This window comes from Pristiophorus japonicus, chromosome 8 (genome assembly GCF_044704955.1).
Source record: "Pristiophorus japonicus isolate sPriJap1 chromosome 8, sPriJap1.hap1, whole genome shotgun sequence".
NCBI classification, from domain to species: Eukaryota; Metazoa; Chordata; class Chondrichthyes; family Pristiophoridae; genus Pristiophorus; species Pristiophorus japonicus.
This window is the reverse complement of record NC_091984.1, coordinates 34,493,493-34,637,671: the sequence shown is the minus strand read 5'-3', so window position 1 is coordinate 34,637,671 and position 144,179 is coordinate 34,493,493. Positions and strand designations below refer to the sequence as shown.

At 43.6% G+C, this 144,179-nt stretch overlaps 1 protein-coding gene and 1 non-coding gene across 3 annotated transcripts; one reads left to right on the top strand and one right to left on the bottom strand.

Moving 5' to 3' along the window:
- Positions 1-47,130: 47,130 nt before the first annotated feature.
- LOC139268041 (phospholipid phosphatase-related protein type 4-like) lies at positions 47,131-126,544 on the bottom strand. 2 transcript variants are annotated; one of them, XM_070886028.1, is made up of 7 exons: positions 126,460-126,544; positions 88,381-88,566; positions 80,010-80,139; positions 75,967-76,162; positions 60,678-60,735; positions 54,759-54,932; positions 47,131-48,526 (listed from the first exon to the last, which is right to left on the bottom strand). In XM_070886028.1, the coding sequence occupies exons 1-7, from the start codon at positions 126,535-126,537 to the stop codon at positions 47,186-47,188; spliced, it is 2,163 nt and encodes a 720-aa protein (XP_070742129.1). In that variant the 5' UTR covers positions 126,538-126,544; the 3' UTR covers positions 47,131-47,185. The 2 variants fall into 2 exon arrangements, with proteins under 2 accessions (XP_070742129.1, XP_070742128.1); XM_070886027.1 differs by lacking the exon at positions 54,759-54,932 and having other exon boundaries at positions 126,460-126,537.
- Positions 126,545-132,708: 6,164 nt separating this feature from the next.
- On the top strand, positions 132,709-132,890 carry LOC139269863 (U2 spliceosomal RNA). Its single transcript, XR_011594353.1, has one exon. It is a non-coding gene; the product is annotated as a U2 spliceosomal RNA (small nuclear RNA).
- The last annotated feature ends 11,289 nt before the right edge of the window (positions 132,891-144,179 follow it).

The window sequence follows — 144,179 nt, the reverse complement described above, 5'->3', positions numbered from 1 at the left end:
CCGGTTAGTTTAACATCTGTAGTGGGGAAAATGCTTGAAGCTATCATTAAGGAAGAAATAGCGGGACATCTAGATAGGAATAGTACAATCAAGCAGATGCAACATGGATTCATGAAGGGGAAACCATGTTTAACTAATTTACTGGAATTCTTTGAGGATATAACAAGCATGGTGGATAGAAGTGTACCGATGGATGTGGTGTATTTAGATTTCCTAAAGGCATTCGATAAGGTGCCACACAAAAGGTTACTGCAGAAGATAAAGGTACGCGGAGTCAGAAGAAATGAATTTGCATGGATAGAGAATTGGCTGGCTAAGAGAAAGCAGAGAGTCGGGATAAATGGGTCCTTTTCGGGTTGGAAATCAGTGGTTCGTGATGTGCCACAGGGATCGGTGCTGGGACCAGAACTGTTTACAATATACATCGATGACCTGGAAGAGGGGACAGAGTGTAGTGGAACAAAATTTGCAGATGACACAAAGATTAGTGGGAAAGCAGGTTGTGTAGAGGACCAGAGAGGCTGCAAGGAGATTTGGATAGGTTAAGCGAATGGGCTAAGGTTTGGCAGATGGAATACAATGTCAGAAAATGTGAGTTCATCCACCTTGGGAAAAAAAACAGTGAAAGGGAATATTATTTGAATGGGGAGAAATTACAACATGCTGCGGTGCAGAGGGACCTGGGGTCCTTGTGCATGAATCCCAAAAAGTTAGTTTGCAGATGCAGCAGGTAATCAGGAAGGCAAATGGAATGTCAGCCTTCATTGCGAGAGGGATGGAGTACAAAAGCAGGGAGGTCCTGCTGAAACTGTACAGGGTATTGGTGAGGTCGCACCTGGAGTACTGCGTGCAGTTTTGGTCACCTTACTTAAGGAAGGATATACTAGCTTTGGAGGGGGTACAGAGACGATTCACTCGGCTGATTCCGGAGATGAGGGAGTTACCTTATGATGATAGATTGAGTAGACTGGGTCTTTACTCGTTGGAGTTCAGAAGGTGATCTTATAGAAACATTTAAAATAATGAAAGGGATGGACAAGATAGAGGCAGAGAGGTTGTTTCCACTGGTCGGGGAGACTAGAACTAGGGGGCACAGCCTCAAAATATGGGGGAGCCAATTTAAAACCGAGTTGAGAAGGAATTTCTTCTCCCAGAGGTTTGTGAATCTGTGGAATTCTCTGTCCAAGGAAGCAGTTGAGGCTAGCTCATTGAATGTATTCAAATCACAGAATGATAGATTTTTAACCAATAAGGGAATTAAGGGTTATGGGGAGCGGGCGGGTAAGTGGAGCTGAGTCCACGGCCAGATCAGCCATGATCTTGTTGAATGGCGGAGCAGGCTCGAGGGGCTAGATGGCCTACTCCTGTTCCTAATTCTTCTGTTCAAATTTGGGCCCATTCATCTGAGTGGCTGGTCTCTCCCTTCAAGTCAATTCCAAGGATTTCAAAAACACAAAGTCTTCGTTAGCTATGTAAACACTTACATGGCTCCTGGAAGAATTAGCGACTGAGAGGAAGCCAATTGCCATACTTTGGCAATGCAGATAAAGCTGAAACTACCCATCCTCCTTCTTTCTGGAGAATATACATGTGAGTTTTGTGACTAAGCATCTCTCTTGTGGAGGGAAAGATATAAACGCTAGTTCAAATTAATGTCAATTGCAAATAGTTACATTCAAAAATAACTCTGAAACTTTATTTTCCTTGTATGTGTCTATTCAATCCTTAATCATTGGTTTAATCTATGGTGTTTATTTACCTCTACAGTATTGTTTAACATCTGCCACTATAACACAGGGCAAAATGTGAGTTTACTAAATAAAGTAGATTTTAGAAACCCTCCTCCACCAAATCGATATTCTGCTCAGTCCTAAAGTGCAAAAATATTACTGCAGGCAGAACAATGTCACTCCCTGGTTACTAATGCTGTAAATTATATTTTGCCAATCACATATAGGAATGTAGTAACCATGTATGGTTATTTTGTCCCCATCCCTGGTGAGCCGTCTCCTTGAACCGCTGCAGTCCATGGTGAAGGTACTCCCACGGTGAGTAAAGTTCCAGGATTTTGACCCAGCGATGATGGGACATGTTCTACCTGAAACGATGGTGTCATTTTTATGGGTTTATTTAAGAAACACAGTGGGTAGTAACCTTTCTTGTTTCAATTAGTACATCTCAACACATTAAAAGCGAATGTGTCGTCATGCTATAAGACTCAATCCTGCATCTTCAATTTACTTGCTCTACCCCATTACATTTCTTAGACATCTCTGACTGTAACCATATCAACCGAAAGTCTTGATTGTGTAGAGTGAAGAACATATGTCTGTGGAATATGTTTCTGGGCTCAGAATATGCTCAGAAACTATTCAGAACTCAGGACAGCGTCTGGACTGAGAGCACATACCTAAGTAAATGCAGTACTGTATTTATTAAACGTATTGTGGGAGTAATAGTTCTAGTCCTTAGAAACTTGGCAATAAATGAATTATGAACGATTGGGAGTGAGCAATAAGGCTGTAATTCAATTGAGTACTTCAAATGACATGAGCCATGAAAGAGAAACTCAAATGATTTATGGATATCATCTAAATCTCAAAGTTAAATTACAGCTATACTCACTTTCTACCATCAGTCCTTTTAAAAATGGTCTCATTAAGTTGAGACAATATCTATTTGAAATTAATCAGAAAACTGATGACATTGTGCAATAAATTTTAAACCTGTCTCCAAAAGTTCTATTGCTTTGTGAATGAAACAGCATTGTACACATAGAATCAATAAGTCATGGAGAATGTTCCCCTGGACCATCTCTAACTTGCCATTTCGGGGGGGGGAATGGCCCAACCCCATGGATGGCAGCAGGCCGCATTATTTTTGTGGGACCAGGAGGAGCACTCCACAAAAATTACTCTCCAAATTGTTCCAGGCCAATTTAGAAGCAGCCTCCTGTAAGAATAAAAGTGTTTTAGTAATGAAAAAATTGATTCTGTATATATATAAATGTTAAAAGGGTAGATTATACGAAAAGACAAGTTTGGAGACACAAAATGGATACCTTCCCCAAGTTCATGTCTCCTGGCTGGGCAGAGCTGAAGTTACAAAGGAAGCATGGCTTTGAAACTCACCAAACTGGAAAAGAAGTTAATTGGAAAGCTATTAACCTAATCAAGGAATGGCACTGGCCCTCCAGACAGACACATGTATGACGAGAAGCCAATCAAGAATGGCCCTGGAACCGAGACCCAATCCTGAGGCTTTGAGAAACTATGGCCTTAAGAGATATAAAAGCTCAAGCCAAAGATTGCTCTCTCTCTTCTCCTTAGCACATGGCAAAAGCAGGACCTCCCTTTACAGGCCATGTGCTTTGCCAGAGGGAAGTAAAGTATATCATTTTATACCTTTTTTTATTGTAACATCATTCTATCTCTTGTAATTAAGTAGAGTCCGTAGGATACTAATACACTGCTGTTGTGTTCGCTAGGCCATGTGCATGTGTGTGTGTTTAATAAACTTATTCCAAATTGTTTTAAAAGAATTGGTCTTGCTGTCAATTTAATGCCAGAGATTTAGAAAGCTTACACTCTGGCATGTCCTTCAACGGCGGCTAGTTAGGCCACTCACCGCTGATAGAAATGGGCGGAGCCTGTGCTGAACCAAAATTGCAAATGGGGTCCCACAACCGATATAGGACCCCACCTTCCATATGCAAGCAGTTTCTCGCCTGTTTCGGGCAGGACCACTAGGTGCCCTTTTAGAGGCCTACCTGAAAATCATATCAGCCTGGCTTTCGGCTCAAGGGGATGGCTGCTGTTTTCCTGCCAGTTTCAACTGCCGAATATCTCATAAACAAGGGTGGCTGGCAATTGGAAATCACCCTAGTATCTATTAAAAATGTTTCCTTGCATCACTAAAGATTCATAGAATCTAAGGGCTAGATTTTACAAACCTTAGCACATCCATGGTGGGCGACATTGGTACCGAGTCCTGATCCTGCTGCTGTCTCCATCCTGGCCTCTGAAATGAATTTCCATTGATGGGGCTTGTTAAGCCCACCCAGCGCATTTCCCGGCCAATTAGAGGAAGCAGTTCTGGTGACGTCATTTGATGACGTCATCTTAAAGGGACCATGGCCAACTTTCTTTTGACATTTGTGCTATTAGTGTGCTACAGCACTGAGGTGCTGCAAACACTGACAATCGCTACACAGAGGTACAGGGCTGCACCCAGGCTCTACCATGATTCACTCCACTTATGGAGGGAGTCTCCTACAAAAAGAAAGGCATAGCTGGGACTCGTGTGGGTTTCCACAGTGGTGTATTTCATCTGGAGGTGAGCAGAATTAAATTAAAGTTGTTTAAGGTGACAACAAATTCAACTAGGTGGAGGAGGATGGTGGTGGATGGGAACTGGAAAGGCTGCTATTGGAAAAAGAAGAAGAGGGCCCGGAGAACATCCTGGTGAGAGATAGAAGGGCTTTGAGTCCATGGTGAAAAAAGGTTGCATGGGGGTGAAGAATCTGAAACAATTAAGGCAGCAGAGGGAATCAGAGGAGTACCAGATATGTGTTAAGGACTGGACAATTTGGTTATGTCACCAAGCATTAAAGCATAAGACATAAAAGCTAATATGGGTCAAATAATGTTAGTGCTACATCCTATGGTGGTAATGCTAATTATTCAGTAATGAACAATGGGGAGGAGCGGTTAGGCCATATTAAGATACAACTAAAGTTGCACTAACTTTTTTTAAAACCTTGAATTCAATGTGCCTTTACCAATTACCTCAGAACTCAATACTAGGGGTTATATGTCACTATTGACTATTACAACTTACTTGAGTAAAATCTTAGAATTTTGACCTGAGGGGCTTAATATTATTTAATACCCAGATTCATTTTTCTGATTGGAGGAATTACAATTAAGGATGAAATGCTACTTTTAGATTTCAAATGGCACATGATGCTTTTTATCCCAATGCTAAGAAGTAACTCTGGTGCATGCAATCAAAAGCACTCTAGACACATAGAAAATTCAGACTATCAATATTCAGTGGTGCGAATCTCTTAATATATATAAAGCCTTTTAGCATCCAGTTGGGAATACTGTGACCTGGTATTGCATTTAAGTGGTATTGTTTCATTTCAGTAACAAATCCAAGATTTGAGCACATAAAGATGGATTATCATGATTTCCCTCCCTCATCTGTCCAGGCTTGAGATCACTAGGATGTTCTGATTAAAAGGCATTAAAATAGCTCAGAGGCATCCCTGGTACAAGCCAGAAAGTCCTGAATCAATTTGAAGATCCTGGCAGGGGCAGGGGAAGGAGAAGAAAAACATTGAAAGAGGCTTATCTTGTGATCTCCGACTTCTAGGCTCAATATATTACCAGACATTGTACGTGTAAGGCTACACTTTAGGTCGTCGGGAGCAAAGGCTCACTTAAAGGGATGATCCTTGACACTGGATAGAAGAGAAATAGCTGACTAAAAGCCATATTTTGGATGAGGCATTAAACCGGGGCCCCATCTGCCTCTTTAAGTGGATATAGAAAAGATCCCGTGACATCTTTTGGAGTGAAGCAGGCAGCTCTCCTGGCCGTCATTCCTCCCTCAGCCAACATCAACAAAAACAGATTCAGTGGTCGTTCATCTCATTTGCTGTTTTGAATAATTTTGTTGCAGCGATTATCACTTCAAAACTAATTATCTTGCTGCGAAGTGCATTAGGACATCCTGAGAACATGATAAAATACTACATTTGTTCTTTTCCCCCATTGAAACTTATTTATACAATTCTTTGAAGTTTTTTGATGTATGTAACAGACATTAATACATACATTATTTTTTTATCTTGTACTTATCCAGAATTTGCAGTTAAAGGTTTATATTAAAATGGAATTAAATATCACTTAAATGAATTATAAAATGTGGGAAAACATGCATTTATTTATAATTTGCAAAAAAAATAGTTACACCATTAAATTTTCCTAAGGTAAGCTAAAGGCTTCAAGCTATTTATTCTAAAAAAAAATGAATTTATTTTGGTGTTAGTCATTCAAGCATGCAAGACGTACATTGGGAGGATCACAACATTCCAGACCGGATTTGTTCTTTCCAACGTGTGCTGAATTGTTAAACTTCCTTTCCATCTGGGTCTGTCATTATATAACGAGGCACATCAACAAAATATCCTTATTTGAAATTCAATTACACCGTTCCTATTATGAAAGGCCATTGATCTGGGTCTCAGAACACCTGCACAGAATCCCCATAGAGAACACAATCTTGAATCAGTAATAAATCTCTGTCAGTCATTAGGAGATTTATTTCAAGGCTCGGCGTCAGCATGAATGTACAATGTTGTACTTAAATGTAATCTTTACCCCAGCAAGGTCCAATTGAACAATTATGCTTGGGGCCTGATTTTTAACAGTTGCCTTTACACCGAGTTGGACATGTGCTGCACCTTCTTTTTAGCTGTCCTTTTAATTGGCCTTTTTAACATCCTTGTGCTTACTTCTGTAAATTTACAAGGTGACACCTGATTTCAAGGCAAATGGTAGATTAATTACATAAATGTTATACCACTAATCCCCCTATTACCAATGATTTTCAAACTGTGGTGCTGCTGCATATTGTATAGCTTGCTAACACTGGGATGGAGAAGAATCTCCATAGATCTATCTAGCCAATGTGTACGGACCCGGGAAGGCATTGCAAAAGTCGGTTTACAGCGCACAATGCGCATGCGGCGAAAACCGGCTTTTCCGATCTATCAAGCTGGAGCCTGACAGATCCTCCGCATCTTTACATCCAGGACATTCGCATGGGCAAGATTGCAGTATTTACCCATTTTTCGCCCAGCGGATGACCTGAAAACTCTTGCGCCTGATTAAAGCATAGCCTACTTTTACAGGAGTAAGTTTTAAAATACACAAAAACATAATAAATTAAAATTGAAAAAACACATTTTAGTGTTAAAAACCCTCCCCACTACAGTAAGTTTATTTTAAATCATAATTTAAAAAATGTATTTTAAAAATTGGGAAAATATATTTTTTTATAAAACATAAATAACTTTAATTTAAAATAATAAAAATATGCGGAAAACTTACAGAGTTCCCATTATTATGACTGAGTATGTACAGGTACTGTACCTGGATGAGCTGCCCAGAGCCATGTGACTGCAGCTCCAGCTCTGCGGATGTCCCGACGTGCACGCACTCCGACGCGCAGTGAGTGGAGGCCTCAGGACCGGGATCTCTCATGGGTGCAGCAGGTTCAGGGAAGTGCAAATCTCTTAAAACTTTTTTTATCCGCTCACCCGTGGGAAACATAGAAACATCGAAAATAGATGCAGGAGTAGGCTTTTCGGCCCTTCGAGCCTGCAACACCAAAGAGTAGAAGTAAATGGGTACTTTTCAGAATGGCAGGCAGTGACTATTGGGGTACCGCAAGGTTCTGTGCTGGGGCCCCAGCTGTTTACATTGTACATTAATGATTTAGACGAGGGGATTAAATGTAGTATCTCCAAATTTGCGGATGACACTAAGTTGGGTGGCAGTGTGAGCTGCGAGGAGGATGCTATGAGGCTGCAGAGTGACTTGGATAGGTTAGGTGAGTGGGCAAATGCATGGCAGATGAAGTATAATGTGGATAAATGTGAGGTTATCCACTTTGGTGGTAAAAACAGAGAGACAGACTATTATCTGAATGGTGACAGATTAGGAAAAGGGGAGGTGCAACGAGATCTGGGTGTCATGGTACATCAGTCATTGAAGGTTGGCATGCAGGTACAGCCTATGGAAAGGTTTGATCTCCTCTGGGCAGGCATCGCGAGCCTCTGCCCAGTCTCCGGTTAGGACACATCTTTTTACGAGGGATAACGTAGGGTTGCTGGCCGTCCAGGCTCTGATTTGGCGAGCCGTCATGGGCGAACCTGTGGACTCAAAGGCATTGATTGCCATGACTATCTCACAGTCCTGTTCGTCAGACCCTTCCGTGGTCGCCAGGGGTAGCCTGCTAAGCGGCGTCGGCACAGTTGTTTCTGCCTGGTCTGTGCCTTATGGTGTAGTCGTAAGACGCCAGCATGAGTGCCCACCGTTGAATGCGCGCCAAGGCTTTGGCGTTTATTGCCTTGCTTTCGGATAGTAGTGACATGAGGGGCTTGTGGTCGGTTTCTAATGCAAATTTGGCCCCGAAAAGATATTGGTGCATCTTTTTGATACTGTACACGCTCACGAGCGCCTCCTTCTCCACCATATTGTACCTGCGCTCCGCCCCCGAAAGTGACCTGGAGGCATAAGCTATGGGTTGTAATTTACCCGCACTATTGACATGTTGTAAAACGCACCCGACCCCATACGTTGACGCATCACATGTGAGAACTAGCTTTTTACCTGGATCAAAGAAAGCCAAAACACTGTTGTAACACAGAAAGTTGCGTGCCTTATTGAAGGCGCGTTCCTGGGCGTCCCCCCAAAAACAATCGCACCCCTTTCTGAGTAGCACATGGAGAGGCTCCAGCAGCGTGCTTAAGTTCTGCATAAAGTTCCCAAAGTAATTGAGTAGCCCGAGAAAGGCGCACAGTTCTGAGACATTCCGGGGCCTGAGTGCCAGGCGAATTGCTTCGGTTTTGGACTCTGTTGGGCGGATTCCATCAGCGGCAATCCTTCTGCCCAAAAATTCAACCTTGGGCACGAGAAACAGACACTTGGATTTTCTTAACTCTTAGGCCTACCCAATCCAACCGCTTTAGTACTTCCTCCAAATTGCGGAGATGGGAGTCGGTGTCCCTGCTCGTGATAAGTATGTCGTCTTGAAATACAACTGTAACCGGGATGGACTTGAGCAGACTCTCCATGTTGCGCTGGAATATAGCAGCTGCCGACCTGATGCCGAATGGGTATCGATTGTACATGAAAAGGCTTCGATGTGTGTTGATGGTGGTGAGTAGCTTGGACTCATCGGTTAATTCTTTCGTCATATACGCAGATGTGAGATCTAGTTTTGAGAAAAGTTTTCCTCCAGCCAATGTGGCAAATAAGTCCTCTGCTCTGGGCAGTGGATATTGGTCCTGTAGGGAGACTTTGTTTATGGTAGATTTGTAGTCCCCACAGATTCATACGGATCCATCAGGCTTCATGACTGGGATGATGGGACTTGCCCAGTCGCTAAATTCCACGGGTGAGATAATGCCTTCCTGCAGAGGCCTGTCCAGTTCGTGTTCAATCATTTTCCTCATCACATAGGGCACAGCTCTAGCCTTGTGATGGACCGGTCTAGCATCCTGTGTGATGTAGATTTTGACTTTAGCCCCTTTGAAGATGCCCACACCTGCCTGAAAGAGATGTTCAAATTGACTTAGAACTGTTGAGCAGGAGGTCCATTCCTCTGACGACATGGCATGAACATCATCCCATTTCCAGTTTAGTTTTGCCAGCCAGCTTCTCTCCAGCAGTGCTGGGAAATCTCCGGGGACAATCCACAGGGGAAGTCGGTTCACTGTCCCTTTGTGTGTGACTGAGAGCATGGCGCTGCCGAGGACTGGGACGATTTCTTTGGTATAGGTCCTTAGTTTGGTGTCGACCCTTGTGAGTTTTGGTCTGTCTCTTTTGTGCGGCCACAGCTGTTCAAATTGTTGAGCACTCATGAGAGATTGACTCGCTCCCGTATCCAGCTCTATGTTGACAGGTATCCCGTTGAGTAGGACCCTCATCATTATTGGAGGCATCTTTTGTTGTAGGAGCAGTGGCCATTGATCGTGTTGACCCGCTGTACATCGTTGTTCCGGGCACTGTCCCCACCATCTTCTGGTCCGCTTTCCGACCCTTCCGATTCGTATACCAGCCGAGCTGCCGTTTTTCTGCACATGCGGGCCAGATGCCCTGTATAATCGAAGTTTCTGCAAACAGCATGCTGAAATCGACACCCCCTTGTTGAATGCCTTCCCCCACATCTCCAGCACAGATCGCTTCCATTGTTTCCGAAGGATGAGCTGCGTTTGGCTGATCTCTCTTGAGCTTCTCTCAGTTTGTAGTTGATTGCTCGCATTGTGGGTTGATGAGGTGTGAACGGCCATTCATGTGGCCCTTGATGGCTTCTGGCACCACTGCCTGCTGTTGAAGGCCTGCTCTCCTGCCTTTGTCTGTGTGTGGGGGTAGCAGCTTGTTTCACGCTGTGAACCCCTTGTTCCGATGTTTCGTTAGTTGTCATACCCGCAGTATAGATCAACATCGTTTCTTCTTCCCCTGCCAAGAATGTCTGTGCAACTAGTGCTGCTGCCTCTAGGGTCAAGTTTTTGGTTTCTATGAGCTTTCGGAATATGCCTGCGTGGCCTATTCCTTCAATAAAAACGTCTCTCAGTACTTCTCTCCTTAATTCATCGGAGAACTCACATAAGCTAGCCAACCTCCGAAGTTTAGCCACAAAGTCGGGTATGATCTGGCCCACACAGCGTCTGTAGTTGTAGAACCTGTGTCTGGCCATGTATAGGCTGCTCGCTGGCTTCAGATGGTCTCTTACCAGTGTGCTCAACTCTTCAAACGACTTGCTTGCTGGTTTCTCGGGTGCCAGCAGGTCCTTCATTAAAGCGTATGTTTTCGAGCCACAGCTGGTCAAGAGATGGGCTCTTCTCTTATCTGCCTTGTCATCGTCGAACCAGTTTTTGGTTACAAAGCTTTGCTGGAGCCTTTCTATAAAGTCCTCCCAATTATCTCCAGCATTGTATTTTTCATCTGAGCCGTTGTTCGCCATTCTGTGGATTCTGTAATCCCGTAACTCGTCGCCACTGTAAAATCCTGTCCCTGCAGTACAGATTCACATGAGGCACATACTGAAGTCAAGGTCACTCAGGACCTGCACCTTTATTACACAGCTTCGAATGCCACACTTGCCTGAGACCTGTCCTTATATACCTGTCTGGGACAGGTATCCAGTGTCTCCTGCAAGTGCACCCCTGGTGGTAAGGTAAACTTGTGGTTACAGGTCATCTCTGGTTACAGTCATGTATAGCATGGTAAGATACAGTTTTATACAGTAGTGTGAGATACATGACAAAGGTGACTGCGGCGCTTGCCTTCTATGCCTTCGGCTTCTTTCAGGCTTCAGTAGGGGACATATGTTCCATCTCGCAGCATGCTACATTGCATTCGCCAGGTGACTACTGCACTGTACGCATGCAGAATGGACAACATAAACTTCCCAATGACCAAGGAGACACAAAATGGGAGGGCTGTAGGTTTTGGACAATTTTTTGGCTTCCCCAAAGTTCAGGGTGCCCTGGACGCACATCATAGAAATATAGAAACATTGGAAAATATTTCCAGGAGTAGGCCATTCGGTCCTTCGAGCCTGCACCGCCATTCAATAAGATCATGGCTGATCATTCCTTCATTACCCCTTTTCTGCTTTCTCTCCATACCTCTTGATCCCCTTAACCATAAGAGCCATATCTAACTCCCTCTTGAATATATCCAGTGAATTGGCATCAACAACTCTCTACGGCAGGGAATTCCACAGGTTAACAACTCTCTGAGTGAAGAAGTTTCTCCTCATCGCATTTCTAAATGGCCTACCCCTTATCCTAAGACTATGTCCCCTGGTTCTGGACTTCCCCAACATCGGGAACATTCTTCCCGCATCTAACCTGTCCAGTCCCGTCAGAATCTTATACGTTTCTATGAAATTCCCTCTCATCCTTCTAAACTCCAATGAATAAAGGCCCAGTTGATCCAATCTCTCCTCATATGACAGTCCACCCATCCCTGGAATCAGTCTGGTGAACCTTCACTGCACTCCCTCAATAGCAAGAATGTCCTTCCTCAGATTAGGAGACTAAAACTGAACACAATATTCCAGGTAAGGCCTCACTAAGGCCCTGTACAACTGCAGTAAGACCTCCCTGCTTCTATATTCAAATCCGCTAGCTATGAAAGCCAATATACCATTTACCTTCTTCACTACCTGCTGTACCTGCGTGCCCACTTTCAGTGACTGATGAACCATGACACCCAGGTCTCGTTGCACCTCCCCTTTTCCTAGTCTGCCGCCATTCAGATAATATTCTGCCTTCGTGTTTTTGCCCCCAAAATGGATAACCTCACATTTATCCACATTATACTGCATCTGCCATGTATTTGCCCACTCACCTAACCGTCCAAGTCACCCTTCAGCCTCTTAGTGTCCTCCTCACAGCTCACAATGCCACCCAGTTTAGTGTCATCTGCAAACTTGGAGATATTACACTCTATTCCTTCATCCAAATCGTTAATGTATATTGTAAAGAGCTGGGGTCCCAGCACTGAGCCCTGCGGCACTCCACTAGTCACTGCCTGCAATTCTGAAAAGGATCCGTTTATCCAGAATCTCTGCTTCCTGTCTGCCAACCAGTTCCCTATCCATGTCAGTATATTACCCCCATAGCATGTGCTTTGACTTTGCAGTACTTTGTCAAAAGCATTCTGAAATCCAAAACACCACATCTCCCTTATCCACTCTACTAGTTACATCCTCAAAAAATTGCAGAAGATTCGTCAAGCATGATTTCCCTTTCAAAAATCCATGCTGACTTGATCCAATCCTGTTACCGCTTTCCAAATGCGCTGCTATTTCGTCCTTCATGATCGATTCCAACATTTACCCCACTACTGATGTCAAGCTAACCGGTCTATAATTATCCGTTTTCTCTCTCCCTCCTTTTTTAAAAAGTGGTGTTACATTAGCTACCCTCCAGTCCATGGGAACTGATCCAGAGTCGATAGACTGTTGGAAAATGATCACCAATGCATCCACTATTTCTACGGCCACTTCCTTGAGCACTCAGGGATGCAGACTATCAGGCCCCGGGGATTTATTGGCCTTCAAACCCATCAATTTCCATAACACAATTTCCCACCTAAGAAGGATATCCTTCAATTCCTCCTTCTCACTAGACCCACTGTTCCTTAGTACCTTCGGAAAGTTATTTGTGTCTTCCTTCGTGAAGACAGAACCGAAGTATTGGTTCAATTGGTCTGCCATTTCTTTGTTCCCCATTATAATTTCACCTGAATCCCACTTCAAAGGATCTACATTTGTCTTTACTAATCTTTTTCTCTTCACATATTTATAGAAGCTTTTGCAGTCAGTTTTTATATTCCCTGCAAGCTTCCTCTCGTACTCTATTTTCCCCCTCTTAATTAAACCCTTAGTCCTCCTCTGTTGAATTCTAAATTTCTCCCTGTCCTCAGGTTTGTTGCTTTTTTATAGCCAATTTATATGCTTCTTCCTTGGCTTTAACACTATCCTTTATTTCCTTTGTTAGCCATGGTTGAGCCACCTTCCCAGTTTTATTTTTACTTCAGACAGGGATGTACATTTGCTGAAGTTCATCCATGTGATTTTTAAATGTTTGCCATTGCTTATCCACCATCAATCCTTTTAGTATCATTTGCCAGTCTATTCAACCAATTCACGCCTCATCCCATCGAAGTTACCTTTCCTTAAGTTCAGGATCCTAGTTTCCGAATGAACTTTGTCACTCTCCATCTTAATCAGGAATTCTACCATATTATGGTCACTTTTCCCCAAGGGGCCTCGCACAACAAGATTGCTAATTAGTCCCTTTTCATTACACAATACCCAGTCTAGGATGGCCAGCTCCCTGGTTGGTTCCTCGACATATTGGTCAAGAAAACCATCCCTAATACCCTCCAGGAAATCCTCCTCCACCGCATTGCTACCAGTTAGGTTAGCCCAATCAATGTGTAGATTAAAGTCGCCCATGATTACTGCTGTACCTTTATTGCACACATCCCTTATTTCTTGCTTGATGCTGTCCCCAACCTCACTACTACTGTTTGGTGGTCTATAGACAACAGCCACTTGTGTTTTCAGCCCTTTGGTATTCCGCAGCTCCACCCATACCGATTCCACATCATCCAGGCTAATGTCCTTCCTTACAATTGCATTGATTACATCTTTAACCAGCAACGCCACCCTGTCTCCTTTTCCATTCTGTCTATCCTTCCTAAATGCTGAATACCCTTGGATGTTGAGTTCCCAGCCTTGGTTCCCCTGGAGCCATGTCTCCATGATAGCAATCACATCGTATCCGTTAACTGCTATCTGCGCAGTTAATTCATCCACCTTATTCCGAATACTCCTCGCATTGAGGCACAGAGCCTTTCCCTTGTTTTTTAACACACTTTGCCCGTTTAGAATTTTGCTGTAATGTGGCCCTTTTTGTTTTTTGCCTTGGGTTTCTCTGCCCTACACTTTTACTATTCTCCTTTCTATATTTTGCTTCTGCCTCCTTTTTATTTCCCTCTGTCTCCCTGCATAGGTTCCCATCCCCCTGCCATATTAGTTTAACTCCTCCCCAACAGCACTAGCAAACACTCCCCCTAGGACATTGGTTCCAGTCCTGCCCAGATGCATACCGTCTGGTTTGTACTGGTCCCACCTCCCCCAGAAACGGTTCCAATGTCCCAGGAATTTGAATCGCTTCCTTCTGCACCACTCCTCAAGCCACGTATTCATCTGAGCTATCCTGTGATTCCTACTCTGACTAGCACGTGGCACTGGTAGCTATCCTGAGATTGCTACTTTTGAGGTCCTACTTTTTAATTTAGCTCCTAGCTCCCTAAATTCACCTCGTAGACCTCATCCCGTTTTTTACCTATATCGTTGGTACCTATATGCACCACGACAACTGGCTGTTCACCCTCTCTTTGCAGAATATCCTGCACCTGCTCCGAGACATCCTTGACCCTTGCACCAGGGAGGCAACATACCATCCTGGAGTCTCGGTTCCCCTTGCAATTGAATCCCCTATCACTATCGCTCTCCCACTCTTTTTCCTGCCCTCCTGTGCAGCAGAGCCAGCCATGGTGCCATGAACTTGGCTGCTGCTGCTCCCCCTTGAACAATACTCAAAGCAGTGTATCTGTTTTGCAGGGGGATGATCGCAGGGGATCCCTGCACTACCTTCCTTGCACTGCTCGTCCTTTGAGCATCTTTACAGAATCCAGAGGTTTTCCGAAACCGAAAGGGATTCCACTCTATGAACGTACAGATCATCTGCAACCATACTCAGTGCATCATGGCAGTCAATGCCCAATATCCAGGGAGCATCCATGATGCTTTCATCTTGCGTGAGAGCAGTGTCTCATGCATGTTCCAGCGTAAACCACAAGGCCAGAGCTGGATGCTCGGGGACAAAAGTTATGGCCTCGCCACCTGGCTCATGGACCTCTCCGGAACCCTCAGGCAGGAGCCGGTATAATGAGAGCCATAGCCACAAGTAACATTGTTGAACAGACAATTGGAGTGCTCAAGCAGCGCTTCCAATGCCTGGACCACACTGGAGGCTGCCTGCTATACTCCCCTCAGCAGGTCTCTGAATTTATTGTGGTGTGCTGCATGCTACACAACTTAGCCATCATGAAAGGACAGGAAATGCTAATGGGGATTGCACCTCAGGAGGGACGGGTTGAGGAGCAGGAGGAGGAAGACGAGGAACCCATGCCACCACCACCACCACAACCACAGGGTAAGCATCATGGAGATTTTGCCGCTGCAACAGCTTGACGTCGGCAGCTCATAATTGAACACTTTGCTTGAAGAGTGAACGTCACGTTTGACAGTGGTCTGGCCACTCTATCCCACCATGTTTACTATTCCCCTTCGAATTCTGCAAATGAGACACAAATGAGCAGGGAGGGATTCAAATTCCTGGGGCATTGGAACCGGTTCTGGGGGAGGTGGGACCAGTACAAACCGGATGATCTGCGCCTGGGCAGAACCGGAACCAATGTCCTAGGGGGAGTGTTTGCTAGTGCTGTTGGGGAGGAGTTAAACTAATATGGCAGGGGGATGGGAACCAATGCAGGAAGACAGAGGGAAACAAAATGGAGACAAAAGCAAAATACAGAAAGGAGATGAGTAAATGTGGAGGGCAGAGAAATCCAAGGCAAAAAAACAAAAAGGGCCACTGTACAGCAAAATTCTGAAGGGTCAAAGTGTAATAAAAAGGCAAGCATGAAAGCTCGGTGCCTCAATGCAAGGAGCATTTGGAACCCAGGAGAGGGCTCTGAGCTAGTTAGAGTGGGTGAGAGCTCAGATGAACAGGAACCCAAGAAAGAATGCAAAAGGCAGGAGGCAACAGAGCAGAGTAGCACTGGGGTAAGTGTAAACCACAAGGTGATAGGAAGGGACAATATGTATGAATATAAAGGGGCTGCAAGAGGGGTCAAAACTAAAAACCATGGTTTAAAAACTAGTATTAAAACACTCTACCTAAACGCACGCAGCATTCGAAATAAAGTAAATGAGTTGACGGCACAAATCATTACAAATGGGTATGATTTGGTGGCCAATACAGAAACGTGGTTGCAGGGTGGCCAAGACTGGGAATTAAACATACAGGGGTATCTGACAATTCGGAAAGATAGACAAGAAGGGAAAGAAGGTGGGGTAGCTCTGTTAATAAAGGATGATATCAGGGCAGTTGTGAGAGATGATATTGGCTCTAATGAACAAAATGTTGAATTATTGTGGGTGGAGATTAGAGATAGTAAGGGGAAAAAGTCACTGGTGGGCATAGTTTATAGGCCCCAAAATAATAGCTTCACGGTGGGGCGGGCAATAATCAAGGGAATAATGGAAGCATGTGAAAAATGAATGGGAGTAATCATGGGGGATTTTAACCTACATATTGATTGGTCAAATCAAATCACACGGGGTAGCCTTGAGGAGGAATTCATAGAATGCATACGGGATTGTTTCTTAGAACAGTATGTTACAGAACCTACAAGGGAGCAAGCTATCTTAAATCTGGTCCTGTGTAATGAGACAGGAATAATAAACGACCTCCTAGTAAAAGATCCTCTCTGAATGAGTGATCACAGTATGGTTGAATTTGTAATACAGATTGAGGGTGAGGAAGTAGTGTCTCAAACGAGCGTAGTATGCTTAAACAAAGGGGACTACAGTGGGATGAGGGCAGAGTCGGCTAAAGTCGACTGGAAACACAGACTAAATGGTGGCATCAATTGAGGAACAGTGGAGGACTTTTAAGGAGCTCTTTCATAGTGCTCAACAAAAATATATTCCAGTGAAAAAGAGGGGCGGTAAGAGAAGGAATAACCAGCCGTGGATAACCAAGGAAATAAAGGAGAGTATCAAATTAAAAACCAATGCGTATAAGGTGGCCAAGGTTAGTGGGAAACTAGAAGATTGGGAAAATTTTAAATGACAGCAAAGAACGACTAAGAAAGCAATAAAGAAAGGAGAGATAGATTACGAAAGTAAACTTGCGCAAAATATAAAAACAGATAGTAAAAGCTTTTACAGATATATAAAACGGAAAAGAGTGACTAAAGTAAATGTTGGTTCCTTAGAAGATGAGAAGGGGGATTTAATAATGGGAAATGTGGAAATGGCTGAGACCTTAAACAATTATTTTGCTTTGGTCTTCACAGTGGAAGACACAAAAACCATGCCAAAAATTGCTGGTCACGGTAATGTGGGAAGGGAGATAATCACTATCACGAGGGGGGTAGTGCTGGACAGGCTAATGTGACTCAAGGTAGACAAGTCCCCTGGTCCTGATGAAATGCATCCCAGGGTATTAAAAGAGATGGCGGAAGTTATAACAGATGCATTCGTTATAATCGACCAAAATTCTCTGGACTCTGGGGAGGTACCAGCGGATTGGAAAGCAGCTAATGTAACGCCTCTATTTAAAAAAGGGGGCATCAAAAGGCAGGTAACTATAGGCTGGTTAGTTTAACATCTGTAGTGGGGAAAATGCTTGAAACTATCATTAAGGAAGAAATAGCGGGACATCTAGATAGGAATAGTGCAATTAAGCAGACGCAACATGGATTCATGAAGGGGAAATCATGTTTAACTAATTGACTGGAATTCTTTGAGGATATAACGAGCATGGTGGATAGAGGTGTACTGATGGATCTCGTATATTTAGATTTCCAAAAGGCATTCGATAAGGTGCCACACAAAAGGTTACTGCAGAAGATAAAGGTACGCGGAGTCAGAGGAAATGTGTTAGCATGGATCAAGAATTGGCTGGCTAACAGAAAGCAGAGAGTCGGGATAAATGGGTCCTTTTCGGGTTGGAAATCGGTGGTTAGTGGTGTGCCACAGGGATCGGTGCTGGGACCACAACTGTTTACAATATACATAGATGACCTGGAAGAGGGGACAGAGTGTAGTGGAACAAAATTTGCAGATGACACAAAGATTAGTGGGAAAGTGGGTTGTGTCGAGGACTCAGAGAGGCTGCAAAGAGATTTAGATAGGTTAAGCGAATGGGCTAAGGTTTGGCAGATGGAATACAATGTCGGAAAATGTGAGGTCATCCACCTTGGAAAAAAAAACATTAAAAGGGAATATTATTTGAATGGGGAGTAATTACAACATGCTGCGGTGCAGAGGGACCTGGGGGTCCTTGTGCATGAATCCCAAAAAGTTAGTTTGCAGGTGCAGCAGGTAATCAGGAAGGCAAATGGAATGTGGGCCTTCTTTGCGAGAGAGATGGAGTACAAAAGCAGGGAGGTCCTGGGTATTGGTGAGGCCGCACCTGGAGTACTGCATGCAATTTTGGTCACCGTACTTAAGGAAGGATATACTAGCTTTGGAGTGGGTACAAAGATGATTCACTTGGCTGATTCCGGAGATGAGAGGGTTACCTTATGATGATAGATTGAGTAGACTGGGTCTTTACTCGTTGGAGTTCAGAAGGATGAGGGGTGATCTTATAGAAACATTTAAAATAATGAAAGGGATAGACAAGATAGAGGCAGAGAGGTTGTTTCTACTGGTCGGGGAGACTAGAACTAGGGGGCATAGCCTCAAAATACAGGGGAGCCAATTTAAAACCGAGTTGAGAAGGAATTTCTTCTCCCAGAGGGTTGTGAATCTGTGGAATTCTCTGCCCAAGGAAGCAGTTGAGGCTAGCTCATTGAATGTATTCAAATCATAGATAGATAGATTTTTAACCAATAAGGGAATTAAGGGTTACGGGGAGCGGGAGGGTAAGTGGAGCTGAGTCCACGGCCAGATCAGCCATGATCTTGTTGAATGGCGGATCAGGCTCGAGGGGCTAGATGGCCTACTCCTGTTCCTAATTCTTATGTTCTTATGTTCTTATGTACACAGGAATGGTTAAGGTGCACAAAATAATTCATTAAACATTGTAACATTGCAAATTTTGAAATGTAACATCAATTGTGAAACTTTAATAAAATAACATAAAATAATTAGCTGCATCCAACAGTGTGATTATTCAACAACATAATCCAGAACATAATAACAGTGTGACATTAAACATCCTGTGGTGTATGTCGCACACAAATCACTGACTCCACACAGTCTGGTGTAAGTCTAACTGCTGTGACCTTCGTCCTTTATTGTTCAGCTCCAGAATGCCTCCCAGGTGTGGTGGTCAGCCTTTTATAGCCTTTGTTACAGGTACTACCAGGGTTTCCCACCGCAGTGCCCTCTGTGGTGTGGCATAGTACTTACAATACATTTAAGGTACTGGGACGATACACACATCATTACATAACATCACCTTCCCCCCCCCTCCACCTGGATGCAGGACAACGATACATACATCATTACATAACATCACACTTGTCCAACGGAAGGCAGGTGGACATAAACAGTGCATTAGTATGGTACATTTTACCTGGTTATTGACTGGTAGCAGAACCTTGATTTCCTTGTTAGCCGTTATCATTAATTGTAGTCCATCCATTATTTTACACAAATACAGTGGCCATTCAGCATAAAAAAAAGAGTAATTCTTATTATAAATTCACGATCTCACATTAACATAGCTCATTTTAGACTCGCTCTGCCAAATAGAAGTCCTTTGTGGGGACCACCTCTTTGTAAGGCCCTTTTAAGACTCCCGGGTGCATTTCCTCTTTAAGGCGCCATCTTTGATGCAGGAGGATTCCACGAGGCTTCTCCTTGGGCATCGCCATCTTTGATGCTCTGCAGCTCCGACACGATGCCGCCGCCATCTTCTTCTCCGCCACTCCGGATGCCCTCCGCCGTCGCAGCCTCTGCTCCCCTCTGCTGCCACCTGACTTGCCGCCTCTCCTGCGGCCGTCGTGGCCTCTCCAGCGGCCGCACTTGCCGCGTCTCCCGCGGCCTCCATAGCGGCCTCTTCCTCTGCGGGGCCCTTCCGAGCTGCCGGCCCCTGGATCCCTCAGCATCCCGCCCGCAGCGCCCCGCCGGCTCAACCCCCACCCCCCCTTAGGCCCCTCTGTACAGGGCTGCTTGCCTGTGGGAGCTGGGGCTGCAGGGTCTCTGTGTGAGGTCCGGGCCTGGGGCTTGCCTGTGGGGGCTGAGGCTGCAGGGTCTCTGTGTGAGGTCCAGGGCTGGGACTTGCCTGTGGGGATTAAGGCTGTAGGGTCTCTGTGTGAGGTCCAGGCCTGGGGCTTGCCTGTGGGTGGGTTGAGGCTGCAGCTCCAGCTCGGTCGGCGCTGCTCTCTGGGGACCCGGAGCACGGCAGCACCCCGGGGAGCAGCAGCCTGTGGAGGAATGAAGTCTTCCCAGCTCCCACGGACCTTCCCCATCCACCTCCGGCCGAGGAGCGTCGGCCCATCGCCTGCAATGACCCACAGAGGTAAAGCGTGCGTCTCGTCCCCGTGGGATACCTGCACCATCGCTCTGCCAAGAACAGGTATTAGTTCCCTGGTGTAGGTACGCAGCTTCACCGTGACCGGGACCAGTTTGGGTCGTGCAGCTGGGTTAATCCACAGTTTATCAAAAGTTCTCCGACTCATCAACGACGGACCCGAGCCCGTGTCCACTTCCATACTCACTGGGACTCCGTTGATTCTTACTTCCCTTATCACTGGGGGCGAATCGTCGGTACACGTATACAGTCCAAGCACCTCATCTTCTTCTACCTGCTCCTCGCTGAACAGTGGATCATCCCCCATCTCCTCAGCCACATGGTGAGTCCGATTTCTTTTACACATACGTTGAAGGTGGCCTTTAACGTGGCAGGTATTGCACGTGTACTCCGCAAACCTGCACCGGTGAGCCCCATGGCTTCCTCCACAGCGCCAGCATGGTGCTGCTTGATTGGCCCCCCTCAGCGGACTATGAGCTCCAGGATCCCGAGGTCCGTGCTCTCTGCCCCGGGCAGAGCCACGTTCTGCAGTTTTGTCCGTGGTGGGCGCTATCCTGTGGACAGTGCCTGCCGGGTTCGAGACTGTGTGGATTATTTGCTTGGTGCTGCAAGTCGAGGTCATATGTGCCCGGCTGATGCCGATGGCCTTTGTCAGAGTGACTGTGGGTTCCGTGGCCAGCAGCTTGTGAAGGAGGCCCTCATGGCCAATCCCCATGATGAAAACGTCCCGCAAAGCCTCGTCAAGGTGTGCGCCAAAATCACACGGCGCCGCGAGTCTCCTGAGGTCCGCAGCATATTTGGTGACATCCTGGCCCTCAGGTCTGCAGTGATGGTGAAATTTGTATCTGGCCGTGAGGATGCTCTCCTTTGGTTTCAACTGGTCACGAATGAGTTCAGTCAGCTCCTCGTATGACTTGTCCCTGGCGCTCCCAGGTGCCAGCAAATCCCTAACGAGACAGTAAACCTCATCGCCACAACTGGAGAGCAATATCGCCTTACGCTTCTCTCTCATTGCGTATGTGTCCTCCGTCAGGTCATTTGCTGTGAAGTAGTACTCGAGCCTTTCCGTAAAGGTCTCCCAATCATTGCCCACAGTAAAATCCTTTATCGAGCCCAGAGTAGCCATGGTTGCGTGGAGTTCGTCCGCTTCCTCGTCGCCAATGTAGTGTCTGTAGCACCCAATCACTGACTTCACACGGTCTGGTGTAAGTCTAACTGCTGTGACCTTCGTCCTTTATTGAACAGCTCCAGAGTGCCTCCCAGGTGTGGTGGTTAGCCTTATATAGCCTTTGTTACAGGTACTACCAGGGTTTCCCACCGCAGCGCCCTCTGTGGTGTGGCATAGTACTTACAATACATTTAAGGTACTGGGACGATACACACATCATTGCATAACACATCCAATGCATCCAGCATCAACAACATAATGCAGCAACCCCTGCCCCATTATTTTTTACCACCAGCTTTTTCCCCACTTCCCCTTATCACCCTCCTTTGCTTGCTGCTCCTAACCAAAGTGGTACCAAGATGGCGTGCAGCAAGGTTGCCAGAGTGCTGCTGTGTTGGGGGGGTTGGGGAGAAGAGACAATGGAGACACTGCCTGGAGACACACTGGAGCAGCTCGTGGCGTGGAAGGCCCGGCTTCTGACTGGCGAGCCTCTTCATCGGCGTCGCCAGCCACAGGTGGTTTTGGTTTGGGTGTGACAATGGGGAATGCAGAGAGTATGGTGGCAGGGTTTATGGACTGCATCAACTACCCAATCTGATGCAGAGCTTGTACCTGCGATGCGCCATATTCCGCAAGGGTTTGCACTACACTCTCCGGGACTCCGGTGTCACTGCTGGAGGCCACCAGCTTCGTGTGGGCACTGATGGCCTCGCAGGTTTCATGGCTCGCACCAACAATCTGCGACCCTACCTCCGTAATGGTCACTGTGAGACTCTCGATGCTCGTGGGAATCCTCATCAAGGAGCTAACGACTGACCTGGATACTCTCCCTGGACATTCCCACCATGTCCAGTTCCACATCTGCCTGTCTGTCAGCAGACCAATTTTGCCGACTCACCCTCCGGAGAGATGGCATAAGGGATTCGACCCCAGAACTGCGTTGCTGCACACTACTGGTCCTAGGAGCCTCGGAGTTGTCAAACCCCAAGAAAGTCACGTCATCGTCCTCAGACGAGGTGCGTGCCAGTGGTAAAACAGGGAGGGATTGCAGCTGTGCCGGAGTCGGCTGATCGGTATCCTCCTCCTCCTCCTCCTCCCCCTCCAGGCGATGGCCTGACATGGAGTGTTGTTTTGAGGGATGCTGCGACTGTGGCTGGTCATCTGGAAGTAGAAAGCAACAGATGAGTAGCGAGCAGCAGGGGAGGGTGCAGGGTGTCATGCGGAAGGTTGCATTGCACAGGCTCATTTGAAGGGCCGCTGCTACTCCATTATATCTAGTTCAGAGACACTGCATCATGTTGCCCCAACCCAGCCCAAGGCGTGTGCAGGACTTAGAAACATAGAAACATAGAAAATAGGTGCAGGATTAGGCCATTTGGCCCTTCGAGCCTGCACCGCCATTCAATGAGTTCATGGCTGAACATGCAACTTCAGAACCCCATTCCTGGTTTCTCGCCATACCCCTTGATCCCCCGAGTAGTAAGGACTTCATCTAACTCCTTTTTGAATGTATTTAATGAATTGGCCTCAACAACTTTCTGTGGTAGAGAATTCCACAGGTTCACCACTCTCTGTGTGAAGAAGTTTCTCCTCATCTCGGTCCTAAATGGCTTACCCCTTATCCTTAGACTGTGACCCCTGGTTCTGAACTTCCCCAACATTGGGAACATTCTTCCTGCATCTAACTTGTCTAAACCAGTCAGAATTTAAACGTTTCTATGAGATCCCCTCTCATTCTTCTGAACTCCAGTGAATACAAGCCCAGTTGATTCAATCTTTCTTGATATGTCAGTCCCGCCATCTCGGGAATCAGTCTGGTGAACCTTCACTGCACTCCCTCAATAGCAAGAATGACCTTCTTCAAGTTAGGAGACCAAAACTGCACACAATACTCCAGGTGTGGCCTCACCAAGGCCCTGTACAACTGTAGTAACACCTCCCTGCCCCTGTACTCAAATCCCCTCGCTATGAAGGCCAACATGCCATTTGCTTTCTTAACCGCCTGCTATACCTGCATGCCAACCTTCAATGACTGATGTACCATGACACCCAGGTCTCGTTGCACCTCCCCTTTTCCTAATCTGTTACCATTCAGATAATAGTCTGTCTCTCTGTTTTTACCACCAAAGTGGATAACCTCACATTTATCCACATTATATACTTCATCTGCCATGCATTTGCCCACTCACCTAACCTATCCAAGTCACTCTGCAGCCTCATAGCATCCTCCTCGCAGCTCACACTGCCACCCAACTTAGTGTCATCCGCAAATTTGGAGATACTACATTTAATCCCCTCGTCTAAATCATTAATGTACAATGTAAGCAGCTGGGGCCCCAGCACAGAACCTTGCGGTACCCCACTCGTCACTGCCTGCCATTCTGAAAAGTACCCATTTACTCCTACTCTTTGCTTCCTGCCTGCCAACCAGTTCTCAATCCACGTCAGCACACTACCCCCAATCCCATGTGCTTAACTTTGCACATTAATCTCTTGTGTGGGACCTTGTCGAAAGCCTTCTGAAAGTCCAAATATACCACATCAACTGGTTCTCTCTTGTCCACTCTACTGGAAACATCCTCAAAAAATTCCAGAAGATTTGTCAAGTATGATTTCCCTTTCACAAATCCATGCTGACTTGGACCTATCATGTCACCTCTTTCCAAATGTGCTGCTATGACATCCTTAATAATTGATTCCATCATTTTACCCACTACCGATGTCAGGCTGACCGGTCTATAATTCCCTGACCACTGTGTCTGAGGCAGTGACCTCCTCAGTAATTTCCTTCCAAATCCACTTAAAAATTGATGGCAGTGGTCTGGATCCACCCCTACAATGCAACTCCTGTCATCTTCTTTCCACAGCCCTCACTAGAGCTTCATTTGCCTCGTGGCTGAATCGCCTGGCACACTGTCTTAATTAGTTGTCCTCCATCATGAAAATCGAAATGTAAAATGGCTGATTCAGCCCCGGGTGTACTGCGCATGTGTGCAGCCACAACCTGCATTAGCATTTGTGACAGGACAGCAAACCAGAAGCACGGGAAGAAAAAAAATTACGCATGCACAGAACGGCTGATTTTCTTTTAGCACCTGAACTTTTGGCTCCAGCACACAAATTGTGTGGTGCAATACCGGAATTAACGCTCACGCTCCTCATGAACTTTCATTTGGTGAAAGTTGCTCGCTCTAGCGCTAACGTTAACCGGCGCTAAATTTTTGAATCCGCCGCGAATTGTGCCCAGAAACAGGCGAAAACGCAAAAAAACAAAAATCCAGCCCTTGGTGTTAGTGAGGGGTTGAATTACAATATCCATCCAATACCTCTTGTCAGGCCATGTGAAAAATAAATATTCACTACTTCTTTACAGACTTCAGAGCCACCATTGTGCGCTGAGCAATAATATGTGTGCAAGGCATTATAAAGTGAGGCTGTGCTGATTACATGATTTGATTGCACTCCCTATTCCACTTTCAGTACATAAGGAGGCCATTGGGCTCATTGTTCCTGTGGTAAAGCTATCCAATTAGTCCAACTCCCTTTGCTCTTTCCCCAAAGCCCAGCAATTTTTTCCTTTAGAAGTATATATCCAATTCTCTTTTGAAAATGATTATTGAATCTGCTTCCACCAAACTCTCAGGCTGTGCATTCCAGATCATAACAACTTGCTGTTACAACAAGGGAAATAATGGTGCTTCACATCATTGCTGTTGCTAGTGGAGGAACTGTTGTGTTTTTGTTATTTGTTCACAATCTGTTCAATAAGGATTCTAAAGTGCATCATCATCATAGGCAGTCCTTCGGCATCAAGGAAGACTTGCTTCCACTCCTGAAGTGAGTTCTTTGGTGACTGAACAGTCCAATACGAGAGCCACAGACTCTGTCACAGGTGGGACAGATAGTCATTGAGGGAAGGGGTGGGCGGGACTGGTTTGCCACACGCTCTTTCCGCTGCCTGCGCTTGATTTCTGTATGCTCTTGGCGTTGAGACTCGAGGTGCTCAGTGCCCCCTCGGATGCACTTCCTCCACTTAGGGCGGTCTTGGGCCAGGGTCTCGCAGGTGTCAGTGGGGATGTTGCACTTTATCAGGGAGGCTTTGAGGGTGTCATTCTAAAGTGCACAGGGCATTCAACACACAAGAAGAATCTGCACTTATTGAACACCTCATTGTGTCCTTAATCAAACCAATGAATTTCTTTAGAAGTACTATGGAGTTATGGAGGTGACTGCAGCTCACAGTAAGGTCCGACAAACAATTAATGCGCTGAATGACCAGTCAATCACTCTTTCTTTTGGTTGAGGATGATTATCGGCCAGAACAACTCCCTACTCGTTTTCCAATAGTGGAATGGTATCTTTTATATCTACTTGAACAGATGGACAAAAGTTCCAATTTTCCAAACCTCCCCTCCCTTACCTTCCCTTTGCCCAGGATCTGGATGGGTGCAGCAAGCACAAGGTAGACGTTACCGATCTGACCATACCTAAACTTGGTGGGTCAATCATTAACATGGCCCAATTGAACCCCTGGTGCAGAAAGGCACCATGGCGGGGCCTTGCACCTAGAAAAAGGGGTGGGAATACAGGTGTAACTGTAGACCTCCGAGGCCTGCAATGCTGATCTTAGAAAATAGCAGCCAAGAGAGATTGAAAGAGAAAGGCAGGACTTATCTTCTTAGTCATCTCATGCCTTGAAGCCTGCCTCCTCAGAGCTATGTCTGTTTCAGTCCAACCATATTTGATTACAAGTTTCCAAGAATTTTATTTGGGATTCTATCTTCTAATTGAAATTTGATTCGAATTACATTAGTTATATAAATCATTATGCTTATCAGCCACCTATTATGGTGCCAAAACAAACATCACAGCCTTGTCACAGTCTGCTGCTATGAAATCTCTTGCCTCCAACCTCTGTCTCCCATCGGTAGGATTTTATTGGCCACTATTTATACTGAAGTGAAAAATGTGTTCTTTATATGTCTGTCCATAATTTCATTACACATACTAAACAGAAGAAATCATCCTGAAGATGTTTATAATTTTATTATGAACCTAGAAAACTTTCCCCAGCTGTTCACATTCATCACATATTGGCCCAGATATTGCTGGAGCGACGCATCTCGGGGTGAGCTCGGCAAATATCATTACTTACCTCATCCTTCAGATTGTATTATTTTTGCGCTGCCATTTGCTGAAAATGTGAATTGATAGTGGGCAACGGGGCATCTGGGACCTCATGAACATCGGATCCAAAAGTCCATCTCCTTAATGACATTTAAGAATAGAGAAAGGAGCAGAGCTAAAAACAGAGAAGGAAATAGGGCGAATTAGAATCAAATTAGATAGAGAAAGATAAATAAAGGAAGAGAGAGTGGATTAAGAGAGAGAAAAAAAAGACAGAATGGAAAAGTAAGAACACAAATGTAATAAAAAAAACTTCTAGGAGCAATTTACTACCTGCGGGAGTGATACGCCATGGTTTCAATTGTTCGCTTTCTGGGCCTCCAAGGTTGAGTGGCGTGTCAGGACCATAAATCACATCATTACCAGGGTCCTTATGACATGAAATCCCAGCTCTAATTGGCTGCAGCGAGATTACTTTGTATTTATGCTGAAAATCCAGCAATTTCTTGTCACTCAATGAATGTCAATGGGAAGGTTGATGACGAGCTCCCATTTTTTGCGAAGCGAACAGCGGAGGGGTGCAAATCGTTCAGCAATTGGTGGCGATTCGCAGCTCACGGCGTATCTCTTCCTCGAAAATAACTGGGGTCTTTACGCACTAATATTGACGAGCGCCGTGAATTGTGGCCCAATGTTTTTTTGTGCTACATTCCCACAATCATGGCAGTTCATGGCGTTAAGTCATCGCAGTCTTGGTAGTGAACTGAACACCAAGAAATGCTCAAAGAAGCTCACAGCTTGAACTGTACAAATCTTGGCATTTTAAATAAGTTACTCTCTCTAAATTGACAATGCCTAGCAAAGAATGAACTATTATTACATAAGAACATAAGAACATAAGAATTAGGAACAGGAGTAGGCCATCGAGCCCCTCCAGCCTGCTCCGCCATTCAACAAGATCATGGCTGATCTGGCTGTGGACTCAGCTCCACTTACCCGCCCGCTCCCCATAACCCTTAATTCCCTTATTGGTTAAAAATCTATCTATCTGTGATTTGAATACATTCAATGAGCTAGCCTCAACTGCTTCCTTGGGCAGAGAATTCCACAGATTCACAACCCTCTGGAAGAAGAAATTCCTTCTCAACTCAGTTTTAAATTGGCTCCCCCGTATTTTGAGGCTGTGCCCCCTGGTTCTAGTCTCCCCGACCAGTAGAAACAACCTCTCTGCCTCTATCTTGTCTATCCCTTTCATTATTTTAAATGTTTTGAAAAGATCACCCCTCATTCTTCTGAACTCCAACGAGTAAAGACCCAGTCTACTCAATCTATCATCATAAGGTAACCCCCTCATCTCCGGTATCAGCCTAGTGAATCGTCTCTGTCACCCCTCCAAAGCTAGTATATCCTTCCTTAAGTAAGGTGATCAAAACTGCACGCAGTACTCCAGGTGCGGCCTCACCAATACCCTGTATAGTTGCAGCAGGATCTCCCTGCTTTTGTACTCCATCTCTCTCGCAATGAAGGCCAACATTCCATTCGCCTTCCTGATTACCTGCTGCATCTGCAAACTAGCTTTTTGGGATTCATGCACAAGGACCCCCAGGTCCTTCTGCACCGCAGCATGTTGTAATTTCTCCCCAATCAAATAATATTCCCTTTTACTGTTTTTTTTTCCAAGGTGGATGACCTCACATTTTCCGACATTGTATTCCATCTGCCAAACCTTAGCCCATTCGCTTAACCTATCTAAATCTCTTTGCAGCCTCTCTGTGTCCTCTACACAACCCGCTTTCCCACTGATCTTTGTGTCATCTGCAAATTTTGTTCCATTACACTGTGTCCCCTCTTCCAGCTCATCTATGTATATTGTAAACAGTTGTGGTTCCAGCACCGATCCCTGTGGCACACCACCAAACCACCGATTTCCAACCCGAAAAGGACCCATTTATCCCGACTCTCTGCTTTCTGTTAGCCAGCCAATTCTTGATCCATGCTATTATATTTCCTCTGACTCCGCGTACCTTTATCTTCTGCAGTATCTTTTGTGTGGCACCTTATCGAATGCCTTTTGGAAATCTAAATACACCACATCCATCGGTACACCTCTATCCACCATGCTCGTTATATCCTCAAAGAATTCCAGTCAATTAGTTAAACATGATTTCCCCTTCATGAATCCATGTTGCGTCTGCTTGATTGCACTATTCCTATCTAGATGTCCCGCTATTTCTTCCTTAATGATAGCTTCAAGCATTTACCCCACTACAGATGTTAAACTAACCAGCCTATAGTTACCTGCCTTTTGTCTGTCCCCTTTTTTAAACAGAGGCATTACATTAGCTGCTTTCCAATCCGCTGGTACCTCCCCAGAGTCCAGAGAATTTTGGTCGATTGTAACGAATGCATCTGCTATAACTTCCGCCATCTCTTTTAATACCCTGGGATGCATTTCATCAGGACCAGGGGACTTGTCTACCTTGAGTCCCATTAGCCTGTCCAGCACTACCCCCCTAGTGATAGTGATTATCTCAAGGTCCTCCCTTCCCACATTCCCGTGACCAGCAATTTTTGGTATGGTTTTTGTGTTTTCCATTGTGAAGACTGAAGCAAAATAATTGTTTAAGGTCTCAGCCATTTCCACATTTCCCATTATTAAATCCCCCTTCTCATCTTCTCAGAGACCAACATTTACTTTAGTCACTCTTTTCCGTTTTATATATCGGTAAAAGCTTTTACTATCTGTTTTTATGTTTTGTGCAAGTTTACTTTCGTAATCTATCTTTCCTTTCTTTATTGCTTTCTTAGTCATTCTTTGGTGTCGTTTAAAATTTTCCCAATCTCCTAGTTTTCCACTAACCTTGGCCACCTTATACACATTGGTTTTTAATTTGATACTCTCCTTTATTTCCTTGGTTATCCACGGCTGGTTATTCCTTCTCTTACCGCCCCCCTTTTTCACTGGAATATATTTTTGTTGAGCACTGTGAAAGAGCTCCTTAAAAGTCCTCCACTGTTCCTCAATTGTGCCACTGTTTAGTCTGTGTTCCCAGTCTACTTTAGCCAACTCTGCCCTCATCCCACTGTAGTCCCCTTTGGGTTTAAGCATAGTACACTTGTTTGAGACACTACTTCCTCATCCTCAATCTGTATTACAAATTCAACCATACTATGATCACTCATTCCGAGAGGATCTTTTACTAGGAGCTCGTTTATTATTCCTGTCTCATTACACAGGACCAGATTTAAGATAGTTTGCTCCCTTGTAGGTTCTGTAACATACTGTTCTAAGAAACAATCCCGTATACATTCTATGAATTCCTCCTCAAGGCTACCCCGTACGATTTGATTTGACCAATCGATATGTAGGTTAAAATCCCCCATGATTACTGCCGTTCCTTTTTCACATGCCTCCATTATTCCCTTGATTATTGTCCGCCCCACCGTGAAGTTATTATTTGGGGGCCTATAAACTACGCCCACCAGTGACTTTTTCCCCTTACTATCGCTAATCTCCACCCACAATAATTCAACATTTTGTTCATTAGAGCCAATATCATCTCTCACAACTACCCTGATATCATCCTTTATTAACAGAGCTACCCCACCTCCTTTCTCTTCTTGTCTATCTTTCCGAATTGTCAGATACCCCTGTATGTTTAATTCACAGTCTTGGCCACCCTGCAACCATGTTTCTGCAATGACCACCAAATCATACCCATTTGTAATGATTTGTGCCGTCAACTCATTTACTTTATTTCGAGTGCTGCGTGCGTTTAGGTAGAGTGTTTTAATACTAGTTTTTAAACCATGATTTTTAGTTTTGACCCCTCCTGCAGCCCCTTTATATTCATACATATTGTCCCTTCCTATCACTTGTGGTTTACACTTACCCCAGTGCTACTCTGCTCTGTTGCCTCCTGCCTTTTGCATTCTTTTTTGGGTTCCTGTTCATCTGAGCTCTCACCCACTCTAACTAGCTCAAAGCCCTCTCCTGGGTTCCGAATACTCCTCACATTGAGGCACCGAGCTTTCAGGCTTGCCTTTTTATTACACTTTGACCCTTCGAGGCAAAGGGATTTATAATTAGTTACAGCAATTACAATTTTGCGGTTAACACACAGAAAAACACATTCCACACAATGTTTGAAGAATCCAGGCTGTATTTTTCTCCAAGGTTCGCAATCTGTAACTGTGGTAGGAACCTCAAAACCACTTAAACGCAATGACCGGAAAATCAGGAGCACAGAAAATCGAGCGCACTGACCTCTGTGCTCTCTGATCCAATCTTTACTCCCATTGAACAAGGCTCCAAACTGACAGTGGCGATGAGCAAAATGTCCCCTACAATCAGCCAATTTCTGCATTTTACCTGAAGATGGGTGTGCTGAGTAGGAGAATGAGCATTCAAATCATATTTAATTTCAATGCGCAATATTTTGCTTTTCTCGCAAATCCTTCTTAAAGTTTTTAAATACTTTCTAATGTTCTCATTTCTAAAGGTGCTTAAATATTAAAAATAAAATGTGATTTTTTGAGGGAGCAGTGCACTGTCAGAGGTGCTGTCTTTCGGATGAGACGTTAAACAAGACAGAGAAGCACGATGAGCCCCTTCTGTGCTATATCCAAGTGTGCTTAACGTTAGCTCAGACCCTGAAATAAACACTCTATGGTGCTGTAAGGCACTCACCTGTCTGGTAACCTTGGGAAAGGGGAGATTAGAATCATAGAATCATAGAAGTTTACAGCACGGAAGGAGGCCATTTCGGCCCATCGTGTCCGTGCAGGCCAACAAGACACTATCCAGCTTAATCCCACTTTCCAGCTCTTGGTGCGTAACCCTGCAGGTTACGGCACTTCAAGTGCAGATCCAAGTACTTTTTAAATGTGGAGAGTTTCTGCCTCTACCAACCTTTCAGGCAGTGAGTTCCAGACCCCAACAACCCTCGGCATGAAGAAATTTCCCCTCAAATTCTCTCTAAACCTTCTACCAATTACTTTAAATTTATGCTTCCTGGTTGTTGACCCCTCTGCTAAGTGAAATAGTCCCTTTCTATCGACTATATCTATGCCTCTCATAATTTTATACACCTCAATGAGGTCTCCCCTTGGCCTCCTCTGTTCCAAGGAAAACAAACCCAGCCTATCCAATCTCATAGCTAAGATTCTCCACTCCCAGCAACATCTGCGTAAATCTACACTGTACCCTCTCCAGTGCAATCACGTCCTTCCTGTAGTGCAGTGATCAGAACTGCACGCAGTACTCCAGCTGTGGCCCACCCATCTTTTTATACAGTTCAAGCATAACCCCCCTGCTTCTTGTATTCTATGCCTTGGCTAATAAAGGCAAGCATTCCGTATGCCTTTTTAACCACCTTATCTACCCGGCCTGCTACTTTCAGGGATCTGTGGGCATGCACTCCAAGGTCCCTTTGTGCTTCTACACTTTTCAGTATCCTACCATTTAATGTGTATTCCCTTTCCTTGTTAGCCCTCCCGAAATGCATTACCTCACACTTCTCTGGATTAAATTCCATTTGCCACTGTTCTGCCCACCTGACCAGTTGATTGATACCTTCCTGCAGTCCGCAGCTTTCTTCTTCATTGTCAACCACACAGCCACTTTTAGTATCATCTGCAAACTTCTTAATCAAATCCCCAACATTCAAGTTTAGATCATTGATGTATATCACAAAAAGCAAGAGCCCTGCAGAACCCCACTGGAAACATCCTTCCAGTCACAAAAAAACCCTCAACTATTACCCTTTGCTTCCTGCCTCTGAGACAATTTTGGATCTAACTTGCCACTTTGCCCTGGATCCCATGGGCTTTTACTTTCGTGACCAGTCTGTCATGTGGGACCTTATCAAAAGTTTTGCTAAAATCCTTATACACTGCATCATATGCTTTGTCCTCATCGACCCTCCTGGTTACCTCCTCGAAAAATTCAATCAAGTTAGTCGGACACGATTTTCCTTTAACAAATCAGCGCTGACTGTCCTTGATTAATCCATGTCTTTCTAAGTGAAGATTTATTCTGTCCTTCAGGATCTTTTCCAATCATTTTTCCACCATTGCAGTTAGGCTGACTGGCCTGTAATTACTCAGTCTATCACTTTCTCCCTTCTTAAACAAAGGTACCACATTAGCAGAAATATGAGGAGGAAGAAAGCAGAATAATGGAAGATTAAGTTATAGTCACCCATGTCTAGCAGTAGTATAATTTTGTCCATTGATCATTGTGATATCTTCACAGTGCATTGTGATATCTTCCAACATGGCAGGCAGCTCTCTCGGAAGCCTCCGGAAATCTGCCTGGTTCTGTTTAATGATTAACTCTGTAGTTGCAGTACACAATTCGTCCACATCCACAGTGTGGTGCTACAGACATTACACTTCTCCCTCCTTAATGAAGAAGCCATCATAACAAAAATCATACATAACTTTCATGTTTATACATAACACAGGATATAAACTTTTTTTTTCCATATTTACAAATTTAACTTTACCACTTGTTTTCTGTTTCAAAGAGGATACCTTCGCTCTCGAACAGAACCTTCAAAACATGGTGTCGTTTTCACACTCATTTAAGGCTCATCCTGAGGAACGTTTTCCTCCACGGAATTTCCTTGATTTTCATTTGAACTCACTCTAACTTCAGGCTCTTTGTTTTCCTGACTCAGACTCAGACTTTCATTCTGATTCTCTCCTGGATTTGTTTCCAGTACATTGGATTTAGGATTTGCTACTGGTGTATCAAAACTATCTGGTGAGTCAGAAATAATTGAATCATTCCCAACTTCAACTCCTTCATGTCCGTAGGTAAAATATGATCAATATGAACAAACTTAACCTGTCCATTATCAAACATCTTTACCAAATATGTGCGAGGACCACATATCTTCACCACTCTTCCTGGTAACCACTTTAACCATTTATGGTGATGGTTCTTCACTCTCACCTTCTGGTTTACCCTTCAGTCGGCATGCCTTTGGAAGATGCCCAGTCTTCCTGCAGAAGAAACACTCTGCCTTCACGTATGGACAACTTTGAGCAATGTGTTGTCCCAGGCACCTATTGCATGACTTCGACGCTCTGTTATAATTTCCAGTTTCTGAGACTTTGGGCCCCCACCATCTTTTACCTTGAACCTGCAGGTGATTTACCTCGGTTGACTGACGACTGTAATTATTATTGAATTCTCGGGAATATTGTTCGGCCATGCTCATCGACCTTGCTGTCTGACAAGTAATCTCAAAAGTCAAGTCATCCGTCGTCAATAACTTCCTTCTGATCGCATCATTTTTCACCCCACAAACAAAACGATCCCGTAATGCTCGGTTTTGAAAGTTTCCAAAATTACAGTGCACCGATAGCTTTTTTAATGCTATGATGCAATCACTGATACATTCATCAGTCTTTTAATTCTGAATCCCAAAATGATAGCTTTCAGCAATTTTTAACGGTTTGGGGTTCTAGTGCTACTCCAGCTTCGTTAAAATCTCTAAGCGTTGTGTCCTTTGGCTCATCAGGCACAAGCAGATTTACAAGGATTTTGTATAATGTCGGACCCACCTCCGATAAGAAGATCGCTTTCTTACGTTCCAACACAGCCCGATTCTGGACTGCATTGTCTGGAACTTCGATTATGTTATTTGCAGTGAAATACATTTCTAGCCGATCCACATACGCTTTAAAACATTCCCGGTCGTGTCTATATTCCCCCAAATGTCCGATTACACCTACCATTTTAATCTCTAGCTGTTCACACCATGTGCTGTATTTTACCTCAGATTTTGTAGCTTTTTTCCAAAGACAGAAACTTCCAAAGTCTCTCTGTCGGCTGGCTGAATCCTTCACCAACAAAATTTAAGCTTTAAATCATCCGAAAAATCCCATTTCGCCGCCAAATGTGATATCTTCACAGTGCACAAGCACACACAGCTTCCAACATGGCAGGCAGCTCTCTCGGAAGCCTCCGGAAATCTGCCTGGTTCTGTTTATTATTAACCCTGCACTTGCAGTACACAATACGCACACATCCACAGTGTGGAGCTACAAACATTACCAGCTTACAGACATTACAATCATGTATGTATGTATATATGTATAAATATATTAGCTTAGAGCGATACAGTTGCATGCCTTATAAGGGCATTTAGCTTAGTAATTTGTGGTTACGAACAGTATATAAACCAGCAAATTGTAACGGGAATTTGGAAGATTAAACTCAAGAACTGTAAGCGAAGTTCACTTGTTTTGTAAGTACTTTATCTTATTTGGAAGATAACATTTTTAGTAAGTGTAACTATGCTTGTGAGCGTATTGTCTTACTGTTATTGATTGAACTCAGCTAAATATAACCAGCTACGCAGGAGCATAAAAATTCCGAGATTTAAAAAGACTAAGGCCAATTTAGTTTTGTCTTCAACATTATGGTAGTCACATAATACAACAATAATGGAGTTCATGGCATTCAATTAGTCTAAACTGACATGAGGGGAGGAAAACTTTCAGTGGTGGAGAGCTTTGGGAACCCTAGGTCCAAAGTCACCTGTTCCTTCCGAGCATGCTACACTTACCACATGTCATGTCTCTAATTAATTATGTACGGTTTCCCAAATTATTATTTCCTCAAAGAAATCTATCTAATTTGCATCTGAATGAATTAACACTATCTGCTTCCACCATCTACCCAGGAAGCCTTTTTCACAGTCTGACCACTCGCTCACTGAAATATTGGCCGTAATTTTGACATTTGGACCTGCCGGGAGCAGAGGAGGGGCCCTGGTAGAGCTTGGGAAACCCTCGCTTTAACTCAACAGCGTGCGTGTGATGTCACGGACAGGTCCCCCGCCTGGAACAGCCTGGCTTCCAGTCGGGCAGGGAACGCTGGACAAGTGGCCTCAACCACAGCTACATGCAAGCCTGACCCCGGAGGTTGGATCCCCGACCCGGGGGGTAGATGTATGGGGTGGGTGGGGGGATTGGGAGGAAGCACTCCTGCTCCTCCCGGTCCACGAGGATTGCTCCCCGAGGTTGTCCTCGCGTCGATGCAGCTGCTGGGAATCCCGTGACTTGGGAACCCCAGCTGGCCAGTTAAACCTGTAATGCAGGTTAAATCCGAGGTTTCCAGCCTCATTATAATGTTTAAAGTGCCAACCCGCCTCCCTGGAGCAGGTTGGCTGCCCGCCGCCGGTAAAACTGGAAGTGGTGTGGTTGGATTCGTAATTCAGGTTTTTAACAGTTTAACCTTTCATCGACCTGTTAAAATTCCCCCCATTGTTTCTACAGATTAGTTTTGAACTTACAACCCTTTTAAAGTAGAGGCCATATATCTTCTGTTCTACTGTTCTGAGCAAGAGGACACAGTTTGTCATGGTCAAGTCTCTTTAGAATCCTAAAAACAGAAATCACATCACCTCTCAACCTTCCCTTTTCGAATGAGAGCACGTCCAATTTACGCAATTGCTCATCATAAGCCAATCAAACCATCCCTTCAATCATTCTGGTTGCCCTTTTCTGTATTTTTTCAATAGCTGCAATATCTTTTTTGCACTGCGACGACCAGAACTGTACACAGTATTATGAGTGTGGTTGTATCAATGATTAATGATAGTTAATACCAGCTAAGGTACTTAGCAATGATCATTCCAAAGTATGAACAATGACTTGCTGACTCTACTCTGGACTTGTTACTCCTATTACACACCACTTATTAATATGAAAGTTTGCCACTGTAAGGTTATAGAAGCATTACTCTTTTTGGTAGACCTATTTAGGCAATGGTGGTATTCTATAGCAGCTGACAAGTTTTAAATATATCCTGTAATGTAAAGTGTACATTTTGTTCAGTCAGTTTGAACTCTATGGAGGAATCTTTGCAAACTTCATTAATGCCATGTTCTTCTGCAGTACAGTACATTTAGATTACTTTAAATTTCAGGACAAGACATGCATGGTTCTGGCTAGTTTGTGCTTAATTTGCCTTATATAGGTCAGTAAAAGGAGTCCTGTTGCCACAGTCAGGTTCTCATGGTTGGTTGCAGACTGTAACAATGATAAAATGTCATAACGCATCATTTCCAAACAGTCTCTGGTGCTCACTGAAATAACATTAAAATTACTTATTTTAATAAGGCCGTTATAGCAAAACAAAAGAACTGCAATGAAAACATTAATAATACTTTCCTATCTTTCTAAATTCTCAATGATTCCATTTTTTAACATTTCTGTCGAACTTTTAAATATTATGTTGAACCTTTAAGCATTACAATTATAATTAAAAATGCACTAAACAGTGATGATGATAGTCTGCTTGATCATCATCACTGTTTAGTGCATTTCTTTTTCAAAAGTAAACAGCGTGGTCATTCTTAGGAGTCATTTAGCTGAAGCCACTTCACCAGATAATTGTAATAATCTAGATAGTGGGTTTCAATATTCAGCCACTAATAGAATGTTAAAAGTAGACACATTTCCCCCTCCCCTTCCTTAGCAGGATCCTCGTCGGTGGCCTGAATCGCTGGCGGCCGAGAACGCGGAAGATTAGAGCCGGGAGCTAGATTTTTAAAGTTAACCTCTTCCCACACTACATTCTCGCTGGCCGGGATGGGGTGGGGTGGAGGCTTGGGGTGGAGGGGCGGTGCAGTTAAAATCCCGGCTATTATATCTCAGACAGCCTCAGACAATATTTTAATGATGCTGACTTGATTTGCATGTGCGTTTCAAGTGGGAAATGAATGGGTTGCATTCGGAAAATCGAACAATGTAATTGGTGGTGGGGCTGGCTGTAAATGCCATATTTAAAACAAAAGCAAAATACTCCCCCACTTCCCCAACCAAAACTCATTGAAGATTTGCTCCGACTGTAGTGTCCCTGCACCTTACTACAAACTCACCCGAGGCATAGATATATCAGACACGGTCACTCTGTGACCTCCACCTTTATTGCCAGGACCAAGGAGTGCTGACCGTGGGTGGGACCTCCCCTTTTATATCTGGAAACCCAGGTGAGGAGTGTCTCTCGCAAGTTCACTCAGGGTGTGCATTTCTAGGGTACAGGTACAGTGTACATGAGTTACAGTTACATGAATATGTCATTGCAAGATGGTTAAATACATGACATCACCTCCCCCCTGAAGTCTTTTAGTTTCAGAGGTTAAGTCTATCGGGTGGTCGGCGCTCTCTCGTGGAGCGCCGCAGTTGTGGTTCTGGTGGCTGAGCCTCAGCACGCGTCTCTGTCACTTGAGGTGATTCCAGCCTGTCCGAGCTGGCCGCAGGGACTGTGCATGCTGAGGACTGTCTTTGTTGCTCGTCCGCTAGCAGTGGTGTGGGTGCCATCTCATGCTCTTTTTCAGGTTCCTCCGTGTCTATGCTGAACCTTTTTACTTGGTCCAAGTGTTTGCCGCATATCTGCCCATTGTTTAGTCAGACCACGATGACTCTATTTCCTTCTTTGCCAATTACGGTGCCCTCAAGCCACTTGGGTCCCAAAGCATGGTTAAGAACAAATACCGGATCATCTATTTCTATACACCTCCCCCTTGAGTTTCGATCATGGAGCTCAGTTTGGGACTGACGCTTGACCTCAACAATGTCTGCCAGGGCTGGGTGAATGAGGGACAGCCGCGTCTTGAGCGTGCGTTTCATGAGGAGTTCCGCTGGCGGGACTTCTGTGAGCGAGTGCGGGCGGGACCTGTAGGCCAGCAGGAGGCGCGATAGGTGGTACTGAATGGAGGGTCCTTGAATGCGTAGCATGCCCTGTTTTATGACTTGGACCACCCGTTCTGCCTGGCCATTGGAAGCCGGCTTGAACGGCGCTGTCCGGACGTGCTTGATACCATTGCCCGACATAAACTCCTGGAATTCTTGGCTGGTGAAACACGGGCCATTGTTGCTGACCAGGATATCTGGCAAGCCATGGGTCACGAAAACCGAACACAGATTCTCCATGGTGATGGATGTCTTGCACGAGTTCAATATGATGCACTCGATCCACTTTGAGTATGCATCGACAATGATCAGGAACATTTTCCCCATGAACAGGCCCGCATAGCCTATGTGAATACGTGACCATGGTCTGGTGGGCCAGGGCCACGGGCTGAGTGGGGCTTCCCTGGGGGCATTGCCCAGCTGGGCACACATCGTGCACCTGTGAACCCAGTGTTCCAGGTCTGAGTCAATCCCCGGCCACTATACATGTGACCGGGCAATGGCCTTCTTTAACACGATGCCAGGGTGCTCGCTGTGGAGTTCCCTGATGAACGCTTCCCTTCCTTTCTGGGGCATGACTACACGGCTGCCCCATAGCAGGCAGTCGGCTTGGATGGAGAGCTCATCCATCCATCTTTGAAACGGTCTGACTTCCTCGGGGCAGGCGCCCAATCCCCAGTCAGGACACATTTCTTTCTCATGGATAGGAGGGGGTTCCTGTTGGTCCAGAGTTTGATCTGGCGGACTGTGATGGGGGAGCCCGCAGTGTCAAAAGCCACAATGGCCATGACCATCTCGGCGCTCTGCTCCGACACCCCCTCGGTGGGTGGTCAGTGGGAGTCTGCTGAGCGCGTCAGCGCAATTTTTGGTGCCTGGCCGGTGCCGTATGGTGTAGTCATATGCAGCCAGCGTAAGGGCCCAGCGCTGTATGCGAGCTGACGCATTGGCGTTGACAGCCTTGCTGTCGGACAACAAGGATGTTAACGGCTTGTGGTCCGTCTCTAGCTCGAACTGTCTACCAAAAAGGTACTGGTGCATCTTTTCACACCGTAAACAAATGCGAGTGCTTCCTTCTCGACCATGCCGTATCCTCTGCCTGGAAGAGCGACCTGGAGGCGTAAGCCACCGGCTGGAGTTGGCCGTCATCGTTACCCTGCTGCAACACACACTCAACCACGTAGGATGACGCATTGCATGTTAAGATCAGTTTTTTACAGGGGTCATACAAAGTCAACAGTTTGTTGGAACACAGCAGGTTCCTCGCCTTATTGAAAGCCCATTCGTGACAGTCCTCCAAAAACCGTTCACAACCTTTACGGAGGAGCATGTGTAACAGCTCCAACAATGTGCTAAAGTTCGGCAGAAAGTTCCCAAAATAGTTCAAAAGTCCCAGGAATGATCGCAACTCCGACGTGTTGCAGGGCCTGGGCGCCCGGCGGATCGCCTCCGTTTTTGATTCAGTGGACCGGATCCCGTCTGCGGCAACCCTCCTGCCCAAAAACTCGACCTCTGGGGCCAAAAACACACACTTGGCCTTTTTCAACCGCAAGCCTACCCGATCCAATCGGCATAGCATCTCCTCCAGGTTGTGGAGGTGTTCATCGGTGTCACGACCCGTTATGAGGATGTCATCTTGGAATATGATCGCTCCAGGGATGGATTTGAGCAAGCTTTCCATGTTTCGCTGAAAGATAGCTGCTGCCGAATGAATTCCAAACGGACACCTGTTGTAAACGAATAGCCCCTTGTGCGTCGTGATGGTGGTCAGAAGCTTGGATTCTTCAGCCAGTTCCTGAGTCATGTAGGCCAAAATGAGGTCCAACTTCGTGAACAGTTTTCCACCTGTCAGCGTGGCAAAAAGGTCCTCCGCTCTCGGAAGCGGGTATTGATCTTGCAGCGATACTTGGTTGATGGTGGCTTTGTAGTCACCACAAATCCCAATCGAGACATCTGCTTTGAGGACGGGAACGATGGGACTTGCCCAGTCGCTGAATTCAACAGCCGAAATTATGCCCTCTCTAAGCAGCCTGTCCAGTTCATATTCAATTTTTTCACGCATCACGTATGGCACCGCTCTAGCTTTGTGGTGCACTGGTCTGGTGTCCGGAGTGATGCGTATCACTACTTTAGTGCCCTTGAACGTTCCGACACCAGGCTGAAACAGTGACCCGAATTTCTGCAGGACCTGTGAGCATGAACTTCGCTCCACGGATGAAATGGCATGCACATCCCCCCATTTCCGATTCATCTCAGCTAGCCAACTCCTCCCCAAAAGTGCAGGGCCATTTCCCGAAATGATGCAGAGTGGCAGCCGGTTCTGTAATCCATTATGTGTTACCACCAAGTTTGCACTGCCCAGCACTGGGATGATCTCTTTGGTGTACGTCCATAGCTGCGTCTCAATGCATTCCAGTTTGGGCCTGCTAGCTCTGTGTGGCCATAGTCTCTCAAATTGTTGGGCGCTCATGAGTGACTGGCTAGCTCCCGTATCCAGCTCCATGTGCACCGGGATGTCATTCAGTAAGACTTTCATCATCATGGGTGGCATTTTAGTGTATGAGCTGTGGACGTCAACCACATGAACCCGCTGACCTTCAGCATCTATGGCTTTACCCCAGGCTTCATCCTGCATTGCAGACTCCTCGTCTGGTTCCTCTGTCTCGCAGATTAGCCTTGCTGCTGCCTTTTTGCACATCCTGGCCAAGTGTCCACTGACATTACAAATCCTGCAGGTAGATTGCTGGAACCTGCAGCTTTCCGCAGTGTGCCTACCCCCGCACCTCCAGCATGAGCTGAGATTGAGATTGCTGTTAACAAAAGGACTATTACCAGGCATTCCTCTCTGATTGCCCATTTGGCTGTTTCTGAGCACTCTGATGGTGGGTGTTAATGGTCCCATCGTGTCACGCATTGTTCCTCGAGATGGCGTGAATTGCCGATCCCCGTTCCATTGTCCTTGTTGCAAGCCCACCCTAGAGCTTGTTGCCTCCTGAGCGGTTTCGAAATGCCCTTGCCTTTCTGCGGGATCCCGAGCCACGTTCACCATTTTAACTCCCTGGTCCGTTGCCATGTTTGGACCAGGGCTGCAGGCGTAAATTAGCTTGGTCTCCTCTTCCCCTGCCATAAAGATCTGAGCTATTAATGCCGCCCCTTCTAAAGTCAAGTCCTTAGTCTTTATGAGCTTCCTGAAAATGCCGGCATGATTAATGCCCTCGATGAAAAAGTCCCTTAACATCTCCCCCCAGCAGGCATCGGAGAACTTACAGGCCAAGCGCCGCAGTTCCGCCACGAAGTCGGAAACGTTTTGTCCCTCCCGACGCCGGTGAGAGTAGAACCGGTATCGGGCCATGAGTATGCTACTCGCCGGCTTGAGATGCTCACTGATCAGCTGGCTGAGCTCTTCAAAGGACTTCTCCAACGGCTTTTGGGGTGCAAGCAGTTCTTTCATCAGTGCATACGTCTGTGGTCCGCAGCTAGTCAGTAGATGCGCCCTCCACTTGTCAGCCACTGTCTCTTCCAGCCAGTCCTTTGTGACAAAGCTCTGCTGGAGTCTTTCCACGAAGTCGTCCCAGTCCTCATCTACACAGTAACGTTCCTCTGTGCCACCGGTGGCCATCCTCATGATTCGGTGATTCCCGTTTCTCGTCGCCAAATGTAGTGTCCCTGCATCTTACTACAAACTCACACAAGGCATAGATATATCAGACACAGTCACTCTGTAACCTTCACCTTTATTGCCAGGACCAAGGAGTGCTGACCCTGCGTGGGACCTCCACTTTTATACCTGGAATTCCAGGTGAGGGGTGTCTCCTGCAAGTTCACCCCCTGTGGTCAGGGCGTGCATTTCTAGGGTACAGATACAGTGTACATGAGTTACAGTTACATGACTATGTCATTGCAAGATGATTAAATACATGACACTGACTACTTCCACTTTGTGGGCACTATTATAGTGTGCACTATGTTCTGTGCAAGATGTAAACTTCCGTTTGATCAAATTGGCATTTTTTGTATTAATAAACTGCTATTGCTTTGCACAGTGAAACTTGAGAAGGAAGGGATAACGCAAACCTTAAAGTACAGCATAGTACTTAAACTTGGAAATTATGGGATGTATTTCCAAAGATATCTTTGCAGTTGCAGGTAAAAAGAAAAGACAGCTGCCATTTTTGTTTTGATGAGACAGGGCTTAGGCCCCACTGAATATCTGGGAATGTCTGGAGCAAATGCAAACATTGTATTTCACAAGAAAGAAAGCCAGAGATGCCACGATCCTGCTCCACTCCTATGGTGGAGTAGGAGTTCCAACTCACTGGTGACCCTGCTAAATTTCCCAGGGTCAGTCAATTTGTACCTTAAGCACTCACCAACTGGTGGTTGGGGGGCAGAAAAATGCATCATTGGCCAACCGAATACGGGTGAAGCTGGTGAGTCTGGCAGAAACATTAAATATATTGGACCCTCTTCAATAAGGTCGCTGACCTTGGAGCACGAAGTCATCTCCTGAAGTAATCCAGCCCCAAACACTCATGTAGGTTCCCATGTCTGCTGCACAAATGTACAGCACTCCTGTACCGTGCAGGTGTGCAATACTTTGGAGGCGCAGGAAGTAGGACTAGCCAGATCCGGCTCTGGTGGGTAGCACCATCCCGCCTCCATTTATTACACCAGGCTGCAAGAGGGTGAACGCAACCACCACCTGCCCTCATCCCCACAAAAAATGCTGTGTCTGTGGGGCAGAGAGCTGGCATTCCTCGATTCCACTCTATTTTGCACCTGGCTAGTCCACAACTACCCCACTCCCTGTGGAAACCCGGAGTCTATGTGTTCATTGTTACACTGGACTCCAAAGTGCTTTGATTTCTAATTATGCGATTGATGTTGATTAGGATTAATTCTGTTCCAAGGCAAATGCACTTGCTTGTAGATATCCCAGCTTTACCCTTGAAATAACCAATTTGTGCAGAGTCCGCTCATTATATTGGACCATTCCTCTGCTGAGTGGGGCATTATTTAGTTTCCTCCAGCTCGCAGATCCTGGAGAGTCAATATGATCTTGTGACTTCTGAACTCATTGTATAAATATCTGATGAAAGGTCACAGACCTGAAACGTTAACTCTGTTTCTCTCTCCACAGACACTGCCTGACCTGCTGATTAATTCCAGTATTTTCTGTTTTGATTTCAGATTTCCAGCATCCGCAGTATTTTGCCCTTTGTGCAGCATAAATATCAGGGGCTGTTTCTATTTGAGTTCATGGGGTATTAATCATTTCCAGATTCCTGGTGCCAAACAAGTTTCTGATAAACATGAGTCCAATGTATCTGCTGTTTATTGTAGAAATCACAATGGCTGTAAGTTTTATTCTACGTGTGGACAGTGGAGATGGTAACTGCCGTCTACCCGGAGCTCTGAGGTGGGATCTTACTGTAACTTATCACCTAGCTTTAAAATTTGAAATTGGTTTTCAAGGTCTTAGAATCTGAATTTTGATCTGTCTAAACCCAGCATGTCTGAAGACGGTTGCAGCTGTCGTTCTGGTGAGGAGGATAACTAGTTGAGATTACATCCCCACTGTCTGAAACTATGTAGCCCATAAATTAACCCATATCACCAGAAACCTGAGACCACTGTGCTGTTTGAGCTCTCCGCCCCAAAAAGGGAAACAGATTAAAATTGGTACTTAGCTGTCGCTGATGGAATAAAACATGCTAAATACAGTGTGGGTTTGATCCAAATGAGCCAATGTGCATGAGCGGCTGTGCAGCCTGATGCTTAAGTATGAGTCTTCTTGTGAAATTGCAGTGAAAGAGAATCACAGGGTAGTTGGGAGAAAACTGCTTTACCAGGATCGAGTTGTCTTAAGAGAACCATTTTCTCACTTTGTACATTTTCTGAACCACGTAATATTCTTTTTTTTATTTGCATATGGTATATGGGCATCACTGACAGGACCCCATTTATTGCCCACCTCTAGCTGTCCTGAGAAGGATATGTCAGGCTTTGTCCTTGAACTGCTGCAGTCCATGTGCTGATGTTCTCTGAAAGTTTGAGTGGATAAAGCCATAAAAAGGCCCATGCTATTTTCAGTTTTATAAATAGGGTCAGAAAATACAAATGTAAAGAAGCAATGATGAATTTATACAACGTATTGGTCAGGTGAGTTATTGAAAGGTCTCAATTTAAAATTATCACAAAAGAGTGAGAAGAGAGATTGGCAGAAATATCTTTATACAGAGAGTTTGGAGTATGAAGTGGTTGAAGCAGAAACCATTATATCTTTTGAAATTGGATAAACATTTGAAACAAGGCTATGGGGAGAGAATGAAACAGTGGGGTTAATCTTGGAGTGCTCTGACAAAGAACAGCACTGACACGATTGGCTAAAGGGCCTCACTGCGTGTTGTAAACATCTACAGTTTAGGCATTTTTATTTTACCTTTTTTGTGTTAACTAATGCTGGAAAAAGTGACAATATAAAGCGTGATCATTTAAAAAGAGTAAAATATCAAAACATTGCTTGGATTAATGCAGAGACCAAATTAGTCTTTGGGTATCTTGCATTTTGATGGAATTGTTATTACTCCATGTAGTCCAGTAGAACAAAATTACACTGCTGTTTCTACATTTGTGCTGTAATGAAAAAACATGATTTACTCGTATCCATTGCAATTAAGAAACATTTATTTTGTAAAGAACCAACATCTTGGGAAAAGTACAGTGTAGTTGAAATCTCTCAAACATGATAATAGAGCCATTGATTTTTTTTCAACAGAAATAAGTTCCAGTATTTCTCTCGGTCAGTTTTCAAGAGACTTTTGTATACCACAATTTAGGAACTCGCACAAAATAATGTTTTGCGTACACTTACTGAGCCAATGCTCGTCTTTGAAAAAGTAGTTAACAGAACATTTTAAGCACATATGCCACTATACACATCTGTGCATACCTTAGTTAAATGGTCTTCCATTTAATATACAAACCACTTAAATATATTACTGGGCAAGTAATCAAACCTTCAACAAGGTATCACAGTTGGTACCAACTAGTAATTATTTACAATGACAAAAAAAACGTCACCTGTTAAATAATTCCTTAATAAATATTTAATTAAGGTATTGGTTGCAATGAAAATAAAGTCTTAATTTTACAGGAGGAACCATATAAAAAATACATGCAGATGTTTAGATTTTTTTCCCACGGTCCATTGCACTACAGCCACTTTATAGTAACAGGAACAGCACGGCTTTTCTATCCATTGCAATAAAACATAACTAGCTCATAATGCAACACGAAGAAGGTTTTCACTTTACCCACTGGAATCATTCAAGCCGATAGCTCTTTGAATTGAGATGATTATTTAAGAAAAATTACTACTCTCACCAGTGTTTAACAAAGACACTATGGTAAAGTGTTGGTAACACACTATTTTAACTGTCGTTTGAAGGTTCCTGACTGTTGTGTTCCGACATATAAGCTGTATCCAAAACTACGAAGTATCGACAAGTAAAAGTTACACATAGTTTTTCTATCAATATGGATCTAGTAATAAATACTAAAACAATTCCATTAGCAACTCAAAAGGATTGTACAAAATTATACTTAGTACACCACTGGGGGATGGGAATGAGATTGCAGCACTGTAGTATTGAACACTTTCATTCATTACTTAACAATGTAGAAACAGCTTGGTACAAAGCCTGTACCTCATGATTAAAGGCATACATTATAATTTTAATAGATTTGAAATATAGCCTGTGTAAGCTTACAAAAAAAATGCTGTCTATATTACTTAAAAAACATTTTCTTTAAAGGCATGATATCAATATGCTAAGGCTACAATAGGTATAAAAATCTATGATATAAATCGTGATCAGTAATCAATTACTGTTCATTTTACATTCTGTGAGAAAAAAATGCTATTATTTGTAATGTATGTGGTGCACATTTGTATGCATTTGAATATATTTTCCATGTCATTTCTGTAAAAGCTACATGGTTTCATCATCTAAATGATCATCTTGGAAGGTAGCTTTAACTAACTAAAACAGTGACCAAGTAATCATTGCAATCCCAATAACATTTTCACACATACAATTTTACAAAACTCTTTATAACAGTTGGGTATGTAAGTACTATCTAGAGCTTTAATTAGGAAATAAATTCTAAATTGGTCATTACTGAATACAGCAGTACAGCGAAAGCTATCTGAAAATATATAAATTGCTCGATACATGAATGACATGTTCAAAATGGGCGAAAATGCATTCACAGTTTGTTGAAATAGCAACGTAGCAAATACTTTTTTCACAAGGCTCAGGCTTTGCCTGTGTGCTTTTGATTAGTGTAATGTAAAAATATCATATTCATGCAAACATGTTTAAATATCAGTAACTTTTCAATTAATAAACAACTGAATGGCACATTTAAAACTGCTGAATCTATTATCGGTAAGCACTGGTATTCATCATCTGTTTAGAATGGATTGTCTTTCAGCAGGCTTCCATAATAAGGATTCATTCTTTATAAGCTCTGGTGGGCGATGTTCCCTTGTAGAAGATATTTCTTGTACTTTCTGGGCTGTTGCCTCTTTCAGGTATTAAAATGATGTTAGCTTTCCGCCTGAGGGTTGAGTCCCGACTGGAGGACACCGAGTGCGTCTCAGAAGCGGCTTCACTCCCTTCCACTGGCGTCACCCTTATGGTGGTGATTCCGTGGTGATGGTGCTCACTACTGTTGGGATTGGTTTTCTTTCTATCAGACGAAGCATAGCCATCCTTTAATGACTCACTGCTTTCAGTGTTCCTGTTAAGATCATTTAACTCAAATGCTTGGCGAATGCTGCCCTTCTCATGGGACTTCCATTTCCATGATCCACTTCCTTCACTGCCCAATGGTACTTGCACAAGGGATCTGTTGTTCTCTGGGTGAGCTTCCACCCTGACAATATTAGTAGGTTCATGGTCTGTTAGAGCTTTGTACCTTATAGATCCTGTGCAGGTTACTGTACTACCATCTGTACTTTTTGGGCTGCTCTGTAACATTCCTTGCTGTTTGGACATAGCAATAACCTGCATAATTCTTGGTTGGGTGCTTGCCCTACCAACTCCACTCTTTTCAGCTACTTTAAGCCACTTTGATCTAGCTGAACTGGCTTTAGGAGAAGTATTTATGTTCTCTTGTGTTTCTTCAGGTATATGGACAAGCTGTGATGAGCCTGGGCGTGATTGCATGGAGACTCTTGCTCCTCCAACGATGCTACTAGTACTGTTAGCCCCAGGAATAGTACCTGCTTGGATTTTCAGATACTGGTTGAGTTGTGCTTGCTGGTCTCCATTAAGACCTACTCCTGCTGGCTCTGAACTGGATCTCATCTCCATGCACTTTGGTGGTGAATGACCAGTTTCTGTCTCCATTACTTGCAGGGACAGTTTCCGATTTTCATTCTTGGACTTCCATTGTGACAAGAGCTGTTTGGAACGGGCAGAGTCCATAGAAGCATGAATCGTTGCATTCCTTCTGGCTGCTTCATCCAATGACGGTGTGTTGACACGTGGCAACGTGTTGCTAAACGTTACCATGTTCTCCTTTGCCATTGGACTGCGAGGAGTAATAATTTCAACGTCGGCACTTGTTCTCTTTAAGTTTGTAAGGGAGCTGGATTCTCTGTGGTTTCGGTTCAGAATACTCTCAGAATGGTGCGATGAAAGGCCATCGATGCTGCTGCCAGTCTTTCCTTGGAGTTGCCTACTGCTTTCCTGGCTGAGATCTGTCAGTGACCTCAAAGGTTCTCTGTGGTGGGTCGGGTGGGCTATGCCATCATCACTCGGCTGGAAATTGCTCACAGCATAAAGACCCTACGTGTAGAACACAAAATACCACGGAATAAAAATACATGTTAAAGATTATTTATTTCATAGAATCATAGAGTCTAACAGCATAGAAGGAGGCCATTCAGCCCATTGTGCCTATGTCAGATAACAGCGACACTTCAAAACTATTTCATTGGCTGTAAAGCACCTTGGGTTATCCTGAGGTCATGAAAAGCACTATATAACTGCAAGTCTTTTTATTTTCTTTCTATCCAATTAGTTCTACTCACTTGTTATTTCCCCATAGCCCTGCAAATTTCTCCTTTTCAAATATATATCCAATTCCCTTTGAAAGTTACTAATGAATCTTCTTCCATCACCCTTTTTTCAGGCAGTGCATTCCAGATCGTAACAACTTGCTTCGTAAATTCTTCTATCTTATAAACATTTTCAATTTAAATGCTATTTGCAGGTTACTTCTTAATTGTATTGTGTTTTCAAGTTAAATTGCTTCATGTCATTTCTTTTGAAAGAAAGAAAATCACCTATATATTTTTGTGAAATTAATGCCCTGTCCAGTCAATCTGCCTCTCTCCTGCTATGTCTGGGCCAGCTGATGTATTAGTGATCCTGTTTTGTCTCACTGTACCACATGGTGCCTGGGAAAGTAGGTCAGGCCCTAGGTTGACACGAACTGCCGAGCTACGGTCTGCCTGTGTGTTAAATTGGAATATGTACTTAAACCTTAATCTGGATTTGTATCTTAAGTATTTTTATGAGAATGAAGTTCATGTGCTAAGTAGATTGTCTCCACTTCTGATCTGGTATCATTGAGCTACATCAGAAAAGTATATGTAGACATGTAGTTGTGAGCTGAAATGCTTGGAACACCAAAAACAGTATTTCAGTTTTTAACTTCCAGAGTTTAAAACATTAGCATTGGTGAATATTATAGGGCATTTTGAAAGTCTACAGGGTTAAAAATTTGATTGCCTCCGAAAACGGGCATGGGGATTGCGAAGTACGATCGGCCTGTGCTCATTGGAAGGAATGCAAGCAGCACATGACCTTTGTGCTGCCTGCTAATTATATTGATTGCAGCATTCAGCCCAGCACTGAATATGCTGCTGAGTGGTAGAATGCTCAGAGGGGAGGGGCCCCAAGTTCGTGTAAGGCTTGCTCCAATTAAAGCTAGCCTCCACTTCTTAAAGGCGGTCTTAAAGTGGTGCATTCTGCCTGCAGCAGCACATTTAACTGGTTGTGGACGCAAGGCTCAGCACAAGGAAAAGTGAATAATGGCTCAACAGGCTAGAAAAAGGGCTCTAAGATTCTCGGACGCAGAGAGGAGACAGGTCCTCTATCCACAAGGGAGCAGGAGTGCATCTAGGTGAAGGTAATGGGAGCAGATAGCTGACACAATCAATGCCAGCAGCCTTGCCTCGAGGATATGGATACAGTGCCGAAAGAAGTTCAATGACTTCACACGAGTGGTCAAGATCAGTGAATGTATCTTCAAAAGCCTTTTCCCACCAACTGCTCCACACTTGCAGCCACCAACTCAGATACTGGTAATGCATGTGCTTTAGAGGGTAATATAAAGTGATCTGCACACATTGAGTCACCGGGCATGAGTGGGCTGCAGCTAAGGCAGGGGGAAAGGGTCAAGTAGGTGCCAGCTCCCCGGAGGGAGAGGTTGCACACGAGTTCTGCTGCAGAGGACTCAGATGAGGACTTTGATGGGGTGGCCTACAGAAGAAGGGTGATGGGCATGCACACAGAAATGCTTGGTGCATTGGCAGAGTTTGTTGACACTGTCAAGGAGCGTGGAGGAGTCTGGCATTAACTTTGCACAGGGCTTTGCGCAGAGCTTGGAGCCCATGATTTCCAGGACGGAAGTGACGAGCAACTGCATGCGCACACTTGTGGACCCAACCATGAGGCAGCGCCTGAATGTTTGTTTTGTGGTGGATTTCATTTCAGTGCTGTGGCCAAGAAGGTGTTGTAATGTTCCATGAGAGAGGGATAGTAAGGTGGGGAAATGTTGAGCAACAGGGATCTGGGGTTTCATTCCGGGGCACCGAAATCTGATGATGCGCTCATGGACAGCCCATCCGTAACATGGATGTGCAGACTGCCTCCTCCCTCTCCTCCACCTCATCCTCTTTCTCCTCCTCCTCCTCCTGTTCCTTCTCCTCCTCTTCCTCCTTATCCTCCAGAGGTGGTCACAGAACCTGTGGTGGCAAGGGCTGCACCCTCATGATGGCCAAGTTGTGAAGGATGCAGAAGACCATCGCAAATTGGGACACCTGCTCTGGTGAGTACTGAAGGACTCCTCCCCAGCGGTCAAGGCTGCGGAACCGTTACTTCAGCACCCCGATGGTCTGCTCGACGAGGTTCCTCATGGCAGCATGGCTCTCATTATATGAGTGCTGGCCATGTGTGGTAGGGTTGCAGAGCTGAGTCATTAGGCGGATAAAGCGGATAACCCTTTTCGCCCTCGGGTTTGACGTGATGGCTGGAAGATTGCTGGCACAGTGGACTAGCACAGGATAAATGCATCATGACTGCTGCCAGGATAGCGGGCATTCACCAACTGCACATTATGTGAGTGGCACCAGTTACGGTAAATCTTACCATTGAGATGCGGCGCCCGCAAAGCCACGTGTGTGCAGTCGATGGCGCCCTGCATCATGGAGATGCCCAAAATCCTGGCAGAGCCTTGTGTATGCTGCTCCTGCTTCTCTCTGTTTAGAGAGAACACAATGAAGTCCCCTCTTCTAGCGTACAGAGCCTCTTTGGCCTCCTGGATGCAGCGGTCGATGGCGAACTGCAAGATGTTTTTATAATCGCCTGTTCAAGCCCGGAAGGATCCACTGGCGAAAAAGCTATGGTCGCCTTGAGGCTCACTGGCAGCACCATCTGAGGTCAAGGCTCTGAGGCTGCAGATCTGGTTGGCAGAGTTCTGTGATCACCTCCTTGGTGATGCAGAGCTGCCGAACACACTGCTCCTAGCTTAGGTGCAGATTGGAGAAGTGCTCCCTAAAGACCCTAGGTGGGTAAGGCCTCCTGTGGAAGGCCCTCCCCACACCCCCCCACCCCCCCACCCCCCGACCTACTCCTCCCTCTGCGAGCAGCTTGCCTTCTTTGCTGCCTCTGCTCCATCGCTCTGTCACATTGCAGCACGAGGGGGACTGCAAATAGAGCTCCATGACTGGGAGCAAGTGTAGTCAGAGGCCTTCCAATAACAGCTAATGTTGTCCCAATGTCCAGCAGCACTTCCTGCGCATTTTACCAACTTTTCAAATCTCTTCCAGCATCCCAGTACTCCGACAATCTCTGCAAGAGTCAGTAGATAGCAATAAGCAACTAACATGCATTTTGGATCTATCCCTTTAAGCAGTTCAGCTGTGCGTGGTTAGATGAGGTTGAAAATGGCAGGTGGTGCATCAAATTAGCATTACACAATGACTGATGTCACGATCTGCCAACTCTGCATGCCCCTGTCACAAGCAGCAGTGACATTGCTCTTAACATGATAGCGTTCAGCACGGGCTACACCGGAAGTGGGCAGATGCCATTTTTCCTTCAAAACCGGCCAAATCTATGTATAGTATAAAGTATAAAGTATAGCAACTTCTTTCAGTGCATCCTGACTTTCTATTACTTTTCTTTGAATCTCTTGCTCGGATAGTAGGCCAGAAAGCATAATGGATTTTACTGCAGCTTTTCTAACAGTAGTGCCGCACGTAAAGGGCAGATCTGTCTCTTTAAAGATGAGTGTGGTAGAGCTGGACTAACCAGCGTATGAAATGTCACTTTATTCCAGGGTAGGATACTGTAACACACTGTCAGACTGAAGTGTCAAATACCTTGCTCAAGCATTAATGAGTCACTCAAACAAATTAAACATCCTCTAATATGATGTGTGTGTGCTTCTAATTTAAAACAAAACCTACATTTATCCATCTCTATTTAGTAAATAAAATGTTAGCCATAACTGTTCAAATTAAGAATGCTGTCACAATGTTGGCACATAGTCCTTGTGAGTACATTTGGATGCCTAAACTTGTTAGTCTTTGTTTAAAAGGCATTAACTCAAATGGCCTACAGTTCAGCTGATTTTAACTAAATTGAGTTCCTATACATAGAGGGATAATATCCTAACTTCACCCTCCTGGCAGGCGGTCACGCCTACAAATGCACGTGTCAGAAATTTGGCCACGTAGAATCAAAGAAATTTACAGCACGGAAGAAGGCCATTTTGGCCCATCGTGTCCACGCCGGCCGACAAAGAGCTATCCAGCCTAATCCCACTTTCCAGCTCTTGGTCCGTAGCTCTGTAGGTTACGGCACTTCAAGTGCACATCCAAGTACTTTTTAAATGTGGTGAGAGTTTTTGCCTCTATCACCCTTTCAGGCAGTGAGTTCCAGACCCCCACCACCTCTGGGTGAAAATAATTCTCCTCAAATCCTCTCTAAACCTCCTACCAATTACTTTAAATCTATGCCCCCTGGTTGTTGACCCCTCTACTAAGGGACATAGGCCCTCCCTATCCACTCTATCGAGGCCCCTCATAATTTTATACACCTTAATAAGGTCTCCCTTCAGGCTCTTCTGTTCCAATGAAAACAAACCCAGCCTATCAAATCTTTCCTTATAGCTAAAATTCTCCAGTTCAGGTAACATCCTCATAAATCTCCTCGGTACCCTCTCTAGTGCAATCACATCCTTTCTGTAATGTGATGACCAGAACTGCACGCAGTACTCTAGCTGTGGCCTAACTAGTGTTTTATATAGTTCAAGCATAACCTCCCTGCTCTTGCATTCGGTGCCTTGGCTAATAAAGGCAAGTATTCCGTATGCCTTCTTAACCCCCTTATCTACCTGGCCTGCTACCTTCAGGGATCTGTGGACATGCACTCCAAGGTCCCCTTGTTCCTCTACACTTCTCAGTGTCCTACCATTTAATGTGTATTCCCTTGTCTTGTTAGCCTTCCCCAAATGCATTACCTCACACTTCTCTGGATTGAATTCCATTTGTTACTGTTCTGCCCAGCTGGCCAATTAGAAATAAGAGCAGGAGTAGGCCATACGGCCCCTCGAGCCTGCTCCGCCATTTAATACGATCATGGCTGATCTGATCATGGAGTCAGGTCCACTTCCCTGCCTGCTCTCCATAACCCCTTAATCCCTTACTGTTTAAGAAACTGTCTATTTCTGTCTTAAATTTATTCAATGCCCCAGCTTCCACAGCTCTCTGAGGCAGCGAATTCCACAGAACAACCCTCTGAGAGATGAAATTTCTCCTCATCTCAGTTTTAAATGGGTGGCCCCTTATTCTAAGATTATGCCCTCTAGTTCTAGTCTCCCCTGTCAGTGGTAACATCCTCTCTGCATCCTCCTTGTCCTGCAGTCTACAGCTGCTTTCTTCTTCATTATCAACCACACAGCCAATTTTTGTATCATCTGCAAACTTCTTAATCATACCCACTACAATCAAGTCTGAATCATTGATATATACCACAAAAAGCAAGGGACCTAGTGCTGAGCCCTGCGGAACCTCACCGGCAATTTTGGATCCAACTTACCACTTTGCCTTGGATCCTATGGGCTTTTACTTTCATGACTAGTTTGCCACGTGGGACCTTATCAAAAGCCTTGCGCATATCCATATACACTACATCGCACGCACTGCCCTCATCGATCCTCCTGGTTGCCTCCTTGAATCATTATGCTTATGAGGATTCCATTTTGTTTTTTTACAGAATCCCCACAGGCATAATAGGAAGCAGTCAAAAAATAGATTTTAACAACACTGAAATAAAACAAATCATTACATGTTTAAAATTAGTTAAAATACAATTTAATTAAACATTTAAAACAAAAATCTAATTTTTTGAAAAATAAATTGAAATATTTTTCAAGGGGCCAAAAATAACACAAATCTATTTTAGAGGTTTTTGAATATTAAAATGATTTAAAAAAATGTATTTAATATTTATTTTCACCCTTACGCTGGTAAAAGAATGAATTACCCCTGCTTTTACCAGGTGAGAGAGTTTCATGCACATTCGCCGGGCAGTAATTGGGCAAATAGCCCAATTCTCCGCCAGCGAATGTCCATTTCCCAGGGATGCGGAGGATCTGTCAAGAAGATTCTTGACAGATCGCAAGTTCCGAGTTTCCGCACATACTCACTGCATGCATACATGGTCATAGGCCCCGGAAAATCTAGGCCATTTATCTTTGTAACAAACTTGAAGATGTGGCATTTACCAAATAGATTGCGATTCCTCCTCCGATCATGAATCCACAGTACACATCAATTGGATGATTCTTGTACTGGATAATACGCGTTAAACCGGAGATCACTGCACAGATGATAAAGGTGAAGACCATCAGTGGCTTGAGGAGTTTGGAGGAGTCTGTCAGGGTCGCGTTGAAATACATCTAAATGACAAACAACAAAATATAAAGACTAAATCGGCTGTGAAATTAACTCAGCATATTGTCCTTTGTTATCAGTTGCAAGTACTCATCCCCACACAAACTTTCATGTATAGCATCGCATTTGTTTTAACAACTGTATAGCCTGAATTATATTGTGGAATACTAGAGTCATAGAATTAGCAGCACAGAAAGAGTCCATTCGGGCAATTTAGTCGGTGCTGGTTCTTCAACTGCAACGGTCTGCTGCCCTGCCCTTTCCTCATATTATTCTTCCTTTCCAAATGTGGATCCAATTCCCTTTTAAATGATGTTATACTCTGCCTCAGTTGCCAATAAAGCTCTGTTGCATACATTCCTCTGTGTGCAAATATTTCTTCAAATATCCTCTTCATTCTTCTATTGATAATCCTCAGTCTATGCCTTTGAAGATTCTTGACAGATCGCAAGTTCCGGGTTTCCGTGCAGTCATTCTTTGAAAGTGGATAAATCCCCAGGCCCAGATGAAATGTATCCCAGGGTGTTAAGAGAAGTGAAAGAAGAAATAGCAGAGACTCTGACCATAATTTTCCAATCCTCATCTGGCTATAGGTGTGGTGCCAGAGGACTGGAGGACTGCTAATGTTGCACCTTTGTTTAAAAAGGGAGAAAGGGATCGCCCAACTAATTACAGGCCAGTCAGCCTAACCTCAGTGGTGGGAAAATTATTGGAAAAAATCCTGAGGGACAGGATAAATCTTCATTTGGAAAGACATGGATTAATCAAGGACAGTCAGCGTGGATTGTTAAGGGAAGGTCGTGTCTGACTAACTTGATTGAATTTTTCGAGGAGGTAACCAGGAGGGTCGATGAGGGCAGTGCGTATGATGCAGTGTATATGGATTTTAGCAAAGCTTTTGATAAGGTCCCACCTGGCAGACTGGTCACGAAAGTAAAAGCCTATTGGATCCAGGGCAAAATGGCAAGTTGGATCCAAAATTGGTTCAGAGGCAGGAAGCAAAGGGTGATGGTTGATGGGTGTTTTTGTGATTGGAAGGCTGTATCCAATGGGCTTTCGCAGGGCTCAGTGCTGGGTTCCTTGTTTTTGTGGTATATATCAAAGACCGGGACTTGGATATTGGGGGTATGATTAAGAAGTTTGCAGATGACACTAAAATAGGCTGTGTGGTTGATAATGGAGAAGAAAGCTGCGGACTGCAGGAAGATATCAATGTATTGGTCAGGTGAGTGGAACAGTGGCAAATGGAATTCAATCTGGATAAGTGTGAGGTAATGCATTTGGGAGGTCTAACAAGGCAAGGGAATATACATTAAATAGTACGACACTGAAAAGTGTAGAGGAACAAAGGGACCTTTGAGTGCAGGTCCACAGATCCCTGAAGGTAGCAGGCCAGTTAGATAAGGTGGTTAAGAAGGCATATGGAATACTTGCTTTTATTAGTCAAGGCATGGAATACAAGAGCAAGGAGGTTATGCTTGAACTGTATAAAACACTGGTTAGGCCACAGCTGGAGTACTGTGTGCAGTTCTGCTCACCACATTACAGGAAAGATGTGATTGCACTGGAAAAGGTATAGAGATTTACAAGAATGTTGCCTGGACTGGAGAATTTTGGCTAGGAGGAAAGATTGGAGATGCTGGGTCTGTTTTATTTGAAACAGAGGAGGCTGAGGGGAGGCCTGATTGAGGTGCCTAAAATTATGAGGGGCCTGGATAGAGTGGATAGGAAGGACCTGTTTCGCTTGGCAGAGGGGTCAACAACCAGGAATCATAGATTTAAAGTAATTGGGGGAAGGTTTAGAGGAGATATGAGAGGAAATTTATTCACCTAGAGGGTAGTGAACTCATTGCCTGAGGGGGTGGTAGAGGCAGAAACCCTCACCACATTTAAAAAAATACTTGGATGTGCACTTAAAGTGCCGTAACCTACAGGGCTATGCACCAAGAGCTGGAAAGTGGGATTAGGCTGGATAGCTCTTGGTCGGTCGGCGCGGATATGATGGACCGAAATGGCCTCCTTCTGTGCTGTAAATTTCTATGGTTCTATGATGTCCATTTATTATCAATTCACCAACCACAGTGGATCCGTCGTTCACTATTTACCTTCTAAAAACCTTCCATAATTTTGAATAATTCCATTAGAACCCCATTAAGCTTTTCAGTTCCATTTTTAAAAATGAGCCTTTCGTCACAATAACCTTTCATTCCTGGTATCATGCTAGTGAATCCTCTTTGTATCCTTTCCATGGCTCTGTATCATTCTTATAATGGAGGATGCAAAGTTCTTGCAATATTCCAACTATGACTAATCAGTATCTTGTATAAATTCAACATCACTTTATTGCTTTTATATTCAATGCCTCTATGTAAAAACCTAGAATCCCATTTGCCTTTTTTATGGCTTTAGAAACCTGCATGCCAACATTCAAAGATATATCTGCACCCCTTGCTCTCTCTGATCCTCCACTGTTATCATTTACCATGCATTTCTTTTACCCAAAATGCACAATTTTACATTTCTCTGCATTATTCTGCACCTGCCACCTACGTGCCTACTTTGCTAACTTGTCTATGTCTTCCTGCAAACTCTTGCCTTACTTTTGACATTTCCCCATGTTTGCTGTCATCAACAAACTTTGATCTCATTCATCTAGTACCTACATCAAAATAATCTACATAAATAGAAAAGAAAAGATCCCTGGGATATACATCATGCCAAATTGAAAATGTAATTGTTCCTTCTATCCACGTAGCTACATTCCCTACGTCTTAATGTTTTTCAACAAAGATTTAATAGTTATCACCATCCAGTATTTTGGCAAAATTCCTATTTCCAAACATTGTTTGGAAAATTATGGTTAGTGCCTCTATTACCTCTTTCTTAACCGCCTTCAGTATTTTGAGATGCATACTATCTGGGCCTGTGACTTTTCTAATTGCAGTACTGTTAACTTTTTAATACCGTGTTCTTTTGACTACTTTTGAGTAGTCCCCCTCTCGCTCCTGCAGTCCAAGTTTCATCTTCCTCTTTAAAGACTGATGCTAAATACTTATTAAACATCCTGGGGCCAAAATTGCCCTCCGCCCCAAACAGGGCGGATAATTCAAATTAAATGAATATTCTCTGTCCAAATCCATGGGACGGAGAAGAGAGGAAAATTGCCCTTTTTTTGTGTTCTAGTTCGTTGCGGCGGTGTTTGGGGCAGCTGAGGGGCGGAAGTGAGTCGGGAGTGGGGCGGAAGGCGGGCGGTGTCAGCAGTGTTGCGCTGATGAGTAGCAACGTCCCTCTCCTTCAGTTAAAGTGGAGAGCCGCTGTGAGCTCTGAATAAACTTTAGTGGCGTCCACTGGGCTTTGGCCAGGCCAGTGGCCCGGCACTCCAGAGGGGGTGCCGGGCTGCCTGTCGGCGGCCCTGCCGAACCCATGGCCGCCATTGTTGGGGCAACTTCAGAGTCGGCTGACAATTAAAACAAAATGGCAGCCGCGGCTGTGCGCTCTCCCCTTTAAGCCGCCCAGCCACTGGCAGCTTCCTCCTTGAAAAGCTGTCGGGGACACTGAGCGGCGGCGGCTCTGCTCTGGCGGGGCGATTTCCTTCACGGGGGGGAAAGGGGTCACCGCCAGGCAGTAAGGGGTTGGTGCATGTCCGGCGGGGTGGGAACATGGGCACAGCGGAAACATGTTTCTGCCGCCCACACCCCGGGGGCAATTTCGGATGGATCAGACCATCTGCCTGACCCCGGTCAGAAAGGTCTTACCGCCCCATTTCCGCCTCTTAGGAATATAGAATGGCCCTCTTCATCTCTAATATTCCCACCACGTTTTTGACAAATATATACAAATGTCCCTCTGTCCTGTATTTTCTGCTTGGGAGGCTTTACCCCCTTTATTCTGGACTAGTTAACACCCCTGCTAGAATAGTACGGAGAGGAATTTCAGATAAACATGTTAAGTGCCCGTATGTTTGTGGACCCAACGCATAACTTCAGGATCACTGGCCAAATAACAATACTATAATGTGTCCTTCATAATGTTAAAGAAACTAATTTTGGTACAAGTTGGAATTGAATAATGGATTACATAAATATGCTTGGACAAAACATATTAGGACCTTAAAATTGCAGTTATGTTCAAATGATGTAGTTTTGTTCCATCTTGCTAATAGTCTTTCAGTATAAAGGATAGTTTAAATATTACTACCACAAATGGTACAATTTTAAGGAGGGGGTTCAGCCAATGTTCCCTGTCATTCTTTTTTGGCCATGCAACCTCTTAAACGGGCTGTGCGGCCCATTCAAAATTCCGTGCAGATGCGTTTTTCCCATTTAAAAGCCGGCTCACTGGCTGCGTGGGATTCCTGGAGCGCTGTGCAGCTGCATGGCCACACAGCTTAAAGGGAATTTGGGTGCAGGAATAAAGAGACCTGGGGGTATATGTACACAAATCTTTGAAGGTGCCAGGGCATGTTGAGAAGGTTGTTGGAAAAAAGCATACGGGATATTTGGCTTTATAAAGAGAGGCAGAGTACAAAAGCAAGGAAGTTTATGCTAAAACTTTATAAATCACTGGTTAGGCCCCAGCTGGAGTGTTGTGTCCAATTTGGGGCACCACGCTTTAGGAAGGAAGTCAAGGCCTTTGAGAGGGTGCAGAGAAGATTTATCAGAATGGTACCAGCATGCGGGACTTCAGTTACATGGCGAGACTAGAGATGCTGGATATGTTCCCCTTAGGTTAGAGAGGAGACTTGATAGAGGTGTTCAAAATCATGAAGAGTTCTGATAGATTAAATACCGAGAAACTGTTGCAGAAGGGTGGGTGACCAGCGGACACCGATTTAAGATAATTGTCAGAAGAAGCAGAAGTGAAATGAGGAGAATTTCTTTTACACAGCATGTTGTTATGATGTCGAATGCGCTGCCAAAGAGGATGGTGGAAGCAGATTCAATAATAACTTTCAAATGGGAATTGGATAAAGACTTGAAAAGGAAAAATGTTACGGGGCTATGGGCAAAGGGCAGGGGAGTGGGATTAATTGGACAATTCTTTCAAAGAGCCAGTACAGCCAAAATGGGCCAAATGGCTTCATTCTTTGCTGTATCATTTTATAATTCAATGAGAAACAGCTAGGACCAGGGGACATGCCTTTAAACTATGTAAGAGTAGGAATAGACTGAATGTTAGGCAGTTCTTTTCCCAGAGTAGTGAGACTCTAAGTGGTTGTTGTGGTGTGTGCTGACTCTCTGTATGCCTTCCAGATGGAGCTGGATCGGTTCTTGACTGGGGCAGAAATCGCATCGAATAGAAGGTAAGTGCCTTTTCGATAACACCTGGTCCATGTCATCTTCTGGACTGGTTTCCACTGCCTTTGGGGGTCAGAGAGGAATTTTCCAGTGTATTTTTTCCCTTATTGGCCCTGGGTTTTTTTTGCCTCTCCCTGGAGATTACATGGTTGCTGGGGAAGTGGTGTGGATGGGGCGGGGGGGGGGGGGGGGGCGGTGCAGTTGGGGAGGGAAGAAGTGTTTAATCATCATGATGTGGGGCAGACTTGATGGACCAGCTGGTCTTTTCCTGCACAACAATTTTGTAATTTAATTCTTTCTATTCTCACACTGATCGTTTCACCTGCTAATGAGGGTTACAGCTAATTTACATCGCAGATGAAGATCTTACTCACAATTAATAGTTAATTGACAGATTCAATGCTGTACTGGTTATGACACTGTGGATCACACAAGGCGGCCCTGATTACTTACAGAAACATACACAGCTGCGAAGGCTGCAAGTGTAGCGTGCTGGGATGGAAAAGATTTTCTGCGAAGGAAAACAAAACAATTTAATTATGCTGTTGATGTTTCAAACACTTATTAGGGAATCATTGGAGTGCAGAATAATTTCAATCCAAGAGACAGGAGTAATTCAACTGATTTATACTACCCACATAGTTTTATTCTGTAGCTGCTCTGCATTTTATTAATTCGCTCAAACATTTGCCTGTGCTATATAATAGGACGGGTCAATGAACTAATAAATCTGTACGGAATGCTGGTCACAAAGCCAATTAAGTTTAATTTTTACAGAATTTATCTTTATATTAAATTGATGAGTATCGATATATATACATTTTATAATGGGTACTTATATATATACATTTTATATAAAGTACACTGTAGAATGTTCGAACTATAGAGAGATAAATTATTTTCTTAAAGAGACAGTTTGTGATTCTTAAAATCATATGCAGCAAATCAAGAAATTCCTGCTACAGAGAGATATAAATTATTTAAGACCCATTTTACGGATGGTAATACTCCTCTGCACTTGTTACCTGACAACGAATTGATTTTTTTGAAAAATGAGAAACAAAATAATTTAATTTACAAAAAAGCTGTTAATATTTTTCCATTACAGGTAGACTTTTAAATCATCAGTTTTAAAACAACACACAATTTCTAATAACATGAAATCTTTATTAGCAATTAATATGACATTGAATAAATTATTACCAGGAAATAAAATATGGTTTAATATTAAGACATTTTCAGTCACTCCCTTCCTGTTGAATTTGTCAGCCACCTCCATCCTACAGCAATGTAAATAAGCACATCCTTGGATTCTTAATTTCAGTTTAGATAGTATCTTGTTCCATGATCTATTGGCTTTCTGCATGGTTGTGTAGTTATTTACATCATATGTCACACACAGTCATGTTAGCAAGACTGAAACTTTTGTCTGCTTATATTAAATATGGAATTTTGAACAACCACCAATATTTTCAACTGTAATATTCTAAAGGGTCAGTGCTAAGAAATATCACGACCCTATACTCAGTGAACTGTCATTTGGCAGGTCTAAATGAAAGCAGATAATGTACCTTAAACATTCATTCCCTCCACCACCGGCACACCTTGGCTGTAGTGTATATCTTCTACAAGATGCACTGCAGCAACTCATCAAGGCTTCTTCAATAGCACCTCCAAAACCTGCGATCTCTACCACCTAGAAGGACAGCAGGCGCATGGGAACACCACCACCTCCAAGTCCCCCTCCAAGTCACACAACATCCTGACTTAAGAACATAAGAAATAGGAGCAGGGGTAGGCCCTACGATCCCGCGAGCCTGCTCCACAATTTAATAAGACCATTGTTGATCATCGACCACAACTCCACTTTCCCGCCCGATCTCATATCCTTTGATTCCCCTAGACTCCAAAAATCTATCTAACTCAGCGCTGAATAGATTCAGAGACTCAGCACCCACAGCACTCTGAGACAGGGAATTCTGAAGATTCACAAATCTTTGAGTAAAGACATTTCTCCTCATTTCTGTCTTAAATGGCCTACCCCTTATCCTGAGACTGTGCCCCCTAGACACTCCAGCCAGGGGACACAACCTCTCAGCATCTACCTTCAAAATCTTGTATGTTTCAATGAGATCACCTCTCATTCTTCTAAACTCCAGAGAGTATAGGCCCATTCTACACAATCTCTCATCATAAGACAGCCCTCTCATCTCAGGAATCTATCTAGTGAACCTCTGTTGTACCGTCTCAAAAGCAAGTATACCCTTCCTTAGATAAGGAGACCCAAACTGTGCACAATACTCCAGGTGTGATCTCACCAAGGCCCTGTACATTTGTTGTAAGACTTCCTTACTCTTATACTCCAACCCTCTTGCAATAAAGGACAACATGTCATTTGCCTTCCTTATTGCTTGCTGTACCTGCATGTTAGCTTTCTGTGTTTCTTGCACAAGGACACCCAAATTTCTGAGCACCAGCATTTAAAAGTTTCTCACCATTCAAAAAATATTGTTTTTTTATTCTTCCTACCAAAGTGAATAGTCTCACATTTCCCCACATTATATTCCATCTGCCACCTTACTGCCCACTCACTTAGTCTATCTATATTCCTTTGCAGATGCTTTGTGTTATCCTCACAACTTGCTATCCCACCTAGCTTTGTATCATCAGCAAAGTTGGATACATTACACTCGGTCCCTTCATCTAGGTCATTATATAGATTGTAAATAGCTGAGGCCCCAGCACTGATCCTTGCAGCAGCCCACTAATTACAACAGACTGCCAACCTGAAAAAGACCTGTTTATCCCTACTCTCTGTTTTCTGTCTGTTAACCAATCCTCTAGCCATGCTAATACATTACCTCCAATCCCATGAGCCCTTACCTTTTATGTGGAACCTTATCGAATGTCTATTGGAAATCCAAATGGTTCCCCTTCATCTACCCTGCTATTTACATCCACAAAAAACTCTAATAAATTTGTCAAACACGATTTCCCTTTCATAAAACCATGTTGACTCTGCCTAATCATGCTATCATTATCTAAGTGCCCTGAACAATAGACTTGGAAGTATATCGCCGTTCCTTCATCGTTGCTGGGTCAAAATCCTGGAACTTCCTCCCTTACAGTACTGTGGAGTACCTTTACAGCACAGACTGCAATGGTTCAAGAAGACTCACCAACATCTTCTCAAGAGCAATTACGGATGGGCAATAAATTCTGTCCTTGCCCGTGACACCCATATCCCAGGAATGAGTTTTTAAAAATGATTTTTAAAGCATCTGTTGACTTGTTTTTAATGACTGAAGCATTCATTTACCTTATTATACAACAACCAGTTGTGAGATCAGAGACAGAGTTTTATAAATGGAAAATCTTTTTTACATAGAATGTAAATTGAGCAGGTCACTGTTCCCGTTTTACTCCCAGTGTGGAGGGTGGGTCGCAGAATTGGCCCTGCAGTTTTAGGGCCCGACTTCCAACCATGCAAGTCATAGAGACTCACAATTCCCTTTATCAACAACAAACTTCATCAAATGTTTTTGTATTGATGAATGGCAATAACCATGGACGATTTTAACCTTCATATTGATTGGATAAAGCAAATTGGCCAGGGTAGGCTTGATGAAAAGTTCATAGAGTGTATCCGGGATAGTTTCCTTGAACAATACATTGCGGAACCAACCAGGGAGCAGGCTATCTTAGATCTGCTACTGTGTAATGAGACAGGATTAATAAATGATCTCGCAGTAAAAGATCCTCTAGGAACGAGTGACCATAACATGCTTGAATTTCAAATTCAGTTGGAGGGTCAGAAAGTTGGATCTCAAACCAGTGTCCTAAGCTTAAATAAAGGAGACTACAAAGGTATCAGGGCAGTTTGCTAAAGTGGATTGGGAAAATAGATTAAAGTATGGGATGGTTCATGAACAGTGGCACTCATTTAAGGAGATATTTAATAACTCGCAACAAAAATATATCCCGATGAGAAGGAAAAACTGTAAGAGAAGGGATAACCATCCGTGGCTAACTGAGGAAATAAGGGATGGTATCAAATTGAAAACAAGGGCACATAATGTGACCAGACTAGTGGGAGGCCAGAGGATTGGGAAACGTTTAAAAGCAAGCAAAGAACAACTAAAAAAATGATAAAGAGAGGGAAGATAGATTATGAAAGTAAACTAGCACGAAATATAAAAATAGATAGTAAGAGTTTCTATAGGTAAATAAAAAGGAAAAGCATGGCTAAAGTAAATGTTGGTCCCCTGGATGATGAGATGGGGGAATTAATAATAGAGAACAGGGAAATGGCAGAGACGTTGAACAAATATTTTGTATCGATCTTCATGGTAGAAGAAACTAAAAACATCCCAATAGTGGATAATCAAGGGAGGAACTTAATACAATCATATCACTAAAGAAGTAGTACTCAGTAAAACAATGGGACTAAAGGCGGACAAATCCCCTGGACCCGATAGCTAACATCCTAGGGTCTTAAAAGAAGTGGCTGCAGAGATAATGGATGCATTGGTTGTAATCTACCAAAATTCCCTGGATTCTGGGGCGGTCCGAACGGATTTGAAAACCGCAAATGTAAAGCCCCTATTTGAAAAAAGAAGCAGAGAAAAAGCAGAAAACTATAGACCAGTTAGCCTAACATCTGCCGTTGGGAAAATGCTGGAGTCCATTATTAAGGAAGCAGTAGTGGGACATTTGGAAAAGCATAATTCAATCAAGCAGAATCATTATGGTTTTATGAAAGGGAAATCATGTTTGACAGACTTGCTGGAGTTCTTTGAGGATGTAACAAGCTGGGTGGATAAGGGGGAACCAGTGGATGTGGTGTATTTGGATTTCAAGAAGGCATTTGATAAGGTGCCAAATAAAAGGTTACTGCACAAGATAAAAGTTCACGGGGTTGGGGGTAACATATGGATAGAGGATTGGCTAACTAACAGAAAACAGAGTCGGGATAAATGGGTCATTTTCCAGTTGGCAAACAGTAACAGGTGGGGTGCCGCAGTGATCAGTGCTGGGTCCTCAACTATTTACAATCTATATTAATGACTTGGATGAAGGGACTAAGTATAATGTAGCCAAGTTTGCTGATGATACAAGCTGTGTGGGAAAGCAAATTGTGAAGAGCACACAACAAATCTGCAAAGGGATACAGGCAGGCTAAGTGAGTGGGCAAAAATTTGGCAGATGGAGTATAATGTGGGAAAATGTGAGGTTATCCACTTTGGCAGAAAAAATAGAAAAGCAAATTAAAATTTAAATGGAGAAAAATTGCCAAGTGCTGCAGTACAGAGGGACCTGGGGGTCCTTGTGTATGAAACACAAAAACTTAGTACGCAGGTACAAAAAGTAATCAGGAAGACAAATGGAATGTTAGCCTTTATTGCAAGGGGGATAGAGTATAAAAGTCCTGCTACAACTGTACGGGGTATTGGTGAGGACACACCTAGAGTACTGCATTGAGTTTTTGTCTCCGTATTTAAGGAAGGATATACTTTCATTGGAGGCTGTTCAGAGAAGGTTCACTAGGTTGATTCAGTAGATGAGGGGGTTGACTTATGAAGATAGGCCCAATCTACTCAACTTATACTCATTGGGGTTCAGAAGAATGAGATGTGATCTTATCGAAACATATAAGATAATGAGGGGGCTTGACAAGGTGGATGCAGAGAGGATATTTCCACTCAGGGGAAACTAAAACTAGGGGACATAGTCTCACAATAAGGGGCTGCCCATTTAAAACTGAGATGAGGATGAATTTCTTCTCTCAGAGGGTTGTAAATCTATGGAATTCTCTGTCCCAGAGAGCTGTGGAGGCTGGGTCATTGAATATAGCAATCTTGTTGTGCGAGACCCCTTGGGGAAGAGTGACCATAACATGGTAGAATTCTTTATTAAGATGGAGAGTCACACAGTTAATTCAGAAACTAGGGTCCTGAACTTAAGGAAAGGCAACTTCGATGGTTTGAGGCGTGAATTGGCTAGAATAGACTGGCAAATTATACTTAAAGGGTTGACGGTGGATAGGCAATGGCAAACTTTTAAAGATCACATGGATGAACTTCAGCAATTGTACATCCCTGTCTGGAGTAAAAATAAAACTGGGAAGGTGGCTCAACCGTGGCTAACATAGGAAATTAAGGATAGTGTTAAATCCAAGGAAGAGGCATATAAATTGGCCAGAAAATGCAGCAAACCTGAGGACTGGGAGAAATTTAGAATTCAGCAGAGGAGGACAAAGGGTTTAATGAATAAGAGGGGGAAAATAGAATCCGAGAAGAAGCTTGCTGGGAACATATAAACTGACTTCAAAAGCTTCTATAGATATGTGAAGAGAAAAAGATTAGTGAAGACAAACGTAGGTCCCTTGCAGTCGGATTCAGGTGAATTTATAATGGGTAACAAAGAAATGGCAGACCAATTGAACAAATACTTTGGTTCTGCCTTCACGAAGGAAGACACAAATAACCTTCCGGAAGTACGAGGGGACCGAGGGACTAGTGAGAAGGAGGAACTGAAGGATATCCTTATTAGGCGGGAAATTGTGTTAGGGGAATTGATGGGATTGAAGGCCGATAAATCCCCAGGGCCTGATAGTCTGCATCCCAGAGTACTTAAGGAAGTGGCCCTAGAAATAGTGGCTGCATTGGTGATCATTTTCCAACAGTCTATTGACTCCGGATCAGTTCCTATGGACTGGAGGGTAGCTAATGTAACACCACTTTTTAAAAAGGGAGGGAGCGAGAAAGCGGTAATTATAGACTGGTTAGCCTGACATCAGTAGTGGGGAAAATGTTGGAATCAATTATTAAGGATGAAATAGCAGCACATTTGGAAAGCAGTGACAGGATCGGTCCATGTCAGCATGGATTTATGAAAGGGAAATCATGCTTGACAAATCTTCTGGAATTTTTTGAGGATGTAACTGGTAGAGTGGACAAGGGAGAACCAGTGGATGTGGTGTATTTGGACTTTCAAAAGGCTTTTGACAAGGTCCCACACAAGAGATTGATGTGCAAAATCAAAGCACATGGTATTGGGGGTAATGTACTGACGTGGATAGAGAACTGATTGGCAGACAGGAAGCAGAGAGTCGGGATAAACAGGTCCTTTTCAGAATGGCAGACAGTGACTAGTGGAGTGCCGCAGGGCTCAGTGCTGGGACCCCAGCTCTTTACAATATACATTAACGATTTGGATGAAGGAATTGAGTGTAATATCTCAAAATTTGCAGATGACATTAAACTGGGTGGTGGTGAGAGCTGTGAGAGGGACGCTAAGAGGCTGCAGGGTGACTTGGACAGGTTAGGTGAGTGGGCAAACGAATGACAGATGCAGTATAATGTGGATAAATGTGAGGTTATTCACTTTGGGGGCAAAAACACGAAGACAGAATATTATCTGAATGGCAGCAGATTAGGAAAAGGGGAGGTGCAACGGGACCTGGGTGTCATGGTTCATCAGTCATTGAAAGTTGGCATACCGGTACAGCAAGCGGTGAAGGAGGCAAATGGTATGTTGGCCTTCATAGCTAGGGGATTTGAGTATAGGAGCAGGGAGGTCTTACTGCAGTTGTACAGAGCCTTGTTGAGGCCTCATTTGGAATATTGTGTTCAGTTTTGGTCTCCTAATCTGAGGAAGGACGTTCTTGCTATTGAGGGAGTGCAGTGAAGGTTCACCAGACTGATTCCAGGGATGGTTGGACTGACATATGAGGAGAGACTGGATCAACTGGGCCTTTATATATTGGCGTTTAGAAGGATGAGAGGGGATTTCATAGAAACATACAAAATTCTGACGGGACGGGACAGGTTAGATGCAGGTAGAATGTTCCCGATGTTGGGGAAGTCCAGAACCAGGGGTCACAGTCTAAGGATAAGGGGTAAGCCATTTAGGTCCGAGATGAGGAGAAACTTCTTCTCTCAGAGAGTTGTTAACCTGTGAAATTCCCTGCCGCAGAGAGTTCATTGGATATATTCAAGAGGGAGTTAGATATGGCCCTTACGGCTAAGGGGATCAAAGGATATGGAGAGAAAGCAGGAAAGGGGTATTGAGGGAATGATCAGCCGTGATCTTATTGAATGGTGGTGCAGGCTCGAAGGGCTAAATGGCCTACTCCTGCACCTATTTTCTATGTTTCTATATTTAAGATAAAGATAGACAGATTTTTGAGCGATAAGGGAATAAAGGGTTTTGGGAAGTGGAGCTGAGTCCATGATCAGATATGATCTTATTAAATGGCGGAGCAGGCTCGAGGGGCCAGGTGGTCTAATCCTGCTCCTAGTTCTTATGTTCTTATGTTGTATGCTCATTAAGGAGAGGAAAAGTCTCCTTGCCACTTCCCATCCTCCACTCTTCATAGCCTCCACCTCATCCAAAACTCTGCTGTTCATATTCTATTCCACATCAAGTTCTGGTCATCCATCATCGTTGTTCTTTCTAACTTACACTGACTCTTAGCCCCCCTAACTCTCTAACCTCCTCTGCAATTTTTTTGTTCTTGTGACTCTGACCTCTTGTGCATCACCCTCTTCCAATCTCCACAATTGGTGCCTTAACTTCGAAGATCCCTTTCTCTGGAATTCCCTCCCGAAACTCCTTTGCCTCTCTAACTCCTTTGCTATTTTTATGACTTTCCTTAAAATCAATCTCTTTTACCAGTCTTTCGTTTTCCTCACGCCTCTGTGATGGCCTTGGGGTGAGTTTCCATATTAAAAGTGCGATATAACTGCAAGTTGTTGCTGAATGAAAATGACGGTAAACAGAAATGTGTCTTTTTTGGACCCATCACTCCTTGGTCATGTTAAATATAGTCAAAAGCTCCCTTCAGATGGCAACTATAATGTCTCAATTACAGAATTACAGAAGAGCAACTTCCATTGTACCAGCCTGACATTTCCAGTTCCTACATTAGAGCTCCTTTTCTTTTCCCCTTCACAGTAGGATTATCCAAATTAGGGCAAATTAACGATGAAGTACAAGTGATTTGTATTCTATGAGTCCTTCAGGAACTGAGTTAAGAAGGCTTAGATCCATTTGATAACCATCAAAGAAACTAGGTGTTTTTTTCTAGCAGTTTAGGCTATTGGTCCTTAGTTTTCTTTAATATTAAAAGCATAAAATGCATTGGATGGCATTTATTGTTAGTCCAATCACTAATATTTTGATCCTATCACTAACCATGGGCCAATTTTTAAAATAAATCCCAACCCTTGAAAGTAGATTATGATGTGGGCAGGGTAAAAGCAGCAATTCAATGCATCGCTGTCACATACCTGTCCAGAATGTCCATGAACTGATGTGATAGACTGAATATATCTGTCATTGTAACTGATTTAGAGACAAGATGAAGGTTGGTTGGATGCTGTATTGATGCTGTGCTGTCACGTTTTAATAAAATAATTTGAAGTCTAATCTATTTTTACTTTATATCCCTCAGGAAGGTAGGTCTTTACTGTAAACAAAATATTAAAAACTGGGGAGTAATTGGATTGCGTTTTGCCCATTATTCATGCACAAAACGAGCCCGAAAATTAATTTACCTTGAAGAGGTCCCATTCTTAAAGTGTGCCGTAAGTGCATCCAGCAACATATTGGGTCGGGTGCTCATTCGGCGTGCTTGGTGGCCGCCTGAAAGAAACCCAGGCATCATTAAAATATGCTAATAAGAGTCCTACACCGCAATCACGACCCATTTGAGGAATTGATGTTTGGCAGCACCTGATTTGGCACTTCCTAAGCTCGGCCAGCAAATCATGGCAGGAATAGATGGAAGCAGTATTATTTAAAGACATCCTTGCCTTCATTAAGGTAAGTCACTGATTCCTTGTTTTAGGCGACGAGCGTGCTTTTGGTCCCATTCTCTGTGTCTGTTTTGGCTGATATTTGGCTGTTGAATACTTTTGGAGAGCAGGTTTTCAGAGGTACTGACACAGGATTGGCTTCAGCAGAATTGTTGAACATGGAGATGCTGCTGACGCTATCATTGAGGCTGCCAAATCAGGAGGAAGAACAGCAGTAGCAAGGGAGGAACCAAAAGACCTGCAGAGGCTGCAAGAAGGTGGCGAAGGAGGAAAGGGCACAGGATGCCTTGCAACATACATAACTTCAGGAATCAATCGTCATACTTCAAACTCGCAGAGCAGCAGTGTGCAAGATAGTTCCACTTTAATGGGGAGGTAGTGTCTGACGTATGTCACTTGTTGCCGTGGGATTAGAAGCCCAGCCAGGATATGCGCTGTACTACCTCTGGCAGTGAAGGTCATTGTGGCTTTAAGCTTTTATGCCTCTGACTCCTTCCAAACTGGAACAGGTGACGTTAGTAACATCAGTCAGTTTGCCATGCTTACGGCCATCAGGCCGTTGACAGATGCACTGTTTGCGAGGTGCCAACAATTTATCACCCTCCCTACTGAGTCTGCTGAGCAGGAGGAATGATCACTAAGATTTGCCCGCATTGCTGGATTTCCACAGGTGCTGCGCATCATAGACTGCATCTGCGTAGCCCTGCATGCAACCCATCTGGAGGCAGCACTGTGTTACATCAGGAAGGGCTTCCATTCGTTGAATGTTCAACTTGTTTGTGACCACAAATCATGCAGATCTGTGCTCGGTTTTGCGGCAGCAGTCATGACATTTTCATACTGCGTCAGTCCTGTTCCAGCCAGACCATCAGGTAGAAGGCTTGGCTGCTGGGGGGCATGGAGTCCTTGGCTGCCTTCCTTGCTACAGCTCTTCCTCCTGGTTTGGGAACCTCAAGGATAAGCCCAGTAGCATTCCCATGCTCAGCAATTGAGAATAAGCAAAATCAGTGAAAGTGTTCTGGACTTCCACAAACTCAAATGCATGAGTATCTCACAAACAAACACTTGCCAACACAGCCACAATCTTAGCCCCAAAGCATCCTGGAAGCCGAAAACGACTAACTAGACTTAGCCTAATTGAGGTAAGGATCACTTTAAATATTGCTTGTGAAAGCTGCTTGCCATTGTTCCCACCATGATTTTCTGGGAGGGTTAAGGAAGTGACATTTCAGGTGCGCATGGACACCAATTTCACAAAAGGGGCCTGATGCAGGCGCAGCACCCTTATTAACATATTTAAATGATGCCAGCATTCTTTTCAGGCAGCTGCGAAGGACACTTATCGAGTACCCAAAACAATGGGGCTGAATTCGCGGCCCATACAGGCGCATACGTGGTGAGGATACGCCAAAAGTTTCGGGTTTAGGCATGCACTGCACATGCGCCTAAACTCAGAATTTGCGATCTGTCAAGAATCGTCTTGGCAGATCATACGAATCTAACAGAAATGGGCAATCACGGGCGGAAAGAGTTGGGCTATTTGCCAAAGCTCTGCCCAGCAAATGCACATGAAATTCTTAAGCTTGGTAAAAGCAGATGCAAGACCTGCTTTTATTAGCGTAAGACTTTTAAAGGACAGAAAAATACATGTTTTTCAATAATTTAAACATTTAAAAACCTGTGAAATAAGTTTATTTTTAGATCCTTTAAAATATGTAAATTTATTTTTCAAAAAATGTAATTTTTGTTTCAAATAATTCATTACATTCCATTTTGATTAATTTTAAATATGTGATTTTAAAAAATATATATTTTAAGTGTGTATTTTTTGAGGTATTCCCATTCATACTTATGGTGATTCTGTATATACGGAACTCACCACAAGTATGAATGGGAATATCCCTACTCTGATTGGTTGTGCCGGCCCACATGATCCCAGGGAAGCTTGCGAAATGCCTACATCCCTGGGCTACGTGGGCCTCGATGCAGGCCTTCGCATAGGGGCCCAGGTCCGCAAGTCCTCAAACCTCCTGGGCCACCAGGCAAGCTGGTAGATTTTTTTCAGGTTGGAGGCATCCACCCGTGGGAAGCCACACCAGTATAGATTTACAAAGGATAGCTTATGCCACGTAAATTTATTGGAAGTGTAAGAACTAGTGGTTAATAAAGAAGTTTCTTTTATGTAGTATCTGATGATGTCCTCAAGTGCTTTACAATCAATGGATTACTAGCAACATGATTGATATTATACGATGACTTTCAAATAACATTTCATGAAACCCATCAAGAGATTTGTAGCTAAAGTGAAAGCTTGTGTAAATTAACTAATGATTTTGTGAGATAATAGGAAGCAAAGGATAATGAACAATGTTCGCAGTTTTAATCTGGAAGCTATGAGCAGTGAAGTTCTCCAGAGATTGGTCCCAAGACAATTATTGTTCATAATAATCACAGTAAAGAAAGGAGTACAGTTATTGGATAGGACAAAAATAGATAGAGAAGTGCTACTTAAAAAGTTGGCAGTACTCAAAGTAGACAAATCACCCAGACCGGGTAGATGCATCCTAGGTTGCTGAGGGAAATGATAATATCGTCCAATCCTTCTTGGATATGGGAGTGGTGCTAGAGGACTGAAGGATTGCAAATGTCAGACCTTTGTTCAAAAAAACGGGAGAGCGATAAACCCAGTAACTAGAGGTCAGTCAGTTTAATGTTGGTGGTGGGAAAACTTGCAAGCAATAATCCAGGACAAAATTAACTGGCAATTGGAAAAGTATGGGTTAATAAATGAAAGCCAGCACAGATTTGTTAAAGGCAAATTGTGTTGACTAATTCGATTGAGTTCTTTGATGAAGTAACAGTTGATGTTGTGTATATGGACTTTCAAAGGCATTTGATAAAGTGCCACATAATAGACGTTAGCAAAATTGAAGCTCCTGGGATTAAAGGGGCAGCGGCAGCATGGATATGAAATTGGCTAATAGACAGAAAGCAGAGAGTAGTGGTGAACGGTTGGTTTTCAGACTATAGTGGTGTTCCTCAGGACCACTGCTCTTTTTGATATATTAATGACCTTGACTTGGATATACAGGGCACAATTTAAAAATCTGCAGATCACACAAAATGCATAAATGCAGTAAACAGTGAAGAGGATAGTAAAGTTCAGGAGGACATAGACAGATTGGTAAAATAGGCAGACACACGGCAGATTAAATTTAACGCAGAGAAATGTGAAGTGATACATTTTGGTAGGAAGAATGAGGAGAGGAAATATAAGCTAAATGGTACAATTTTAAAGGGGGTGCAGGAACAGAGACCTGAAGGTGTACGTACACAAATCTTGGAAAGAGGCAGGACAAGTTGAGAAGGCAGTTAAAAAAGCACACGGGATCCTTGGCTTTATAAATAGAGGCATAGAGTGTAAAAGCAAGGAAGTTATGCTAAACCTTTATAAAAAGAACTGGTTAGGCCCCAACTGGAGTATTATGGCCAATGCTGAGCACCATACTTTGGGAAAGATGCCAATGCTTTGGAGAGGGTGCAGAAAAGATTTACTGGAATGCTACCAGGGATGAAGGACTTCAGTTACCCAGTGAGACTAAAAAAGCTGGGATTGTTCTCCTTAGAGCAGAGAATGATGAGAGGAGATTTGAAGGAATCATAAAGGACCAGTGCCAGAAGGGTCAGTAACCAGAGGACCCAGGTTTAAGGTAATTGTCAAAAGAACCAAAGGTTATGGTCTGGAATGTACTGCCTGAAAGGGTGGTGGAAGCAGATTCAATAATAACTTGCAAAAGGGAATTGGATAAATACTTGAAGAGGGAAAACGTTATGGGGAGTGCTGAGCCAGAGATGTGTGGACCCTGTACACCAGGGTTTCCCACTCCACTGACTCAGTTGGCACTCAGTATATCTCTGTGGGCCACTATGCTGAGTGAGTTGAAAGATACTGGCCTCCAGATGGTTGATATTGGGCCAACCTGTTGGGTCCATTGGTTGATTTTCCTCTTTTTAACCTAGAGACACTGAGACCAATTGTAGCACTCCCTACTGGAACACCAGCTGAGATCACCTAACTCACCATTGGCTGGGGATAGAATCAGGGACTTATCTGATCTGGTCAGCTGGGCTACCCATCAGATAAACTCACTCACAATTACTGGATTCGATGCCGGTGATATTTAACATTTCAGGGCAAATAGGTGCGGCAGGCCTGGTAAACAATATCTACTCAGTGTAAGCCAAATACACCTTGGAGAACAAAATCCTGCCTATAATCTCCACTCCATGGTGGAAATAGATTTCCTCCTGGTGTCTTGGGTCATTGGATGGGAAGATAAATGTCAGCAGATTGGATGAGAGATATAGGTACTAGCATTGATAGGATTAGCCACTACCAACAGGCAGACCAAACACTGCCATTGACTGGATCAGCACAAGCTGCCCATAGTGACTTGCAGCAAAGCAGGAGCCTTGTAATGTCAGAGGAAGAATTGAAGGGAGTACATTCAGTGTCTGGCCACAGCTCCATAAATCCGGTGTGCAGAGTTGCATAGAAACAAAATTTGATCACTACACACGGTAAACCTCTCTGGTAATGCAGTTATAATTTAATCTCCATCATAATTTTCAGGAGTAATATTTGATTAGTGACCAAGAAGGTGGACTGCGTTCGAACAATTAGAGTTTCACATTTAAGATTTACAAATGAAAGAACGTTGCTGCAATAAAATCATAATTTACTTCAAGTAGTTGTGGTGTGTATAATTGTGCACATTACTCAACTGCAGACTTCAGATTTAATCACATCAGACGAGTAGTATGTCAATGTTTTTTTTCCAATTTTGATAATTAGTATTTGAACTACAAGTAAATTGTTTGCAGCAAGATTTGTACAATGTCAGTGACAACAACACTGTCAGTCTTCCTTTGATTCTGATAATGTTGCAAATGTAAAAGGCACATTGCTAGTGACATTTAGAGCCACTGGTATAATTTTACTGCCTGAGTGAAGGCAAATTTCAAGCTCTATTCAAATTAATTCCTGCAGTAGCAAAAAGTGGTAACAGTTTGTTCAACAGAAGCTGTCCTCATCAGACTGCCAAATATGTTATAAGAACATAAGAACATAAGAATTAGGAACAGGAGTAGGCCATCTAGCCCCTCGAGCCTGCTCCGCCATTCAACAAGATCATGGCTGATCTGGCCGTGGACTCAGCTCCACTTACCCGCCCGCTCCCCGTAACCCCTTAATTTAATGTTATGTTATGTAAGTAACTTGGGATACATCCTATATATAAAGTGAAACGTAAAGTCTAAATCCAGACATCGTGCTTCCTCATACTGCAACCGAATATTATGGCCAATGAGATGGTTTCCAGCAAGTTGTGCAAAATATATAATTGTAATTTGTCAGGACTAACCTGAAAATTACATTTATTTGTTCTCATGGAATGGGACAATGAATAAATTATGAATAAAAACAAAAATCAGTATTAATGGGGTTTACAGCTTTTTATGAAAGCCCATCCATCTTACCTGTGGTTCAGGTTTCAATACAGTCCAGAGTGAAGTGAGGTTCCTATTGAGTTACTGGTGGACATGTGCCCACAGTATAGAAAAGATCCTGATTTCAATTTGACTAATCAAGTTACAACTGTTGGAAGCGAAGGAAAGAGAATTTCTCCTAATACATCAATAATGCTCTTCTGAGATGAGGCTTGAAGATAATAGAGAACCTAGAATGAATTTATCTGGGAGTGCTTTAAGCCTTTACCAAGTACAAAGTGAAAAATGCATGTCTGCACCATTACCTAAAATGCTGTGATGAAAATATGTATTAAACAAATGCATTCTAAAATTGAGCACAGAATAAATAAGCAGCGCTTTTTTTATATATAAAGTGAAACGTAAAGTCTAACCTGCCGGCGTTAATGATAGAAGGATCGGGTCCTGTGCAGATATCCTCCACAACATATGGATTTTCTTCACAGGAGGTATTTAACGACGTATAATTGGGCTTACACACTGTAAGAAAATATGGGGCATGGTACCCAGTTGACAGCTGAATAATGTCAGTGATGAGAGCGGTGGCACAAAGGCCAAACACATGAACTCCTAAAACACTCAAGAGAAATCAAAAATAATTAGCATGACAATTTTTATCTCCAGCTGCTAGTTCAGAATCATGTGGTACAAGACTGTTCGTCCCAAATAGTGATGAATTAATGCCAAAAATATCAATGCTGCTAGAAAATACATGTACCATTAAGGAACATAATTAGTCCAATCAGTATCCCGGAGAGAATTTGAGAGTTTTGGATCTGATGAACTGTGTAAAGTAGAACAGTTTCCACCAATATATTTTTGCTGAATAATTTGCACAGCCAGCAAATAGAATAATAAGCAGCCTCTATGATTCTTATTAAAAGTAATAATTGAAATTGTACATATAAACTCTACTAAAGAACTGAAATTGTATTACGCACAGGTTTTACTTTTATTTATATCATATCTTAATCTACATATGTTGCATTGACATGCAGATATTTTTCCCTTTTAGCGCTGGTTCAAATTATGTCTAAGGGACAGAAGCATGAGACTGTAATATAACTGTAATGTAACTAAGTAGTTCTATGCAATATAATGTATTCCTAGTGACCAGTTACACTCTAATAGGGGAGGAGAACACAATTTCCACATCATAAAATATATTATAAATACCTTTACATTACATTGGATTACATTACGTTTATGCCCCACTCGAGCCTCCTCCTGTCTTTACTTATCTTACTCTATCAGCATAACCCCCATTCCCTTCTCCCTCATATGCTTGTCAAGCCTCCCCTTAGCAGAAATTATCAAAAGCAAATTTAAATTGATTTGTGATGTTTATAGTGTTCTAACAAACCTGAAAGAATTGACTTATGCTCAATCAGTTTTAGACCATGAATTAATCTTTAGTGTTTGATGTTTGCTCACGTGCTTCTTACAATCTCTTTGCATTGTTCAATATGAAATGTTGTAATACTCCTCGGAGGCTCAGATGGTGTTTGTAATCAAGTATACCGAAGAAATTTCCAAAAATTGACTCGTGATATTTAAGTAAACAATCGGAAAACATGGTGATGCCTGCAAATCATGGTGATGTCACACCCAGACCATGTGCCAGGACACATTATACTGTTTTTGTAATAGGGATGCAAATCTAAACAACAGACCTCGAAAAAAATAGTAACATTGAAATACTGCTGCTACATTTATTATAACTTTTCAATACCAAAATTTGCACTTTCAAAAAGAACTTTTATAATGTCCTCATTGGGCTCCAAAATCTAGAATTGATTTTAAAAAAGGAAATGCATCCAAGTCCCAACTGCGATTGGAAAATAAAATCAAATATTTTCATTTACTCTATGACTAACTATGAAGCCTTGTTATAGTTGATGTTGAAACAGCATTACCTACATCTTCACTAAGCACTTCCAATATGGTCACCAAACACTCCGACGAGGAGGTGGCAGGTGAAAAACAGAAATCTGTATGCTATAATATCCCTAATAAAATGTAACAAATAGTCATTTTAAAATTGATTTATTTTATATTTGTTGCTGTAATCATAATTTATAGTTTGGAGTTTTCACTTGATGGCTGGTAGCAGATTTCCTGCTGCTGTCATTGATAAAACCTAAATCTTCTCGGGACACCCATCAGATTGAAATGTATAATATACCTCCCAACAGGCTTATAACTTCTGACAATTTTCACACAGTCCATATGGAACTCAATGGGTAGAAAGACAGCTTGGGCAGTTGGCTCTGTTCTTTTGCAAGACAAACTGCCTTTGGGATACAGAGCTGGAGTTTTACCAGCATAAGAAAGGATGGAACAAGAAAAGATGTCAATAGGACCCCAATGCCACTTTTGGGCTAAATTTTGTGGCGTGTGGACCGACCAGTATCAGCTGGCAACTGGGCCAAAGAAGACCCGCAAGGTGAGTTCTTCATTTTAGTGGGGCAGGGAGGAGCAGGAGTGCAACGAGCAGCCCACACAAACCCAGCTGCCCCTCTCGCTCCCACCCCCACCCTCCGTCAATTGGGCTGCCTCAGCCCACCTACCTTCCTCCAGCCTGACCCAAGGCGCTTGGATTCTGACTGCAGCCCTCTGGCCCGATGTGAATGAGGCATGGTCCTCAGAATGGACCAGGCCTCCTGGGCAGCCAGCTGGCACATTCCTCCAGCCAGCCAACGGAAATCTTTATAGCCTTTGAAAAGTAAATGTCAATCAAATCATATTTAAATATCTTTTCATTGAAGCCTACATTCATAGCCGTCATTTCCTAATGACACCAAATTGTGCAGTTATGTATTGGTTTGAAAAAATAGTGCATCTAATTCACAGCCAAACCCAAATATAGAATCATAGAAACATAGAAAATAGGTGCAGGAGTAGGCCATTCGGCCCTTCGAGCCTGCACTGCCATTCAATAGATCATGGCTGATCCTTCCCTTAGTACCCCTTTTCTGCTTTCTCTCCATACCCCTTGATCCTCTTAGCCATAAGGGCCATATCTAACTCCCTCTTGAATATATCCAATGAACTGGCATCAACAACTCTCTGAGTGAAGAAGTTTCTCCTCATCTCAGTCCTAAATGGCTTGCCCCTTATCCTAAGACAGTGTTCCATGGTTCTGGACTTTCCCAACATCGGGAACATTCTTCCTGCATCTAACCTGTCCAGTCCCGTCAGAATCTTACATGTTTCTATGAGATCCCCTCTCATCCTTCTAAACTCCAGTGTATAAAGACCCAGCTGATCCAGTCTCTCCTCATATATCAGTCCAGCCATCCCTGGAATCAGTCTGGTGAACCTTTGCTGCACTCCCTCAATAGCAAGAACGTCCTTCCTCAAATTAGGAGACCAAAACTGAACGCAATATTCCAGGTGAGGCCTCACCAAGGCCCTGTACAAATGCAGTAAGACTTCCCTGCTCCTATACTCAAATCCCTTTGCTATGAAGGCCAACATACCATTTGCCTTCTTCACCGCCTGCTGTACCTGCATGCCAACTTTCAATGACTGATGAACCATGACACCCAGGTCTCGGTACACCTCCCCTTTTCCTAATCTGCCACCATTCAGATAATATTCTACCTTCGTGTTTTTGCCCCAAAATGGATAACCTCATATTTATCAACATTATATTGCATCTGCCATGTATTTGCCCACTCGCCTAACCTGTCCAAGTCACCCTGCAGCCTCTTAGCGTCCTCCTCACAGTTCACACTGCCACCCAGTTTCGTGTCATCTGTAAACTTGGAGATATTACACTCAATTCCATTATTTAAATCATTAATATATATTGTAAAGAGCTGGGGTCCCAGCACTGAGCCCTGCGGCACTCCACTAGTCACTGCCTGCCATTCTGAAAAGGACCCATTTATCCCGACTCTCTGCTTCCTGTCTGCCAACCAGTTCTCTATCCACGTCAGTACATTACCCCCAATACCATGCGCTTTAATTTTGCACATCATGCCCTTGTGTGGGATCTTGTCAAAAGCTTAAATACACCACATCCACTGATTCTCCCTTGTCCATTCTACTAGTTACATCTTCAAAATATTCCAGAAGATTTGTCAAGCATGATTTCCCTTTCATAAATCCATGCTGACTTGATTCAATCCTGTCACTGCTTTCCAAATGTGCTGCTATTTCATCCTTAATGATTGATTCCAACATTTTCCCCACTACTGATGTCAACATATTATACTGCTCGTACAGTGAAGATTATGTGCCCCTTTTCTGAATTACGTCAATCGGTGACTAAATCAAAGTATAATAGCATTTTCATTTCAGCAAAAATGTAAATAGAAATCCATGAATATCTGAAAGATTTTCTGAATATTTAACTTTTTGTATTCAATGATATATGAATCTAAATGTCACAAGCAGTGTTTGAACCCACCAACAAATCTGACAGCTCGTCTGAGGAATGAGTTGAAGTTGCAGCCACCAGCGTTGATGTTGGCTTCAGATCCCACTCCATTTCTTCTTTTAGTCAGACAACAGTAAAGAATACCTTCGCCTATCATAATCTGCAATGATAAGAAGGATGGTTATGCCTATTAGTCATGTTACTGGACAGCATATTGGAACTTAAAATGCTTTGCAGCATCATTAGAAATATTCCCCATAAGTTTTCCAAACAACATTTTGTCATCTTATTATACATCGTTCGCATGCCAGACACGAGACTCCCAAAGCAAGCGTTCTATTCGGAACTTCTTCACGGCAAACGAACCAAAGGTGGGCTGAGGAAACGTTCCAAGCACATCCTCAAAGCCTCCCTGATAAAGTGCAACATCCCCACCGACACCTGGGAGTCCCTGGCCCGAGACCACCCTAAGTGGAGGAAGTGCATCCGGGAGGGCACTGAGCACCTCGAGTCTCGTCGCTGAGAGCATGCAGAAAACAAGCGCAGGCAGCGGAATGAGCATGCGGCAAACCTATCCCACCCACCCTTACCCCCAACGATTATCTATCCCACCTGTGACAGGGACTGTAGTTCTCGTATTGGACTGTTTAGCCACCTACGGACTCATTTTTAAGAGTGAAATCAAGTCTTCCTCAAGGGACTGCCTATGATGATGATATATGAAAATAAATTTGCTCAACAACATTTCCTCCTCTCCTGCTGAAGGATTGGACTCCTTTCTGGGAATGGTTCCACAAATATGAGCCGTGTCAGTCAGTATTGGCAGACCACTCAACCCCAGGGAGCGCTTGATCCTTACCTAAAGTCCACACGCAATAATTTGCAGCAGCGATTATTGGATAGTGATTAACGGTGAGAATCCGGTTTTATTTTTCCCTCCTTAACCCGAAAGGTATCCCCCTGGAATCTTCTTTATCTGTATGACTCAGCTACTCACTGGATAAACTCTCTGGTCTATTAGGAAACAGTATTGTTAAAATGTTTATTGCTCATTTTAGTTGTAATTCATTTCTCAGCTTTTAGCATCCAAACATGCTTTCTGCTCTCTTGCAAGAATGGATTTTTGATGCTATATTTAACAGTAAATAAATTAAATAGCAGAGACGGTATTTCTTTATTAAAAGGCCTGGATTTTGCTCTCAGCGGTGAAGGAACAGCGCTCGTTGGTTACCTCGCTGACAGCTGCCCACAGACTTTTTTGCGGGCTTGTCAGCAGAGACTTTTTCTAATCCAACATTTTTCCAGTGTGGCACCCTCTACAGGGGATTTGTGGCATCTGTCAACAGGACAAATAACAGTGAGGCTTTTCAACCAATCGGACTGATGAATCTTCACTGAGCCACAGAGTTCAAACCAGGAAGTATAAAGCAGGAAATATAAATTAAATTTAAATGATGTACAGGAAGTGAAATAAAGATTGGGAAATACAGATAGGATTAAGGAAGATAGAAAAAAAACAATTAAAAAAAAATCTCCAACATTCATTTTCTTCTGAGAGAATGCAACTCCACACGTGTAAAATTAATTTTTCAGTGCCAGCCAGAGAAGTTGTTTCACAGTAATAATCACTTATCATGCCATTAAAATCTCAGTTACTCCTGAATGCACCAGCCCTAACATTTTCAGTCATTTTTAGTGCAGAACTAGTGGGCATTTACAGCAGCAGGTTCATGCCATTGCATTCATCCCAGTGCTGTGTCTATCACCGAGGATTGCAACAGTCTGCCCTATGGAGGAGTAGGGTATCGCTGACAGCAAGTTCTGGATTTCTGCATTTAACTGTGCATGTGCAGACTCTGGAAGTTGCTGTCAGATTTCCTCCATTATTACGATGAGCACTGATAGCCTCACCATTATTCTCATTGCAAATTCTCTGCCAATATGTTGGGGACTGGACGTGCTTTTCCATTTGATGCCCATTTGAATCCAGCCCGGACTAATGTAATGAAAGCCTCCTCTCTCGCTGACTGTAAGTGAAGACAGGTCCACAGCATAAAACTGCTCTCAATTCAGCACAACTTGGCAACCTCACTCAGCAAGGACATAATGCTGCCAAATAAGTTCAAATGGAAAAGAACATAAGAAATAAGAGCAGGAGTGTGCCATTTGGCTCCACTTTCCTGCACTCTCCCCATAGCTCTTGATTACCTTCATATCCAAAATTCTATCAATCTCTGTCTTGAATATACTCAATGTGCCTCCACAGCCCTGGGGTAGAGAATGCCAAAGACTCACGAATGAAGAAATTTCTCCTCATCTCAGTCCTAAATGGCTGACCCCTTATTCTGAGACTGTGACCACTGGTTTTGGACTCCCCAGCCAAGGGAAACACCCTCCCTGCATCTACACTGTCAAGCCCTGTAAGAATTTTGTAAGTTTCAATGAGATCACCTCTCATTCTTCTAAACTCTAGAGAATATAGACCTGAGATTGGCATAGTAGGGAGTAACATTTGCCAACTGGGCATAAGGTATACTGTTGTGGAAGAGTAAGGCAGATCGTACTCAACATCTGTGCTGCACATGCCGTAAGAGTGCTTGACGTTATTGCTGTCCAAAGCATTGATTAATTTAAGAAAAATAAATTTAAAAGAGTAGTATGCAAAAAGATTTATGATTCACAATTTTTATATTTCCTTTTGAAATCATTAAATTGATTTTAGCATCCCTGGGAATTCAGACACACCGGTCAGTGTATCTGACACAATTTTCTATCCATTTAATGTAGAAGTTCTGCACTATGAGCAATAGTTCTCAAAGTCTACCCCTCATACTCTAAAGGAATTGTTGTGTGTCAATCATAAAAAGGATGACTAAACCGTTCTTATTTTGAACTAAATAGCAGGACTCAACTCTTTAATAATGTTGATGAACTGCTTATTATCAAATCGTTAGCTATTCACCATAACAAAAGTAAGTATTACTAATAGAAAAGGGTAACATTAGAAAGACATGGAACAAAGAGACTCAAATAGCTGAGGAATAATCAAAATGCCTGAGTGTTTTTAACGTAGAGTTGACTGACTGTCTTTCCATAATGCATTATGACTTACAAAGAGTGAATCTACCCACCATGTAATTTAAATACCAACAAGGACAATGACCATTTATTAAACTTCACTCAAGTAAAAGCAATTCTTAAGCTTCAAATGGAAATCATCTAAAAGGCTATTATTTGTATTTTACGATCTGGGGAACATTATAGTTATAGTTCCATTTTACTTTTCGACTCTTAACGCAAGGCTCTTTCAGTCCAAATCATATATTACTGTGAGATTTTTTTTTTGCAATGTGAGGTTTTGCTCAAGTTAATAAAGAGATTTTCCTTTCTGTAGTCTGCCCAGGCATTGCTGAATGCCCAGGAAATAAAGACAAATCTCTAGCCTATGGGGTGGAATTTTACATAGCCCTTCACCACCAATGGAGTCTCATATACAGAGGTATGGACTATTGGAATATAAAATGGAGATTTAAATTTACAGCATGAATCGTGATCGTTTTGATATCAAAACTTGCAAAATACCATTTTATTTCCAACACCATCCCTCAAAAAAAAATACAAGTCTGAATAGCTTATAGATATTGGGGCCAACTGTTTTGTCTTCAGCTCTCAGTCAGTTCTAAATGATTAGGAACTGGTGCAAATCCTGCCCAATATGTCAAGCACAAAGGGCACTCCATTCTGTGGTATTAAGTAGTTTGCATAATTATTCACAGCCTCAGTTGCAGAGTCAGATGGGTCTAGGGATCACAAGAGAGGAAAATTAGGTGCAAGTCACATTTAAAAGGATAGTGGTGATGATGTATGAGGTATGGCACAATACAGAGACAAAAAATTAGATTTTTTTTAGCAGAAACAATTGTAATCAGGCAGGTGGTACCTTTACAATTAACTCGTTGCCGATAATATTGCAAGAAGGAACAAGTCAAAAACATGTCCGAAATAAATGCTGATTGCTAATTAAAACAATGCTGTTGAATAAGGCTTGTGAACATGGGCTAACAAAGATAAAGTGCCATGGAGAACTCAACATTTCACAGATTCTAACCTTAACATTGAAAAAACACTTTGGAATATAATAAGGTGCAATATTGTGAACGTACCTATCGATACAATTACCAGTCTTGTCGGTACTGGACAGCGCACCATAAAGGGAAACCTCCAAGCTCCTGCTCCTCCCGACAGGGGAGTCGCACTCAGAGAAAATGCAGGTTGGAGAGTCGGTGCTACAGTCTTAGAATTGGGTCCAATCCAAACTTGTCAACTTTTCACATACCTGCACTTTGATTGGTCGGCTATTTTGCCTTTTCTGTTCATTTGGTGAAAACATTTTTGCAGCTTATTTAAGTTGCTGTGATTGTTTCTGTATGGATGTTTCATTGTATTCACTATTTTTAATACCCCTCCCCTATACTTTTGACATGTGTGCCCTGTGCAATCTCTGGCCTGACCCCACCCGCTCAGGCCAGCTTCTCAAGGGATTTTTCTATGTCTTGCTCGTGCAAAGAAACTTCATTTTTCTGCAAAGCTGCTGAGTAATTTATATTAGTTCTAAGCTTTTCAGTAATTCAACTTAAGATAAATAACCTCTACATTGTGTTAAAGACAACACTCATGTCATTATGAAATAATATGGGGACGAAATTGAGTTATGCCCAGTTTGGGGGGCAGTAACTGAGGGGAGGCGGGACTTGCTGCACCTGACGCGGAAGTCCCATCCCGGCCGCGAAATTGCGGTTACCGCCCCTCACAGGAAGTGGAGTGCAATGTTGCGCGCTTCACTTCCCTTTGGAACGGGTTCGGGGGCGCTACTCAGGCGGGTTCGGCAGTGCTACGCAGCTCCTCCACGTAGCGCTGATGTGTTTCAACACACCTCCCCTTCCATTAAAGCGGTGGGCTGCTGTGAACTCTGCACGTCCAATTCAAGGCCTCCACTAGGCCACCAGGGCTGCGTTGTGCCGTGGCCGAGGCCCGGCACTGAGACCAAGCGACAACATAGCAGAACGGACCGACTGGTGAGTCGACTGAAGAACAAAAATGGCGACGTGCGGCGCAGTGCACTGCCCCTTTAACTTCCACCCCGGCAGTGGAGGGCGGCCCAGTTCCCAACCCGTGAGGCTGGCATGGGCATCGCCCGCTGGCCAATTTCCACTGTGGGGCAGAAAGGAGTCACCGCGGGGTTGAAAGGGGTCACTGTGGGGCGGAGAGGGGTCGCCACACACGCCGATGGTGACAGGGTGCTACTAACAGGAGCCAGTAGCACACACCAGCCCCCCACTCAGCCCCAGTGAAAACAGTTTTGCATCCAATTAGCGCACCCCTGAGGCATAGAACAGAGGGATTTCACCCCTGACCACAAACAAACTCACAGAAAATCATTTAGTTAATGTCAATTTGTATTATTATGTTATTATAAAGACCTAATTTACCTTATATCATCATTTATCAAAGCTATCAGGGTCCAGAATATTTAAATCTTCAAAACAGCAGACTTCATATAGGATTCTGACATACCATGACCATATAAGGTTTTCTTTATAACTCTTTCAATAACAATGAGCCCTAATAAAAACCCTTTTATTACAAACTCTTAGCATGGTTCCCAAAGACAGGCTCATGAAGTATTCAAATGGCTATTGTTCATTTTCATTTGTAGTAACTAGGCAGTTATATTAAACTAGTTGTAATGAAATGTAGTACATTTATCTGCTGTGATTTTGTTGTGGAGTTAAATATTACATCTCTAGGCTACAGATTTAATTTTCTTCACAACCCAATGTAATTCAGTCCACGGCTGTGTAAACAACCCCAGCTTCCACTGAATCAAATTCGATGGATAGTTTGAAGTGTTCAGTTGTGTCTGATGTCTGTGGAGAATTTTGGCTTCTCTCTTCGCAATTTACAACTACTAACAGATCTCTATGGTGCTGTTTATGTTAAGTCACAGTATATAAACGTATCATTCCTGTGAATTGGCTCTTCCTGAGATCAATGATAGATTCATTTCTTTCTCTGGTTGTAATACCTTTTTAAAGATATTGCTTGTTGGTTGCTAGGTTCCCTGTTTGTCCAGTATGTTGCTGGTTTCTGAATATATTTCAGACGGAAGTGTGACACGGACTTTGCAGGCCTTGATATTAGCCCTCCCTTGATGGGTGGGACGGATTAGAAAGTGAAATCTGTGTAACCCGACCCCAGGGCACCATGGAGAAGCGTAGCACTTAATATCATATTTAATTTCGGCTCCTGTCTGGATAGTGAGAACTCCCAGCATGGTAAGTCCCGCCCCCAGCTCCGCCCCTTGCCATCATTAGACTTGTAAGAGCTGAGCCTCCGCTTACAAGACCGATGGGAGCTCCTGGAAAGGGGTACTGAGGTGAATGATCAGCCATGATCTTATTGAATGGTGGTGCAGGCTCAAAGGGCCGAATGGCCTACTCCTGCACCTATTTTCTATGTTTCTATGGAGTTGGCAGGAGCGTGCTGTAAGCTGATAGGTTCTGCTGGACCCCTTTGTGACGAGACCCTGGCAGAATCCTTGAGGAAGTTTGGGGCCACTATATTATTGAACATGCTTTTTTGAGGAGGACCTGGTCAGTGCAGATAACTATATGCAAGCCTTTGACCTCTAAGGCCAGGGTTCAAATACTCTGGTAACTGTAAGGGTCTTGGTTTGAAATTATTTTGACCCAGTCTTAATCCAGTTCATACTGGTCATGGGCAAAAGTGCAAAACTGCCTTGCTTGAATGCTAATTGTCTTTCTCACTAGGAAGTGTCAGAATGGCTGATGTGGGAAATGGAAAAACATTGCACTATCCTAATACAAGGTGTTCATTAGAGATTAGGATTGAACCTTATTGATGGGGCAGAGTTAAGTGAACTCTATTCTACATTTAACTATGCTATACCTGATGTAGCTTGACATTGATACTGGGTTCTGAAATGAAAATGTTCCATTCACCAGCACAAACTTTCCTCATCCTTGAAAAAAGGGAATATGCTTTTTTTATCCAAATGAGCCAACTTTTGTCTACTCATATAATCTGGCTCTCTGCTGACTGAGACTAGCACCAATATCAGCTCCAATATATCCACCATAGTAGAGCTGATAATAAAATACATCAGATTCAATTACCAAAGAGAGAGGATCGCTCACCAGTGACCATGATGACAGCACTTCTTTAATGAATATGAAAAATCAGTCAAAAGTGGGTCATAATGGTCTTTTGCACTGATGAACGCACTTTAATATTATAGGAGCACGGCCCTTCATTGGCTGAGCTCCACAGCATAAACACTGTACACTTATAAAACCAAATGTGGTTCTACAAATATCCCAGTCAAGTCAAGGAACAAGACTCAAAAACATGGAGAGCCAGTCCCCCTTCAACTGATACAGCAGCTGAGTCCCTGTCTAGCACAGTGCAGCCAGCACAACTGGCAGCTGAATCAAAAGCAGATGAGTAATGCAGGGACTTTCCTGTTCCTGGAAAGCAGGGAGACAATCACACAACTGATCCTGTGAAAGAAGAAGGCCCTGTGTGCCTGGAGCTCACCAACATGATCTATTTATGTCATGGGGAAAGATTGGAGATGCTGGGTCTGTTTTCTTTGGAACAGAGGAGGCTGAGGGGAGACCTGACTGAGGTGTATAAATTATGAGGGGCCTGAATCAAGTGGATAGGAAGGACCGGTTTCCCTTGGCAGAGAGGTCAACAACTAGGAGACATAGATTTAAAGTAATTGAGGGGAGGTTTAGAGGAGATATGAGGGGAAATTTCTTCACCCAGAGGGTAGTGCAGGTCTGGAACTCACTGCCTGAAAGGGTGGTAGAGGCAGAAACCCTCACCACATTTAAAAAATACTTGTATGTGCACTTAAAGTGCCGTAACCTACAGGGCTACGAACCAGGAGCTGGAAAGTGGGAATAGGCTGGATAGCTCTTGGTCGGCCAGCGCAGGCACGATGGGCCGAAATGGCCTCCTTCCGTGCTGTAAATTTCTATGATTCTATGGGCATGAGACTCTGGGGTAGAATCTTAAAAACAGCTTCTAAAAAAAGTATAGAAACGTACATGCTACTACCAGCTATTCAATCTTATTTTAAATAAGAATTAACCTTTAAAATGTTCAAGCGTGAAATCTCAGTTTCATGTGCAGCGAAATTATAGGTCACGCCTGCAGAATAACAAGGAATTATGTATGATCGCAAAGACTTTAACTGACTTGATTAGCAGTTAAATATGGGAGGAGGATTGGAAAGGTCTCTAAAATCAATCATACATAAAACATCATGTTTCAAACTTAAGATGCATTTCATAATATCATATAAAGTACAAACCATAGCTGCAGGTCCAGCAAATGCCAAGCTAAGCAACATGAGGAAGGGGATGATTTCCTGAGTGGGTTCAATAAACGGCATGCTGAGTGTCCTGTCATGGCAGTTGAAGCCCGAGCGAACTGGTTTGAAGACATCAGTAAGCTCCAGGAAATAAAGGCTAACAATGGAGGAGGCCAGTATTGGCAACTGAGAAAAGAAAATGAGAGAAGACACTTGGACTATATACCGAGAAACTGAAACAGCAATTATTCCAGAAAACAATCTGAAGCAGCTTAAATATTACAAGCTAAATTATTCACATTTCACACATTACATACAATTTTTAAGAGTTTAGTTGATTGCTATAGTTGTAGTACTCATCAGAAATAAAGGATTAATATGATGAATCATAAAGTATATAGTACAAATATTTATATACTTGTATTTTTATACTAGCAAAGATATGCCAGCTTAAGGACTATTTGGAGAACTTACAATGTGATGCACTAACAAGAATACAATTTATTGAAGAGAATGGGAGTACTGTACTGATTACATAAGTAAGCCTCCATTATAATACATTTAATTAAATGTGATGATATGAATGTATGGAGGAAGTGTTAACAAATATCAAACAAATCACACTTATTCATGGCTGTTTTCAGCTTTTAGAGACCATAAGAAAATAAGAAATAGGAGTAGGAGTAGACCATCGAAGCTGCTCCACCATTCAATAAGATCATGGCTGATCTGATCATGGACTCTCAATGATATCGCCATTTTTCTGCTTATCAAACTGCTAGTGACTTCAGCTTTTCACTGGGTGAGTTTGATCTTTTGGATTCCATTGGTTTGCCAGCCGAAACTAAGCCAATTATAGCACTCCATTACTGGAAGACTATTAAAATTGTGGAAAAGGTATACCGAAGATTTGCTAGGATAATACCAGGAATGAGCCATTATAACTAGGAAGAAAAGCTTGAAAAATTGGCAGTTTTTCCCCCACTGGAACAGAGAAGGGTAAAGGGTGATCTAATCAAGAGTTTCAAAATTATGAAAGGTTTTTTGAAGGTAAGTAAAAAAGATAGTTTCCTCTAGTTGGTAAATCGATAACAAGAGGACAAAGACTCAGGATTATCACTACAAGAATGAAGGAGAAGTTAGAAGAATATTTTCACAGAGAGGGTTATAGAACATGGCATGTTTTACCACAAGTGCCCATTGAGGTCGAGATTCATTTAAAACAGAATTGGATAAGTATTTGAAAATGAAGCATATGAAAGGATGTGTAGAAAGCAGAGAATTTAGATTAGAGTAGATAGTTCTAGTTGAGCAGCGAGCAGCAAGAAAGAAAGAATAGGACTGAGTGGCCTCCTTCTGTGCTTTGATTCTATGAATCAGGAACAAAAAGCAAGTTGCAATTGCAGTTTTAAAAATTGTGCACTGAGGCTGCTTGTGTAGGTTGATGTAGAAAATGATATGTTAAGTAATTTTTTGGTCAGTTCGGGTCTTTTTTGTACTTGTAATGGTTCATTTAAACATCCAAATTATGATTTTTGAATTCCAACAAAAATGCATGAAATATACAGCTGTGTGACGTCTCGGGGCTTTTCGATAGTTTACTGAACCAGACTGAAATGCCCCTGAATCCAGCTGTGCCAATGAGTGCAGCAGTGAATTGTTTAAAAAGCTGATGATAGTTGGCAGGGTGAGCACTCAGCCTCTGCTGGAGCCTGTGCTCCTGAGCAGTCGCCTCTCATCAGCAACAACACTGAACTAGTTTGTGGAACAATTGCAGCCAAATCTTTGCTGAACAAATTTTCTGCCAAAGAGCATAGTTGCTTCATTACTGAACTAACAGACAAGCTAATTCCAAAATGGACATTTTAACTTCCCTCAGTGGAAAACAGCCACACATATTAATAACAGCCACATTGTTAATTCATACTAACGATGCGTTGACGCAGCATTATAAGCAACAGCAGATCCTTCAAAAGAAAAGGCTGTTACGAATTTCATTCCCCTTTTATTTTGGGCAGAGAAAGACGAATCCTCGGTAAAAGAAAAGCTGCTTGTTTCAGCTTGCCTCTGCATTTTCCAGTAACAACTGACCACTATTCCCATCATTTCAAAGCTCAGGGAACCCACAGGCATCAGACGTTGTTACAAAAATCCCAATCGTAACAAGCTTTTATCTGATCATTCAATAACCTCAGTACCAATTAGTCAACTTGTGAATTCAATGATGAAGCGATTCTCCTACTACCCGGTCGGTCTGAGGTTAGAGCAGTGACCCCCTGTGAAACTGCTGGTGATTTTGAGCAGCTATGTTTTCTTTCACCTGATTGAGAAGGTGGTCGCTTAGGATAGACGTGGTGAGCTGTTAAATTTGATAATCAAAGGATGGGAAGCACCACGTCATGTTTTGATGAAAGTTGCTAGGTTACGGAGAAACAAAACAGGCACAATTCCCTGCTGAAATCAGGGATAGCTGTTGTGATAAGGAAAAAAAACATGTTCATCAATGACCTAGCAGCCGTCATCAAAACTGATGCCATTCACTTTGATGATCAAACTATCGTCTGCGGATGATAAAGACAAAATTGGGGACAGCAGCCAGCTAAATGGTGTATTAACTCCACGCTGAGGAAACCAAGTCAATAAGTCTGTCAAGAAAGATTGATTGTGGCGCTGCCCACCCATGCTTTATTCTATATGGGTGAACGCCATCTTCAGTTACAGATCTTGGGAAATTGTATTTGGCTGTGCTGCTCCAAACAAGTGATTGATTTACACCGAAAAATAAGGATATTTTTCGTAAAATATAGTGCTTTTGTCAACATCAGTAATATTTGTGTTCTGCAAAGCTTATATTCACCCAATGAGGAAATATTGTAGCTCTGTTTAGCAATCTAGAAATAAAAACAATGTATCTCTTACTCCTGCAGCCAGTACATTTCAAAACAGTGAAGAATGGTAGATTGGTGATGATGGTTTGCTCCATTACAGAATCCATTCATAGAAACATAGCAACATAGAAATCTACAGCGCAGAAGGAGGCCTTTTCGGCCCATCATGTCCGCGCCAGCCGACAAAAAGCCACACGGCCCTCGGTCAGCAGCCCTGAAGGTTATATATAAAACCATGAAGAATAAACCATGGCAGACAGGTAAAGAGCATTGGGCCCAACCAGTCCGCCCCACACAACTGCGACATTCCCTGCACCGCAATGTTCTGCACTCCACCCCAACCGGAGCAATGTGATCTCCTGGGAGAGCCAAAAAACCAGATAAAAAATCCAGGCCAATTGGGGAAAGAAAATCTGGGAAAATTCCTCTCCGACCCGTCCAGGTGATCGAAACTAGTCCAAGAGATCACCCTGGCTGTATTTGATTCCCTGCAGTACTGACCATCGTACCTGCGCCAGCCAACAAGAGTGTATCCAGTGTAATCCCACTTACCAGCTCTAGGTCCGTTACTTTGCAGGTTACAGCACTTCAAGTATCCATCCAAACAACTTTTAAATGTGGTGAGGGTTTCTGCATCCACCATCCTTCCAGACAGTAAGTTCCAGACCCCCACAACCCTCTGTGTGAAAAAGCCTCCCCTCAAATCCCCTCTAAACCTTCCACCAACCACCTTAAACTTATGCCCCCTCATAATTGACCCTATCCACCAAGGGAAATAGGCCCTTGCTATCCACGATATCCAGGCTCCTCAAAATTTTATACATCTCAATGAGGTCTCCTCTCAGCCTCCTCTGTTCCAATGAGAACCAACCCAGCCTATCCAATCTGTCCTCATAGCTAAGATTCTCCATTCCAGGCAGCATCTGAGTAAATCTCCTCTGCACCCTCTCTAGTGCAATCACGTCCTTCCTATAATACGGTGACCAGGACTGCACGCAGTACTCCAGCTGTGGCCTAACCAGAGTATTATACAATTTAAGCATAACATAGAAACATAGAAAATAGGTACAGGAGTAGGCCATTTGGTCCTTCGAGCTTGCACCACCATTCAATAAGATCATGGCTGATCATTCCCTCAATATCCCTTTCCTGCTTTCTCTCCATACCCCTTGATCCCCGAAGCCGTAAGGGCCATATCTAACTCCCTCTTGAATATATTCAATGAACTGGCATCAACAATTCTCTGTGGCAGGGAATTCCACAGTTAACAACTCTCTGGGTGAAGAAGTTTCTCCTCATCTCAATCCTAAATGGCCTACCCCTTATCCTAAGACTGTGTTCCCTGGTTCTGGGAACATTCTACCAGCATCTAACCTGTCCTGTCCCATCAGGATTTTATATGTTTCTATGAGATCCCCTCTCATTCTTCTAAACTCCAATGTATAAAGACCCAGTTGATCCAGTCTCTCCTCATATGTCAGTCCTGCCTTCCCTTGAATCAGTCTGGTGAACCTTCGTTGCACTCCCTCAATAGCAAGAACGTCCTTCCTCAGATTAGGAGACCAAAACTGAACACAATATTCAGGTGAGGCCTCACCAGGGCCCTGTACAACTGCAGTAAGACCTCCCTGTTCCTATACTCAAATCCCCTAGCTGTGAAGGCCAACATACCATTTGCCTTCTTCACCACCTACTGTACCTGTATGCCAACTTTCAATGACTGATGAACCATGACACCCAGGTCTCGTTGTACCTCCCCTTTTCCTAATCTGCTGCCATTGAGATAATATTCTGTCTTCGCGTTTTTGCCCCCAAAGTGGATAACCTCACATTTATCCACATTATACTGCATCTCCCTGCTCTGGTATTCTATGTCTAAGCCTAGAAAGGCAAGCATTCCGTATGCCTTCTCAACCACCTTATCCACCTGGCCTGCTACTTTCAGGGATCTGTGGACAAGCACTCCAATGTCCCTTTGCTTAGCTACATTTCTAAGTGGCCTACCGTTTAATGTGTATACCCTTTCCTTATTAGCCCTCCCCAAGTGCATTACCTCACACTTCTCCGAATTATATTCCATTTGCCACTGTTCTGCCCACCTGACCAGTAGATTGATATCCTCCTGCAGCCCATGACTTTTCTCTTCATTGTCAACCACACAGCCAATTTTAGTGTCATCTGCAAACTTCTTAATCATACTCCCGATATTCAAATCTAGAAAATTGATGTCTACCATATGTATACCGCTCCAAGATATTGCTGGCTGTGTCTTTCCTAAAGATCTCTGCAGCCATGCATTCACATTCTGTGTAATTGCAAGCAGCCCACACGAAAAACCAGTAGCTAACATTGCCACGTTCTGCCTGCCGAACTCTCTCCTGATCAGTATCACTGCCTGAAATACTGCCCTTTGTTTCGTAAAGTTAAAATTCTGAATTATGGTTGTTGAGCCATGCATTCCAGCTGCAGGGTGCAGGAAAAAGTCTAACTAATGGCGCACAACGCGAGATGCCCCGCTCCAGCAAGATCTGGTCCATTGTCTTTCAGATGACACATTAAGCCGAAGTCGTATCTGCCTGTTCAAGTGGATGCAAAAGATCCCATGGCACTCGTCAAAAAGGAGCACGGCATTCTCCTGCATTCCTGATGAACATTTATCCTTCAACCAATATAACTAAAACAGAATGGGGATTAAATCAGGTCATGTAGTGTCTGTTTTTAGGGGCTACACTCCCAACTAAGACTCAAAAATGGGGTCCGAGATGCTTGCGCACACTTCCAACAGGAAGTGCGCAGGGCGCCATCTTGGTAAAGGGGTTTGAGTACGTGCACCTAATGACCGCCAGCAGCATGCAGAGCAGGGAGATCATGATGCGAATTAGTGTACAATGCTGATTTGAAGCCACCACTGCCATTTTGCAACTCCAGATCTTAACCATGCATAGCTGAACACAATGTTAAATGGCAGGAGAGACCCTCCACCAGCGCTATTTACAGGGATCATGAAGTACTTACAAGTTAGAATCATAGAATTTTACAACACCGAAGGAGGTCGTTTGACCCATCATATCTGTGTCGGTTAGTTGCTGGATTATTTCTTTTGCCTGCTGGTGCAATTGTGTGTTTTTTGGAGGTTTCCTATACTTGGCTAAAATGTAATTACTCTACAGGGAGTGGTCTGACAGGTCTTGCGGTATTTTCTGTGTCATTTAAAATAGTGTGCTGAATAAAAGTGTTTCCAGACATGGTAGGGATTCCTCTGGGAATTGAACATGACTGAGAGAGGCCACGCAGAGCTGGAAAAACTACAAGAAGGGGGAGAAGGGCACTCAGCATGAGGCCATATCCACAGAGGGTCTTCAGTGAGCAATTCTCTCACCTTGACTTCAGTGACGACCAAAAGCAAGCCACGTCTTCGATTCACAAAAGAAGCTGTGACTGAAATCTGTCAAGTGCTGCAACTGCATGCTTAAAGCAGGGCAAGAACAGGATTGCCCAAGAACATAAGAAATAAGAGCAGAAGTAGGCCATTCGGCCTTTCGAGCTTGCTCCGCCATTCAGTAAGATCATGGCTGATCATCGAACTCAACTCCACTTTCCTGCCTGACCTCCATATCCCTTGATTCCCCTAGACTCCAAAAATCTATCGATCTCAGCCTTGAATATACTAAAAGACTCAGCATCCATAGCCCTCTGGGGCAGAGAATTTCAAAGATTCACAACCCTCTGAGTGAAGAAATTCCTCTTCATCTCAGTCTTAAATGGCCGACCACTTATCCTGAGGCTATGCCCCCTAGTTCTAGACTCACCAGCCAGTGGAAACAACCTCTCAACATCTACCCTGTCAATCCCCTTCAGAAGCTTGTATGTTTCAATGAGATCACCTCTCATTCTTCTAAACTCCAGAGAGTATCGGCCCATTCTACACAATCTCTTATCAGAGGACAGCCCTCTCATCCCAGGAATCAATCTGGTGAACCTTTGTTGCACCACCTCCAAGGCAAGTATATCCTTTCTTAGATAAGGAGACCAAAACTGTACACAGTACTCCAAGTGTGGTCTCACCAATGCCATGTACAATTGTAGCAGGACTTCCTTACTCTTATTCTCTAACCCCCCTTGTAATAAAGGCCAACATACCATTTGCCTTCCTTGTTGCTTGCTGTATCTGCATGCCTGTGGCTGTCAAGGTGACCGTGGCTCTTAATATTTATGCCCCAGGCTCCTTTCAGTCTGTTGCTGAAGATATAAGCAAGATCTTGCAGTTTGCAGGGCCTTGGTGAGACGACACCTGGAGTATTGTATACAGTTTTCGTCTCCTTAACTAAGGAAGGATATACTTGCCTTCGAGCGAAGGTTCACCAGACTGATTCCTGGGATGGGGCATTATCGTAAAAGGAGAGATTGAGAAGACGAGGCCTTTATTCCCTAGAATTTAGAAGAATAATAGGTGATCTCATTGGAACATATAAAATTCTTACAAGGCTTGGCAGGGTAGATGCTAGGAGATTATTTCCCCTGGCTGGGGTGTCTAACATTATGTGCCGGATTTTCGGTTTTTATGTTTTTGGGGCGATAATGGTGGCGGGGCGGTAAAGTTTGCACCCGGGAACAGTTTGCACCTCAGGATGTAACATTGGGTAGCTGGGCCCTGAGTCAGGGGGCGCAGTGCTAAGGCAGGCGTTGTACATCTCTCTTAGGCTGTTAGGATGGGAAAATCCCGAGCTAAAGAGCCGGGCCAGGAATACTCCGAGAGATGCCTGCGGGCCCGGGCGGGGGGGGAATCCTGATAAAAAAAGGCCACTAAAACATTCCCAAAACATTTCCCACGCCACCACAACACAAATCTCAAAAAAAAATTAAAAGAAAAAATAATCACACTTACTTTAGGAGTCCATTACTTACCTCTCAGCTCTCGGTATCGTTGGACCGCCTGATTTCCCAGGCATTCACTGTGGGGCACGCTTTGGAGTGTATGGGTTGGGCAATAGTCAAAACTCGCACCGGTGTCACAACCAGGGGCGTTGCACACCGGTGCTGCTCTTCCGGGCAGTGCTGCTCTACATCGCCGCAAAACCAGACCCGCGGATCACTGCAGGGTGCTGGAGGCTGACCGCCCAGCCAGATCACCTCACTGCCCATTGCCGCTGCTCCGGGGTGAAAAAAGGAGTGCCCCATAGTGTCGCAGTCTCAGAATACGAGGTTAGCCATTTAGGACTGAGATGAAAAGAAATTTCTTCACTCAGAGGGTTGTGAATCTTTGGAATTCGCTACCCTTGAGGGCTGTGGATGCTCAGCCGTTGAGCATATTCAAGACAGAGATCGATAGATTTGGGGATATTAAGGGAATTAAGGGATATGGGGATTGGGCAAGAAGGTGGAGTTGAGGTAGAAGATCAGCCATGATCTTACTGAATGACGGAACAGCCTTGAAGGGCTGAATGACCTACTCTTGCTCCTATTTTTTATGATTTTATGTTCTGAATGCAATACAGGGAGATCACTGAGTGAGATTTTCTAAAATTGTAAACATCTCAGTCCCTCTTGCCAGAGACAAGCAATTGGAGCGAGCATAAGGATTTGCATGGATTGCAGGCTTCCACATGGTGCAGGGTGCCACTGACTGCACACATTGCAATCCCCACACCCGTTTGCAGGAGCTTATCCAATTTAACCCCAACATCTGGTCTTTTATTTAACTGTTGTTTGTGGAACCATCTATATTCAAAGGCTAGCATGAATACTTACCTATTACATGGAGGTTACTTTATTGATACAATTGTTCTAAGACTAGCATTTTATGATACCAACTGAGCTTCAAAGTTCATTTGTGACCCATCCAGAAATTATATAACCTGCTCGATGTATTTCAGGATTTGAACACTCAACATTCTTTGTTGGAAATTATGGGCCCAAGTTTCGACAGAAGTTGCTCCTATTTTTTTGGAGCAACTAGTTTTTTTTGGAGTATCCTAAAAATCACAATTCTCCACATTTAGTTTGCTCTAGTTTCAGTCAGTTAGTTCAGTTTCTTTTTAGTTCAGTTTTTTTTTCAAAAGGAGGCGTTACCAGCCACGTACACCTGTTTTGGCCATTTAAGCAAGTTTAGACAGCGAAAAGTTACTCCAAACTAACTTAGGCCAGAGTAAGTGTCCACTTTTGTACGCTCAGAAAAACCTTGCAGACACTTTAGAAATCAGGCGCAGGTAGCCAGAGATGGGGGGGAAGGGAAGTTGAAGGATTTTTCAAACCATTAAACACTTCACTTTTAAAAATAAAGAACCATCATCAATAATAAATGATAAATAAATCAATCAATAAATAAAAAATAAAAAAAATAAAAAATAATCAATCAATAAATCGATAAATAAAAAATTAAAAGTTCCGACCTCACCTATTGCAGCATACTTAGTCATCGTGTAAAATGCTGATACTATTTGAGATTCATAGACATCAAAGGGGTAAGTTCTGGCAGGGCTGCTAATCCAAGGTTCTGCCTCCTGAAAAGAGTGCTCGGTAAATATGTCACATATACATGCTCAAAGTAATTAAGTTTATGTACTGGAGTATATTATATGGACTGCCAACATTATTTCCGTAGCACTGCAAATAAAGTGGCCTAAATCTCCCCGTGTACATGCTCCATACTGCCGTGTTGCCATGGAAACTGCTCAGGGAGTGCGGGAAGGTAGCGGCCGGCCTGTGCGGCAGGCCACTCGGCCCGGGATAGGGGCTGCGAACATCGCGTCGTTCGCATAGGGTCGCCCGGAGACAGGATGCACTGGGAAGGCCAGGAGCTACTGCGCACATTTGCAGACTCCACTGCGCACGCGCGCAGCTGCCGGCATTCTTTTCGGCGCAGGGCTGTAGCTCCGCCTCCCACTGCTTCTGCTGCGCTGTGCCGAGTCCAAAGCAACCTTATCATCATGGAGAATACCGAGGTAAATATCAGGCACACTTTTTGTTCGAGAAAGTCGTCGGACCTCGCGGAGGTGCGCCGTTCTACAGGTCGGTCGAAACTTCGGCCCTATCGAACCAAAGTTAAAGTAAATTGTAACTGGCAATTTTCAAAAGAAGTTGATTAGTTAACAAAGTTGCTCAAACACACTGCCCCAATTTTAGAATTTTAAAATTAAAATTTCACACATTAATACTGAAAATATATTTTTAATTCATAATCTAATGGCTGAATTAAACTCAATGTGCCACAAACATGCATACGGTTTTGCAAATATATTCCTACTATAATAGAACTAATGTACTCAGCATTTAATAATCAAAGACACCACCATTACAATACAACAGTGATTGCGAGAGAGACGCATTCCGGTTGTAATGATAAGCGTTAGTTTGGAAATACAAGAAATGAAAATAGCAAAAACAAGAGCTGGGATTTTCTACTCTGTGTTGTACCTGCCCCATGGCTGTGCTGCTAAACTTGACCAGTCTTCCTGGGTTAAGCTCCTTTGAATTTCTTTAGTGGGCTCCTGGTGGAGTTCTTCCTCTCTTGAGGAGGCCATTTCAGATGGGGCAGCAGGACAAAACAAAGGCAGACCTCAGGAACATACCTCAGGAACCTACATTGACAGCGGCTTCTGGGGCTGGCCAAAATGAAAACTTTAAAAAAAACTTCTAAAAATCCCACCTTGACTGAATTTTGATTATCCTCTTGATTCCCTGAGCAACCCTGGATGCCAGGAACACACTGCTGTTCCCAGTTGCTATGGTCTAGTTTAACACGGGCAAGTTATAAGGTTACAAAATACATACTTCTGCAAACTGCTTCTTAGTAAAACTGTTTCTTCCTAATCACTGATTTTTTCAAACCTTGATTGCATAACACAAAGTAACACAGCAAAAGCTGGAAACCACAAGGTGACAGATGGTAAGATCTCTGATGAGTAATCTCTAAAAAGACTAAGGGCTAGACTTTCCCCAGAGGCCTCACCGGCCAACTGCTGCCCAGAAAACACCGCTAACCTTCATCAATTAACGCTGGCGAAACTTTCCATTAATGAAGTAAGTAAAACTGCCCAGCAAGATTATCGGCGGTTTTTGGGCAGTTACAGCTGAAACGAGTGAGAACGGGCGGTTCTTAAAAAAAAATTACATTTCGTCTGGGCTGCAGTTGAGCCTAGGGATGGGGGAAAACTTATATTTTTTCACCTAAAAAAAAAAGTTAAAAAACATTTCCAAGACTGTTTTAAAACTAATCGACGTTTTACAATTAAAAACAAAATAAGAAGGCTTTAACTTACCTTTCTTTGCAGAGTACTCACTTACTGCCCTGATTCAGGCTGCTTCCCGTGGGTGGTTCCCTCGGCGATCTGGATGGGCTTTCGTTGAGGCCAAATTTGCGCCCTGGTGCATCTCTCGGTGGTACACACAGGTGCACGTCGACGGTTTTGCTCCCGTCGGTCATTTCGAGATGTGGATGGTCCCATTCAAAAGGTATGGGGAGACTTTCGGCGGGCGGTTTCTCTCAGAAAAACAGCTGTACCACTGAGAAAATCGCCGAAAATGAAGGCGAAAGTCTCCCCCTTTGCTTATGATCTGGCTTGGAGCGTGTTCATGGTTGAGGTAAACACTCAAGCTTTGGCTGCTTCCGTGACATTAATTCCCATGATATAAAACATTTAGCCACTGAGCCATCTGAGTAATATCTATATAAGAACATAACATAAGAAATAGGAGCAGGAGTAGGCCATTTAGCCCCTCGAACCTGTTCCGCCATTTAACAAAATCATGGCTGATCTGATTATGGTCTTAGCTCCACTTCCCTGCCCCCATAACCCTTTATTCCCTTATTGCTCAAAAATCTGTCTATCTCCGCCTTAAATATATTCAATGACCCAGCCTCCACAGCTCTCTGGGGCAGAGAATTCCATAGATTTACAATGCTCTGAGAGAAGAAATTCCTCCTTATTCTAAGACTCTGGGCTAGACTTTACTATCATTGGCGGTACAACTCTTTTTCCACCCGGCGAAAGAGTCTCCCCATTATTTTTTTAGTGGTAACGCCCAAATCTGAACACGCCTGCCCGGACCAAACAGCCAACGTGCAAAGCCGAGAAAATCGGCACGGCATAAGTTTGGCCTCAACAGAAGCCCATCCAGATCGCTGAGGGAACCGTCCTATGAAAGCTGCTTAAACAGGGCGTTAGGTGAGTACTCTGCAAATAAAGCTAAGTTAAAGGTTCTTTATTTATTTTTTAATTTTAAAACGGCAATCAGGTGTAAAAGTGTCTTGGGAATGCTTTTTACGTTTTCATTTTTTTTAGTAAAATTTTTTTTTTAAGTCTTCGCCCCTCCCTGGGCCGAACCGCAGCCTCGGACTAAATTTTTTATAAAACACCCGTTTTACTTTCCCCTTAACCACTGAGAAAACCGCCGAGAATAAAGATGCAACGTCCATTTCCTCGTCGTGCGATTAGTTTTAATGTAAAAGTGTCAGCTTTCACAGGGCGGTTCCCTCAGCGATCTGGATGGGCTTCTGTTGAGGCCAAACTTATGCCCTGCCAATTTTCTCGGCTTTGCACATTGGCTGTTTGGTCCGGGCGGGCGTGTTCAGATTTGGGCGTTACCACTAAAAAATTAATGGGGAGACTTTCGCCGGGCGGAAAAGAGTTGTACCGCCAATGATAGTAAAGTCTAGCCCAGAGGCTTAGAATAAGGAGGAATTTCTTCTCTCAGAGGGTTGTAAATCTATGGAATTCTCTGCCCCAGAGAGCCGTGGAGCATTACTTACCAAACAATTTCTGAGGGGTTCATAGGAAATTCTAGCCCTATGTCCCTAGTTTTAGTTTTCAATATGTGTGGAAATATCCTCTCTTCATCCACCTTGTCAAGCCCCCTCATTATCTTACAATTTCAATAAGATCACCTCTCATTCTTCTGAACTTCAATTTGTATCGGCCCAACCTACTCAACCTATCTTCATAAGTGAACCCCCTCATCTCCGGAATCAATCTAGTGAACCTTCTCTGAACAGCCTCCAAAGCAAGTATATCCTTCCTTAAATACGGAGACTAAAACTGTATGCAATACTCCAGGTGTGGCCTCACCAATACCCTGTACTGTTGTAGGAGGACTTCTCTGCTTTTATACTCTATCCCCCTTGCAATAAAGGCCAACATTCCATTTGCCTTCCTGATTACTTGCTGTACCTGCATACTAACTTTTTGAGTTTCATGCACAAGGACCCCCAGGTCTCTCTGTACTGCAGCACTTTGTAATTTTTCTCCATTTAAATTATAATTTGCTTTTCTATTATTTTTGCCAAAGTGGATAACCTCACATTTTCCCACATTATACTCCATCTGCCAATTTTTTTCCCCACTCACTTAGCCTGTCTTTATCCCTTTGCAGATTTTTTGTGTCCCCCTCACAATTTGCTTTCCCACCCATCTTTGTATCATCAGTAAACTTGGCTACATTACATGCGGTCCCTTCATCCAAGTCATTAATAGATTGTAAATAGTTGAGGCTCCAGCACCGATCCCTGCAGCACCCCACTAGTCACTGTTTGCCAACTGGAAAATGATCCATTTATCCCGACTCTCTGTTTTCTGTTAGTTAGTCAATCCTCTATCCATGTTAATATATTATCCCCAACCCAGTGAGCTTTTATCTTGTGCAGTAAGCTCTTATTTGGCACCTTATCGAATGCCTTCTGGAAATCCAAATACACCACATCCACTGGTTCCCCCTTATCCACCCTGTTCGTTACATCCTCAAAGAACTCCAGAAAATTTGTCAAACATGATTTCCCTTTCATAAAACCATGCTGACTCTGGTTGACCGAATTTTGCTTTTCCAAATGTCCCACTACTCCTTCCTTAATAATGGACTCCAGCATTTTCCCAATGACAGATGTTAGGCTAACTGGTCTATAGTTTCCTGCTTTTTGTCTGCCTCTTTTTTTAAACAGGGTCGTTACATTTGTGGTTTTCCAATCCGCTGGGGCTGCCCCAGAATCCAGGGAATTTTGGTAGATTACAACCAATGCATCCACTATCTCTGCAGCCACTTCTTTTAAAACCCTAGGATGTAAGAAATCAGGTCCATGGAGTTGTCCGCCTTTAGTCCCATTATTTTATCTCGTACTACTTCATTAGTGATCATAATAGTATTAAGTTCCTCCCTTCCTATAGCCTCTTGATTATACACTATTGGGATGTTTTTAGTGTCTTCTACCGTGAAGACCGATGCAAAATATTTGTTCAACATCTGCCATTTCCCTGTTCTCCATTATTATTCATCATCTAGGGGACCAACATTTACTTTAGTCACTGTTTTACTTTTTATGTACCTGTAGAAACTCTTACTATCTGTTTTTATATTTCATGCTAGTTTGCTTTCATAATCTAACTTCCCTTTCTTTATTTTTTTTTAGTCATTCTTTGCTGGCTTTTAAAAGCTTTCCCAATCCTCTGGCCTCCCACTACTCTTGGCCACATTATATGCCTTTGTTTTCAATTTGATACCTACCCTTATTTCCTTAGTTAGCCACGGATGGTTATCTCTTCTCTTACAGTCTTTCCTTCTCATTGGGATATATTTTTTGTCATGAGTTATGAAATATCTCCTTAAATGTCTGCCGCTGCTCATCAACCGTCCCATACTTTAGTCTATTTTCCCAGTCTACTTCAGCTAACTAGACCTGATATCTTTGTAGTCTCCATTATTTAAGCTTAGGACACTGGTTTGAGATGCAACTTTCTGATCCTCCAACTGAATTTGAAATTCAACCATGTTATGGTCACTCATTCCTAGAGGATCTTTTACTGCGAGATAATTTATTAATCCTGTCTCATTATACAGTAGTAGATCTAAGATAGCCTGCTCCCTGGTTGGTTCCGCAACGTACTGTTCAAGGAAACTATCCTGAATACACTCTATGAACTCCTCCTCAAGGCTACTCTGGCCAATATGCTTTGTCCAATCAATATGAAGGTTAAAATCACCCATGATTATTGCCGTTCCTTTTTTACAAGCCTTCATTATTTCTTGATTTATATTCCATCCAACTGTGTAGCTACTGTTAGGGGGCCTATAGACTAGACCCACCAGCAACTTTTTCCCTTTATTATTCCTTATCTCCACCCAAGCTGATTCAACCTCTTGATCCTCTGAGCCAATATCGTTTCTCACTAACGCACTGATCCCATGCTTTATTAAGAGTGCTACCCCACCTCCTTTTCCTTTCTGTCTGTCCTTCCGAATTGTCAAATACCCTCTGAATATTTAGTTCCCAGTCCTGGTCACCTTGCAACCACGTCTCTGTAATCGTTATCAGATCATACCCATTTATATCTATTTGTGCTGTTAAGTCATCTATTTTGTTACGAACGCTACGTGCATTTAGATAAAGAGCTTTAAAATGTGTTTTTTTACCTTTTTTTTCCTGTTTGTTTCCTCTGTCTTTCAAACTCACTTTCTACATTTTTAATTCCAGCTTTACTCCCCTCCCTACTGAATCTATTCTCAGGTTTCCATCCCCTCTGCCAAGATAGTTTAAACCCTCCCCAATAGCACTAGCAAAACTCCCCGCAAGGAAATTGGTCCCGGCTCTGTTGAGGTGCAATCCTTCCGGCTTGTACAGGACCCACCTCCCCAGCAATGGTCCCAATGCCTTTAGGAATCTAAAGCCCCCTCTCCTGCACCATTCCTGCAGCCACGCCTTCATCTGCTCTATTCCCCTATTTCTGTACTCACTAGCTCGTGGCACCGGGAGTAATCCGGTGATTACTACCTTTGAGGTACACATAATATACATTTTTACATTGTTTTTGAGTTTCTTATTCAGTCTTTGTGAGATCACACTGCTGTGATTACTGACAACACAAATAATCTCTTTGATGTGTAATGGTGTTTACAGTAGGCTCTTAATCCCTTATGACATTAGCAATGTATGGTTTAATGATGTTTAATTAACTGATAACAATAGTAATTATATAAGTACGTTAGGAAATGTAATTATGAAAAGCTAAATGAGTGGTTCATTTTGTTGTTCTGGACTCAACTAGGGACTACTCCTAATCAGAAACTCATAAATGCAGGCTAACTTACAGAATTTACCATCCATTATTAATGTATAGTAATAGAACGATAGAAATGAAGATGTATTTACTAGCACTGTTCAGCCTTCTTCTGCCCTCATGTTGTATACTTTCAAACTGTTAGTGAAAGCCAGCAATGGGAACTATGGGCTGAATTTTCCAGGGTGGTAGTGGCTGCGATCAGTGGCAGGTTGGGTGGGAAAGTTGTTATCTTAGACAGTAGGTTGGGAACCTACCATCATCTTGCTCCCACTCACCTTTCCCACACGCGCGTCTTTCATCGTGGAGCTGACCCGACCGGTAGTGGCGGGGGACCCAATTGAGATCATTATCAGGCGGTTGACAGGCACTTAAGAGCCTTTTTTGACACATTTAAAATTTCCCTGCATGGCCACGGGACTCATGCAGCTCGGGAACCATGTCTGTCAACCTGAGGTGGGAGTTCCGTGGCCATTGCTCCAGCTGATTACTTGACAGCATGGAAAACAAACCAAAATAAAAACATGTTGATTACATCAGCTAACAGATTGCTGGAGATTCTGTTCTATTTGAAAAGTGAATGATAAATGTTAATTCAGAAATTCCTGAAGGGAGGGCGAGGGAAATACATTGTTCACTGACCATTCTCAGCCATTGCCTTCTAACTCAACAGTAATTGCAATGAATTGATCTGCACTAGAAAAAATGACACACCATTTAAATAAGTTTTTGTGTTGTTTCTAGTCAGGTTTTTCTCACAATATTCTGTGATTGTCCAGTTACACATTAAATCAAGTCATTAACCGTAACAATTTAATTCGCAACACTTATTCCACTGTTTCAATTTGCTTTCAGTCCCTGAATAAAACAAAGTTAATTTTTCAGCCTGAGACGTTAGGGTGAATTTCTGCAGAGAATTACTCATATAAACTTGTCCATTGTTAACTTTAACGGAAGAGCTGCAGAAATCCCAGAAACACATTTTAAGCACCACTTACACTGTTTGTCAAGGATTCCGCAGCTCTTCCACTGACCTTGCATAAGATTGTAAATCCACCCCTTTAGGTTTAAAATATGCTTAATTTTATATATTACTTATATACACACATCTTTTATTTGTACCAGTTACTGATACAAAAGTCTACAGATCTGTGACTAAAGGATCAATAACTTCCCAATTCCCATACTTTTTTAACTATGTTCTTGATTGTATTTGTAAATTGGGTTATATTACTTAATGATAATATTATTTAAATATTTCTTTGTTACTCATATAAACTTTTATTGTATTATTGTAGGGTAAAGATTCAACATCCACTATCTTAGATTAAACTTAAAATTTAATGTGGCCAGGGTCCCTTTAAGGATCCTGGCTGAAAATGTGACATAAATTACATCATCAAACCTGCTCCATCTCATTGGGCTGAGTAATGCGCTGGACAGGCTTAATAGGCCCCATTAAGGTAAGTTAATTTTCTACAGTGGGATGGAGCCAGCAGCGGGGTCAAAATCAGCCACGGACACCAGCCACACCAGACCCACCAAGTTAAAGAAAATTACGGCCTATCTGCGTAGATCAGTGACATCCTGATGTCTTCTCCAGTCATAAAGAAAGGAAATAACCTCCATTTATATCGCACCTTTCATGACCTCAGGACATTTCATATTGCTTTACAGGCAATCAAGTACCTTTGAAGTGCAGTCACTGTTATAATGTTGGAAACACGGCAGCTAATTTGCACACAGCAAGGTTCCACAAACAGCAAAGAGATAATGACCAGATAATCCATTTTATTAGTGATGTTGGTTTCAGGATAAATATTGGTCAGGACACTGGGGAGAATCCCTCATCCCTTTGTCAAATAGTGGCATCATAGCTCTTACATCTAGAAACATAGAAACATAGAAAATAGGTGCAGCAGTAGGCCATTCGGCCCTTCGAGCCTGCACCGCCATTCAATAGGATCATGGCTGATCATTCCCTCAGTACCCCTTTCCTGTTTTCTCTCCATACCCCTTGATTTCCTTAGCCATAAGGGCCATATCTAACTCCCTCTTGAATATATCCAATGAACTGGCATCAACAACTCTCTGCGGCAGGGAATTCCATAGGTTAACAACTCTCTAACTTTCTGAGTGAAGAAGTTTCTCCTCATCTCAGTCCTAAATGGCCTACCCCTTATTCTATGTCCCCTGGTTCTGGACTTCCCCAACATCGGGAACATTCTTCCCGCATCTAACCTGTCCAGTCCCGTCAGAATCTTATACGTTTCTATGAAATTCCCTCTCATCCTTCTAAACTCCAGTGAATAAAGGCCCAGTTGATCCAGTCTCTCCTCATATGACAGTCCACCCATCCCTGGAATCAGTCTGATGAACTTTCACTGCATTCCCTCAATAGCAAGAACATCCTTCCTCAGATTAGGAGACCAAAACTGAACACAATATTCCAGGTGAGGCCTCACTAAGGCCCTGTACAATTGCAGTAAGACCTCCCTGCTCCTATACTCAAATCCCCTAGGTATGAAGGCCAATATACCATTTGCCTTCTTCACCACCTGCTGTACCTGTATGCCCACTTTCAGTGACTGATGAACCATGACACCCAGGTCTCGTTGCACCTCCCCTTTTCCTAATCTGCCGCCATCCAGATAATATTCTGCCTTCGTGTTTTTGCCCCCAAAGTGGATAACCTCACATTTATCCACATTATACTGCATCTGCCATGCATTTGCCCACTCACCTAACCTGTCCAAGTCACCCTGCAGCCTCTTAGCATCCTCCTCACAGCTCACACCGCCATCCAGTTTAGAGTCATCCGCAAACTTCGAGATATTACACTCAATTCCTTCACCTTAATGTATATTGTAAAGAGCTGGGGTCCCAGCACTGAGCCCTGCGGCATTGCCTGCCATTCTGAAAAGGACCCGTTTATCCCGACTCTCTGCATCCTGTCTGCCAACCAGTTCTCTATCCACATCAGTACATTACCCCCAATACCATGCGCTTTGATTTTGCACAACAATCTCTAGTGCGGGACCTTGTCAAAAGCTTTTTGAAAGCCCAAATACAGCACATCCACTGGTTCTCCTTTGTCCACTCTGCTAGTTACATCCTCAAAAAATTCCAGAAGATTCGTCAAGCGTGATTTCCCTTTCATAAATCCATGCCTACTTGGTCCGATCCTGTCACTGCTTTCCAAATGCGCTGCTATTTCATCCTTAATGATTGATTCCAACATTTTCCCCACTACCGATGTCAGGCTAACCGGTCTATATTTACTCGTTTTCTCTCTCCCTCATTTTTTAAAAAGTGGTGTTACATTAGCTACCCTCCAGTCCATACGAACTGATCCAGAGTCGATAGACTGTTGGTAAATGATCACCAATGCATCCACTATTTCTAGGGCCACTTCCTTAAGTGCTCTGGGTTGCAGACTATCAGGCCCTGGGGATTTATCGGCCTTCAATCCCATCAATTTCCCACCTAATAAGAATATCCTTCACTTCCTCCTTCTCACTAGACCTACTGTCCCCTAGTACAATCGGAAGGTTATTTGTGTCTTCCTTTGTGAAGACAGAACCGAAGTATTTGTTCAATTGGTCTGCCATTTCTTTATTCCCTATTATAAATTCATCTGAATCCGACTGCAAGGGACCTACATTTGTCTTCACTAATCTTTTTCTCTTCACATATTTATAGAAGCTTTTGCAGTCAGTTTTTATGTTCCCTGCAAGCTTCCTCTCGGATTCTATTTTCCCCCTATTAATTAAACCCTTAGTCTTCCTCTGTTGAATTCTAAATTTCTCCCAGACCTCAGGTTTGTTGCTTTTTCTGGCCCATTTATATGCCTCTTTCTTGGCTTTCATACTATCCTTAATTTCCCTTGTTAGCCACGGTTGAGCCACCTTCCCCGTTTTATTTTTACTCCAGACAGGGATGTACAATTGCTGAAGTTTATCCATGTGATCCTTAAATGTTTGCCATTGATTATCCACCGTCAACCTTTTAAGTATCCTTTGCCAGTCTATTCTAGCCAATTCACGCCTCATACCGTCGAAGTTACCTTTCCTTAAGTTCAGGACCCTAGTTTCCGAATTAACTTTGTCACTCTCCATCTTAGTAAAGAATTCTATCAATTATGGTCACTCTTCCCCAAGGGGCCTTGCACAACAAGTTTGCTAATTAGTCCCTTCTCATTACACATCACCCAGTCTAGGATGGCCAGCTCTCTAGTTGGTTCCTCGACATATTGGTCTGGAAAACCATCCCTAATACATTCCAGGAAATCCTCCTCCACCACATTGCTGCCAGTTTGGTTAGCCCAATCAATATGTAGATTAAAGTCGCCCATGATAACTGCTGTATCTTTATTGCACACATCCCTTATTTCTTGTATGATGCTGTCCTGAACCTCACTACTACTGTTTGGTGGTCTGTACACAACTCCCACTAGCGTCTTCTGCCCTTTGGAATTCCGCAGCTCCACCCATACCGATTCCACATCATCCAGGCTAATGTCTCTCCTTACTATTGCATTGATTTCCTCTTTAACCAGCAACGCCACCCCGCTTCCTTTTCCTTTCTGTCTATTCTTTCTAAATGCTGAATATCCTTGGATGTTGAGTTCCCAGTCTTGGTCACCCTGGAGCCATGTCTCTGTGATGCCAATGACATCATACCCGTTAACTGCTATCTGCGCAGTTAATTCGTCCACCTTATTCCGAATACTCCTCGCATTGAGGCACAGAGCCTTCAGGCTTGTCTTTCTAACACACTTTGCCCCTTTAGAATTTTGATGTAATGTGGCCCTTTTTGTTTTTTGCCTTGGGTTTCTCTGCCCTCCACTTTTACTATTCTCCTTTCTATCTTTTGCTTCTGACTCCATTTTATTTCCCTCTGTCTCCCTGCATAGGTTCCCATCCCCCTGCCATGTTAGTTTAACTCCTCCCCAACAGCACTAGCAAACAATCTCCCGAGGACATTGGTTCCGGTCCTGCCCAGGTGCAGACCGTCCGGTTTGTACTGGTCCCACCTCCCCCAGAACCGGTTCCAATGCCCCAGGAATTTGAAACCCTCCCTTCTGCACCACTGCTCAAGCCACGTATTCATCTGAGCTATCCTGCGATTCCTACTCTGTCTAGCACGTGGCACTGGTAGCAATCCTGAGATTACTACCTTTGAGGTCCTACTTTTTAAATTAACTCCTAGCTCCTAAGAAAAAAGGTGGGGACTCAGTTTAATGTCTCATCTGAAAGATGGCAACTCTGACAGTGCATTACTCCCTCAGTACTGCACTAAGTTGCCAGACTATAGTATGTGCTCAAATGTCTGGAGTGGGACTTGAAATCACAACCTTCTGACTCACAGGTGGCAATGCCACCACTGAGTCAAGGAAACAGGGTAGAGTTTTGAGAAAGGCACTCAATGTACAATGTTGCTGGAATGGAGATTCTGTATAGATTATGTATTACTAGCATGCTCCTGACCTGCAGTTTGAAAGCACAAACCAAGGAAATAATGGAGAGCTAAGCAACTCAGTGAGCACATCAGTATCTACATTTATAACATTAAATATTGTGTGGCAGTTCAATGGAGTATCAGTCTCCCTTAACTTCAGAGAATAAAGTGTATAAATCATTTCATCAATTTGCTCAATTATTTTAAGAAGTAAACTAATGAATCTCCCATTGTTCAAGGATCCTGGTGTGTGGTGGCAATGGCCAGGCAGTGAGTGTGGAGACTGCGGGCAAGCTGTAATTAGAGTTGGCCTGGGAGCTGACAATGTACTAGTAGAGTCGGTTTGTAGTAGCATTAGGCCAGGCACTGAGGAAGGACCGCAGGTACCTGATGGAAAGTGGTTAGGCAGCAGCAAAACTGAGATTGGGTCGTCAATTTAACAATGAATTTATTGATTTCGGTGTGCAATATATTATTCATTTAGAAATAGCAGCGACATTTAGGTGCTAAATAATATTATATCTAACTGTCTAATTTTAATAGTGGATAGTCACAAAGTTCTCATAGCAGCTACGTTGTGATTGGTTCGGTGAAAAAATGACCGGCCAGGAGTTACATCATAGAAAGGTTTTGATAAAATGGGTGTGATTTTTGTGTTAACAATGGGGCCATGGCGGGACCAAAAATCAAGCAGTGGTTAGTTGTGACAACTTATCGCAGCATTTCCACCAGTCCTGATTTCCACGTGGACCAAACTCTTGGCAGTCAGAGTTCTTATCAGAACTGAGCAGGAGCCTCATACATATATACAAATCAGGATCAAATGATGCAATTAAGTCCTCAACATCGTTTTCTTCTCAGCCCGCCAGACTAGCGTCTGTTCCTGCTCTTGCCCATCCACAATGGGTGGCACAAGTCAGGAAGTGGCCATTTCCAGTCATAATTAAAGAGATCTTCAGCTGTTGTCAGGGAAAACTGGACGAAGCTTTTGGAGACATGTTTATGGCAGTCACTTGTGAATTTTCAAACTCAAAGGCTTTCAAATGTAATGTATTTGCTTCTGTTGCCTTTTCACATGTGTTGCTTGCAACTCCAAAGTCATGTTTCTTATTTTTTTTTATGTTAATACCCCTCCCCTTTAAGGTGCTGCTGTAAACCCAACACATATACGCGATTTCCTGCCTCCAGATAGAGCTGTCTAATGGGGAGCATGTACCGTTAACAGCTTGCGAACTTGTAATAATAAGGACCCGGGACCTTGTCATGCCTTAAAGATTTTGGGCTGGAAATTGCGGTCGGAGGCCTGCCGGCCACGTATGCCTCCAAACTGCAAGAAAACTCCGTACTTGCCTAGTGTCTCCGGAGCTTCAGACTCTTGTGGTCCTGGCCCTGCAGGTGTACACCTGCGTAAAGGCTCACGCATTCCAGGGACGCATGCAGTTCGCAAGCATCTCTGGGATCATGTGGGCCAGGCCAACCATTGACAAAAGGGGATTCCTATTATGCTTAGGGGGATTCCATTTAATACAGAATCTCCATAAGCTTAATAGGAATCCCCTAAAAAATACAAATAGACTGAAATTAAAATAAATGATCACAGGTTCAAAATTAATTAAAATACCATTTAATTAAACATTTAAAATAAAAATGCCATTTTTTGAAAAATAAACGTAAACATTTTTAACCTGGACAAAATTGACCTAAACTAATTTTAAATGTAAGTGACTGTTTAAATCATTTAAAAAATTTTTAATTTAAAATTTAATTTAAACCTTCACGCTGGTAAAAGTAGGCTTTACGCCTGCTTTTACCAGGCGTAAGGGTTTGGTGGGTATTCGTTAGGCAGTAGTTGGGCAAATAGCCCAAATCTGTGCCAGCGGAAGTGAATTTTCAGCAATGCGTATGATCTGTCAAGGAGAAACTTGACAGATCGCAAGTTCCGGGTTTTCACGCATGAGCATCACATGTTGAAACCAAAGAACTTGTGGGAGACTTACGCTGTGTGTATGCCGTCATAGGCCCTGTAAAATCTGGGCCATAATTTCATGTAACTACACGCATGTAAAAGATCATTTTATGTATTTCACTTTTTCCAATTATTTTTAAATATTTGTGGCAGATGTAGAGTATTTAACTTTTTGATTACCGGAAGCCATGTTAATACTGTTGAATACAAAATTGTCTCCTGCCATTATAAGTTAATGAATATTCTATATACAACTGAAATACTGCTTTACAGATGTCCCTGATGCCTGCTTTGAATTGGATCATGAGCTATTGTCAAGGACAGTCAAAATCACTATTCTCTATAATTGTCCCCTGTGATTCAGTGCTCAAATAAGAGTGCAATTGCTTGATATCCCCATATTATTACTCATTCTATCTCATTAATTTTTTTTTACATATACAAACAGAAGCACGTGTATTCTACAGAGTCTCTTGATTTGGGTTATTGAGTTTTCTCATGGATTACGTAGATCTGCAGATTAATAACCTGATTGGCATTTCCCAAAAGCAATCTGGCATCAAACTTCTGATAGCTTTTGTTGCACAATTTCTTTTGGATAAATTACTAGATTCTGTGTTTCAATTTGGATTTTACCATTTTTAAAATGTTATTGCAGCTTGTGTCTTTCGTTATTTTAAAATGTAATTAACATGCTGCAGAATTCATGAGGTGGTTACTGGGAAGGAGGAAACTGCTGCCACATGCTTGCTGTGAAGTCGAACGTCGAACTTAGTATGTGTTAAACTCACATATAACTGGGACAGCACACCCAAAAGTGAGGGCACTATTTTAAGAAATCTTCATTATTCCCTCCTTATATATGATTCGTAATGCATGTTACTGATCAGCCCGATAGAATGTATACATGATCATTTATCATTGTTTTCAATGGCCATTGTATTTCTCTTTTTCCCAATGTTATTTCTTGAATCCAGATTACAATTGTGTGCCTTTCCTCCTGACCTGACAATTCTCATGTACAAATACACTGAACAAAATCCCCACTCTGAAGAAGTTGTGAAGCCAAAAAACAATCTTCTTTAAATCTGCACATTAAAGATGTGATTTGTCATTGTGCAGTTAGATTGTTTATAATTTGAGGGTGCAAATTTAGTATATTCAAAATATTTTTAGTGTGTCTATTAAATGCTCCTATCAAATCCATAATGTATATAAAGGATTATGGACTTTGTTTAAAATGTACAATTCTTTTAATATATTTATTATGTACCAAACATTTACATTTGACTGATGTTACAGCTAATCTCTTGTTATCACCAATATAAATTTCCCCCCCAACAGAGAATATCAGGAAACCATATTGCATAATTTCTACATTCAGCTTGTTGTGTTTTCCATGTCACATAGCAGAACTAAAAAAAAAATATATGATATAAATGAACTGGGGGTAGACTATCCACACATTGGAATAGAAGATTATGCTTGATAGGGTGATTTGCAGTAGGATGGAAGGAGGCATGTGTGGAGAATAAGCACTGGCATGGACCAGTTGTGCCAAATGATCTGCTTCTGTGCTGTAAATTCTATGCAATTCTCTAAATTAAATGATCCACTCGCTTAAGTCAAAATTAACCATGTTCCTTTCATGGATCACCCACTCCACCTTGGACAAAAGCTGCTTGTCCTACAACAGGTTAAAAGAGAGAAGTGTAGATCGCTCACTAAGCGCTGCAACATGGAATTCAGAAGCAAAGATGGATCAGAGCAATGGACAAATAGATGCACATATATATATCTGGAGAGTGGGATGAAAAAACTGATAAAGGCGATCATAAAAGAAGGAACGGATTTAAGAGACTAGGAAGGATGTTTTCTTTAAGGAGAGGGAAGCAGTGACTCATACAGACTGGAATGTAAGGAAGACTGGTGATTTTTTTTTTAAATGAGCTGAAAAATGGCAACCATAGCTTCTGGTTAGGTCCTTGGAGAACAGCAGGATGATGTTGACTGATATAAAATATTACTTTGTGTTTTTATGGGAATAATTGAATAATTGCATCATATCAGAACTAGACAAGTGGACTGATCATCTTCTGATGTGAGAAATCAGACACTGATGATGCAGAGTGTTGACTTGCAAAAGAAAGAAGGAACTTTGCCTGAGGCAGACTTCTATATTTAGTTTATATACTCTTCTTGAAATGTTGCCCCAATATGTAGAAGCTACAAGATTTTCTTGCATCAACACACAACATGTGTCCTAATATCACTTCATCACAAACCAGGTGGTAAAATGCTTCTTTTCTGATATAGCATATCATTTCTGTTTTGAATGACCCTGCTTTGCATCTGAATGGCTAGTAAGTAATGCTTTTTCTAACCACAATACACGGGCACATAAAAAGATAAGGTATTGTTATTTTCCTCTATATTTCTACATATTCACAGACGTGATCTGACAAACACCCTCCTTTTGTACTGTAAGCTTTTACAATATTATAAGACAGTCAAGAATGTGATTCACGGCAATAACACATCTATTCCGTTCTCACAGTTTCTCCATCTCATATTTTCTGATGATGCCACCTTCTATGCTGATATTTCCAATATGTCTTCCTTTTTCCTCAACTGATGATTCCCCTCTGCCATGGTTGACATGGCCCTCGACTGTGTCTGTTCCATTTCCCGCAATTCTGCTCTCACCCCTTCTTTTTCCTCCCAGAACCATGATAGGGTTCCCATTGTCCTGGAATCTTTTTAATTCTCTACCCCAGAGGGGTGTGGATGCTCAGTCAATGAGTATTCAAGACAGAGGTCAATGGATTTTTGAATATCAAGGAAATCAAGGGATATAGGAATAGTGCAGGAAAGTGGAGTTGAGGTAAAAGATCAGCCATGAGCTTATTGAATGGCAGAGCAGCCTCGAGGGGCCAAATGGCCTAATCCTGCTTCTAATTCTTATGCTTTTATGTTTTTATAATCCTCACCTTCAACCCCACCAGCCTCCACATACAACAGATCATCCTCCGCTATTTACGCCACCTCCAGCGTGATCCCATCACCAAACACATCTTCTCCTCCCCTCCATTTTCAGCATTCTGAAGGGACTGCACTCTTCATGACATCCTGGTCCACTCCACAATCACCCCCAACACCCTCTCCCCTTCCCATGGCACCTTCCGTGGAAGCGCAGGAGATGCAACACCTGCCTTTTTACCTCCTCCCTTCCCACTGTCCAGGGCGCAAAACACTCCTCCCAGGTGAAGCAACAATTTACTTGTACTTCTTACAATTTAGTATACAGTATTCACTACTCACTTTGTGATCTCCTCTACAATGGGGAGACCAAACGTAAATTGGGTGACTGCTTTGCGGAACACCTCCATAAGCGTGACCTCGAGCTTCCGGTCACCTGTCACTTTAATTCTCCACTCCACTCCCACTCTGACCTCTCTGTCCTCGGCCTCCTACACTGTTCCAATGAAGCTCAATGCAAGCTCGAGGAACAGCAGCTCATCTTTTGATTAGGCACTTTACAGCCTTCTGGACACAATGTTGAGTTCAACAATTTCAGACCATAACCTTGGCCCATATTTTTCCAGATGGCAGCTGATGATGATTCCGTTGTACCCATTTACACCTCTTCTAGACTTATCTTGTGTTTCTTTACTTGTTCCATTACCATCTCCTTTTGCTTTGTACAATCATCCATTTTATCATTTAATCTCTCCTGCCTTCCACCCTATCATAGACCTTTTTTGTTCTTTCCTCCCCTCCACCCTTTCCCTGCCCCGGCACTTGCTTAAAATCTGTTACATCTCTAACCTTTTCCAGTTCTGACGAAAGGTCGTCGACCTGAAACGTTAATTCTGTTTCTCTCTGCACAGATGCTGCCTGACCTGCTGAGCATTTCCAACATTTTCCAATTTTATTTCAGATTTCCAGCACCCGCAATATTACACTTTTGTAATAACATATCTTGGATAGGTCATGACTTAATCTCAACTTCCATGTGTTAATGCTTTGTAACATGCTCTAGTGTGTGCTGTTCTATGTATATTAAATTAAACTCTGTGTAATATGTTTTAAAACAATATATGAAAGCTGACAAAAAAGGAATTATTTATTTAACAATGAAAATTAGAATATCTTACATAAGCCAACATAAAAAAACTTTCTATTTCAAGTTAATTTTTGTTGAATTTTGCTCATGAATTGGTGCGTTTGGCTTAATATGAGCGGTGTTTAACTTCACAGGAGCACAGAGAAGGACACGATCAAGTTTTGGATCCTGTGTGTATTTGGAGAAGGCTTTGTTTAACTTTAGATCTTTAACAATATGCACCGGGCAGTGTAAGATGTACCAAGAGATCCTGAGGCACAAGGGCGACAGTGGGAGGGGTGACATACAGTAAAACCTGATCTGCCCAGATATCACTGGAATGTGTTAGAAGGCATACAGGACTACAGATACATAGAGCTACTAATGGGACTAAAATTCCAGACTCACCGAGTCTGTACGAAGTGCAGACGGAACCGGCGAGGCTTCGCAAAAGACGGTTTTCGGGGTGCAATGCGCATGCGTCGTAAATCGGCTTTTCCGATCTGTTTGCCCAACTCATGCCCAGCGAATGCCCTTCAAACTCTTATGCTTGGTGAAAGCAGGCGCATAGCATACTTTTACCAGCGTAAGAGTTTTAAAACATATAAAAATTAAATTTTAAAACACATTTTATGTTAAAAACCCTGTCCAATAAGGTAAGTTTATTTTAAATCGTATTAAAACACATTAAAAAAAATTCCAAAACATATATTTTTTTTTCTAAAACATTTAATTAACTTTAATTTCAATTAATTTTGAATATGTGAGGTATTTTATTTATTTATTATATTGTGTTTCTTGTTTTAGGGGTTTATTCTCATTGATAATAATGGGAACTCGTAAAAACGGAGTTCCCATTATTATCAATGAGAATACTGCAGAGTGATTGGTGGTCCAGGCCCATGTGACTCCAGCTTTTTCGCACGCATGAAGAAGTCCTCTCCACGAATGCTGCGCATTGAATGAAAGGCCTCCGACCGGAATCGAAGGCGCCTCCGGAACCACCAGGTATTTTCGTTAAAAAACTTTGGGTCGGAGGCGTTCGTCCGAAGGAAGCCTCCCACCGGAATTTTAGCCCCAATCTCTTTTGAGTTTAAACGGTTGAAGGGAGATCTAATCGATGTGTTTAAAATGCTCAAGGGATATGATAGGGTAGATACAGAGAAACTAGTTCCTCTGCTGGGAGAATCCAGAATACAAGGGTACCATCTTAAAATTCGAGCCAGGCCATTTAGGTGTGAAATCAGATTTGCAGTTTTTCACACAAAGGGTAGTAGAAATCTAGAACTCGCACCCGCTAAAGGCTGTGGATGCTGGATTCATTGAAATTTTCAAGACTGAGATCAATAGATTTTTGTTGGGTCAGTGTATCAAGGGATATGAAGCAAAGGTGGGTAAGTGAAGTTGAGATACTGATCAGCCATGATCGGATTGAATGGCGGAACTAGCTTGAGGGCTGAATGGCCTACTCCTGTTCCTATGTTCCCAGGTTACAGCAACAAAGGGCACTAATGCATTTAATTTATGGCAAGAATTAAAAAGAAAGGACACAGGGCTAGAACCTTCACTTTTTTGGTTATCGCCCAAAAATGGGCGTTATTTCCGGCGTGGGCGTTAGAAAAAAGTTTTCAGATCGCCGGCTTCTCGCCCATTCTCAAAACACCTAGTATCCATTGTTGAAAATGGGCGTTACCGCGAGCGATATCAAATGGGCGGTAGCGTTACATTTTTTTGACCTTCTGCCGTAAAGTGTGGCCGTCCTTAGCAATGGCATGGCAACACTCAATTCCCGTGATTCTGGCGGTCAAGGGTCATTATGACATGTGCTGAAGAGGAGACAGAGAGTGAGGGAGCTCAGAGGGACTGAAGGTGTGTCTGGGTGTGGTGTGGCTGCTTTGGGAGGAAGGAGGGAGACTTTAGAGCTTCAAAGCAAGTAGGCAAACAAAAAGTAGCTGTTACCAGCCACATATTTGCCCGAATTTGGCCTATAATGAAGAGAGAGGAGGAGGCATCACAGCACGCTGTGGAGACTGATGTTGGAGAGAGCAGTGAGGTGGGAGAGGAGCACATTGGAGGGCACAAAAGAGCCAGGAGGTTCTCAGATGAGGCAAATGCCTCCCTCCTGCAGGAGTTCAAATTACGCTGGGGTGATTTGACACAGGGAGGATGTGGGAAGCCCACCCCAAAGGCATACAAGAAGATATGGACCGAGATAGGTCTCGTCGGCGACCAACGAGGTGCGTGAGAGCAACCAATGCCGCAAACGATGGAACAACCGTGTGGGATCTGCAAGAGTAAGTATTACATTGATTTACATGTATTTATGTATTTATATAATTTGATTTGGAACAGTCATGAGTGACTATCAGCAGATGTGAGGTCTTTCACTGTTATCGGAAATGTTTTACTCAAAGCCTGCGGTCACGCTGCACGTCTTTCGGCAAAGAAGGATAATTTTCATAATAATCATGATTACATCTGTCGGTTATGTGTTGTATCAGTCTCTGTGACAGTACCTAGCAATGATATCACGCAATGATCTCATGCCATGTTGTCCTGTCACCTTTTGCAGAAGAAGCTATCGGCGATGAGATCCATGCAGAGGCGAACGGGTGGGGGGGGGGCCACCAGTCCCCAGTGACATCACTGACATGGAGGAGCGTGTGCTCACACTCATGGGGAAGCACCCCCCCGGACAGCCAAATCCTGAAGTGGTGCCACGTGAATAAAGCTTACACCATTGCGTAATGTAAAGTCAATAGATGCCACACCCACTCATATCCAAACAATCATATATGATAGATGATTTCTGAAATTGTCATAGAAATAATGATGGCCGAATGAAAATCATTGGCATGCAAATGTGTTGATGGTTATGAAATGTGACGTCTGTGATGGTTTTGAGAGCTTTTGTCGTGCATATGCTGTGTGTAGCGCTGGACTCACCATGTGACCCTAGCACCCCCTTCTCCTCCAATAACCTCATTTGTGTTTTTCAGCTCAGCCAGCAGCGCGTCCCAAGGCAAGACCACAGAGGCCAGAAGGTGGGGACGCGGGGCAGGAGTCAATGGACGATCCTACATCTGGTGCTGAGGAGCTCCGATTCTCGCCCGTCAATCCGCTGGGTCTGTTCTCCATGGATGAGAGCATGGATTTCAAGGAACCTGCATCGCCACACTCCAGAAGCCATTCCACCCTAAGGCCTTCTAGTGGTCCTCCGGTCATTTCCGCCTCCACTCTGGAGATACCGGCTCCAAGTACCTCACCACAGGGCACCCCATTTCTCCCCAGGATGGCGCTGACCCCGTGGAGGTTCCGTCGATACGGCAGGTCTGTTCCACAAGTGCCACATGACAGCGGAGAGATGGTACAGTTGTCCAGGAGGACTGTAGACATTGGTGACCAGCTTAGCGAAGCACTGGGGGTCATATCCCGACAGCTGGCCACCATGACCGAGTACATTCCGCGGAGGCCCTGGATGCAATAGCCAGGAACACTGCTACCACAGGCCTCCCTGTGGTCCCCGAGCGCAGCATTCCATCCCTGGGTTCCGCACCACCACTGCGAACGACAGATGAGAGCAAGGACCAAGATCCTGCTTCTGCATCAGAGAATGTTGCCCCCTCGGCATTCCCCCGCTCCCGTACCCGTGCAACAACCACATCTGCCTTCATCCCCCCCAATGAGGCACCGCCTGAGGAGCTCCTCAGCCAGGTGCAGTGGAGCGAGGAGGGAAAGGGGTAGAGGTGGGGAGAAGGAGAGGGGTGAAGGAAAGTGAGGTACATGTCTGCAGGTGATGGCGGTGTTATATCTCCATCTGTGTGTCTGCAATTTGTTGCAATGTATGGGGGCTGGGGACCACCCTCCTGCTTTGCCTTTGTAGTCTGTGTTGCTGGACATGTTGAACATGTGATTGATGTCAATGGTGGAAAAAGTGAGGTGTGGGTGGGGGTTGAGTGTTATTGTCTGTGATACTTATGATTTCGGACCAATGTTGGTATAACTATTTTGTTATTGAACATAACCTTGTTGCGCATTGTCTCAGATAGCTGCACCGTTACACACTATTGATTCCTTAACATGAAAGGGTTAAATACAATTTAACATCAATCAACGTAAACTTTAACTGGTACCAAGGTGATGGGCACCATTAATGTCTGAGCTGCACACACACAGCAGTGTGTCAGCGTTATCACTCACATCAACGCTCTTTCAGGCAAATCGTTCATATTTCAGCTCCTCACGTAAAAGTGGGATTTTAAAAATGCCAACCGCACCACTGACGTTCGTTCAGAACAGTTCCACTTTTTGTGGGCGGTTTTTTGGGCGAGCGATATTGTGGGCGATATGTGTGCGAGGTGGGGAACGTGACAGTGGGCGATCTCCTGGGCGTTAGTTGTGCCAAATGTGCTCTTGACGACAAAAAAAAGTGGGTGGGCGGTATTATTGAATTTCAGCGTTAATTCCACGCAGAAAGTAACGCTGGCCGATATTATGGGTGTTGAATTTGTCCATTCTGATGATTCCGCCCCAAAAAAGTGGGCAGGCAGTAATATTTTTTCCCAGCGTTAAGCACATGGGGAAAGTAACGTTCGGCGATAAGTTTCTGAAAAATGCCCGTCCGTTTCCATTTTGTGCCAAAATGGGCGATATATGGGCGTTATACATCATTTCAGCAGTAAAATGGGCGTTAAGTGGGAGTTAAGCATGCGAAAAAAGTGGAGGTTCTAGCCCACAAGATTTGGCATGATGATCCAAATTTTAAACAAAATTTTCCCTTAAATCTTCAAGTGAAATCTCAGAATCTCGACACACAAAAGATGTTCAAATCAGGTTAAAGATTTGGAATGAGTTAGGGAGTTATTATACCACAGATTGAGGCCAATACCTATCAATAGCAATACACGGCTGGCAGAGCGGAGTTATATTTCAGGCTGCATCTGTGGAGAGAGAAACAGAGTTGACGTTTCAGGTTGATGACCTTTCATTGGAAAAGTTAGAGATCTAACAGATTTTAAGCAAGTGCAGGGTCAGGGAAAGGGGGAGGGGAAGAAAGCACAAAAGGGAAGGTCTGTGATAGGGTGGAAGGCAAGAGTGATTAAATGACTAAAGGGATGACTGTACAACACAAAAGGAGATGGCAATGCGACAGGAAAAGAAACAATAGATGAGTCCAGAAGAGGTTTAAATGGGAATGGCAGAATCGTCAACAGCTGCCATCTGAAAAAATATGGACAGAGGTTATGATCTGAAATTGTTGAGCCCAATGTTGATTCCACAAGGCTGCAAAGTGCCTAATCAAAAGATGAGGTTCTGTTCCTTGAGCTTATGCTGAGCTTCATTGGAACAGTGTAAGAGGCCGAGGACAGAGAGGTCAGAGTGGGAGTGGAGTGGAGAATTAAAGTGACAGGCAACTGGAAGCTCGGAGTCATGCTTACGCTCTGAATGGAGATGTTCCGCAAAGCGGTCGTCCAATTTGCATTTGGTCCCTCCATCATGAGCAGTGAATACAGCATACTAAATTGCAAGAAGTACAAGTAAATCACCGTTTCACCCGGGAGGAGTGTTTGGCACCCTAGACTGTGGGAAGGGAGGAGGTAAAAGGGCAGGTGTTGCATATCCTATACCTGCACGGGAAGGTGGCGTGGGAAGTGTGAGAAATGAGGACAAGGGGACCCCTATCATGGTTTTGGGTGGGAAGGGATGGGGTGAGAGCAGAAGTGTGGAAAATGGAACGAACACAGTCGAGGGCCATGTCAACCACGGTCGAGGAGAATGGGAAGCACGAGTATGGAAGGTGGCATTGTCAGAACAGATGCAATGGAGACGGAAAAACTGGGAGAATGGAATACAGTCCTTACAGGATGGGAGGATGTGTAGTCCAGGTAGCTATGGGTGTCATTGGATGATGGTCGATAGCCTATTCCCAGGAATGGAGACAGAGAAGGGCAGAGTCAGAGATGGACCATGTGAAGGTGAGGGAAGAGTGGATATTGGGGAGACCAAACGCAGATTAGGTGACTGCTTTGCAGAACACCTCCATTCAGTTCATAAGCATGACTCCCAGGTTCCGGTTGCCTGTCACTTTAATTCTCCGCTCCGTTCCCACTCTGACCTCGGCCTCTTATACTGTTCCAATGAAGATCAACATAAGCTCGAGGAACAGCATCTCATCTTTTGATTAGGCACTTTACAGCTTTCTGGACTCAACATCGAGTTCAACAATTTCAGACCATAAGCTCTACCCTTATTTTTTCAGATGGCAGCTGTTAATGATTCTGCCATTCTCATTTACATCTCTTCTAGACTCATCTATTGTTTCTTTACCTATCCGATTACCGTCTCCTTTTGCTTTGTACAATCATACTTTTTGTCATTTAATCACTCCTGCCCTCCATCCTATCACAGACCTACCCTTTTGTTCTTTTGTCCCATCCCTCCTTTCCCTGTCCCTGCACTTACATCTCTAACATTTTCCAGTTCTGACGAAGGGTCACAGACCTGAAATGTTAACTCTGTTTCTCATTCCACAGATGCTGCCTGACCTGCTGAGTATTTCCAGTATTTTCTGTTTTGATTTCAGATTTCCAGCACCCGCAGTATTTTGCTTTTATGTTTCTGGCACCTGTGTTAATCTCTGGTCAGGAAATGTGGAACACGGTATACGTGGTTCCATGTTCAAACCTCCACTCAAATTAAATACTAGTTAAAGCTTAAGATCCTACCCTGTTGGTTCTTTGCTAACTTTAAACACGTTCAAATTGAACATCTAAAAGTTCTCAGATGAACTGTGAACATTCTAGGCTTGGATTAGCGCATCTGTAGTTACAGTGCAGCAGGACTGAAACTTAAGTGGTGTGAGTTTACCTCCAAGAATTGGTCTCACACTTGATTAAAAGCGATTTCAGGGTATGCATCAACACAAAAGTGACAATATAATTGTTAAGTCCACCTCTAGGAGGCTGCCACACACTAGTTTCAGCTCTCAAAAAGTGTTGCATAAATTCTAAGTGCACTTCAGGTGATTTGACACTCAAATTACACTACACAGTTTACGATGGTGAGAATCCATAACTGGTTTGCACCAATGCAGATTCTGTATTTATAATAGCGGTTGGGTAGAAAAAAGACACAATATAACCATTGCATTTTTGTGTTCTATGCAACATACATAGGACATATAGGATTGTCTTGTTGCTTTCATTGAGGTCAGAATAGTGGAAAATCTGACTAAGGAGAGGCTTAACAGTGTATTTACACCATAGCTATTGATCTGAGATAGTTCAGTATCCAGCTTGGTAGAACTGCATTTACATTGACTGCTTACTGCTTGGTAGGAATGGTAGCAGTCTTATCCATGTAAGAGCTGTGCACTTGCTTGTATATAAATATGGGCAATGCTCTCTCCCAACAATTAGAGATGGAAATATTTATAAAGGGGGAGAGGAACATCTGAACTCATAAAACATTATAATTGTGTGGGGAAGTGGGGGGTGGAGATGGGGTTCACTGAACCCCTTTGAGCACATTGTAAATGCAGGTTTGACACTGCATTGGATTAACATTCCATGCAGTGTCAAACCGAAGCAGAGTGAGTCTAGGATGGAGTCTCCCGTCGAGTCAATGGATAAGTCTCAGCTGTTGTGGGTGCGCTGATGGGAGAAAAGCCTATGTCCTCAACTCACAAACACAGTTGCACATGTTGCATTGGAAGTCCGATGAGGCAGGTAGATGAGCTGCCAAGGATGCCAAGCACTTGGCAGCCAGATCTTGCAGCCCCACAGCCTCAAATTCATTCAGACCGACCTGGCAGATGTGATGTCACCATGGTTTGCCGTTGGCCATGTCTTCCCGGGTACTGGGCTTTACCAAAGCTGCCAGACAACATTGTGCACCTCCACAAGTGTAAAGGTGAGCGCTGACGCTGAAATAGCCACCGTGGAAATCTGCCTCTATCGCCGGCAGGTAAATTTCTTGCACGCATTACACTCTGCCAACCGTATGAACAACCAGCGGAAAAGGTTCTTCCAGAAAAGCAAGGTGGATATTGGTCTGGTCGTGGAATATCCAACATGATTTTCTCAGCCGTCAAATCCTCAAAGTTTAGAGCACCAGAACTGCCCCCCCCCACCCCCCACCCCACCAGGTGGATCTCATTGTAGTTCATTCAGAACTTAGGTTGGGCCCTGATTCTAAATTTACACTGCTGAATTTAGCATTGATGTGTAGTGTAAGTGCCCCCTAAGAGTAAATTGGAAATAAAATGATTGGAAGAACCTGGGGTAATTTAAGTACAATAACAAGGAAATTAATTGACCCACATCATATTGTAAAATTGGAAATGAAATAATAGGATATAAAATATTATATAAAACAGGGTATTACTGCTGTTACTTTGGAGCTAATGCACAATATTCAGCAAATAGTACTTATTAACAAGTGCGCTGGCAATTTAGGAATAGAATAGGAAACTGAAAGATTGGTTCAGCTCCTTTACAATTTTTTTTTACTAACAGCAAGGATTTCCTTGTCCTACCTCTGTCAGGTACTAACCTACAATAGCTCTGTGATGAGAAGGTATCATAAGCCAAGCCACACAGAGAAGGAAAGTGGTTATGTTGCTAGTCTGTTGTTTTAATAGATGGCAAAAGACAAGCATGCTCTTCTAACTGGAATGGGATATTTATAGTGCTCCTGAGCATGTAGAATCCTTGGTTCTCACCAAGGGAATACTAATGCACACTCACTGAATCTTTTACAAGGATGGCCCAGAAACTGCTGGAGCGACACCTCTCATAGCGTATAATGTGAATTAGATTTTTTTGTTTATTTATTTGTTCATGGAATGTGGGCATCGCTGGCAAGTATTGCCCATCCCTAATTGTCATTGAGAAGGTGGTGGTGAGCCACCTTATAATAATAACTTTTATTTATATAGCGCCTTTAATGTAGTAAAACATCCCAAGGCATTTATACAACTGAGTGGCTTGCTAGGCCATTTCAGAGGGCAGTGTGGGTCTGAGGTCACAAAAAGGCCAGACTGGGTAAGGATGGCAGATTTCCTTCCCTAAAGGACAGTGAACCAGATGGATTTTAATGACAATTCGTTAATTTAATGGAACCCTTTATTGATACTAAATTTTTATTCCAGATTTATTTAATCCCCAGCTGCCGACATGGGATTTAAACTCATGTCTCTGGATCATTAGTCCGGGCTTCTGGATTACTAGTCCTGTAACATAACCTCATCCTCCAGATTGTATTATCTTTGCGCCTCAAGTTGCTAGAAATTCAAATTCAAACAAGGTCACCGGGCCCAATGGTATATCTCCATAACTAATGAAATTTAAGTATAAAGAAATTAAGCAAGCAACAGAGAAGGAAGTAGGATGAATTAGGTCAAATTAGACATAGAAAGAGAAATAAAGCAAGGGAAAGAGAGTAAATTAAGAGAGAGAAAAAAGCGACGGAAAGGAAAAGTAAGAAAATAATTTAGAATGTAAAATTTGAAAGAATTCTAGGAACAATTTACAACCTGCGGGAATGATACGCCACAGTTTCAATTGTTCCCTTCCTGGGCCTCCAAGTTTGACTGGCGTGTCAGGACCATAAATCACATCATTAACAGGGTCCTTACCACATGAAATATCAGCCTTGAGGTGGTTGCAGCAAGATTCATTGGTATTAACGGTGTAAATCCAGCAATTTCATGGCACACAATGGGAAGCCTCATGGTGAGGTGGTAGTTGTTTTGGTTTTGGCGTGGCTAACGACAGAACGGCGCAAATCATTCAGCAATTTGTGGTGAATCAGATCTCATAGCATAACTCTTCTTCACCACAAATTGCTGGGTGGGGTGGGGGTTTACGCACTAATAATGATGGGCACCGTGAGCTCGCCATCATCTTTCCAGCAACTTCTGGACAATTCTATACTTCTGTTGCTAATTCCACCCCATTCTATTATTCACAATATGAAATACAAGCAATTTGTTCCAGCCTCCACCTACCTCACATCCCACAACGGTTCATATTGCTTCCCAGTATCTTCTCTACTCAATGATTTTTGAGGGGATACTTGTTTTATTGCATGTTGCAGCCTGTGGTTCAGTAGTGAATGATTTTTTAAAAACTAACAGGGAACGGTGCTATTCCAATGTCTGTAAATTATAAAAAGGGTAATAAATAGTACTGTGTTATGTGGGAGCTTCTCCTCGTCAGTCATTTAATGTGCAAGTAGAATCCTTCGCAATTTTCACAATTTGTATTCATTAATCGAATCATTTGTGTTAACAACTGGACAGTGAACGCTTGGAATATTGCACCAGATGCACCTTTACTGGAGGCTCGACCACTTTGGATCGATGCCTGCTTGATGAATACACTTTATGCTGCTGCCGACGTGATTCCCATGCCCGATTGTCTAATGTTAAGAATAAATGGTGGTATCCTGGATTTACCATTGGGATGTTTCGGAGAGAGAGAGAGAACCCCTGAAATGACACGGGCTGGCGGGGTGGGGGGAGAAGTTGCAGTGTACGTGATCTTGGTATCGGTGTGAGTAGCCGACATAGGTCTTACCTGCGGCTGTCGGCGATTGCATTATCCGGCGTCCACTTACCTCCACGAAATAAAAGCAAGGCAGCAGAGTGACGCTGTCTTTGGTTAGCCTCCCTTTCTGCCTCTCCTTGGAAGACATGTCCGATCTTCAGCTCCCACCGCCGATTGGTACAATCGATCGGTTCAAGTTGTGCTCTGGGCTGCAGAATGTCGCTCGCACGCCCGCTCGCTCTCTCGCCGCTTACATTCCCGAGCGTTGCCTGTGGCTCGATAAATCTCGCCGTTTCCCCGCAAACCAAGTGCCCGTATATTCAGGCTGTGCAGGAACAGGGAGGCGGGAGACAATAAATAGCAGGTCGCAGCAGAGAGAAAGCAGTGTGGTCAAAGGGGGCTGTCTGCACACTGCCACATTTCCAGTACTGACCCTATTTCTGCCTGTCGAGGACTGCTGTGCCCCCCTGCAGCGTTAATATGCCCCAATTATTTAAACGTGCATATTAAAATCCCAGAGTTTGGCACACAAGGGACGGCGCGTCACTAAACGGTTCTGTAGTGGTGGCATATTACTACTGAGAGATTTTAAAGGCACACACACACACACACGCGCTCACACCATCAATGATACAGGACTGTATCACCCGCCTGTTTTGGATAGAGTTGGGTCATTTCGACACCATTAAACTACAACAACTTGCATTATATAGCGCCTTGAACGTCCCGGGAGCGATAATCGGACCAAATTTGACTCTTGTCATTAGCCCGGGTGGTGGCCACGCATCTCAACGCATCATAAATGCAGGTAGATAAAAACCAAAGAGATGAATCGGATTTAACAGCGGGCACCACATCCCTTGAACGAGTTCGGTCCCACATGTTGTTAGTTGCAGATCTGCCCTTTTTCACGTGTGTTTTGATACAGCAAATGCTCTCGCTGTGCAATCCATACATTTTAAATCGAGCGCTTCCGATAGCATCATATATATTTTATTGCACCCAATTAATAGATTTCGAACTCCAAGTTTTCGGGCACACCCGGGTTTCTTTTTCCTGTGGTTCACTCCCACGATATATTTTGTTGACACTTTCGTGACACCCATAGACTCCAGTGAAAGCAATATAAAAAAGGAACAACTCAATTGTTTCAGCGAATAACTAGAAAATTGGCCAGCTTTCATATACAGGAAACATTTAATGTTGCCATGCCTCTATTATTGTTCACACACATATATATATATACTTATTTTGGATCCCATCCTTAGCGAGTCGGGTTATAATACAACACTGTCAGCTTTTGAAGTTTGGCAATAGTTCGATTTCTGGCTGGGGCAAACTACATGAAAAAGCAAAACATCTGTCCGACTCTCAGGACAAACATCCTGAAACATCCCTCACGGTTTTTACAACAACTCTACGCGTCTTTTTAAAAGGTGTAACGAGCTTAAATAAACAACACCCACAAGCTGTGCCAGAGACCGTTCCAGGGACGGGTGAATTCCCCTGGTCGCTGTGTCGTGTTCTTGACCATTTCCCCTCTGTCCGGTATCTCTGCCGAAATCCTAAATGGGGTCTTTAGAAAGTCTCGACATTCCACTAGGAACATCTAACAACGCGGAAAGCCCTCGCCCCTTGTGTGCATGCACCTTGAGTTAGCTAAACCAACCCGTCCTTCTCCAGATTTGGAAAGACACACCACTTTAGGGAACGGTTATCCCCATCAACTTAATAACCACAAAGCTTAAATTTGTTCAAAAGCAAAACAGATGTAAATCAACATTCTAGGAACACGTTGGTAAAACGACTTACATCACATACTTCTGGCAGAACGAAGCAAGACGTTCTTTGAGTGTGTAAGTTATAAAGCTTCATAAATCCGACTCCCAACTACGATGAGACGTGTTAATATTGGGAGGATAGTCTGTCTTTTTAAAGTCCCAGTCCACACGCTTTGAAAACCACATGCTTCACTTGTCAAAGTCTGCAAATAGATTTTTGAAACACTTCAAGTATAAGGTTATGCCATTAGTTATGGTCAGTAAGACCGAGAAGGTTAACAGGTTCCTTCCTGTGGGAGTGAGGTATTCATAGGTAATGTCACACCCTTCAACACACCAGACATGCACATTTTGTTTTCTGAGTGAATAGTCTCCGACCTAGTCTAGTCATTAAGTTATTCACAGCTACAAATTATTAGTGGCATGTTGTTGGACATATTTACAAGTAATGATTTAGATCAAAAAGCAGTGGAAAAGCCTTTCAGTGAAATTCAGTTAGGGAAAGCCTAACATTAATGATGCAAACATTTTCTTATCGGTGGCTTTATCACTGGTTCATGAGAGGTGGGCATTTATTTCATTTGTAGTCTTTTAAGAATATGGTTTCTCGGCATTCTCCAAAGTCTGAAGCTCTGGCAAAGTGCAATCCCTTTTCCGTTAGGAAATGTAATGGTGTTTTGTAGTTTATGAAGATTTAATACTAATTCAATAGAATGATTAAGTGTTGGGGGGGGGGGTTAAAAGGCATGTTTTGCCCCTCAGGAAGGGAGTGTCTGCAGACGTGAGCTAGGTAAGACGGTGTTCCTATTGTACTTCGTTTAGAAGCGGTGATACGGCGTTGCCAGGTTTTGCGTATTCACGCCCACCGTACCAGCTGGTTCTAACCCTCAACTTCCGGTTGTCTTTATTTACTTTAGTATTTCTACTTTTGTGCACTGTTGAAAGAAGCTAAGCGAAGATTCCGAGTGTTACCTTTTCTCTTAACTTTGCCTGCGACCCTGCTCTCTCTTTTTATAAATTATTTTTATATTACAGAAAGGTTACCCTGTTGGCTGCTGTATTTTATTTAAGACAACTCTTGTGAAGCACACAGCTGTCTGCTCCCTCCAGAGCAGTTGGAGTGACAGGCATGCTCAGATCTGTTACTGTATCAGTCACAGATACATTCTGCCACCAACACAGCTAGAAGGCATATTCTGCCTTTAATTTATAATTGGCAGCATCTACCCAATATACCCTTCTACCACACCCCCCCCCCCTTAATACTACAAATGACCTCCTTAAAAATAGTTTTAAAACATTACATTTGACCCACAAACCATTTTTGGCTCTTTCTATTGATTTGTTTGGAGAATAATTTTGTTTCCGAGGGCTGGGGGGTGTTTCTTAATCATAATAATGGGAACTCCTACTTACGGAGTTCCCATCATTATGAATGAGAAAATACTTTACCTGGATTGGCTCCCCAGTGCCATGTGACTCCAGCTCCAGTTCTACGTCTGTCTAAGCGTGCACGCCCACCGATGGGCAGAGAGAGGAGGCCTCAGGACTGGGATCTCTGGTGGGTGCAGCAGCAAAAGGTAAGTGTGCATTTTTTCTCTAGAATTGAGTCAAACACTTGCGGGAAGAAGGAACCGGGATTTCAGGGCCAATAACTGTTGACCCCATTGTGTCATGTCACAAGAATGGAACTATTTTTGCACCACCTTAGTTGAGATCCATGATGTTATGTCTCAAATAAAGCAATGTGACTGAGTACTGTAGACTTGAGTAAGTGCGACCTTAGTCTCTTTATTCTGACTCCAGTGTGCTGGCACAGCAGGGGAGACCTGCTTATATGCAGTGCTCCCAAGGGATGCTGGGATCCCTTGGGACTCCAACAGATGCGCCCTCTGGTGGTGGTAGAATGTTGGTTACAAGGTGTTGCATACATAACATCACTCCCACCCCCCCCCCCCCCAACAAAGTCAATAGTGCACTTATTTACAGGGTGAGACAATCTAGGGCTTTCCGCTCACTGGTCAATCCTTTCGGTACAAACACCGGTGCAGGTGAGTTGGTTGGGCGTTCACTGGGCTGCTGCGCAGCTGGCCTTGCTTAGCTGCTAAGGATGATGAGCTCAGCTTCGTGGTCAACCGTGATGTCAGTTGCCACTTGTGTGTGTATCGGAGGGTCAAAGTTGGTGCTGTCCTCTTCAGGTTGCTCGTGGCTGTCTGTGATTCGCAGTTTAGTTTGGTCCAAATGCTTTCTGCAAGTTAGTCCATTTGCAAGTTTGACCTCAAACATCCTACTCCCTTCTTTGGCTACAACAGTGCCAGCAAGCCATTTGGGACCATGTCCATAGAGAGCCTTGTTTTGAGTGCCCTTTTCATGAGCAGTTCGGCAGGGGGAACCCCAGTGAGCAAGTGGGGTCTTGTGCGGTAGCTGAGCAGGACTGGGGACAGGCGGGTCTGCAGGGAGCCTTCCGACACGCGTTTCGAGCTTTGCTTGATGGTTTGGACTGCCCGTTCTGCTTAGCCGTTAGATGCGGGCTTGAACGGGGCAGATGTGACGTGCTTGATCCCATTGCGGGTCATGAATTCCTTGAATTCAACGCTGGTGAAGCACTAACAAGGACATCAGGCAGGCCATGCGTGGCAAACATAGCTCGTAGGCTTTCGATGGTGGCAGTGGATGTGTTTACAGACATTATTACACACTCAATCCATTTTGAACAAGCATTCACAACAACCAAAAACATTTTGCCTAGAAACAAGCCAGCGAAGTCAACGTGGATCCTAGACCACGGTTTGGAGGGCCAGGACCATAAACTTAGCGGTGCCTCCCTAGGTGCACTGCTCAGTTGAGAGCAAGTGTTGCATTGGCGCACGCAAGACACCAAATCTGAATCAATGCTGGGCCACCACACATGGGATCTGGCTATAGCTTTCATCATTACTATGCCTGGGTGGATACTGTGTAGGTCGCGTATGAACGTATCCCTGCCATTTCGTCATTGCACCGCTGGAACGGTTTGATCTCTTCATGCATATCTGCTGGGACACTGGACCAGCTCCCATGGAGGACACAGTTTTTTACAAGGGATCTTGGCTGGTCCAGGTCCTGATCTGGCGGGCCGTAACGGGTGACTTTTCATTTTCAAATGCATCCATCATCAAGAGCAAGTCTGCAGGCTGTGCCATTTCCACCCCGGTGCTGGGCAATGGTAGCCGACTGAGAGCATCAGCGCAGTTCTCTGTGCCTGGCCTGTGGCGAATTACATAGTTATATGCAGACAGCATGAGCGCCCATCTTTGGATGCGAGCAGAGGCATTGGTATTAATACCTTTGCTCTCTGAGAATAATGATATGAACGGCTTATGGTCAGTTTCTAATTTGAACTTAAGCCCAAACAGATACTGGTGCATTTTTTTCACTCTGTAAACGCATGCCAGAGCTTCTTTTTCAATCATGCTGCAGGCCCTTTCGGCCTTGGACAAACTCCTGGATACATAAGCGACCGGTTGCAATGTTCCCGATTTGTTTACTTGTTGTAACACACACCCAATCCCGTATGAAGACGCATCGCAAGCTAGCACTAAATGTTTACATGGGTCATACAGAACAAGCAGTTTGTTGGAACACAAGATTTCTAGCTTTCTCAAAAGCAGTCTCTTGTGATTTCTCCCATACCCAGTCATCTCCCTTGCATAGCAATATGTGTAGGGGTTCTAGCAAGGTGCTTAACCCGGGTAGGAAATTACCAAAATAAATGAGGAGTCCCAGGAATGACCGCAGCTCTGTCACGTTCTGTGGTCTCGGTGCATTCTTGATGACCTCCGTCTTGGCGTCGGTGGGTCTGATGCCGTCTGTACGATTCTTCTCCCTAAGAACTCGACCTCTGGCACCAGGAAAACACACTTTGAGTATTTCAACCTGAGTCCCACACGACCTAGCCGACTTAGAACCTCTTCCAGGTGTTCGATGGTGTCCTGACCTGTGATCAATATGTTGTCCTGGAAAACCACAGTGCGCGGAACTGACTTTAGCAGAATATCCATGTTCCTTTGAAAAATAGCTGCGGTCGATTGAATCCCAAATGGGCATCTATTGTAGATGAACAGACCTCCGTGTGTGTTGATGCAGGTGAGGCCGTTCGATGATTTCGCCAGCTCCCGCGTCATGTAGGCCGAGGTCAGGTCCAACTTGGTGAACGTCTTCACTCCTGCCAGCGTCGCAAATAGGTCGCCTGCCTTGTGTAGCGGGTACTGGTTCTGCAGCGAAAAACGGTTAATCGTTACTTTATAGTCCCCACAAATTCTGACCGTGCCATCGCCCTTGAGAACTGGAACAATCGGACTGGCCCACTCGTTGAACTCCACCGGCGCGATGGTGCCCTCTCATTGCAGCCTGTCCAACTCGATCTCCACTTTCTCTCACATCGTGTATGGCACGTGCCTTGTGGTAGATGGGTCGTGTACCGGGAACCAAGTGGATCTGCACCTTCGCCCCAGAGAAATTTCCGATGCCTGGCTCAAACAACGACGGGAACTTGCTCAAAAGCTTCTCGGCCTTTTGGCTAAGATCAAGTGTAGTATCTGTTCTTATCAGTTTAATATCCCCTATCTGGGGACCAAATATTAAATTGATTTTTGGAACAGGGAGATGGAACAGGGGCCTGCTCCATCCACTCCACGCACTGACCTGGTATTGCAGTGTTTCCAGGAACGGTGCAGCTTCCCCTCTCGGCCTTTTGGCTAAGATCAAATGTAGTAGCGCAAAGTGATCTTTTGGCGCTGGAGTTGATCTGACAAGAATGAAAAAAAAAACTTGCTCAAAACCTGGGCACATGAGGCATCGTCGACTGATGAAAGCGCTTGGATGTCATCCCAGTTCCAGCGGATTTTTCCCAGCCAGCTTCTGCCAAACAGTGTGGGGCCATCTCCTGGTACAATCCATAGTGGAAGTTCGTGCACTGCTCCATCATAGGAGACTTTTACTGCTGCACTGCCAATTACAGTGATCAGCTCTTTAGTGTAAGTCCTCAGCTTGGTATGAATAGGGCTCAGCTTGGACCTTTGTGCCTTGTAGCACCGCAGCCTCTCAAAGGCCTTTTTGCTCATGATAGACTGACTTGCACCCATGTCCAATTCCGTGGATACTGGAATTCCGTTCAGTTCAACTTTTAACATGATCAGTGGACATTTCGTGGTGAAGGTGTGTACCCGTATACTTCTGCCTCCTTGGTGCGAGTCTCTAGTTCAGTTTGATCCGCCATGGATCAGTCTTCTTCTGCAATGTAGTGGTTTGCAGGGTTTGCAGTTCGTCTGCACATTCGCTGGAGGTGTTCCATTGTTTCACAGCCTTTGCACGCATAATGTTTGAAGCGGCATTGATGGGCTCGATGATCACCTCCGCAGCGCCAACAAGGTGTTAATTGCCTCGCATTCACACTTGATGGCGGACTCTGAGTCATTTGAGGTCATGCAGCTACAGGCGTGTACATTCTGCCATATGCATTCCTGCCTGAAAACGACGTTACTTTGTGTACAGTACTTACCGATGCATCTTTATGATGCAAAATGTGTTTGATGCTATCGCTGGTGGACATAAATGCCTGGGCTATCGTTATGGCTTTGCTCAGGTTCGGTGTTTCAACAGTCAATAGTTTGTGAAGGAGAACCTCATGGCCAATGCCAAGCATAAAAAGTCTCTTAGCATTTGCTCCAGGAATCCACCGAATTCGCAATGTCCTACAAGCCATCTTAGTTCGGCGACGTAGCTCGCCACTTCCTGGCCTTCAGACCGTTGACATGTATAAAATAGAACGCCATCAGAACGCTCTCCTTCGGATTTAGATGCTCCCGGACCAGCGTACATAGTTCTTCATACGATTTGGTTATTGGTTTCACCAGAGCAAGAAGATTCTTCATGAGGCCGTAGGTTGTTGCCCTGCAGATGGTGAGGAGGATCGCCCTTCGTTTGGCAGCATTCTCATTCCCTTCCAGCTCATTGGCTATGAAGTATTGGTCGAGTCGCTCCATGAAGGCTTCCCAATCGTCACCTTCTGAGAATTTCTCCAGGATACCAATAGTTCTCTGCATTTTCGCGTGATGGTTCGTTATCTATTATTCGTCGCCAGTTGTTATGTCTCAAATAAAGCAATGTGACTGAGTACTGTAGACTTGAGTAAGTGTGACCTTAGTCTCTTTATTCTGACTTGAGAGTGCTGGCACAGCATAGGAGGCCTGCTTATATGCAGTGCTTCCAAGGGATTCTGGGATCCCTTGGGATTCCAACATATGCGCCCCCTGGTGGTGGTAGAATGCTGGTTACAAGGTGTTGCATACATAACACATACTGTTTCACTAAATGTTGCATGTAGGATATTTATTATATGCAAATTGCATCTCAACTATTCCAAAACATGCCCGTATCCCTGCACCCAGTTGCAGCACTGCGCACTTGAAGCTGCCATCTCCCTGCAGAGCTCCCACTATACTTCTCAAAGGCAATTTGGGAACGTAGCATAGTGGTTATGTTGCTGGACTAGTAATTCAGAGGTCTGGACTTATGATCCAGAGACATGAGTTCAAATCTCAACATGATAGCTTGGGAATTTAAATTCAGTTAATTAAATAAATCTGGAATAAAAAGCGTATCAGTAATGTATGACCATGAAATTATCAGATTGTTGTAAAAACCCATCTGGTTCACTAATGTCCTTGGTCTGGCCTATATATGACTCCAGACTCTTAACTGCCCTGGCAAACCACTCAGTTGTAAAAAACTGCTAGGACAAGGAATAATAAGAATATAAAAGGATGGACCAACCAGCATTGATCTCGGCAGTGGCTACAGACTTGACATTAGCACACCTAGCCCAGTCGACCCTGCAAAGTCCTCCTCACAGACATCTGGGGACTTGTGCCAAAATTGGGAGAGCTGTCCCACAGATTAGTCAAGCAACAGTCTGACATAGTCATACTCACATAGTCAATGTCCCAGACTCCTCCATCACCATCCCTGGGTATGTCCTGTCCTACCGGAAGGACCAACCCACCTGAGGTGGTGGCACAGTGGTATACAGTCGGGAGGGAGTGGCCCTGGGAGTCCTCAACATTGACTCCAAACCCCATGAAGTCTTATGGCTTCAGGTCAAACATGGGCAAGGAAGCCTCCTGCTGATTACCACCTACCGCCCTCCCTCAGCTGATGAATCAGCACTCCTCCATGTTGAACACCACTTGGAAGAAACACTGAGAGTAGCAAGTGAACAGAATGTGCTCTGGGTGGGGGACTTCAATGTCCATCACCAAGAATGGCTCAATAGCACCACTACTGACCGAGCTGGCCGAGTCCTGAAGGACATAGATGCCAGACTGGACCTGCGACAGGTGTGAGAGAACCAAAATGAGGGGAAAACCTACTTGTCCTTGTCCTCACCATTTACCTATTGCAGATGCATCTGTCCATGGCAGCATTGGTAGCAGTGTCATTGTGGAGGCAAAGTCCCATCTTCACGTTAAGGACATCCTCCATCATGTTGTGTAGCACTACCACCATGCTAAATGGGTTGGATTCAGAACAGATCTAGCTGCTCAACACTGGGCAAACATGAGGCACTGTGGGCCATCAGCAGCAGCATAATTGTATTCCACCACAATCTGTAACCTCATGGCCTGGTATATACCTCACTCTACCATTACCATCAAGCCAGGGCACCAACCCTGGTTCAATAAGGAGTGTAGAAGAGCATGCCAGGAGCAGCACCAGGTGTACCTAAAAATGAGGTGCCAACCTGGGGAATCTGCAACACAGGACTACATGCATGCTAAACAGCGGAAGCAGCATGCTATAAACAGAGCTAAGCGATCCCACGGTCAATGGATCAGATCAAAGCTCTGTAGTCCTGCCACATCCAGTCATGAATAGTGGTGGACAATTAACGGGAGGAGAAGGCTCCATGAATATCCCCATTCTCAATGATGGTGGAGCCCAGCACATGAATGCAAAAGACAAGGCTGAACCGTTTGCAATCATCTTCAGCCAGACGTGCCGAGTGGATGATCCATATCGGCCTACTCCTGAGGTCCCCGCCATCACAGAAGCCAGTCTTCAGCCAATTTGATTCACTCCATGTGATGGCAAAAAATGGCTGAGTCCACTGGATATAGCAAAGGCTATGGGCCCCGACAACATCCAGCTGTTGTGCTGAAGACTTCTGCTCCAGAACTAGTCGCACCTCTAGCCAAGCTGTTCCAGTACAGCTACAACACTGGCATCTATCCGACAATGTGAAAAACTGCCCAGGTATGTCCTGTCCGCAAAAAGCAAGACAAATCCAATTACCGCCCCATCAGTCTGCTCTCAATTATCAGAAAAGTGATGGAAGGTGTGGTTGACAATGCTATCAAGCGGCACTTACTCATCAATAACCTGCTCACCAATGCCCAGTTTGGGTTCTGCCAGGATCACTCGGCTCCAGACCTCAGTATCACCTTGGTCCAAACATGGATAAAAGAGCTGCGTTCCAGAGGTGAGGTGAGAGCGACTGCCCTTGACATAAAGGCAGCATTTGACCAAGTGTGGCATCAAGGAGCCCCAGTAAAACTGAAGTCAATGGGAATCGGGGGGAAAACACTCTACTGGCTGGAGACATACCTAGCACAAAGGAAGATGGTTATGGTGGTTGGAGGTCAATCATCACAGCCCAGGACATCGCTGCAGGAGTTCCTCAGGGCAGTGTCCTAGGCCCAACCAGCTTCTGTTACTTCATCAATGACCTTCCCTCCATCATAAGGTCAGAAGTGGGGATGTTCGCTGATGGCTGCACAGGGTTCAGTGCCATTCGCAACTCCTCAGATAATGAAGCAGTCCATGCCCAAAGGCAACAAGTCTTGAATGATATTCAGGCTTGGGCTGATAAGTGGCAAGTAACATTCACACTGCACAAGTGCCAGGCAATGATTATCTGCAACAAGCGAGAGCTAACCACTGCCCCATAACATTTAATGGCATTACCATCACTGAATCCCCCATCATCAACATCCTGGGGGTCACCATTGACCAGAAACCTAACTGGACGAGCCACATAAATACTGTGGCAACAAGAGCAGTCAGAGGCTGGGTATTCTGTGGCGAATGTCTCACCTCTTGACTCCCCAAAGCCTTTCCACCATCTACAAGGCACAAGTCAGGAGTGTGATGGAATACTCTTCACTTGCCTGGATGAGTGCAGCTCCAACAACACTCAAGAAGCTCGACACCATCCAGGACAAAGGTTCCCACTTGATTGGCACTTCATCCACTACCTTAAACATTCACTCCCCCCACCATCAGTGTACTGTGGCTGCAGTGTGTACCATCTACAAGATGCACTGCAGGAACTCTGCAAGGTTTCTTCGACAGCACCTCCCAAACTTGCAACCTCTACCACCTAGAAGGACAAGGGCAGCAGGTGTATGCGAACACTATCACCTGTATATTTACCTCCCACGTTGCACACCATCCTGACTTGGAACTATACCACCCTTCATTCATCGTCACTGGGTCAAAATCCTGGAACTCCCTCCATAACAGCACTGTAACTTCACCAGACGGACTGCAGCAGTTCAAGAAGGCTGCTCAAGGTCAATTAGGGATGGGCAATAACTACTGGCCTTGCCAGCAAGGCCCACATCCCATGAACGAATAAAAAAAAAATTAGAATGTCCAGGTAGGGCTTGTCATTTGACCTGAGTGCAGCCTCCCAGCACCTGTAACATCTGCCCACTCAGAGTCTCAGTACATTATTGGGCACTCTGTCCTCAGCAGAATTACTCCTGTGAGTTCTTACCATCTCTAAATTCCTAGTTTAATTCCCCCCCCTCATGCGGCAGCTGAGGACATGTGAGTCCCTCACTGGTGACATGGTATTTCATGCAGTCACAAAGAGATGGCTTCTGGGTATGTTCCTGAACAGCTTTTAATATTGTGAAAACTAGGGATGCTACAGGTCATGTGAATCAGCTTTGTGCTACCATGAGTTCTGCTCTTGTGACTTTAATTAATGCTGTTCGCATGATTATTAACAAACCTGACACTGGAATTTTACTGTGTTTTCTGGGATGTCCTGGGGTTAATATTTGGAATTTATGATAGTATTTTAATTGCCTTTTGTCAGCAAAATAATTATTTTTTTCTCTATAAATTGCCAGAGGTGATAAAATTGTGCAATAATTCCCTGCCATTTGTTCAGTTTAATAAACCTAGCATTTCAGTATGGAATCTAACTTATGCTAATATAAAAGGAGAACATTTATAATGTTTGTTGGTGGATGGAGAACAGAATGTATCATTTATTTATTACAGGATGTATATCGCACACATTAAACATTCATTTACAAGGATGGTTTTCTCTTCAGAGTTTGGCAGATTGGGTCTCTGAGATTTTTCAGTAATAGTACAACACAGATGTCTCCAGATTGTGGGGCTGGCATTGTCACCCAGCTTGTTCACACAATTCATTTCAATGAACAATAATTATTATTTGGGAAACTAAGATTTTTCGTCGATGTAAATGTGTAAATGTAATCTAAAAGCAAAATACTGCCAGTGCTGGAAATCTGAAACAAAAACAGAAAATGTTGGGAATATTCAGCAGGTCAGGCAGCATCTGTGGAGAGAGAAACACAGTTAACGTTTCAGGGCGATGACATTACGTCAGAAATGGAAACATTTTGAGATTTAACAGATTTGAAGCAAGTGCGGGGGCAGGGAAAGGCGGGGGCGGGGGGGGAGGAAAGAACAAAAGGGAAGGTCTGTGATAGGGTGGATGGCAGGAGTGATTGAATGACAAAAGGGATGATGGATGACAAAAGGGATAATGGTGCAAGGTGAAAGGAGATGATAATGGGACAGGTAGAGTAGCAAAAGATGGGTCTAGAAGAGGCGTAAATGGGAATATCAGAATCATCAACAGCTGCCATCCGAAAAAATGTGGGCAGAGATTATGATCTGAAATTGTTGACCTCAATGTTGAGTCCGGAAGGCTGTAAAGTGCTTAATTGTAATAAGAGGTGTTGTTCCTCGAGTTTACGTTAAGTCTCACTGGAACAGTGTAAAAGGCCGAGAGGTCAGAGTGGAAGTGGTCCGGAGAATTAAAATATAATCTACATTTTCAAAATCTTGTCTGTAAATATGATTTTACCAGACAATGTAATGGGTTTAAAATGTGTAGAATTTTGCCAAATTAGTTATTTCTTATAACTCTCCTTTCTTCTCACATTGCCTTTAAATGCACGTGGTTAGTTCATTGCTGGTTATTCTGTACAATGTTAGTTCTTTTACAGAAGATATATTATTTCAATACACAATTAATAAATTGTTTTGTATTAAATGGGACTGACAATGAAAAACATGTAACTGATTTCATAGTGTGCCATGATCTAAATATGTTGGCACTAATGGGGTAGATTCCCCCTGCCACCCCTTGCAGGATAAATATTGTCTGGCAGGTGGAGCCAGAGCCAAATATTCCCCACATTGGGTGTTCCCATTTCCCTGGCTCACTTGGGATCTGGGATAGTACTGGAGTCCAGTACATTGTGTGAGATTAGACATAACAGCCTTCAGATAGGTGGAAGTGGGTCCCATCATGGGGTGGAAGTGTGGGTGGTACGTGGTTCAGGCAACTTAGGCCCTCAAAGAAGGAGCAATACATTTTTTTTTAAAGTCTTGATCATCTCCATTACATAAAAGGTTGAGGGGGAGTTGGCTGGAGTGGGGACAGGGGAGATGGGAGAGCTGAGCAACCCCCCATCCCACCCCAGCAAATGGTAGACAGGCACCAGGTTTTCCAGTTGCATGGGGAAAGTGAATGCCGGAGATGCACCCATAGCAGTTATAATGGGTGACTTTAATATGCACATAGATTGGGCTAACCAAACTGGAAGCAATACGGTGGAGGAGGATTTTCTGGAGTGCATAAGGGATGGTTTTTTAGAACAATATGTCGAGGAACCAACTAGGGGGGAGGCCATCTTAGACTGGGTGTTATGTAATGAGAAAGGATTAATTAGCAATCTCGTTGTGCGAGGCCCCTTGGGGAAGAGTGACCATAATATGGTGGAATTCTGCATTAGGATGGAGAATGAAACAGTTAATTCAGAGACCATGGTCCAGAACTTAAAGAAGGCTAACTTTGAAGGTATGAGGCGTGAATTGGCTGAGATGGATTGGCGAATGATACTTAAGGGGTTGACTGTGGATGGGCAATGGCAGACATTTAGAGACCGCATGGATGAACTACAACAATTGTACATTCCTGTCTGGCATAGAAATAAAAAAGGGAAGGTGGCTCAACCGTGGCTATCAAGGGAAATCAGGGATAGTATTAAAGCCAAGGAAGTGGCATACAAATTGGCCAGAAATAGCAGCGAACCTGGGGACTGGGAGAAATTTAGAACTCAGCAGAGGAGGACAAAGGGTTTGATTAGGGCAGGGAAAATGGAGTATGAGAAGAAGCTTGCAGGGAACATTAAGACGGATTGCAAAAGTTTCTATAGATATGTAAAGAGAAAAAGGTTAGTAAAGACAAACGTAGGTCCCCTGCAGTCAGAATCAGGGGAAGTCATAACGGGGAACAAAGAAATGGCGGACCAATTGAACAAGTACTTTGGTTCGGTATTCACGAAGGAGGACACGAACAACCTTCCGGTTATAAAAGGGGTCGGGGGGTCTAGTAAGGAGGAGGAACTGAGGGAAATCCTTATTAGCCGGGAAATTGTGTTGGGGAAATTGATGGGATTGAAGGCCGATAAATCCCCAGGGCCTGATGGACTGCATCCCAGAGTACTTAAGGAGGTGGCCTTGGAAATAGTGGATGCGTTGACAGTCATTTTCCAACATTCCATTGACTCTGGATCAGTTCCTATGGAGTGGAGGGTAGCCAATGTAACCCCACTTTTTAAAAAAGGAGGGAGAGAGAAAACAGGGAATTATAGACCGGTCAGCCTGACATCGGTAGTGGGTAAAATGATGGAATCAATTATTAAGGATGTCATAGCAGTGCATTTGGAAAGAGGTGACATGATAGGTCCAAGTCAGCATGGATTTGTGAAAGGGAAATCATGCTTGACAAATCTTCTGGAATTTTTTGAGGATGTTTCCAGTAGAGTGGATAAGGGAGAACCAGTTGATGTGGTATATTTGGACTTTCAGAAGGCGTTCGACAAGGTCCCACACAAGAGATTGATGTGCAAAGTTAGAGCACATGGGATTGGGGGTAGTGTACTGACATGGATTGAGAACTGGTTGTCAGACAGGAAGCAAAGAGTAGGAGTAAATGGGTACTTTTCAGAATGGCAGGCAGTGACTAGTGGGGTACCGCAAGGTTCTGTGCTGGGGCCCCAGCTGTTTACACTGTACATTAATGATTTAGATGAGGGGATTAAATGTAGTATCTCCAAATTTGCGGATGACACTAAGTTGGGTGGCAGTGTGAGCTGCGAGGAGGATGCTGTGAGGCTGCAGAGCGACTTGGATAGGTTAGGTGAGTGGGCAAATGCATGGCAGATGAAGTATAATGTGGATAAATGTGAGGTTATCCACTTTGGTGGTAAAAACAGAGAGACAGACTATTATCTGAATGGTGACAGATTAGGAAAAGGGGAGGTGCAAAGAGACCTGGGTGTCATGGTACATCAGTCATTGAAGGTTGGCATGCAGGTGCAGCAGGCGGTTAAGAAAGCAAATGGCATGTTGGCCTTCATAGCAAGGGGATTTGAGTACAGGGGCAGGGAGGTGTTGCTACAGTTGTACAGGGCATTGGTGAGGCCACACCTGGAGTATTGTGTACAGTTTTGGTCTCCTAACCTGAGGAAGGACATTCTTGCTATTGAGGGAGTGCAGCGAAGGTTCACCAGACTGATTCCCGGGATGGCGGGACTGACATATCAAGAAAGACTGGATCAACTGGGCTTGTATTCACTGGAGTTCAGAAGAATGAGAGGGGACCTCATAGAAACATATAAAATTCTGACGGGGTTAGACAGGTTAGATGCAGGAAGAATGTTCCCAATGTTGGGGAAGTCCAGAACCAGGGGTCACAGTCTAAGGATAAGGGGTAAGCCATTTAGGACCGAGATGCGGAGGAACTTCTTCACCCAGAGAGTGGTGAACCTGTGGAATTCTCTACCACAGAAAGTTGTTGAGGCCAATTCACTAAATATATTCAAAAAGGAGTTAGATGAGGTCCTTACTGCTAGGGGGATCAAGGGGTATGGCGAGAAAGCAGGAATGGGGTACTGAAGTTGAATGTTCAGCCATGAACTCATTGAATGGCGGTGCAGGCTAGAAGGGCCGAATGGCCTACTCCTGCACCTATTTTCTATGTTTCTATGTTAGTATGGCTTGTGCCTGCCTGCCCCATGCAAATTGCCCTCTCAATGAACCCACAAACTCTAGTAGGGTCAGTACTGGATGGCACCAGTGTGCGCGATCCCAGTGTAACCACTAGATCATGTCTTGGTAATTGGCATGAGCATTGTAATATCTCAGTGCAATCAGCCCAGTGGCCTGTTAAGCAGTTGCACCCATATAGTGGATATGGCCTAGACACAATTGAAGACATTGGACTAGAAATTCCATATTTACCACTACTGCCCATAATTTAATGGTATTCCGACAGTATACACTGATCGAGTTTTTAGTACCGCTGGAATACCACTAAGAACCAAAGCCGCTAGTTTGGGCTAAATTTGCCCGGTGGTGGGGGTAGCGGGAAGTATTGGGCGGTAGCCATATTCTCAGTCATGTAAGGCTGGCGTCCTTGCAAACGCATTTTGCGCATTCGCAATTTTTTTTTCTCAGAGGTAAGTTTTTCCCACGATTCAGGGGTCAGCGGTCACCCGTGTATGCGCAGACGAGGGAGGGAGAGGGAGCGAGTGGAGACTGCTTGGATTTTTTGACATGCTACTGATAAATAATTACAATTTAATCGATTTCTGTACTTCTAGCTTGAATTTTTTGCATTTATTTCTAATCTATTTTGAATATATATTTCTGCATAATTTCAGAAGATTTTTAATCACAGAATAATGGAGAGAGAAGGAGAGGGAGATGTTGAAAGAGAGGTAGGAGAAAGGAAGAGGGCAAAGAGATTTTATTGGGAAGCCCAAGAGGCTCTTGTTCATGAGGTGGAGGCAAGATGGACTCAATTGACCCAGGGTGGACGTGGGAAACCCGCCCCAGCGGTCTACCAACGAACCTGGTCGGAGATTTCGGCAGCGGTGTCTTCAGTCGCCCAGGATTTTCAGAGGGCAAACCAGTGCCGCAAGAGCTGCAACGGCATTGTTTTGTCTACGAGAGTGAGTAATAACTTTAATCATGCATTGACTCATTACTTAAAATGTAATCTGCCACATTTTAATGTTGGTAAGCTTGGTGTCACGCATTGTTTCCCATCAACGATCTTATTACAATGGTTTTCTGTACTTAGATGTGTTCATCATGCATCACTTGCATCCTAACGGTGCATTAATGGGCCACTGAGGAAAGGATTGGGGATAGCTAATTGGGGATGTCTATCTGTATGTTCTGTAATAGTAGCCGGGCAATTAGGTTATGGACTGCTATTATCATCTTTGCAGAAAAAAATATCCACCAATCGTGTAGAGCGTTGGCGCACAAGTAGAGGGCCACCAAACCTGGTAGATCTTTCTGACCAGGAGGTGTGCATGGCAGCCCTCGTTGGAGCACATAATCGCTCGGCCACCCATGGTGGTGCTGACCTGGTGGCAGTGGAGGGCAAGTCCTGTATAATCTCCATGCCGTGCTGTGATCATGTAATTTAATATTATATGAATATAATGTAGAAATAATGTAATGTAATGTAATGCTGGGACCATGAAATCTAATGCCATGCAGTTTCTGTGCATTCTGTTTATGCTAATTTCATGTAATGTATCTCGGTGATATATAATGCAGCAGTGTTGCTCCTCTACATAAGCCTGCACAACGTGAACGTACTCATGCCACCCTGACCCTC

What these genes read in the sequence shown, in the direction of transcription:
- LOC139268041 (XM_070886028.1), bottom strand. Translation starts at nt 126,537, where the DNA reads ATGTCTTCCAAGGAGAGGCAGAAAGGGAGGCTAACCAAAGACAGCGTC. An exon ending in TCTATCATTAACGCCGGCAG is followed by an intron (nt 60,736 to 75,966) that starts GTTAGACTTTAC and finishes TTTCCTTCGCAG; the next exon opens with AAAATCTTTTCCATCCCAGC. An exon ending in GAGGAATCGCAATCTATTTG is followed by an intron (nt 48,527 to 54,758) that starts GTAAATGCCACA and finishes TTCTACACGTAG; the next exon opens with GGTCTTTATGCTGTGAGCAA.